We start from the raw sequence: 130,762 nt of genomic DNA, 5'->3' as shown, positions 1-130,762 counted from the left end.
TTCCTTCATTTTGCTGTTACTTGAGCTAATGTAAAGTATTAGGTCTCGTAAGGGAGAAGAGTAAGTATTTTCCCAGTGCCCTACTGTGTTCTGTATTGGTTGTTGAGAAGTAAACAGATTTCCTAAGATCTAATTGACAGTGTAGAGGAAAGTTTTATCCATTAACATTAGTTGTATAAAGTTTTATTGTCTTTCTAATCAAACATCACCCTCCTCATTGCAGGCTAGAGGATTAAGATAGCTACAGTCCTACTTCTCACTGGTACAGGTTCAAAAATATGTTAATCTGAATAGGGAAGAGGGATTTAGAAGCACTGTAAACTTTTTTGCATTTGATTATCTAACTGGTCCTAAAAGCCTGGAAACCTTTAGCCCCTAAAACAGATATACTCACTGAAAAATGCAGTATCCCTACTATTAAGTATAACAGATACGGTTTGCATGACAGTGACAATCTTAAGTATTCTGTCAGTTTTGCTTTGGAAAAGGAGCACAGGAAGCTGTAAGAAAGCTGTATCTGTGTAGACAATACCCTTCCCTGAAGGAAACCTTTTCCACTAGAATAAGTAGCAATCCTTTAAGCTCCCACTGGCAAAAGTTGTAGAGAAGGTATAGAATTAGATGTCCAGTCAGTATATTAATGTACAGAGTGTGGTTACTGTGCTGTGTAATAGTGGGCTTGAAGTGTGATGTGCTAAGGCCTGAGCAGCAGGCCTCAGCTAGAGCTGACTTACAAGATGAATCCTGGGCATTATGAGGCTAACACCATCAGTGTTGTTTAGCTAAAAACAAATTACTGAGATGCTTGTGCTAGCTGTTTTAGAACTGGCACATAACCTTGTGCAACTATCTGCAAGATATGTATCATTTTAAGGAATTTTCCCAGCTGGCGTTAATAGAGACTTATTTGTAGTGTAGTTTAGAGAAAGTCCTCCCAGCAAAGACCTGGCCTCTGGCCATGCCCTGGCCCCAACTGGGAGTGAAGTATGCCATCAGACCCAGATGCTTCTGCGCTAAAAATATAATCAAGACACTTTGACTTGCTGATTTGGGCCTATAAAAGCTGGACCCCCTTTCAGGGTGAATTTAGAGATTTCATCTACAAGTGGATGCTCTGCGTAGGATTTTCCCAATTGCTGGGAAGAGTTCTCCAGGTCCTCACTGCAAAATGGGGCTCCCTGGAAATTTCATACTCTGGATGATGGTAAAGTATTTAGGCAATTAGTGATATATCTTTCTAAATCATTATCCTTCCTCTTGTGTAGTAGTGATTAGGTGCATTACTTTGCTTATTTTTGCATGTTGCTAAAGCTGATCACATAGTAAGCTTATTGTTTTATTGAATGTATCATTTTACTTTTGTGTTGCCTTAATTGTTATAGTAAAATAAGACCATTTTTTCATTGGTGTCTTTGTCCTTTAAACTGCCCCGATCAACTGGCAAAACAAAGTGAGAGGATATTTTGTGACCAATACTATTGTTGTGTATGTATGTGTGCTACAGCAGATGCTCACAACATGCAATTTTTTATATAATACAAGTTCAGGACCTATATCCCTCCAGCTTCCCTTCCATGCAGCAATATGGGTTGTGCTGTGTATGCACAATTGATCCCTGTTCTATACCATGACTGTGTGAAGTAAATCTTGTTTTCAGTTGAGTTCAGCTGAATTGCTTCAGTTGAATGGAGCTGAGTAAAGCTACCTATGCCAGGGACTAAAATTGCCTTGCTCATAGTGGTAGTGTGCACAGATAAAATATATGTGCATCACAGAGTAAGATAAGATTATAGATCAGCACAACTTTTTTTTCTTAATCTCAGGCCTTCGAATGGTTTAATTTAACTTTCATGACAGGTCAGAACCCTGGAAGAAATATTTGGTACTTGGGGTGAATATAATATGCAATTAGTCATCTAATTTTTTAATTGTTCTATTTGTGAGCTTTATCTCATGTTAATCATGCTTTAGCATTGACAGTCTGTCTCTAATCACACCAAGTTACTGAATATGCAGCTGCTGCAATCTATTTGGTTTCTGTTCAGAACCACATCAATCAAGCACAGTTTGTCTGGAGCATGCCATATGCATGCTTGTGCAAAACTCTCAGCTTTACACCTGAACAAACAGGAATGTAATGTAAATGCCTTTTGCCTTGGCTTAAGACGTTTCTTCTGCCTTTGCGATCTTTTTATCATGGGTTACTGCTGTTTCTTCCTGAAAGGTTAATTCTCCTCTTTGCAAACATGATGGCTTTTACCTCAAGACTTGTTGGAATTTGAATGACTTCTATGCATTTTACTGGTATTGTTTGTAATTAGAACTAGAATGTTGTTTTCTTTTTCCACTTTGTTGCCACAATAAATGTAGCAAAAATCATTGTATGAGCACACCATACAGAAATGTGCTCTCTGTTTTAAACCAAACTGATTTCCTTTTCTTGTAGATGCCAGGATTACTTGTGGTGGCATGGAGAATAAGGACTGTTAGCTATCACATCCTCCCCTGTCTCCCTGGTTCTTGATTAATGCCAATGCTGATCCCATAATCCTTGTTGTTTTGGCAAAGAAGGCTCAGAGTTGAGTTGTAACATAGAGTTACTGTTTTGCATTTGTGGTATTTTTCTGTACGAGGTGTGGTCTTGATGTGCTCCAGGCAGCACTGCCAATTCTTTGTTTTTACCAGTCATTCTTGAGTTTTGTAACTGTTTTTGTTCTCTTGAATTACAGCATGTGCACTGCTCACTTAGCCATTTATTCTCGTGCACAAATGTTTATGTTCCATGTGCTCCAGTGTAATGATTCTTTTACAGAACAGTTTCACCTGTGGCCTTTTCATACTGCAAGAGAAGGAACAGGTTGTTACAAGAAAGGCTATCACTGGGTCTGTTTTTCTTTTAATCGCCCTCCTCCCTCTTGTATTTTATACTCAGGTATGTCAGCTTTGTCTCTGAGTTAAGCTGTTCTCTCCACAAGCCTGTAATAAAATTACAGGATAAACCACAGATACGTTTGCATATGGTTCATCAAGCTGAGACAGAAAAATGCCGAGAACTGAATAAGTGCTTTGAACACTTTTGGCAGGCTGTATTTTGCCATATACCTTGCTGGTATCCAGTAGCGAGTGCCTCTGCAAAAGACATGCACAGCTGCAGTCTCTCGGCTGCAAAACAGTACTGCCTAGGAAAACCTTCTGTTGATCCTAATCTTCCTGAAAACCTTCTGGGAATTACACTGACTCCTCCTGTAGCCCACCACTACCAGGAATATTCCTGAAGAAGCTCTGGTCTTGCTTGTAAGGGAACTATTTGGCCAAACTTTTTTCATCACATGATGCCAGTTTCTCATTTTCAGGTTTCCAAATTACAGTTTTGATGCTATTGAACTAGACTTGTATCAGCACTTTGTTTCATTCTGGTGTTTCCAATCTTTTTTTTCTTCTTGGCAACTTATTCAGGAATTTTCTATTTATTTCTTTTTAAAAATTCTTTCAAATAAAGTACAGGCTGGGGGGAAGGGTTCTGTCTCTTCCTTCCAAGGAATCAAATCCATGGGCTACAGGTCCTGCTCAAGGATTTTTCCAGGGTCTTTCTGTGTGGACAGTACAGAGGCTATTAGCATTGTAACCACTTTTTATTCTGCTGGCTCAAATTGTGCCCAGAAAGCTTCATAGTGATAGTATTCATTACTGTGATATAAGCAGAATGATCTGCAGAGATGGAAGAAGGAGATGAGGCGCTTTACTCTTAATTAGAATACATTACTGTTGTGTAGTTTATTGCCTACCACAGGAGATTTGTTCCTTTGGCACTGATAGTTATGCTAAGCTCATTTATACAACAGTTATATATCAAAGCTATGTGCTTTGGTTTGGGGAAATCTCCACTTTGGGCCAAACTGTAGGCAAGTACCCTCAAAGAATACTTATGCTGTCCTGCATGGACTTGTCATCTGTAAATTAATTTTTAAGGAAAACATTCACTGTCAAAATTAACAGATAATTAATAGTTATTGCAATCTGAAAGTCCTGAAGAAGTCTGCTGCTGAGTTGACAAATATAAAACTGTCCTTTTCTTGCTACTCTAAATTTACCTGTAGGTTCAGGAACTTCCTCTGGTGTTCTCACATTAGCATCCCAAAGAAGTCAACAGTCCAGAAAGTGCCACCAGGTTTTTCTTCTTTATATATGATGGTAGAAACTGATTTTAGTCTATTAGATTTAATTGCAGGAGTTCAAATTCTGATTTACAACTGTCTCAGCTTTTCCTGCTGCTAGAGGTTGTGTGTGACAGAGAAATACGGCAGATGGTCAGATACGCTAACAACTGTCTGATCTTAGCCTAGTGCTTGCTTGGCTTTCTGAGAGTCATCACTCTTCAAGCTTCAAGTTCCATTGTAAGGATGGAGAACCAGGTTGACTACCAGCCTGAGCCTATCTAACCTCATATTCTTGTAGAGCTGCTTTAATAAGAACCTTTATATTGACCTCATCCGGTAACTCGGGGATATCAGGCTTCTGTTCTTCCATCTGTCACTCATTGGGTTCAGTAAGACTCAGTTCTCCCAGTCAGCACCAAACTCCTTGCTACTGGCTTGTTACCTGTCATGTCTGAAATGTGAAACACTTGGGGGTACACTGCTGTCTCCCTTTCTCCCAGCACAGTTTCCTCAGCATCACCTAAGTTAAATGTCCATGTCACTTGTTTCTAAGGTAAAGGCATTAGTTGTGGTTAGAAATCTGAGACATCATGTAATGAAATTTCAGTAAGAAGGGAATGCTGTACTGCATCCAGTGGCAGGGAGCATAGAAAGAATAACATTTGTAACATTTGTGTAGCATTTCATGGCGTTGTGCTAAAAAGGGGCAATGAAGAGCATGCAAATGCAACACTGGGGAGTTCAGTGCAAACCTGTATAATGCCACACTTCTGTGCTTCACTTATAAAAATTACCCTCCTCAGAAAGGTGTAATTGATGCATTTCCTTAACAGACAATGCAGATCTTAATCCATTCTAAATTAACATTGGACTGGAAGAACAGCTAACAGTTTATTAAACTGTCATTCTCAAAAAACAAGGTTCTTAAAGCAATTTTGCCTGGAAATACCAGCCTTGTGGGTTTTTAAAAACTAAGTTCTTCAAATGCTATGCAATATTTACTTTCAAGTCCAGTAAGTTTCATTTGACCAGAACCTAAGCAATTTGAATACTTAAATGCATGGGTAATTTTTTAGAAATCAATAACTGCTACCAGCCAGAATTTTTTTGTGTGTGTGAATTACAGAACACTGATAAAGTTGCAGAGGAAGATACCACCATTTAGCATTATGTCCAGCCCATTGTTCTGAAAGGAGCAGTTACATTTGTGTGTCAGGCCCCACATGCATTGATAGTCTCTGTGATCACTCCCCTTATTTATAGTAAGAGGCTGCTCTTGCCTTGTGCTGGAGATTTTGGGTGTTCATGCTGCTGTTGTGGTTGCTCACTGTGCCTCCCCAACCTCCACACACAGTCATCATAAGGGTGATCATCCAGTCATAGCAGTAACAAGTACTGGGATATTCCAGCTTTCTTTCTGTCAGGCCCACAGCAAGGACGGTGCTGTTCCAGCTGTTCCTGGCATAATTCCTACATTGGCTTTTGGGAGATGACCAAAGGCCAGGGCTTCTGGAAACCCTTGGCTACCTACAAGAATGTGGAGAGATGTGGTCCATAATCCAGATGCTGGCACACATTTAGGAACAAATGGAGAAAGCCACAACTTTATTATGGTCTTTAGCCACCCAGACTGCATGATGTAAATGATCTTGCAGTGACACAAACTACAGGTGATAAGTTACTTCTGCTGTCTGATCACACCTTTGCAGAGTGATCCCCTACATTGGAATATCTTTTTCACATGAAATAACTGTAGCAAACAGTGAGGTCTTTGGCTGTGTCAGACTCCAGTTGCGAATCTAAGTCGTGGTTTCCAGAACATGTGCGTGCAATGTATAGACATTTCTCCTTCTTCCCATAACCAAGTTTTTGCCTGCTTTCTTATCTACTAGGCTCAAGCAAAATACACATTTTCTTAAAAAGCAATTTCAAGCCTTTTTTGTTTCAACAGGCATACAAATTCTGAATTTACAGAAGTGACCACCACAACATGTAACAATCTGGTTTTGTTTTCTTTCTTCTTGCATTTACATTTGGAAAAAATTTGCCATATTTAATTTCACCTGAAAAACAGCCAAGTGGTATATTTCTCCTCATTAGATGCAGATATTTTGTGCTTTTCATTTTGCCAATTGACACAAACCAAAACTGTTTAATTACTGAAAAAACTTGAAATTACATAACATTGAAAACATCATTCTGAATTGTAGCTTTATTTCAGAAGATGAGCTCTCTGTAGGAGTAGTAATGCTGCGTTCTTCTCACAGTGAAGGAGGATGGTGAGAACCTCTGCTTTTGTAACAATAATCCATGTAGAAATGAGTGGGGGAAGAGTAAAGCAGATACATGTAAAGGTGCAACACATGCAGGTGAAACTCTGGTTGGCATCTGAGGGTAATAACACCTGTCCCAGTGATCTGAGCAAAGCTGATGTGCCAGAGGTCACTAGTATGACTAAAAATGGGTTGGCTATCTTTGTGGGCTGCTTAAAGGTGCCTCAAAGTCACATGCTTCAGGTTCTACTGCTCCACTTGCACACATTCTGGTGAGAAGAATAGCTTGCTCCCAGGGCACAAGTGCCTTCTGACCAGGGTTTTCCTGGGAATTGCCCCATGGTTACAAATTCTAACCCACTGCTTTCCTTTCTTCTTTGCTCTCTGGCACCTGAATGAAGATCAGAGTTTTATGACAGTTCTTGGGTATTTCTTGGCTGTCTTTTGTCCTGTGGGGACACTCCATGCCTCCATTCTCCCTGACTTACTAGAACTCTGTTAGTCTGCGTGCATAACATTCCCTATACAAAGCAAGACCAAGGCATCTTGCCTTTCCCTAGTGATGCTGTCACTTGAAAGCCCTAAATCAGAATTAGCATCTCTTCAAAGAGGTCCCCTGCCAAAAGGGAGATTTTGAGGCAGAAATAAACTACTGGTTGAAGATTTCTGCCCAGTAAGTCAGATCAGCCTTCTTAATTTCAGAATGTGTATTTGATGGATAAACCTTATTCTAAATGTACTGATGGTTTGAGAGTGACAATTTTTTCCATGCAGTAACATCTGCACATTGCTTTGCTATTAGTCTGCATAATGTTTGCCAGCAACACAGCAGGGAAGCTCAAGCCTTTCTGGTGATGAATTTTTTACTGAAAAAGCCAAGGCACACATCCCAGAGCTCTAGGGTGCTCTAACTGATTGGAAAGCCATTATAAAGCTCTGCTGTTTTCTTCAGTGCAGAGGCTGGATTTGGTCATAATAGCACTGGCTGGCATTAACAGGCCTGCATAGAGCAGTGAATTAATGGTGCTCCCCATGCAGTGAATGCTTGTTGCTGTTGCAGCCATGCTGATCTGTGGTACAGCCCCTTTTACTCTTCCACCATGCCCATACATCACCTTCACCAGTCTCTCTTGTAAGACAGTTTTATTTTTAAATTAAACCTCAGATTCTCCTCCATGTGTTGGTTTTGCAGATGTGTAAATTAGGCAAAGCCTGAACAGACAGCTTCTTGCAATTGTATAAGCAGTCTGGAACAGAAATAGAAGGTGATTGCAGTTTTTGCTGAGTTCTCACTGTGCTGTGATCCTTGTGTTCCCATGTCTTAACCACATTCTTTGGGAAGCTGACTGTGTTTCAAAGTTAAACCCATCAGTGTCAGGCAGTCAACTGCCTGTTGGCTGGTCATGCTGCTTTCCTGATCGTTGCTCAATTCCTGAGTCTGGGGGAAAGGAGCTGTAAATCAGAGAAGGTACTGAGCTCCCAGCTCAGTCCTGGCTTCAGGAGTCTTCACCTGAGGTTAGGACCTTTGCTGCTTGTACAGAGCAAGAGCCACATCAGTACCTGAACTGTTCTGGGGTCCTGTCAGATGCCCACAAACTGGCGTCCTTTACAGTTTAATCGCCATCTGGTTACAGAATTAATCTTGTAAGAGTGGTGGATACCTCGTCTCTAGCTGATTATATGCAGCTTTTGGAACACCATTTAATTTTTATTAATTATACCACTATAGTAACTGGTTTCTTCGGTCCCTAGTATAACAGCAAATTATGTGATGCTGATTCATCATATGATCCGTGTTCTGAAGCATCAACTCCGTTTGTTTGCATATATGAGGAAAGAGGAAGGAGTTTTACATCCTGCAATCCATCCCAGTTTCCCTGGTAGGTTTTGCTACATTATCTACACCCCTATTCTATCTATCTATTATTCAGGATAATAGCTTATAGTTGCACTGAATTCCTAAAGTAAGAGCAGTTAAGACTAGAAATATAAATTAAAATGGTTATATTAAATATTACAACATGCACACACACACATGCAGAAGGACACAAAGCAGTTAAGACCAGGGAATCTTTCCACAGAGTCCTTTAATTTCCTAGAGTCCTTTAATTTCTACTTTTCATAGCTGTGCAGTAGTAATTCCTATCTGTGTGGAAAATTCATGTTGCTACAGGTTAGTGTCCACAAAGGAGACAGAGGAGTCCTGTGAAAGTAGACTTTCCCATCCATCAACAACATATCTCCCTAGTATGTAGTCCTCCTGTACAACATACATGATCGTTAAAATTAGCTTTAAATCCGCCCTGGGCAGAGAAAGTAATATTCATAACTCTGTTAAGTCTTTGTTTTTCTTTACATAGTTCAGGAGTTTAGCACGACCTTGCCTGAGAGGCAGGCTGTGTCAGTAAAGCTTTCTAAAATTAATGGGTTCTCTCGTTATTGCCTTATCTAAAAATCTCTGGCCTTATCTAAAAGCACATTCACACAATGTGTTTGTGAAGAGACATTCGTCTGATATGATGACGCCTGTCATATCTGAATCTGGCTTTGCAAGTTCCTATCGTCTCGTGGGAAACAGAAATCCTTGGCCACTGCCTAGCACTGCGCATGATTCTTAGCGACTGAGGCTGGAGAATGTATTTCGGAAACACCGAGGAGAGGTCTCAGGTCCTGATAGGAAAGCACGGCCTTACGGCTGTCTTGTTGGAACAAACACTGCATTTCCACGCAGGAACGGGCTTGTGTGCCGGCCGTCCGATGCGGCAAAGCAGTTTGCACCGCGGTTGGTGCATTATAGCATTAAACTTTAATTTGATACCCGGCCTCTTAAGATCCGCATATTTAAATGCCCTATTCACTGTATTCCAGCTACTCAAAACCAGGTGGTTTAGTGAGCATTTTGGCAGGCAAGTGACCTCAGCAGCGTCCTTGCGAGCAGGACAGCCCGCGGAGGAGGGATTCCCCGCAGCTGCCGGCGCTCCCGCTGGCTCGGAGCGAGGTTCGGAGCTCACACGCGGCTGACGACAGCGGAAGCCGGGCGGCGGGGCCGGGCCGGGCCGCAGCCGGGCAGAGGCGGTGCGGCTCCGCCCGCGGCGCCCCGCGCTGTCCTGCCCTGCCCAGGACATCCCAGCCCTGCCCATCCCGGGACATCCCTGCCCTGCATGCGGGAGCAGCGAGGGAGCCGCGCCGGCCCGCTCCGCCAGCATGTCCGCCCGCTGCTGCGCCGGCCAGGTGGGGAGGGGGCGCGGGGAGCGCGGCAGGTGCGGGCGGACCGTGCCGGGCCCGGCCGGGGCTCGGGCTGGCGGGGGGCGCGGTGCGGGGGCGGCGGCGGGCCCGGGGAGCGGCGGTCCCTGCGCTGTCCCGGGAGCGGGCCCGGGGGCAGCGGCCGGCGCTCCCTGCGCTTCCCGGGGCAGCGGCCGGCGCTCCCTGCGCTTCCCGGGGCAGCGGCCGGCGGTCCCTGCTCTTCCCGGGGCAGCGGCCGGCCGTCCCTGCTCTTCCCGGGGGCAGCGGCCGGCGGTCCCTGCTCTTCCCGGGAGCAGCGGCCGGCGGTCCCTGCTCTTCCCGGGGCAGCGGCCGGCGGTCCCTGCGCTTCCCGGGGCAGCGGCCGGCGCTCCCTGCGCTGCCCGCGGCTCGGCGGGTCCGGGCGGTCTGTGCGCCGCGCTCCCCGGGCCATCGGCGCGGTACAGGACGAGCAGCCCTCGCAGCGAGCGAGGCTGCCTGTCCAGGCTCTCCGAGTGCCCACTGTGGTGCTCCAGCTAGTTTCCCGGGTGGATTCCTGTCGCGTTTCGGGAGGGAGGCTGGAGGCGCGATGTGCCCCGAGGGCCGTGCGGACCGGCCGGCGCCCGCAGCAGGGCAGCGGCGTGAGAGGGGAGGTGCCGACATGGAGAGAGGCCTTCCCAAAGCCCTGCACGGCAAGGAGCAATTCCCAAAAGGGCAACAGATCCTTTAGAGCTGCGGGAGGCGGTTGGCTAGTAGCCACCGGCTGCAGGTGGTGGGGGGATGAGACCGCATGTATAAGAATTGGAGTGTAGTTACTAATCTCATAGCCGCTGGCTGCCTCAGACCCATTCACAATCCCCTTTAAATTCGGTGGAAATTCAGGTGCTTGCAGAGGAAGTGAGATATAAGAGCAACTGGTGATGTTGGCTAGTGCAGGACCTACACTGTTGGGTATCCTTGGGGTGGGGATTCACTACTTCTCATTTTACCATGGTGGACCTGTTTTCATATTTAAATCAATTCCTTAGATGAAGGATCATGACTGGGAGGAGATAGGCAATAGTGTTTTCCAGATCTCCTCCGTGGTTGCACTGAAGGGAAGGACTCCTATTCCTAATAGTTCTCTCTCTGGCATGATGTTAGACATCTTCTCCAGGCACTTTATTTTTGTGTTTATTTTCACAAATCTCTGTTTCTGCAATAGAAACCCTTTACTACTTCTGTCTGCAACAGACTAGCCAGTGAGCTTATTCCTGCTATTTTACATATTTAAACATGTTATGGGCCTAATTCTACTGATACTTCTTTTCCTTTGCTCACTCTGCTCACTCTTAGAATCTGATTATTTCCTTGCTCTTGTGTGATTTTTCTGGGAAAAATCTTACATCTTTCCAGTAGTTTGAAATCCTGGGCTAGATTGGGTCTTTTGTCTGTGGTTCTTTCAATCTTCAGTGGGACAGGAGGATTACTGAGGCTGCATCCACTTGCTTACCCTCTGGGAGCTGCCTTGAGCCTCTCCACACAGTCCTGTGGACCTGGGGGACAGCAGTAACTACATTTGCTATGTGCCTCACTGCTGCTTTATAAACATTTTGGCAGCATGTGAAACTAATTGTGGAGCAGCTCAACAAAGTTCAGTTAATAGGTGCTGTTGCTACAGTGGTTCATGGCTTTTTGCACTTTCATTGCACTTTTTTTTTGGTGTAGCTCCTGGAGAAGTAACTTAAATTACCAAGAGGATGAAAGTGTTGTGATGCTCAGTGGTGAATGGCACGGCTTTAGAGTGCACAACCTTTGAGAGATTCTTAAAAACTCTCCCTGCTGCATCTGGTAATCCCTGATAGTAATTTCATTTACACTGATGTGTCACTTTGGAGTCTGTAAATAAACTGAACTCCTTAGTGTTGTTGAAGATTGAGTGAAAGCCTTAAGGTGGATGTAGTTATAGTGCCAGAAATCCCTGGGGAGACTTATTCTGCTGGCTCAAGCACTACTCTTGATGTAAGACTTATCTATGCTAGATATGATGTATTGCTGGAGTTACACCAGCAAACATAGTGAGGATAACCTTTTTTTTAGGCTAAGATAATAAACAGCATAAGCCATGTTTCAATAGCATGCAATGTCACGTTTTTTAAATGAAAAATGGTCTTTGACTTTTTTACTTGATTTATTCCAACCTTGATGAGGGCATGTTTGTATAACATGATTAATGTACAAGAAAAACAAAAGGGATAGAAGTTCTTCATTCTGTCTCATCCAAACTTCCTCAGGCACTTTGTGGGTACTGTTAATCAAGCTGGAAAATCAAGAAGGAATTTGGCCTTTCCTTCAGTGTTTCCCTGAAGATTAAGTTAACCCTGTGTCTGAAGATGAAGTTAACTGTGTGTCCAGAAGAGAGATTAAGTGCTTAAGGAAAGATGAAAGTTTTATAAAAGTTATACAAAACAACTCTCATGTTAGGTCCCTGATTTTTTCTTAAAATATAGTAGTTTATTGTGCTTGATGTCCTGTAGCATGAGGATTTTTTGTGGCAAGTATTTTTGCCTTGTTTATATCTTATGCATGCCTCTCTCTGTGGGTCTGCTTTCCTAGAACTGACTGACAACTTTGGTATTGTCTTTCTGAGCTATTTAAGTGCAGTTGTTGTTTGTGTGTAATTGCTGTTTGTCTGCAGCTGATACCAAAATTTTGTTGTGAGTTAACATGGCAATTAGCTTTCAGTCCTAAAAATTTTCCTGGTGTGAAGTAGATGATGAGTGACTGGTATTCTTTTTTAGGCAAACTATGCTAAATGTCCAGTTGATGGTGGCTGTCAGAGTGAATGCATTCAGGTTTTGCAGCCCAGATTCCTGTTGTTACAGGATATAGGCAAGCTGCCAGACTTCAGTGTACTTTGGTTATGCTGATCTTGCATTTGCAAAATTATTTAAAATTATCTTAATGGACATTACTGTGTGACTTGCATCCTTGCCAAGTGGACCCTGGAAACTTTCTTTGAAGGAATTTGGCCATTTATAAACTTTAATTTCTGCATTTGTTTTTTATTGGGCAAGGTACAACCTTGCCGTGAAAACAATTGTGATATTTAGGTTTCTGAGCTTTAATAAGCTTGCTAAATGTTTCTTCTTTTGCTCCTGTCTCATTGATAGACCTATTTTGAGAATGCAGTGAGAATACAGTTTGGCTTGGGCCTCAACAATGCTTTTGATTACATAAAAACTCTGCTTAAACTGACAGGAAACAGGATTTTATATTTGGCTTTTCTTCAGTAGTGATTCTCAAGAGAATAAAGTTGAGATCATGGTTAAAGAAAGCAGCTGTTGCGGAAAATCTTTATTACAATGAATATGTTTTTTCCAGAGTTAAATAAATGTAATTTAGATCGTTAACATTCATTTTGGGTGGACGGTGTGTTGTAGCTGGGTTGTTCAAGATGATGAATTTTTCAGTTAAAGGTGGGAGCTTTTAAAGCTTATGAAGCTGTTTCTGTAGGTCTGCTAAATCTTGAGAGGTGTCCTTAATATTGTTCTGCACTTAGAAATCATATCATGTAGTAAATATAAGATGTGCCACAAGTTAGAGTATCAGCTTTTCATTTTCCACCCATTCTGATGGGGTTTTTTTAAAGAAAAAAATGGGGGTAAAACAGTGCTGCTGTAGTTTTAAGTTTTTGATCTTACGACTTCTGTGACCCACAGCTTTTGGGGGAAGGAGGGAGATCCCTGTGCACTCCGGGAATGCCTGCGTGCCTCTGGCACTGCCTGTTGGCACCTGCAGGGTGAGAAGGGGGCTTGCAGTCCCATCCCCATGGTCTCTTCTTTTAACTGCGTGGTGTAAAGGGTGGTTCTGTCACCCTCATGCAGACATGTGAACTCTGAGGTCGCAGGAGCACTGCAGGATGTGTGTGGAGTGTGATGTACCAGGGTGTTGTGGGATGGTGTCGGTGCTCCCGGCTTCACTCCACACAGTGCTCCCAAAACACCATCTCTTCTTCTGCAGATGGTCTCCCTAGGTGAGAGAGGTTTGTTTAGTGTGTTTGACCTGAACACTGTGGATATTTCCACACCTCTGCCACTGCTATGACTAATTGTGATAGGAGGTGAAACTAGCTGACTGAGGTCACATGTAAAATATTGTAGTGTACTCCAATATGTTAGGAAAAAAAGTGTGGTGAAAGACTATTTTCCCTGTTCACAGAAACATGGAGTTTCTGCCATAAATAAATGGTTTCCTGAATCATTGAATTAGCAAAGCCTGATTTCCTGCAGCTTAGTCCACTGAGGTTGCTATCTCATGCTGATTCCCTGTCTAATAAATACAAAGTCATGTTGCAATCTTTTCCTTGCTTAGGGTTGAGAGAACATTTTTTCTCCATTGAAACTTTTGCCTATTTTCAAGGAAACTTTAAAAACTTAACTTTGAGGTCCCATCTGCCTGCCATAGTGGGATACAATTTACTGCTGGATTCAAAAGTGATCAGAAAGGGAAGGAAAGGTGACCAAAAGATGGGGACATCATGTAAGTGTTGTATCATTTGACATGGCATTTCTAGGTTTGAATCCTTTTCTTGTCACTGCATGAGGAGGAAGAGACAGTCTTTCTCATTCCTGCCTGATTCCCAGTTGCTTTCTGTTTTTTCAGACTTTTTCTCTTGCATCCCATGAGTTGGTTGTATTGTAGGTTTAAAGAAACACCTTAAATACCCATATCTCTAGAGCTGTGGTGTGAATGCAGTATAAGAGCAGAGCCTTCACTTTTAAGGGCAAGGGAGTATTTTTCTGCCCAAGGATCTAAATACTACTGCTGGTTTTATTTTAGTTTTTGCAAGTGTGCTTGTTCCAGCATATATATGTCTTTTCCTATTATTGGGGCTTTCATTGCAATGAAAACACTCACAGTTGTGGGTACAAGACTTACTTAATTCAGGGATGAAAGCCTGAGCTGTGACTATGGTAGAAGATGAAGATCTTGTTGGAGCTAGTGACTGCTCTCATCCCAAACATGGTGTTTTCAAGTTATCTTTGTGAAGATGCTTAGGTTGCTTCCTGTGTCCTTCTCAAGGACCCCAGTCAATGGTGCTTCCATTTCTTTCTCAACTGTGCAGCCCTAATAGGTCTTAGCATTTTAAATGCCTGGCCTCCAAGATATTTAGGCTGCAACTGACCATTCTGTCAATGGGATTTGACCTGCTGCCTTATTCAAATCTTCCAGGAGATCAGCTTCAGCATCAGCATGCTACAGCATGAGGCAGTGAGGGACTGTAGGGTGTGCTGGTGATGGCATGTGGGGGATCTGGCTCTGTGCCCATTTTTAATGGAGACCTACACACCAGCAATCTCATCATCATTTTAATTAATCATCATTAATAGCTACGCAGGAACTAGTGTTTGCAGTTTAGTAATTGGATCTTCCATCAATTAAAGATGGTGTGTGCTCAAGTATTTAAAAATATAAATGTTAACAGTCTGAAAATGTACAATTTTGCTCTTCCTTCTGTCCAGTAGTGCTGACCCAAAATACATCAACCTGTAATCTCTGGTACTGAGTTTTAACAGGAACTGTTCTTCATGTTTTCTGAAAAGACCTGTCTCAAGGGATTTTCTCTTGGGTTATTACTGTCACTGGCAAAACAGTGGTTCAGGAATACTTTCCTGTGTCAGGAAGATATAGGCATTATGTTTAAAAATGTTCATCAAGAAGCAATGTCAGGATGTGAGCAGCCTCTGCTTTGAACCTGCCAGTCTGGAAAAGTGTGTGAGTGTTATGACATTGATGTAAACTGAATCGTCTTTAGCAATGTCTTGAACAAATAGTTTTGTTTTTTGATGTGAAGGGATGAGAAAGAGTTAAGACTTTGTACCAGTTTATTGCCTTCTGTCACTTTGTACAAAGTGTTAATATCTTTTTATTTTTTTTACTCCCCACTCTAAAGTCCTCTTGGATTTAGTGCTGAAACTATCTTTTAGAGGCACAGCATGTTTGTGGAACAGCTCAAAGCTGTCTGTTCATTCAAAAGCAGAGCAGCTGTTCCAGCTATGTGCTTTTAAGTCAATGCATATGAAAATTGCCTTTTAACTGCTTCTTCACTCCAGTGGTATATGGATTTAGGCAGTTACTGCCCTGCACTTTGTTCTCTGTACCTGGTGATATAGCATGCCATCTACCTCTGGGGTCCTGGTCTCAAACATCAGAGCTAACCTGGAGAAAATCTGCTCTCTGTATGAAGTGATGTCCTCAGTTGTGAGACTTTGCCACTGCTTATTTCTCTTTCACCTTTCAATTGCTCAGTTATTATTTCCGCTGCTGTGAAAGTTTGAGAAGTGGCTGCAGCATGAGCTTAAACTACCTGCAGGTGAGAAAACTGTGAAATATGAAATTATTGGAAAGGAGAGGTGAACCTGTCACCCAGCAGAGGTTGCTGTCAGTGAAGAATGCCAAGAATGCCAATCAACGTGAAGAAGCTTCAGGATCAGGTCTGTTTTCCTGAATGACTTGAGAGGATGTTTGAAACTGCTCCCAGAAGCACAAAGGATGAAAGGACTGGTGGAGCAGAGACTACTGTTGAACAGATGTAACCTGCACGGCATGATACCACTGCAAATAAAATACAGCTCTTTAAATAATGTAGCTGGTTGCCCACCTTGTATGTGGGGTGCTGCAGGGCTGAATCCCACCCCATTTGTGGCTGTATGCTGGAGAGAGGAGTCGGGTGACTTGCTGGACTGTCTGCTGTTGGACTACCATGATTTTGAAGGAGGGACTGGGCAAATTTGAATTTTTTTCAGGAAGAAGGACTCTGAACAATTTAGGTGCTGGAAGGAGAAGTCTTAAAGCCTTCAAATGAGACTGAGGATAAATGTTTTGGTTTCCTTATTTGATGAGCAGGGAGGAAAGACCAGGAAATTAAAAGGCTGACTAAGCTAGTGAAGAAAGCCTCACCCAGGAGCCAGTGCCTGGGGAACTGTTGCAGAAAAATTAGAAGGTATTTTTCCCCCCTCCCTCTTTTCAGTGTCAGATTTAAGTAACCACAGGGATGGACAGTCTGCCTCATACTGCTGTCAAATCCAGATGGTCTATGCTAATGGAAAATAGTTCAGTGGAGGGGATGGGTGATATGATACACTGTGAGGCTTAGGTCAGACTAAACAATTGACGTGATTTTTCCAAAACCATTGGGAGAAGAGCAGTTGAGCAGTCTTGAATTTAGACATTTTGCAGTGATGCTGTTTTATACTGCTGAGCTGAGTCATCACTTAGTAACGTTTGTGCAGAGACAGAGGGTAGTCGCCCTCAGTCCAGCCTAACTTCAGCTCTGCTCTGCTGGTGCCTGGCAGTGGCTCACCCACGGCTGAGCTCTCAGTTTAGCTTTCTTGCCTAGGTTTCGAGCTGCTTGGTGCTGTATGGCAGTTCTGCCCTGGTGGCTGAGGGCAAGAAACCCTCACCAGAACTCATGGCTCGGGCAGCGTCTGCTGGTGTGACTTTTCTCTGAAATCTGATTTAGTTTTGCACAGTTTGCAGTGTGGGATGTGCTCCTCAAAATGGGTCGTCAGTTGATTAACTGGTATGTTGGTTCACAAAGCCTCTTGGCTTAAGTCACATGGTGAGTCTGAATATTAAATAACAAGCAGTGGAAAGCCAGTTAAGTCAGACAAAGACCATTTTGGTAAGTTTAGTTACTTCAGAGGGACAAACAGCTGTGCAATCATGTGACCTGTTGAAGAAGCTCTTGGAAAATGCATATGCATAACAGCACTAAGTTCTCAATAATAGTTGAGACCAGCTGCTAACACTCAGGACACCTGGCATCAGACATCTCTTGTTTTCATGAGCCACTGCACTAATAAAATACTTGTTTCTAGGTGTTCTTTCCTGAAACCAAAAGTCCAAGCAAGGGCAGGTGTGTAGCCACTTCAGGCTCTTCTTCAGGCAAGGCTGGCTGCTTTGCCTGTCCAGCCTGCTTGGATGCTGTCTGTAGTTGTGAGAGTAGATGTTTGGATGTTTTTGATAGACACTGCTGTTAACAGCTCAGTGACTGCATTATCTGCAGATCTTATGGCCCAGATAATGCTGGTAGTCAAGTAATCAAGCAGTGCATGAAAAACTAAGCTCCTCTAGGCCCCCATGAAAAGAAGCTTTAGCAAGGCACATTCCTGTGCTCTGTGGACAGTCTGCAAGGCATGCATTCTCCCCCACTGCTCTCACCAGGCTGTGAGTTAGGAAGGAAGAAATGAAAAACTTCTAAGTCTTCATTTTGTTAAAGAATGCAGGTTTTTTTCCTCATTGTGCTCTTATCCCCTTTGAATTTTACCATTTCTGCTGAGGTATCCCAAAAGGAAATTCTTTGTTGTGATAAGCTTGTTACTTGCCCATGGTTTGTATAATTTAAAAATACCATAGGCTATTTTGGGCAGCAATCCTGAAACTCTTCACTTTAATGACTGCACAAAGTATTTTCTAAACCCTTTGAGATCTTTTTGGAAACGTATGTGGAAAATACATTCTTAAAATCTCACTGTCTCTATAAAAGCAGCAGGCAAGATAGGTTCTCTTACTTCTCAGTCTTGTATGCAAACAGTTACATGTGCTTAACATTACTCTCATACCCCATTCCACTGATTTATCAGATTGCATCACAGCTTGCAAAAATCAAGAGTTGAGTGTGTGGCAGATGTTAAGTGTGTGTTAGAGGAGTATTTATTGTAGGGAGCCGATAGTTTGTGCGCAAGTTGGTAAGCCTGCTTTTACCCTGTTGTGTTAACCTAACTCTTGTTATAACCATAGGAGCTCCCCAGGCTGTTGTAAGATGGGACTGTTCAATGTCTGGGCACGCCTGTACTTGGAAAAGTGGTTTGCATGGACTCGGGCTGTTACGTGTCTGCTTACTTCTGCTCTTTACTGGGTGAATGTCAGAATTACTGTTCCTGGCATTGGCAAGCACCTACAGCACTCAAACTGAATGAGGTGGTAGGAAAATGCCACTGGAAACATCTGTTCAGAGAAGGGAGAAGGTGTGTAGGAGAGCTGCAGAACATCCACCTCTGCTTTCCCCTCCTGCCCGTGCACCGTGTCCTCCTGAAGTGGTAGAACTGTTCCTGCTGTTGTATAACAAATCAGCAGCTGAGAAGGGTTGATGTGTAATTTTCACACCTTGCCATGAGGTTGCTTTTTTTGGTCACCCCAGCAGAAGAAAGAACTGTCGGGGTTCATGATGTGCTGTAGCAAGGTAGGAGTGAGTGAGTGGCTGGCAGAGGAGTCACAGATTGGTCTTAGATGGAAGGGACCTACAAGGACTGAGTCCAGCTCTTACATGAATGGTACACATGTGGATCTACCCACAACTCTGGTGTCATTGGGAGAAAGGCTGGGTCAAGCCCGGGGTTGTTAAGCCAGCCTGGCACCTGAAATGTCTGTGAAACTGTGCTTTGAATATATTGTAACAGAAATACTCCCCACGCAGCTTTCCACAGCTGCTATTGTGAAACCAGTCAAGTCAGCCACCATCCTGGCGGTTCAAAGCCTGGTACAGTCTGTTTTCAAGTATATTAGGCTTTCAGATTTGGGGTCTCAGGCAGGCTGGCACTGTACTCTGTGAGCTCTGACAGAGTGGCTGGTCTGCACTGCGGGGGCTCGTGTGAGGGAGCTGGCTGGTGGTGAGTGTTTGTGGAAAGCATCAGTATTTGCCCAGTGTTTGTAATTATAGTCAGACTGTGGTGTTCACCCCGGTGAGGAGATGTAAAGCTATGACAGCTGTGCTGACTAAACTTGCTGCCTGACTTTTGGGAGCCTTTGGATTGAGAAGGACTTGAAGCCAGAACCTGCTGCCGGATGACAAACTCCAGGGAGACAGCCTGGTTTGAGGTGCTGTTGTGCTGGACTCTTGGAGAAGCTGGGCTTGGTATGATCATGAGACTGGAGGATCTGTACATACAAGGTCTGCCTGCTGGCAGTGGTCACAGACCCTCATTTTTGTTTGGGCTGTCTCTGTCCTAAAAACTGCACAGCATCTTCTGCCCACACAGCCCCATGCTTTGGAGGAGCTTTTAATGATAAGCTAAATCTGTAAAAGATTTTTCACATTGCTTTCTTTTTTTTTTAGTCTCTTTTTTTCATAACATGACCAAAAATTTGCTGCTGGCTTGCAGTGGGTTTTGAGGCCCTGTGCAGACCATTGCTGCAGTCAAAAGGCAGAGGAGAAGTGAGATGGGCCAGGCCTGCAGTAAAGGATGTGGCATCAGAGCATCTCTGGAGCTTAGCTGCACATTGGCCAAAACTAAACAGAGAGCTCTCTGTATATGTGGGCTTTGAAGTCTTGTCACCCAAAGATGATATCTTTGAAACCTTTTGGGTCCGTAGGTTGTGGCTGTATCTTAGTCTTTGGGACAGAGACTGTTCTCATTTATTTTTGGATAACACCTTTTCCATTGTGGCCTACTTTGGAATGTTAGAAGTACAGTTAAAAAAAAGAAGAAAAAAAGCAAACCTCACAAAAAAACCCCCAAACCACCAAATTTGGGGCTGTGGCTGAATAGTCTAACCAGCTTTCTATGGTTTCCATGGTATTCAGAGTGCTTGAAGAGGTGCATGTGGAAAAAGATGGAAATACTGGTATTTTTCACAAATATTTCCTATTTATAGGGTACATGCTCAGTATTAGAAACTATCATTAAAGTCTAAGAAATGTGGAAAAGTACATAAATTACTACATATTCTGTTTAAGCATTTGTTGCTTTAAGTAGCAGCTCCAGGGACCCAGGAGTAGAACAGCAGACGTTGCTGGATGTAGATGAGATTTTGCTGGCAGAGCTCTCCAGCACCTGGTGTAGGAAAATGTTTTTCTCCTTACAGATGCCAAAGCTGCATACCTTTTTACTTCTATACTGGAGTTCTTAATGTTATGCTAAGGCCAATGGTTTAAGCTCGTTGTAGATACTTTGGATTGGGCTGATACCAAATCCTTTCATATTAAAAGGACCTTTAATCTTAATTTTTGTTATTATTACAATTCTGAAGTGGGTGAATGATACATTTCTGGTGTGCATTTGTTTTGAAATGTTATCCCATTTGTTTGCTGAATCAGTAACTTGCTGTAGCTTCCTTGTTTCCTGGACTTGTGTTGATGCTCTGAAAGGTAATGTAATTTTACTACCTATAAAAAATAAAATTGCCATTCAGCCACTAGAGCCTTCTATTTTGAAAGTGTACTTGCATGATGTGCTTTTGCACATAGTATTTTTAATTTCCAGCTTAGGTGCCAACGTGAGTCCATTCTGTTTATTCCCCGTACCCGGAGCTCTGTGTTTTGGGGAGGATTTCTGTTCTGCAGTAGCAGCAGTTTTAGCAGCTGCCTGCTTTGAGGCCCTGTCTCCTCTGGCATGAGATCCAGTGGTGAAGTGAGAGAAGAGCAGCGTGGGGGCTGGGTTGGACAGTCCATATTTTATGTCTTCTGCAGCTGAAGAGCTGCTGTTGAGAAAGGGAAGGGCCTGTCTGCCACCCCCCTCCTGGGCTGAAGGAACCTTGGGTGTTGCAGAGATAGTCATGGCTAGGAAGTGATAAACTGGAAGTTTTTTCAGGAGACTTCTTCAAAATTATTTGAGGTCTTTGAGCAGTTAGTCTTGTTGTGAGATTCTGTGGAGTTGGATATATGTGTCTTCAGACACAAATGAAACCCCCTCTCCTTTATCAGACAAGCCATTGATGCTGGAAGAGAAAGTGTCCTGGGAGGAAAACAGTGCATGGTGCTTGGGTGCCTGGAGACACATGCAACCAGTGACATTTTCCTGGATGACTCAGATGTGGCACCTGTGAATTTTCAATCTTATGGCAAGCATTCACCTTGTACAGCTGCTGGCTGAAAGCAGAAGGTCCTCTGAATGTTCCCGTGGCTCCTCCAGGAGCTGAGGAAACACCAGTGAGAAGCAGCCTTGGTGTGCTGGAGTGCCAGGCTCTGGCAGCACACCATACCTAGCCTCAGGGAGCCCCGGGAATGGGAGGGGAAGGGGGGTGAGGTTACTCTGGGCTGGCAGCAGTGAGACCTGGGAGGGCAGCTCCCTGCTCCTGGCTGCTTGCTGATGTCCAAAAACCCCTCCTGTGGTCATGGCTGCTGGGTTAAGCACAGACAGGAACCATATGGAGCTGCTGCCTGTTGCAAGTAAGGGCCTGTCCACAGACAGGGCTGCCTTATGTATATAAGTAAGACTTACCTTGTATTTTGTACATGACTTTTCTAAAAGTAGAAGGCAGGAAAGATGAATCCAGGTTCTCTAAAAGTCAGTGATACTGTTGACAGCAAGAAAATAATAAACCTCAATCTAGATCCCTTTCAGGATTTGTTTAGTACCTTTTTCCTTTCTGAATAAAATAAGTACATGGGTGTTGCTGTGTTTCATGGATTTTATCTTGGTGGACCCTCAGTTGTTGGTAGAAGGCTAAAATACACAGGGAAATCTGTCATCCTTAGCAAATCTGGGAAAACTAGATACTGATGCGCCTAAAACTAGAGAGTTTTGATAAACAAGACAGTCTGCTTCCACTTAAATGCTGCTCAGCTGGAGGGAGAGGACTTGGGAAATTCTGGAGTTTTGCAAGAAGTCTCCCAACTTCCCTGTCTAACTTTTGCAATAGAAACCTTAAGATGGAGGGTTCTGGTGGGTTTTTGACTTGTGTTTTTTTTGTGTTCCTTTTCAGCTGGCCTGCTGCTGTGGTACTGCTGCTTGCTCCTTGTGCTGCAAATGCTGCCCCAAGATAAAGCAGTCAACCAGCACCCGCTTCATGTACGCGCTTTACTTCATCCTGGTGACCATCATCTGCTGCGTCATGATGTCCACAACAGTAGCTAACGAAATGAAAACTCACGTAAGTAACAGGGACGTGGTCACTGCTGCCCCTGGAAGACAGTGGGGCTCCTTCCACAGCTCTTTGTTTCAGGGGTGCACCCTCAGAAGAGGTGGTCAGGTTCTTCCAGCCGTCCATAAACCCAGTTGGGATGATTTTCCAGTCCCTTGTTTTTTCCATGCTCCGCGTCTTCCTGTCACCCACTGAATATGTTTCACAGCAGGAAGAGCCCAGCATCCTTCCTCTCTGGTGCAGAAATCTGCTGCAGCGAGCCCACCCCAGGTTTGCTGTGCAGGCATTGTCACTGGAGGGAGAAGCATTAGGGAACTTGTTTTAGTGGAACAAATCAGTCCAGTCTACCCTTGATTTTGTCTCTAGCAGCTTGTTTAGCAGCAGAAGCGGCAAATTAGAAAATAACTCTTCAAGTGTTACGGTTTTAATTCTGCCTTCCTGGTGTGACAGACTGCTGCAAAGCACAATGCTGCAGAGTCTCTGCAAGGGTTTTCTTCAGTGTGGGAGTCATCGTGTTCACATGGCCTCTCACCACAGCAAATATTATTCATCTCTAATTGTCTTTTTAATTAGAGAGCTTCAAAAACATTAAAGGAGCTGTGGCTAAAGCTAGATTTTAAAACTCAAGTTTTTTTCAGAGTCTTAATATAACTTTCCTAAGTTAAATGCTCACCAGCCTGCTTGTGCTCACACACTGGTCCTGTTGTACCACATATTTGGTTTGGCTTCATGAGCCACCCAAGTAGCACAAATCCTCTCTCTCATCCACTACAAACTGCAATAATAAAACTCTGCTTTGAACTAGAGGGAACAAAGGCTGCATTGGTTAATTCTTAAAAATGAAGGTTCTGCTCCAAATGCATCCTTGGGCCTGCTTTGGGGTTGTGTGTGTGCTTGTCCTGCAGGTTCAGAAGGCTTCCATCAGTGTGACATCTTGCTGTTTAGTGCTCCTCTCCCAGGAGAGTGAGGTTGCACACTGAGGCCTCTTTCCTCATTGAACCAGTTGAACAAGCTGATGCCCTGGTTACATTTTGCACTTGACTTTTGATTGTCTCTGGAACACTTCCCTCCAGATCATCCCAGATGCAGAAGCACAGCTGAGCCAGTGGGTTTATTGCAGGCTAATTTGAGGGCATCTGTGCTCTGCTACTTATAACCTCTTTCTTCCCATTGTACCTTCTTTGTATGTTCCAACCTAACTTTCTTTCATTTAATAGCATTTTTCATGAGTTATCCTAGTGCCACATTTTTCCCCAGGCCACCAGATGCTGATGACCACCCTGTAGGAGCACCCAGTGCAGACATGATGCTTGCCTGTGAAATGTGACTTAAAAACTTCTCAACATGTGTCTGCTGAAATTGCTTGCCAGGAATTACTTTGACTTACTAGATGCTTAGCTTGGCAATAAAGTGAATAACCCGAGGAACTTAAGTGTGTGGGAGACAAATTATGTGCTCATATCCAAATTTCATAAAGTTCTTTTCCATCAGTAGTGTGGTTTTAATGCAGCTTGTATCCCTAACAAAAAATACTCTTTATCCAACAGAAAAGTGATTCAAGAAGCCTTCAACAACATGCTTTTCAGTATTGCCAAATTTCTTTTCCAGTTCATAGTCTTGAAAGCTCAGTGTGGGAAGAAATGGCACAAAGAGTAGCTGTTAGTTTGAAGTGGAAAGATAATCACTCTCTTAGTTTAGAACATTTGGGGTCTTTGAATAAGAAATGGACCATCTGACAGTAGGCTTTCTTTATCTGCTTTCTAATTTAATAGTTATGTTAAGGGTTATTAAAAGTTCAAAGACCCCTGAAGCTAATTCAGCACAGTTTTAATAGAGTGCACCTTGAAAATGCTTATTCAGACTAACCAGTCTCAGCTTCCCAATGATGAGCTGTGCTTTGAAAGTGCTGTGCACTTACTGATTCCTTTGCTTTTGTCTCAGTCATGGAACACTCCCAGCTCCTGAAGCCAGACTGTAAGCAAATACTTTGCATGATATTTTTGGGACTTCACCCTCTTTTTTTTTTTTATTTTTTAAATTTTTATTTTATTTTATTTTATATTTTTTTTTTTTTAAGAGAAGATGGATTCTGATTAATTTTAATCCGACTTAAAAAAAGACAAAAACTTTTGCATTTAGTAGTTCCTTTTAGAACTGCAATCTTGGCAAGGAGCTGTGTGTCTCCTTTACCAGTGTCAAGTTCAAATACTCATGATGATCTTACAAGGAAGGAATCTCTCTTTTGTCAGTGAGAGGTGCTTTTTTTCCTTTGGTTGTTTTCCTGTAAGTTCCCAAGTCTCTACAGTGGTAGATCTCTGAGGAAAGAAGTGAGAGGCAGTGGAGGAACAGGGAAGAAGTTGATGGTTATTTGCAGGAAAATTTTGGATAGGTGATTTTATGTGGGGTTTTTGGCCCTTGCTTTCCCACCTACACAGATTTTCATTCATGCTTCCTCTGTTTCCATAACAAAGTTTGCCTGCTGTGTTCTCCCTCCTTGGAAGAGGACATCCAGGTGGAAGCAGGGTCCTCCAGGGCTGTTTCTGCACTGCTCCCCTGGGATGCTCCTGTGCTTGCACCTTTGGCAGACCCCACCCAGCCCAGTGCTGGCTTCTTGCACCAAGGTGGTTCTGTGTGCTTGCAGCTTGCTGTGAGAGGAGAGTAAGCTCAGAGCACCCTGCTTCTGTCCATGCTGCTCAAACGCTCATCATCTCTGAGGGCTTCAGTGCATGCTGGAAAATTGCCAGCTTTGCTGTGATAACATCATTGCTTGCACAGCGGCTGAGGCGTTTGTGTTCCTGGAGCTGATACTGAGTTTCTGCAACAAGGGTGCTTTGTCCTCTACTCCAGGGCCAAAGAATTTAGCTTCTGCAGCTTTTAAAGGTACAAAATAGCTATTTTACTGTATCCTGGCAAATTACTTAACAGCTGTGACTTAACAGCTATCAAAAATATCCAGCAAATGGTTAGCATGGTAAAGCACATAGGGTGGGCAGCCTTCTCAGCAGCTGAATATGTTTCAGAGATACATTGAAAAGAAACAGTCTTTTTTGTCTGTCAGTGAAGTCACATAAGCTTTGATAATTGTTCGCAGCAGTGGACCATCCTTTCATAAAAACATGGTCTTTTTATTACACCAGTCCTATTGTCCCCAGCACTGTGCTTATGTATTTTATCTGTTAGGGTCTCCAAGAGTTTGATTTTTATTCTTGTTTTGTTCCTTTGGGACCATGGATCTCCTAAAAGAGCATTCAGTGCCACGGGGCTGTTTCTGTGGCCATCTCTTTTTGCTGCATAGTGTGGTGAATACTACATGGTGGCTAAACTCTTTGTTGCTTATGTAGGGCAAACTGAGCTATTGTTCTTGTGAATCCATCTATTTACTCTCAGACAGACCTGTAATGAAGCTAATACTTACAGGAGGAAAGAATGTGTGAGTTCAAAAATCCCATCAAAATTTCTGTAGAAACCTATGCAATTAAAGAAGGTGCCTATTTATGGTTACCCAGAGATCTGTTTCTAATTAGCTAGTCAGTTAATCAAGTTCTGTGCTATTTTTGTTTTGTTGTGTTTTGTTCTGAATGTCTTGTAAGTAAAGTGAACAGATCTTGTAGAAGTCTGTCTCCTTGGTGAGTATTATCATCTATGTCAAACAAATAAGTAATTTTCTCAATATTTTTAGTTCAGTATTATGCTGTTTTCTATCCTCTCCTGATTAATGGTTATTATAAGGAAAGAACAGAAAAGTGTTAATTGATAGCCCAGTTGCTTTCTCTGGCATTGTTGAGGCCCCTTGCCTTGCCTTGGCATCACTGTGGCATTAATAGTTCTCATAATTATTCCAGTCAATCCATTGCTCATTTTGTATGCTGGCGTGTTTGCCCAGTCTGACATTTCATTGCTTTCCAAGACGTGGGAAAAGTGTTGCTAATGCTCCAGACAATTTCTCAGGAGCTTTCCAAAAACTCTTGGATGCAATTTAGCCACAGCTACTTGTTTAATGTCCAGCTTCTTTATGCAGTGGCTACTAATCCCTGAGTTGTGGCTGAAAGAGCAGCTTGGAGTGGCCCAGCTTGAATCCATTCTCATAACACCTCACAGCTGAGACCAGTTTTCATCTCCTCAGCTGGTTCCAGCCCACTGAGGATCAGCTCCATGTTGTAGTTAGGTTTGCTATCCTTAGCTCAGTGTTGTTGTGAACTCCTCTTCTTGAGAAACTGATAAGAGGGTTGTTGATCTCCTGACTGGTTTGGATTCCTGGAACAGGGATTGAAGTTGCATACCCTGCTGAGACAGGTAGGCTTTCAGAGCCTGGTGGGTGGAAGCTGGCAGTTTACTTGTTTATCACTTGTTTCCTGCCTCTCAGGGTTTTCTACAGCTGGGAATCCTGCCTGATGGCTAGCACCTGTGCCCAGTTATTCTTTCATTGTAATGGCATTGTGTACTGACCTGGTGGCTGAATTAAGGGGTTTCCTTTGCCTTAGCTGTTGATTTGTGCATGTTGTGTCCTGCTACATGTTGGGTTTTCTGTCTTCCAGTCACCTGTACTGATAGCAGCAGTCAGCTCCAGAGGGTTTAATAATGTTGTTCAGCTGGTCTTACCAGCCTCAGCTGAAGGATGTAAGCACACAAGGGAGGCCTTTCTTCTCTTTGAAATGGACAGTGGTTTTCTAATTAAATTCCTGTGTTTCTGTGCAGTGAAATGGCTGTGAGAGGCAGATGTCTACACAGAGGTGCCTCACAGCAGTGGGTCGTGGCCACAGACCTGTTTTTTTGAGCACCCAGCATCATGTTCATGTGGTGAAACATAAGCCATAATGTGCAGCTGTTTGTTTTCCCCTTTGTGGGGAAAGGCCTCAAAGGCAAATATTTAATGAGTCAAGAGAGGCAGGAATATTCCACCTTTCTGTTAATTTAAAACAAAATCAGGTCAACTGGCACAACTCCCTTGCAGAAGCTGATGGAGAGGAGGGTGGTTGCTGCCCCTGTGACACTTGGGTGTGCTTCAGTCTGCATTTCCAGCCAGGGCAGCGCAAGCCCTTGGTATGTCTCATGTCAGCTGGAATACTGCAGCAATCAGAGTCTGGTGTACAGTGTGGGATGAAGGGAGAAGGTCCCCAGGGTGAGGGATCAGCAGCAATGGGCAGGAATGGCATGAACCAGGAGAGCTGATAGAAGGTGGACTTGCACCCCAAGGAATCTGTAAAGAGTGGAGTGAAGGCTCTGGAGCACTTCAGTCCCCAATGTTTTAGATTTTGTTATATCTCCTGAACCCTGAAATCCAGGCTGAAGAGGTGTCAAAAGTCAAAGGTATTAAATGAAGCTAGTGAAAAGTGAGTGGTGCACAGATGTGCTTGGTTGTGTGCTTCGTGTCCCTTCTAACAGCTTCTATATAATGTGTTCTGCTTTTTAGATTCCCTTCTACAAGGAGATGTGCAAGGGTATTCAGGCGGGTGAGATGTGTGAGAAGCTGGTGGGATACTCTGCAGTGTACAAAGTCTGTTTTGGAATGGCCTGTTTCTTCTTTTTGTTCTTCTTGTTCACCATCAAAATTAACAACAGCAAAAGCTGCCGAGCATATATTCATAATGGGTGAGTTCTTTGATTCCCTAATTTTCACATCTCTTTACAAGTTTATGCCACAAACTTTTCACTTGGGTGTAGTATTAGGCAGAAAAAACAAAAACCCAAACCCAAAAACCTTTACTCTGCTCTTATTGTCAGAAATAACGTGGTCAAGTGCAAACTAAGTAAAGTGGTAATCGGTCATCAAAGGATGGGGTTTTTCCTCGTTGTGCTTTAAACAGAGATTTCATGTTGTTCTAAAACTGAAAATCTCAAATTCCTATTATAACCAGATGGTTTTGGTGGTTTGTTTGTTTGTTTGTTTTGGTTTTTGTTTGTTTGTTTTTGTTTTTTTTTTTCTGTCATACAGATTCTGGCTTATTAAACTTATAGTTCTGGCGGCAATGTGCTCAGGAGCCTTCTTCATTCCTGATCAGGACACTTTCCTGAATGGTATGTCCTCTTGTTTTGTTATGCTTCTTTTGAGTGGTTAGAAATCTGAGAGGTCTGATCAACATGAATATTGCCTTCTTTCTTCAAGTAAAGCCTTTGCAGGCCAGATGCAAAACTAGTATTTGGAGCTGTTTGTGGGAACACTCTGTGTGCAAACTATGTGGTCTTCATGTGAATGTGCAGGAAAAAGAACAGAATGGTTTTTTTCTGACCAAGAGCAGGTTAAAGTGGTAGGTAACGATACCACTGCAGCAATTCTTAAAGAATTATTGCCAGTTCATTAAGAAATACAGAACTATAATGGTGCAGAAGGAATTTTTCACTCAAGAACACAGAGCTGCATATTAGTTTGGCTTGTGCAGGTAGCTCTGGCATAGTGCAGCAGTCAGGCTGCACAGTGGAGAGGTGCCAGTGCTCCAGGAGGCACAGTAACCTGCTGGGCACTGGTGTTTGCTGCCTGGAAACTTGCAGTGCCCCAAAAGAATTTGAGATGTTGATTTTCAGGTTGGGGGCTTACATCCAGTAAGGTAAAATTAGAGTTCTTGGGCCATGGTACATGTACTGTGCTGAGGATGCCATGTCAGAAGCATTTCCTGTTTAGGGAGGAATGCTGGCCACAGCACAGGCATGCTGGTACTAGCCCAGAACTGAAGTGCCAGCTAGGAGGGGAGTGTATCACAGGAGTCTTGAGGACTAGAAGCAAAATTCCTGGTGATACCAAGATGAGTTTGTTCTCTTACATTTGCAATAGCTACGTCTTACAGGTATTTGTAAGCCTTTAAGCTGTTGGGTCTGGACAGCTGAAAAGGGATGGGATCAGTAAAGCAAAGGAGCAATTGTGTATGCTGCCTGCTTCCACTAAGACTTGCTTGGTTACCTGGTTCTCAACACCCACCTGCTCTAGCCAGGGTGCTTAACAGAGAGACCATGAGTGCAGTACTCTGGGAAAGTGAAGTAAAAACCACTACAAGTAAACCACTGACAGGTGTAATTCCTCATCTTGCTCCTGCTGTCTGTTTGGTCCTGGCTCTGTTTCCATCTCCTCTGTGAAGGTGTGGGATGGCTGTATTTGTCCTTGGGAGCCATTCTGTTTGGATTAGGTGTAGCAGTACAATGCCTTGTACTGAGCAGGTGAGACTGCCTGTCATCTTTGCAAGTGACCCTTTTCATGGTGAAACCTCTTCAGGAGCTGATGTGTTTGCAGAAAAGGAGAAACAGAAATTTTTGTTCTGATTCTCAACACCTACCAGTCTAATGTAGTCTTGAGATACAGCATAACAAGCCCAAACCAGCTTGTGACTTTTCACTCCAAAGCTGTATTCTGATAACTGACCTTAGCTGTATTCTAAACTGACCTCTAGTCTGCCCCTGAAATTGAGATTACAGATGGTTTGGGTATAGTATGTTTGTGTATTTGTGGGATGGGGTTTTCTCCCCTCCTTTCATGAAACTTACACTATTATTTTGTTGGTTGGTTGGTTTTGGGTTTTTTTTAGAGAGAGGAGTCATTCTCCCAACTGCTTTTTTTTCTTTCTTTCTTGAAAAATAAAATCTCTTGCCGTATTTCCCAAGTGATTTTTTAATCATGGAGAAGGAAGACTATGTGTAAGCAGTAGGTTTCTGTGGGTTGTAGTGTTAAATACACATTGGCTATGCTGACCTTATCTGTGATTGATCCATAAATGTCCTGCACTATAATGTGGTAGAGGGGGATAATTAGAGTCTGTCTATTTGATTATTCACTCCATTGGTGGCCTGACTTTTCCTGCTGCCCTTCTCCCAAATATACATGCCACTTTGTGCCCTGCCTAATTTTTATGTACTTTCTTACAGAATAACTTAATCCCTTCTTTTTGAATGTCTGAAGATTAGAATGCTTGTCAAGTATATACATTTAGAAAACCAGAAAATTACATTTTTGCTTGCTTTTAAATAATGAGCTTATGATAGAATAAGGAAAAAAACAACCTCTACATCTGCTAATGGAAATGAGCCCTGACTGTTCTGTTCTTCCACTTAAATTACACATTTTTTTTTTCAAAAGGAAAGCACAGTGGAAGGATATGGCTGAATTTTGCTGATGCACTTCCTTGGTCTTTTCTTCACTGAAATCAGCTGCACACCTGGAGTAATTTGTAGGCTGTGTACTGCAGAGTAGCACAAGCTGTATATACAGCTAAAAATTAAAATAAGTATCTATATTTCCTCAGACACTTAGGATATTTAAGAAATTTAAGAAATCTGTTTTCCAAAACATCCAAGCAGCTACCCAAATACAGTGTATGTATGTAGGTCAACAGTTAACTACCCAAATAACCTGTCTTAAAACCAGTCAGTGAATACTCAGTGTTCCTTGGGAGTGGCTTGGAACAGTGTTTGTGAATAGATAAACCCCACCTTTGTTTTGCTGTGGTACTGGAATCTGGAGGAGAAGAAATTGCCCTTTTTAGTAATGATTGGGTTCCAGTACCTTGCAATTTCAGGGTTTAGATTCCTGTGGAATGTCTTCACACAACCTCCCTCCTGCCAGTCACAAATAAAGGTTTCAGTATTTTCTGTCTGAATATAGTAACTCCTAGTCTCCACAAAAATTTACTAGGTTAGGGACTCTCAGTAGCTGTCCAGTGAAAGTGTAGCAGGTTGCAAGCTGAATTCATCAGGGAGCTAATATTGAGTTAACTGAGCTGCCTTTCATCTGAAATCTCTCATCTCCTGCTACATTTGTGAGCTTCAGATATTCAAACCACATTACCAGCTTCACTGCATAGACAATAAATCCATTTTATCTCAAGGGAAAGGCGTTTGACCTATTTTCTGCCTCTCTGCCTTGCAGCCTGGCGCTACGTGGGAGCGACAGGAGGGTTCCTTTTCATTGCCATTCAGCTCATCCTGCTGGTTGAGTTTGCACACAAGTGGAATAAAAATTGGTATGTGTTGGGCAAGTAGTTATTTGCTTAAAATTTTGGTGGACTTCTGGCCAATACCTTTTTTGTAACAAAGAATGTAAAGTGTCTTGAATGTAATTTTTAAAAGAAGACACGTGAATGTCAGTATTCATAACTGTTCATATTTGCTTCATCTACTTTCTCCTTCCCCAAACAGAAGTGCTTCCTCATTTCTCACTACTCTGCTGATTTATTCTTAACCTGTATTGCTTGGCTTCCATTAAGTAATAGTGTCTTGGGATGCAAAAATTTCTTACTTTAAGTTATTTTATATTTCATATGAAAATACATCTTCTTAGAAGAGTAGTGCAAGAGAATAAAACTGGATTTGCAAAATATAGTAGTGGAACTGTTTGCAATGTTCTGAACTGATAAATTCTGCTTTTTCTATGTCAACTTAATACACGTCAATTGTTTTTCTTAATTTAAGGACTACTAATTTGTGTTCAGCTTCTTTCTTGCCATCTAAATATGCAAGATTCCATTATCAACCTAGATATACACTGTTTGGTCATTGACTTCATTTTTCGTTCAAGTATATTTTCAATTACTGTTCTAGCCCTTCACCTATCATCAGCTTAAAATATTTAAGTTGTCCTCCCACATATATTCTCCTACCTCCACCTACACCTTTTCTGTCTCACATTTCCTCCTCTACAAACTCTTGTAGTTCTCTCTTGTTCCAATTAAAGTACTACCTGCTAAGAAAGAGTTTTAGCAAACCTTTGGCTTTGTTAAATTCCAGTTTCAGGGAGGAAGAGATGAGAATTCCTTACACCACAGATATTTTTAGTTCTAGTTACTGTAGCTGTTTTTCTGTGGATGAAAGTCTTCCAGCACTAGCATTTAACTTCAGCTCTCTTTACGTTAGATATTCTTTTAAAATAAGTCCTGTTTCCATGGAAAAGAAAAAAAAAAAAAATAGCTGAAAAGACTTTCCATCTACAACACAGGCCCCTGTTTCAAAACACTGTTTTAGTTGCTCCTTTTAAACTCTGGTGGGCTTTGCAAGAAATGTTTGTAAGGTGAAGAAAGGAAGACAAGGTGAGCCACTCTCTTTAGCTGAGGGTGACTGGTGGTTTGACCCAAATGGAGAGGAGGCTTTTTGAGTGAAAGAGTAGTAAAACTGTCAAGGTAGTACAAGGAGTAAAAGAGAGGCCATGCCAAGCAATAAACCTCTGGTTTCATTGTGTGGAAAGCACCACCCATTAGCCCAGCCAGGGACACTTGGAGTTGCTGCTGAGGAAACCCCTGAAGTGTTGTGCTGAGATATGCTGATGGGCTGGTCCCAGGGAACTCCTGGGAATTCTAAGAGTCAGTACTGGGCTATAATTACAGAAGGAGCTGATTGTGATAGTACAGAAGATAAACACTGGTGCTAAGGAATGTTTCCCTCTGTTTCATGGGTAGGAACCTTGCAAGCGTCTGTGCTGGCATAGTGACGCACACATGCTTTGGGAAAGTAAACACTGTCTTTTGTGTGTGAGGATATGAGCTCTTCAGCTGTTATAATTTTATGTTCTGGTGAGGGAAGACAAAGATAAGATGCTTGTCTCTCTGCAGGACTGCAGGTGCAAACCACAAGCAGATGTGGAATGGTTTGCTTGCCTTGGTCACTCTCCTGCTGTACTCCATTGCCGTGGCTGCTCTGGTGCTCATGGCTCTCTTCTACACGCGCTCAGAGGGCTGCATGTACAACAAGGTGCTGATTGGAGTGAATGGTGGCCTGTGCCTCTTGGTGTCCCTGGTGGCCATATCACCCTGTGTCCAGAACCGTGAGTCCACTCGCCTTTTCTCCTCCCGGATTTTTGGTGCTGCCGCAGTTGTGTGCTGGAGGCATAAGCCATGTCTGGGCAGAAAGGCTGAAGATAGTTCTGAGTTGGTGCTGCTCTTGACTCTGTACTGCAGTGTGAAGTGCTGTTGCTCATTGTCAGCTTGGCTGCTTAAACTCCAGAGGAGTGAGACGTTCTGGGTGTGCCATCAGGCACGGGGTGTAGAGAGGGCCCACCTGCTGATGGCTCTCACTGTGTTGTGAGATTTACCTAAGTCTGACAGTGGAAGATCTCAAAGCCACTTCTCTTTTACCATTTGCTTTTGACTTCTTGGGATTTATAATTTGTAAAGTTTGGGCTTGGTAGAGTTGCTGGCAGTATTTTATACTATGTGTGCTGTTAGTATCTTGCATACATTGGGGCTGAAATAGGAGAGTGACTCCAACAGAGATTTTACAGGCAAATAAAATTATTGAGGCGGCTTGTTAATAGCTTTTGAAAAGCTGCTGTGTTTGGCAAAAGCACAGAGGTGATTCTTTACTTACAGGGGAATCTCTAATGCTTTTCTAAAACTGCCGACAGAACTAAAGGATAGACTTTTTTCTCTTTATTGGACGGTGGAACAGCTTCAAACACTTATTAACTGCCTTAAGTAAAAAATAAAAGATAATGGTATGCTGTTCTTTAAAGGATAGAATTTTCTTTTTCAGTTTGCTAAAGTGTCTACAAAAATAACTAATTTTCTTCTTTCTTGATAAGGCCAGCCCCATTCTGGCTTGCTGCAGTCAGGAGTTATCAGCTGCTATGTCATGTACCTCACTTTCTCAGCACTATCCAGCAAACCACCAGAAACTAGTAAGTTATCTAATGCTTTATGTAAATTCTTTTAAACATGCTATGTATTAAAAGCATGAATTTACCAAACCTGGGTTAACAGACTCAGGGATATAGAAGTGCTGGGTTTGGTCTTCACAGAAAAATTGCAAATGTTACAAGCAAATCTGTGCAGCCAAGAGACTCTGCAATTGGCACTCTCCAGGTGTGTTAAATGCTTTGGTCTAAGTGTGCTTAATTTACCTTGGGTGAGTTACATCTGTTGTGAGTTGCACCATTTCCTATGAACAGATTTCCCAAAGTCTAGTAGTCTGTTTGTCCTGTGACAAATACATGTTCTCATAAAATAGGATATGACAAAATACATAGTGTGTTAGGTCACCTGATAGGAAAGGATTGGAACAAATGGCTCCTGGATTCCTCTGGAAGAAGCTGGGTGATCAGCTCCATCCAAAAGTTTACAAGGTCCAAGTAGTAGGTGCTGGCCATCAAAGTGGATACTAATACGACACTTTTTTCTCCTGGAATTAGTCTGCTTGGTAGGCCTGGACTCCTAATGAGGCAAAACTTTGAGCACCACTTGTATTTTGTTTTAAGAGGAGATATTCCAAGAAAGAACTTGGAGTTATGTCTCAGAGTTATGATGCAACTGAGATGATGCTGTTCTTCAGCAGAGTTCTTTAACTCCACTTGCCTTTCAACCACCAGTATTACAATTCAGGAGTATGGAACTCACTAGAGTTTTAAGTTCTTTGCTCTACAAAACCAGAGCAGGACTTCAGAGTATAATTCAAACTTTTCTTTTACCTAAATAAATGTCATATTCCTATGTTTGCTTTAGAAACATTCTTTTCACTAGCAAAGTGAAAAGATAGTTTGAATTAGTATTAAAACACCCTTTCTTTATTATTGCCCAACTTTTAGTGTTCAACAGCTGAAACAACAATAACTAAAGGAAAATAAGTTCAATGACAGGAAGAAAAAGTTTATATGAACACCTCTCAAGAAGAAAGGGGAGACATGAGGTTTTGAAAAAGTATGTCATACTTGTGTAGGTACAGACATACACACAAGAGTTTTCTAGAGTGAGGAAGTAAACCAGACAGTATTTAGATGTAAAATTTACTTATGGAACTTTAGCAGTGTTTTGAATTAACACAGAATTTAATTTATAAGTCCCGAGTTCATCTGAGTTACTCAAAAATCTTGCCACAGTGTAAAAAGAAAAAGAAGGGGAAGAAAGTGATTAAATAATTTGTCTTATGTTGCTTCATGCTTGTCACAAAGTCTTCAGCAGTTAAGTGAATGCTCTAATTCTTCTTGTATATATTGGAAGTGTTGTTCTTGCATTTGTTAGAGTATGCATCCAGCACACTCTTAGACCTTCTTGTCTTCCCATGCCTAAGAATTTTAATGGTTGTCATCTGCTCTCAGAGATGGTCCTTCCTCACATGTCTGTCTGATAAGGACTCCACATTTGCTTGTCACCTTTCACAGTGGCATGTGCTGGGGAATGTGTGAGGTGCTGGCACTTACTATGGTGTCCCAGGCCCTGTAACTCAGGTTTGCCATGAACTTACCCAACATTGACTCATTTGTCAAGGAGGGATTTCCAAATTGCACATCTTGCATCCAAGTCCTGAAAAAAATGCAAGTTGCAGGTAACTGCAACACTGTAAAAGAGTTGCATATGTCTTTAGAAAGAATGGGCAAACAGAAAGTGATGTTCCTTATTGTGCTAATTACAGCCTGCCTTAGCTTTTTGGTGCCAGAGTTGGCTAAAACACCTCCAAACTGTGGACCTGTCTGGCTGCAGAAGTGTTGCTAATGGACACAGGTGGGGGAATCTGCACATCTCTGGCCAAGGTGTTCTGTAAAGGCTGTAAATCCTGTAAATTCTGTCATCCTTTTGTTTGCTCTCCCCTTGGTGCTCCCTGCTGTGTGCTGATAAAGCTGTTTTTGCAGGGCTCTACAAAGTCCTCTCCCCCTGGGTCAGGGTTCATGACTTTGAGTTCATTTTTAACCTGGTTGTAGTCTTTGCTGCATTTTTCCCTCTGCCCCTACAAACAGTTGTGCTGCCTTGATAGGGACACATTGTGGTTGCTGGAGGGGAAAAGGGAAGTGCCTTGAGCAGCATTGGCTCAAAAAGCTCTTGATTTGTATTAAGGTGCTGCTCTATGCCTTGCCAGGGAGATTATAAAAAACCAGATGCAACTTGGAACATCAAAGACTGAATTGGTTTCATTTCAGGGACCTGGAAGTAGGATTTGCTTACCTGCCAACTTGCCTATAACTAGTGTGTCTTTTTTTCCTTGGTCTTCTGTGAGTCAGTCTCAGAACAGGGCAACTACTGACCACTTTTTTTTTTACTGTGTGGGTTTCATAGTTGTCCTCAAGGCACCCTTGCTGTCAAAGAAATTTCTGGTCTGAGGTCTGTCCTATCTTGGTCTCACATGGTTTTGTAGCCTTGGGTGAAAGTGGCAGACTTCCAACTTCCTGTTTCTTAGTTCACAAAACAGTTTATTGGGTTTTTTCTTTGTTTATCTGTTGTGGTCAAACAGGAAATTTTAGTACCCTGCTAAGTTGCATTTTTGTTTTGTCTGAAACACAGAATCCACTAGGTCAGATTTACCCATTTTTATTCTGTGATCTTTCTAAAAGATAGAAACTACTGAAATTTACCTACCTACTGTCAGATAATAAAAAAATCAATGAAAGCCTTCAGTCTGAAGATGACTTTAAAATGCAATGAAATGAGGTCTGCAAACTGTTCTTTTTGTTTGTTCTGTTTTGTGAAGTCCTGGATGAAAACAACCGGAATATCACAATCTGTGTACCTGAATTCAGCCAAGGCCTGCACAGAGATGAAAACCTGGTTACTGGCTTGGGTACTACCATTCTGTTTGGCTGCATTTTATATTCTTGGTAAGTCTGGGAGTTTGCAGTTACCTTTCTGTAAATGCAATGTTGTGGTGCAAAGAGTGAAGGCTAATAGCCAGCCTCGTGAAAAGTCACAGAGGGATGTGGAATAAAGCTGAGCTGGAAGGTTCATATTGTCATCAGCTTCAGAATTTTAGACATTCTAGCTAAGTATACAATTTTTGAAACAAATATATCTCCTTAAAATCAAGTAGGGCAATTTAGATCTAGAGGTAGAGGGAAAAAAATTCCACCTGTCAATGATCCCAAATAATCTCAGTGTTAAACTCTGAAACTCTGTACAGTTACATTCACCTGAAAAATCTATCTGAAATGTTTGTTACCTCCTGAAAGAGGCTATGACTGTCCTTGAAGGTCCGGTTTGGGAGGGTTTAGGGCTTCCTTTGAACAAATGATGAGCACAGTATTGCCATCAGGATTTGCCACTGATCTGCTCTAAGAAAAACCCTTGCTCACCTTCCATGCTCATCTTGTGTTATTGCAGCTCACTTCAATAAATTAAGTTGTGCTCTGGGACAGGGAGTTACCAGTGATTGAAAGGTAGTGTGTCATTTATTTTGGCTTGCCAAGAAACAGCACTGCTTGTCTGCTGCAGGTTTTTGGGCAGGTTCTGCTTCTGAATCAGTCCACTTCAAAATTCACATGCAGAAATTCCTTCATATTTTTGAGAAGAGAAAACAAGAAACTTCTGTTTGTCAAATATGCATATGTGTTCAGTTTTGTTCTGATGTAAAACACAAAAATATGGATATTATGGATCTAGTTCACGTTAGAAGGGCACTTCCAGTGGCTCAGAAGGTGTTTCAGCATGCAGACAGTGTAGCCTGCCACTGAGCTGCACCATGTAGCCGAGGAGGTAAGAATACCTTCAAGGGGAGTGTTCTAAAGCATTGCTTGCCAAGGCTCAGTGTGTACACCAAGGCCTTCCTGTGGGTAATGGGAAGTTGGCATTTCCCATCTTAAAGGTCAGGACTGGGCAAGAAGTGCTTCCTATCAAAAGAAAGTAGAAAGGATTGTCCCCAAAAAAGAACAGTCATGCAAGGAAATAGTTTCTAGGAACTGGTACACTGACAACAGTTGCTGGTAAGTTACTTTTGAAAACTGACTGCTGCCAGAGACCTGTGAGTTTGCTGGCAAAGCCTTTACAGAAATGCTGAGCCAAAGTGATGGTTGTGAACTGAGTATAAAAGCACTGGTTTGTGCACAGCAGGGGAGATCTCTTCTCGTTTGCCAATTGGAGCACTTAGATTTTGCTGCTGTCAGATGGTGGTGAATTCATCACCTTTCAGGACTGACCTATTTTTAAGCTTATGATTTAGTCTGAGCTGGCCAATGGCCATCTGCCAGGCTGGTTTATACCTAGTGCAGGACAAACTTCTCATATACTTAATGTTTGGTGATAGCATCCAGGCAAATGATTAGCTGATACATTGGAGTAGACTATTTGTGTTTGAAGTTTTACCCTGTCGGAGCTGATGCCCAGGGATTTGACACTGTCTTCTTTTCCTCCTAGTTTGACCTCAACAACACGTGCAAGCTCAGAGGCACTGAGAGGAATATATGCAACAGCTGAAACCGAAGTGAGTTCTTGCCTCTTCAGACAGGATTTTTGTGCAGACTTTTTCCCATCTTTTATTGCTGTTGTTTTTGTGGCCAGTAATCTGGAAACAGAAGCTGTTCTTGGTAGCATGTGTGCTATGTGCCTCTGGGCACATCAGAACTTTTGTCAACATTGACCCTTCTGTAGGTCTTGCTGGTCCTGTGGAGATGCCTTTAAGTACTGAAGCGATTTTCTGCTCTTGAAGTTTATTCAGCATCCTGCAGACTTCCTGCAAAACTTATGTTTGACATGAGCTCATGTCCTCTCATTTAAAGGAAAAGTGTGCTGGAAAGCTTCCAGAAGAAAAAGTGGAGGCATTCTTAAACATTTTCAGTTCCTGGTTGCCTTTGTTCTCAAACAACTAAGATCTCAGGTTCTTATATCTTATTTTTGTTTCCATACATAAGTAGTTCCTTTCTTTTTGCCTGTAATTTAATCTCTGATCATATTTCTTTTCCCTGTTTCAGCTATGTTTCTTCATTCCATCTGTCTGTTTCTTTGGCTTTCTTGTCCTAGGAACACCCAGAAAGGTCTGGGAAATGAGTGGGGTTTTGCTAAGTAACAGTTTCCCCTTTTTTAGGCTTGCTAGTGATGCTCTTCAAATACATGTGAGTGTTTGGGAGATAAGTCTCCATCCCTAGCTCTCTGCACCGGTGTTACTTGCATCTGCAGTTTCAGCTTCTTTAGCCAGAGTGGGAGCTCAAAACCACAGAGGTGTCTACTGAGGCCTTTGGTGTTGGCAGTAGCTGGTGTGGGGCAGCCCTGCATGTTCCAGGGTGGGAGTGCCAGGCTCTCAGGGCGCTTCCCTGGGGCAGGATGCTGCAGCTGGATGCTGTGGCTGGACAGGGAGCACCGGGAGTGAGCATGGAGCAGGGTGATCTGGCACAGAGCACCAGGAGTGGGCATGGAGCACCAGGATGTGTCATGGAGCACTGGGCCCTGGCACGGAGCACTGGGATGTGTCATGGAGCACCAGGAGCAGGCACGGAGCACCAGGACATGGCGTGGATCAGGGTGACCTGGCATGGAGCACTGGACGTGTCATGGAGCGCTGGCACAGGGCATGGAGCACCGGGAGATGGCATGGGCTGGCTTAGGAAGGTCCTGACGTGGCTTTTCTGCCATGTGCTGAGGGACAGGACAGGGAGCACTGGAGAGGAAACAGCTGCCTTTTGTGGCTGCACCTCCTCTGCCAGCCATGCAGAGCCTGTGGAGGTCTCTGCCAGAGGTGGGGTCTGTGCCCCATGGAGGAGCAGTGGGAAGGCTGGGACCTATGGCCTGGCATGGATGTGGGATATTCCCTAACTGGGAACTTCCATCTCATCAGCCATAGTACTTGCCTACTGGATTAGTTCTGGACTGTTGGGTTTTAAAGAGCGTACAAGAGCCACTAAATGTAAAGATAAAGAAAGGACTGGTGAAAAGCAGCTAATTGCTTTCCAATTGCGGTCACTGTGGCAGAGGGCGTTTGTCTCCCAGCCCAGAGAGGGTCTGCCCGCTCTGCTGGAGACAGCTCAGTGTTAGGGGTTGGTGTGGGTGTGCCAGCTGTGCTAATTTCATCACTCTGTGTGTGCCAGTGCTTAATTACAGCTGGTTAAAATGCTGAAGGGAGCGCAGTGCTTGCTACAGAATGTAAGCGCAGCCCCAGCATAGCTGAGGACTTGAAAGAGGTAGAGAATAAGGGGTTTACTGAAAGTCTCAAACAGTCTTTTGAAAAAGAATGAGCTTTTTGGCTTTTCCTGAGTTTATGAACCCAGTGAGTGCAGGTCATCAAGGATATGCAGGGTAAACCTGCCACTTGATGTTTCTACTGGACGTTTTACTTTAAAGACCTTCTAAAGGCCACATCCCGAGGTGTTTCCTTAGACCTGAGATCACCTCTGGAGGACATGCAGGTGGTTTGGAACCCAGCTCTTTCCAATGCCCACCAATGAGAGACTGCAGGAGGCTATTCTTAGAGGTTTTCATGGTTGTTTATTCTTCCTTGTCCAGCGAACAGCAGTCTGCTCGCCAGACGTCCAGGGCAGAATCTGCCTGGTAGAGGCAGGACTTATCTTTTATAATCTAAATTACATACTAGATATTTATAATTATTTTCCAATACAATACAACTTTGTTAAACTGTCCAACTTCGTCCCCATTCAATCTAAAAGTGCCAGCGTTTCACCCATCATGGATGACATGGAGAAGAAGGAGGAAGAAGCATACCCTGCCCCAAATTCTCCATCTTGGCCACGAGCCCCTTAATATAAACATTCTAGAAACCTGTTATTCTACATTCTAACAGTCTAATTTACACTCTATTTATTTTTGCAGCTTGCATTTCTTCTCTCAATGTTGGTAAATTGTTCCAAGGAGCTAAATCCAGCCCCTGAGACACCTGGGTCTCATTCGAGGGTCTTTGGGGACCCCGCCAGGGGGGTCTTAAACCTCCCAGGGAAGCCAGAGGAATACTCTGGACTCCCACACCTTCTGTCTGGGAAAACGTCCAACCAGTCCCTGTAAGAGGGGATAAGCTAAAAAGTAAAATTTAGAAGTGCAAAGCATAAGTACTTATTCATGTATATGTGGTGTCCAAACCAAACTGGGCCACCCCAAATGTGGTTTTACACAAGAGTCTTCTACTCTTCAGGCATGCAGATGCAGCATGATTTGACTAATCACTGGCACCCACACCATCATTACTAATCATAATAAAACCTCACAAAGCAACAGTATTTCTGCAGCAGTCTTGCTTCTCGTCTGTTGATTCAGACATCCTTTAAGTCAGTCTTGAGACACCTGCTTATCTATAATGCTAGTATGGTTTCAAAAGTGTTTTAAAGGCCCCAGGATGCTGGCCATACCTTGGCTGTCCAGGGCCATGTTTTATCCTTCATGGACAGCTGTAAGTTTCCAAGATGTCCTTATTTGCAGGACTAGGCTGTCCTTTAGTTTGTTTTACTTAAGTGTGAACAATACCAAAGTCTCCAGTAAAATTCCAGTACCTTGTTATATTGTACAGTATACTGTGAACTAATACAAATAAAGAAAGTTAATAAGCTTTCATGCTATAAAGACTGATGTTATAGGGAAGCGAATTTTCCTAACAGGGTTCGTTATCTTAATCAGACCACAAGCAAAAGAAATCCCAGAGAAGGATATTACCACTAAAATAATATTTGTGATGCAGTACAGAAAGTGCTGACTTGTACTGTAGTCTGGTGCAGGAAATAGACTTTTATTTGTTTATTGGATGGTCAACATCTTTTCTCCATTTACATTACCTTTCAACACAGGAAGTGTCAATTACAGCTTTTCTTTCTCGACCAGGTTAAAAAAATTAAAATCTTCATTTAAATAAAATAGTAAAACCAGGTTTCTGTTTTTACTCATTCTTCTTGTGCTCATTCTGGCTCCATTTCAGCAACATCTTGCAAAGAGAAGTACATTTCATACTTAGCCTGATTCAGCTGTGATTTCCAACCCATGCATCAGAGCTTAAATGTTCCTTATACTTTCATCTTATTACAGGAATGCCCTAAAAAGCAATTGTATGCACATCTAAATAGATAAGTCCCCTGAATATAAGTGTGCTTTATTGTAGCTTTTCCACCGTTTTGTCATAATTATTTGCATCTGTGTTAGACTTAGAGTTATGTAAAATGGGTAATTTTTAAAGACTGGATCATTTCTTCAAATTTACTGAGCAGGTTTTTCCAAAGCTTGGAAACTGCTGTTCTAAGCTACTGAGCAAATCTTAATTTGAGTTTTGTGCCGGTTGGAAATACAAACCAGACTTTTCTAAATTAGTATCTGCAGTTTAGACATAACAGACCTTCCTTCCCCAGCTGCTATGCTTTGCAGTAGCACAGGTTCTTACCCCGTTCCTGTTTTCTGTTCCACAGGTAGCTCGTTGCTGCTTTTGCTGTGTACCTGACGGAGATGGTAATTATGTTTTCACTGCACCATTTACCTTATTTGTGGCTTTTGGGCCAAAGCTGAGAGAGTAAGGACACAGCTGTGGAGGGAGAGCTGCTCATACCCTCATTCAATTGAGTACTGAATGCAAGCTGAAGCAGATGAAGTGCTCCAAGTTAGGCTGTAGAGGGAAGCAAGAGATGTCACAACACCATTTCAAAAATACTAGGCTAGTTAATAATTCTTTAAAGTACATTTCATCCTGCAACATACAAAGAGCACTCTCTGGTTTTTGCCTGTCTGTAACTGGCTGCTGGGCTTCTGGTTCAGCAGCTCTGCAGGGACTGTGGTTCAGGAGTGAGATAAGAAAGGAGTGTCCTGTTTGCAGACTTGGTACAATCAGGGTTATCAGCTTGGACCTGCCAGAAAAGTATTTCACAGGTAGAGCAATGTAAATGCTCTCAACGCTGGAAATCTACTCAGTAAACCAGGAAACTGATACCAGGCAGGATTTCAGGTTTTGGCTCAGGGTTATGCCCTGAGGAAGAGGGAGTGTTCAAGTGTTACTCTGTTTCAGTCACGCTTTCCCAAATAACACCATAAATGTTTAGCTGTGTTCTCTGTGGAGCTGTCTTAGCTGTTCTCTGAACAGCTGCCGCTTTGAGTTCTCATTGCATTTGCAAACCTTTGTTGTTTCCTGTCTCTTACAGCTGATGCTGAGGAGCATGTTGAGAAGAGGGGAGGCCAGACTGTGGTTTATGATGAGAAGAAGGGCACAGTGTACAGTTATGCCTACTTCCACTTTGTTTTCTTCCTGGCTTCTCTCTATGTGATGATGACAGTAACCCATTGGTTCCAGTAAGTGTATTTCTGTCATGTATTTCTTTAATGCCAGGAAATTAACATCTCTCTGTGTTGAGAGAGAATGTGAACAGGAAGTTCTGCTGTTTGAGTGTTTCCTATCCTTATGGTAGAACTTTGAAGAGACATTACAAATCTTTCTTGGGCATTCTTGAGCAAGATCTTACTCTATAAAGGGCAGCTCTCCCTTGCTTCCTGTATGGGTTAACCTAGTTAAAGTCTTTTATGTAATTTCTTTTTTTCCCTTTAACAGTTATGAAAGTGCTCAGATTGAAAAATTCTTCACTGGAACCTGGTCTATCTTCTGGATTAAGATGGTCTCCTGTTGGGTTTGTGTCTGTCTATACTTATGGACTCTTGTTGCTCCGCTCTGTTGCCCAACCAGAGAGTTCTCAGTGTGAACAGTTAAAAGGTCATTTTAAGTTTTTTTTGTTTTTTTTTTTTTTTTTTTTTTTTTTTTTTTTTTTTTTTTGGTTTTTGTTTTTTTTTTTTTTTGAATGAGGAAACACCTATTACCAAGTTATCATAATGTACCAGTTATAACCTTTTTAGTCAGACAAAACAAATGATTGAAGACTTTTTTTACCGTTTTTTATTATCATGAACAAGCATTGCCTAAGGGAACAAATCTATTTCAAAACTTTACAATACTTATGTATGGTGTGTAGAAAACACAGTTGTTGCATCATGCATGAACTGGAATAAGTGAAATACTCTTCAAATAACTGACAATCCTTCTCTGGCTTCATTGACAAGAAAAAAAAACTCATGGTGCAGATGGTATCTTCTTACTTCCCATGAATGTTTGGCATCTTCCAGCAAATATGCATTCATTCCTTTTTATACTGTTTCTTTTACAGTTTGCAGTGATGATTTGGACTGCTGTTTTGTACAGCATATAATTCTTGTAAGTAGTATCCAGATAATTTTTTTCCAAAAACATATCTAAATACTTCTGTAGAAATAAGAGACTATATAAAATTTGACTGCCAAAGCATCTAGTAAAAATTATCTAAGTATTAAATATATTAAGTTATTTTATACCTAGATTGAGAAAGGATGTACCAATGATAGTATTTATTCTATTATTACTTTAAAGGCACCTGGATATTTTATGCAATTCAGATTTAGTCCAGTTAATAACTGAAGGGGAGTTCTACACACAAATTCTTAAACTGAATTTTGTCCAATTTTGCTTTGCCAGGTCACTCAAAAGTTGAGTGTACTGCATGGGGATGTAAGATAAGGTACATTCTTTATTCATATTGTTTGCTGTTAAGAAAATAATAGTTAAGGGATCACTGCCAGTTGCTGTTAAATCTAAAAGAGGGGTGCTCATTTACTTTTCTGCCCTGCTGTTTCAGCTTGTATCTAAAGGTCTCCCAGCCCTTCAGTTTCCATGACTAGCTTTATAATATTTTAGATGCATTGATGGTCAGAAAAGGACTGTAGTATATCATATGTATCCTTTTCTGCTTGTGTGTTGGTTGGAAAGTAGTTTTTCTAACTGCTATATTTTTATACTCCTCTGTTGATATTAGTTTTGCTGTTGGGATGGGATTTAGCCAACCAATATATTAATGGAGACAGAAATTCTTTTGTAGAACTCCTATTACAAGCACTGAAATAAGCAGTCAGAAAAGCAAAACCAGGAGACACAAATATAACAAGCAGCTGCCTTAGTGCAAATGACTTGATGATATTAAACACTACCTTGTCACCTTTTTTATATTGATTTAAGCAGATGATTTGGTGGTAAAACAACAGCTCAAATACCCTGAATGCTGAAAAAGGTAGAACACCCACAGTTCATATCTGCATTCTAGTGGGATGAATTTCTGACTTGAGCTAGTCCTGGTGGCTTTTGTCTTCTCTTGACATGTATGTTCTCACACATGTACAGTACAAAATATCAACCAATTTAGCAGCTCTCTTTTTTTTAAAAAAATGATTGAGCCTTAAATCTTCATCCACTGCTTTCTTGAAATCAAAGAAAAGCACAACATGGAGGCCAATGGGTTGGCCAAAAGATTTGCATGCCTTAGTTGTTCTGTTGTGATAATTAATGGCTAATGCACACTTGATGAGTAATCTTAACATATTGGATCTTGATTCTGGTCTTGTTTTCATTACTGTTTTTAGCTGCCTTGTTGTTATGGTATCCCAGGGCTTCTGTCCTGTTGGAGCTTTCTAGGGGTGTTGTCTTCCCCACCCTGTGCACTCTTACCTGAAACAAAATCTTCAGGTCTGCAGTCCTGTTTACTTATGCCACCTATCTCAGTGTCCTGAGATCTGAGGGAAGGAGGAGTCTGTCCTACAGTGACTGCCTTGGTGTTCTTGTTTGCACCAAGAGTTTAAATAGCAGTTGAAGCTGGGCTTTGGCACTGAGTTAGAAAAGCAAAAAATAGCTCTGGACAGGGAGGCAGGTTTTTCTTTTTCCCTTTGCTTCTGCTGGGAGGTTCTGATCCTGCCAAGAACTCTGCTAGTGTGGGGACCTGTCAGAACATTTCTGCCTGCATTTAGAGTCTTGCTACACAGATACTGCTGCAGCTGAAAAAGGCCTTTATTAATGCTTTTTCAATCCAGAAGCATTTATCTGTCCAATCTCTAATATAAGAGCTTGTGGGCTGTGCAGTGATGACTAACAGTTGTCCCACCTAACTCACAGCAGCAATCTGACAGACAATTTTGATCCAGTGGTTGTGTGCTGGAACTGAAATAGTCCAGGCTCCTGCCTTGCCTGATCCTAAGAGGCATGCAAGAGTTGCCTTCTAGTGCCATATGTGCTGTACTAAGAGAAACCAAGTTTATTTTGGTTTGGTTTTTTTTTTGGTTTTTTTTTTTTTTTTTTCCTAAATTAGCCATGGTTTTCTTGTAACAGAACAATTGGGGAAAGAAGCTTTATGGAGGAAGGCATGCACTATGTCAAGCACCAAGGCAGGGAAAGGTTCCTGTTGTCTGGTTCTGATAGCAGGCATGCCAGTCACAAATGTGGACGGTCTTAATATCAATCTTGGTCCTTGGATGTTCTTGTTTACAGAAACACTTACTTTATGTAGTATTTTCATCAGGGCTTTCTGCACTTCCTTGTGTTCTTTTTTTTTACAGTTTATTTTTAGGGAAATAGCTTTTGCACAGAGGAAACAAGGCTGTAAAAAGATAGTCCACAGTGAGGTATGAGTGCATCCTTCTTACCCAGCACTTGCCTCATGAGCTGCTCCTTCATCCTTCCCTACCACCAACTATTGACCTTAAGCATCTAAGTCTGTAGGTATACATAGAGTGGGAATAGGGCAGTGCCTGTTTACACAGTTTTGTCTACTTTGAGCACATGACTGGGGGAAAACCCCCCAAAATAAATAACTTTGAAGGCCTGTACGTCTCATGATGCCCCAGATCCAGCTGTGGACTTCCAGGCCCTTCTGAGGAATCAGTAACTGGTAGCACTTGGGTGTGCAAAGACTCTAGTTCCTCACCAAGACAAGGCTTCCTGCTGGCCAGGTAAACATTACAGCCTCAGTGTTTGCTGTAACACCTGTACTGTGAACTTCCATGTGCAACTACATAATAAAATCCTCGGCTCGGGTCAAGGAATCAAATTCCCAGCCCATAGATTCCAAACAGTTCATGCAAATGGGCTTTTGAAAAAAACTTTTTAAGAAGTGCCTTGATACCTACTGCTGTGATAACTATTAATTCAGGTGGCACTGTAACTGGAAAACCTGGGCTGAGCCTGTGACTGGGTGATGCTGCCTTGTACCTGACACCAGTGTGTACAAGGCACAGTCAGACCCAAGGTGCATGTGGAAGACCAAACAATCTGCTCTTGACAAACCTTTGGGGATAAGACTGCTTCAGGCATTACTGTGCAGTGGAAAATTAGGTGGGAAAACTCACAAGTAGCCTGATGCTTTTGTAAATAAATGATTATTTTACATTTAAGCTGTAAAGAGTTAACTTTCTCTCCCTGTACCTGAAAGTGCAGGTGACTGCTGAGGCAGTTCACTGCATGGTGTCTATCCTGCCTTGTACCATGATTATTCATTGAATTTGTTCCCAGATGTAAGCAGTGTGGCACTTCTGGCTCCTAGTGGTTTTGAGGAAGCTTACAAAGACAGCAAGATCAAAGAACATGTCCTGTACTAAATTTCCTCTATTTAAATTTGAATTAATGCTATCTTTAATAGACTCTTGGAGGAACAGACAGTGTTCACTGAAGTCCTGCTGGGAAGGTGAAACAATTTTATTGGCTTTTTTTTCTACTTTTTCAAATTTGCCATTGTAAAGATTATTTGGGGCTTTGCTGCTGCACTGTAATCTCAGACTGGAACAATTTTGCTTTTCCTCGTGAAGGCAACCAAGAGCCATAGTCATGACTGTTTTGTGTTTGGGATAAAGTAAGTGGGACAGACTCAGAGAGCAAGTATCTGAATCCAAGTAACTGGACTAACAAGTGAGACAATGAAACTTTACTGGGGATGTGTGGAAAGCAGATGGGTATGCTTGTTTCCCACATAGTTCTCAGTGTGCAGGCAGCCCTTGCAGCTGGATGCCAAGTAAGGGGCTCCACTGCAATCACACATTGAAGGTATTGCATGTTGGTCCTGCTCTCAGCTTTCTCCTTTGAGCATTTCCAAGAGGTTCAAACAGCTTGTACGTGCCCAGCTGATGTGGTAAATCCTGGCTGGGTTGGCCTGCCTTCCTCTGAAATGCAGAATTGTGTTGCTAATATATGCATAGTCCAGAGTGAGGGTTTCTCCCCTTGCAGAATCATAAACACTGCATGTCTATTTATTTATTTATTTTATGTTTTAGCACCTTCTTACAAGTCTTTAAGCGCTTTGAGATTATAAATCATGCATGTGTAATTGCTTTGTCAGCTACTGCTGCGGCCGTTTCTGGGCTAGAACATTGCTATTAATGAAGCAACCATTGCACTTGTGAAAAAGCTGTTTTTAACAGTTCTTTGGCTTTGAATGATGGCATCAGGAAAATTTGGGTACATAAGATAGCGCTGCTTGAACTTTGGCTAGAAGCCAACAGTATGTGGGCATCTCTGAACAAATCAGCAACAAAGTAATCCATTGACTGTTTTTAAACTGCGCTGTAAAGGTTTTATAAACTGCTAGGTTTTTCTCCTAAGCTGATGAAACAAAATACCACAAGACCGTACCTTTGTGGCTAGATGAGTTTAGATTATCCACAGCTAAAATTTTGCTCTCATTTTCCTTTTGGGCTTTAGAAGCAATGTCTTTTGCTTGGAGGCTGTATCTCCTCGTTTTATTTGCCTTTTTCTCCTTTAAAGGCATCTTCTTTAAAGGCATACTTTCTTTCTTTAAAGGCACTGTAAACCTCTTTCATCCCCAGACAACCTGCTGCCTGTCAAATGGGATGTCTTTGGTGCTAGAAACTAGCAAAGACTTCTTTGCCAAGTCTTATTATCCTTTCCTTTTCATGGCAGGACAACCTGCAGCATTTAAGCAGAGTCAAGGAACATAGTTTATTACATGGATCAGGTTTCCTCTGTGAAAGCTGCTTCTTTGTTTTCTGAAGTGGCCTACGAGTTCTTGTGGGAGGGAAACACATAATGAACACCATGGCATTTTACTTGTGTTTTCAGTTTTGTAAACAGTAGTTAGAATTCAGTGTTTCACATGACTGTACAAGTGAATGCTGGGGGTCAAGTGCTTAAAAAGCTTTAGTTTTTTTTTTTTACTCGGAACAGGATACATAGCTTGGGAACTGGTATGTCTCTGCATTTTCTACATCCTCATGGCAGGGTGCCCAAGTGCCCCAGGATGGGGATGTAGACACACTGTACAGAGTTTGAAGCAGCAGCTTTGAGAGACTGGCATAATGACTGCTCTCTAATGCCCAAGGGAATTCTGTGGGTTTCAAACAAATTTTCAACAAATCCCATTTGTTCAGGGTTTTTTATCAAACTCGGATTTGATTCTTTCCACACCTGTTCAGTAATGTTGTTTTCAAAAAATTAGAATTTATTTCGGATATGAGCCATGTTGGCTTCCCTGCTGCCTGCCAGTCTGTGATAGTTCCCAGTGCATGGTGTACAGACATTTTTGCAGACTTGTTCAGAGCCACATTCAACAGCTTTGAAACCACTCCAGCAGCCTAAAGCTTCCAGGGCTTTTGCTCACCAGAGCTGCAGGGTGCTGCACTGCAGCCATGCTTTTGCCAAAGAAGCCTCAGCGTGAAGCCAAGAGGAAAGTGTGAAGCCAAGAATTTTGGAAAACTACGGGGAAGTAATGGATCATTGGACATGCCATAGCTTTAGTTTTCCTCTTGCCAATACAAGTCCAGGTGCTTAGGTGTCCTTTGGACATCCATGCAGACTTAAAGTGCAGAGAATTAACTTCCAGATGAAATCATACTACTTGTAAATACAAGCTGAGAAAATATTTACTAGGAACATATGGGTTCAGTGTCTGCTTTTTGTTCACCACTGATGTGTGGTGTTCAGTCTCACATATGCCATGTTCATAAACTGGATGCAAAATAGTCAAAATATAAATAGATTTTCTTAATGGTGAGGGGATTTTAATTAGTCTTTTTCAAGGTTCTTAATATCTCAAGGGAACTTTTTGGTGTGTATGTGTGGTTTTATTTTATTAAGCTGTAGCCCAGTGAAGTGGAAATTTGCTAGTCTGTTTAACTTTTTTGCAAGTGTTGTGGTCTTTAGTAAATGTAACAGTTTGACTTTTAAGGTTTGGTTAAGATTCCAGAATTGTAAGATCTTACTTGTAAAATAGTCAGCAGCTTTGCCTTTTTAGCATGTTAATGGTTTTTATGGACACTTCCTTTTGTATACTGAGTGAATGTATTGTTATAGATTTAATGTTTAATGGACCAATAAAATTTTTCTTACATTTGAAACTGTTGTGATACATTAAAGTTGCAAAGTCAGTTCATTCTAGAAGAAACTTAAAAAAAATCTAAATATATGAGCTATGCAGTTACTGAGCCAGTGAAAGTAAATTGGTTGATTTTTTTTTTTTTTTTTTTTTTACTAAATTTCAATGTTTAGCAAAAAAAAAAAATGCTGCTCTGTGGAATGTTAGAGTCTTTCAATGTCCGTGTTGTTTTTGTATTTCTTTGGTGTGTGATACTGGATGATGGCAGATTGCACAGATTTGTCTGTGGCATCTGTTTTGTACATCCAGCTCCTGAGATATATAAGATATCCTGGCTGGGCAAACAAAACATCTTCAAGGCTGATGTAGCACTGAAGCCCTCTGCAGCTGTTTGAGACACAGATCTCTGATTTTTTTTTTTTTCCCTCAGTTGTCCAGATGGTGGGGTGTGCAGCTGTTCAACTGGACATGCTGAGACCCACACCAGGGAAAGTGCTTTGTCTCCACGGGTGGTGGTTCCTCCCCTCTCACTGTCCATGTCCTGTGCCAGCTGCAGGCTGCCTCCTGGTACTGGTGGCACCCGTGGTGGGGAGCTGACCAGAGCCACGCCAGGACACAGCTCCCTGTGGTTTTGAGAAACTGCTGACCAAGCTTCCAGTGGTGGCTGCTGGTCCTGCTGTGTGAGAGAGCTCTGGTGCATGGAGCTGGGAGCGTGTGTGTTTGGACCTAGGAGCAAGGCAGAGACAGGTGCCCTGGCACTGAAGCAGTGAAGTGCCTGTGCTCCACCTCCCACCAGTCTGCCCACTGCTGCATCCTGGCAGGATGTTCCCTCCTTGCGATTCCAACCGGAATTCAGGGAACAGGAGCACCTGAAGTGTGTTTGCCATGGTGTTAGCAGCACACAGGAAGGAGTTAACCTTTGTTGAGAGCACATCCTAGTGGAGAAGCTGCAGGAGTCTGAACTCCAAAGTAGTTACATCTGCTGCTCCAGCTAAGTGCAGCCCTGCTGTGCAGGCGGTGGGGTCAAGAGCAAGCTACATGTTCAGTTTTCAAAGATGTGGGATTGCAGCGTCTTCACTTGCCAGAGGCCACACATGGAGATATGTCTGAGTTGCACAATAGTCCAGAAAGGGGCTGTAGTGCTAAAGAAGCTTGTTTAAGCACTTTTGAACAGGGACTGCACAATCTTTAATGAGAATGTGAGAGGCAGAAGGTTTCCCAAGCTCAGACCGTGATTTTCTTGGGACAAATGTTTACTACAACTGGCTTCACTCTTGAGCTTAAAGGCTGCCCAGCAGTTGGTGTATCAATAGCATCCCATCATAAGGTCCCAACAGCACTTTCTGAAATGGAAATTCTGGCTGTCTGCCTTGTAACTTCCATCCATGGCTGTCAGCACTGCAAGGCGGTAGGTTTTCTGTCAGGGGCAGTTAGAGGCTCACAGCTTCACCCAGTTACCTTTGGCAACAGCATGAGAGCCAGAGCCTGTATCTCCCCTTCCAGCCTCCAGTGGCCATGGACTGGAGAAAGCCTGGAAGCAGGCAAGCTCCATGGTGGTAAGCCAGCTGATAAGGCAAAGGGCCGGGCTGCTCCCTCCCAGTGACTGTGGCAGAGGAGAGGCTGCAGACAGGGGGGCTGAGCAGAGCTTTGGAGCCTGCAGTCATGTTTTCTGATGGAGCTGGAGTGTGCTGCCCATGCTGCAGACAGGTCAGGATGGGCCAGGCCTGCTGCATCCACTGCAAGGAGACCACTTGTGCAAAATGTGAGCCCTGCATGCCCCACGTGTTCTGCAGCAGTGGTGTGGGTGAGTGTAGTGACTGCCCTCTGCCCAGGCTGTGCCCAGACCATTCAGAAAGGGTTTCTGCCTGGAGAAAGGGCTTCTTCTGGTGAAATGCAAATGTATCATGGGAAGATGTAAATTTGTTTTACAGTGTGTGTGCTCCTTCATAAATGAACAATACTGCAGTTACAGCCCATGCTCAGCTTGTAAAAGACATTTTTTGTGATCCATTAAGCATCATTTGACAATGCCCTCTGTGTTGCTCCAAAGTAAATAGCCTTTCAGTCCTCAGACGTCTGGTGAGTGGTTTGGTTTAGTGATGCCAAGGGCAAAGGAGGACTGAAACTGGAGGACCTTTCGTCATGAAGCACTGAACCAAAGGAATGCTCCTGCATCGTGCTTTTTGTAGTGAGACTCTGGGATCCTGGTGGGACAGCTCTTAGGGCCACCCTGCTTCCAGAAATTTTGGCAATGATGGAAGGACCCATGGGAAAATTCTGCCAGTAGTCAAGGCCTCTGATAGCTTGTAAGCATCTGATATATTGTAAAATATCCTTAAGGGTATTTTATTGTACTGAGAACTAGAAATTTCTTTTGTTGTTTGATGCTCTCACCTGATAATTTAACTCAGCATTCTCCCTGTATCCTTGTGCTGGGACAGAGCTAGGACTGTTCATTTTCCCAGGGTTACTTCTGAATTTAAAACTCTCACTGTACTCCCTCCCTTTGTATTTCTTCCTTCCCCCTTCCTCGAAGCTGAAGTGCCATTTCTGACTGTCCTTTTAAAAGTCATTATCTACAGTTGTTTTAAAAGTGTATAGTAATTTTTAAAGTAACTATCCTATCTATTCAGCAGTCCTTGGAGCTTGTTCTCCCTTCCTAGCTCCATTTTGAAAGAGAGTATATTAAAAATGCACACTGTGTTAACACCTTTCTGAACTTCAACTTAGATTGTGATACAGTTTCTTTTGGCTTTCTCTTTTCAGTTCTTTCCTAATGGTTACTAATGCTTAATGTAATGTTTTGGGAGTTTTAGTTTGGTGACTTCTTTGCATAATATTGCACTACCTGCCTAGAGAGCTCAGGTCTGGCAACAGGTCAAAGCCTGGCTTTGTGTATGTGAAAGTTAGGATTGTTTTATCTACATGATTCTGCATTTATTATCTCTCTAGTATTTATGTTTGTTTGTTTTACTCACATGCAAGTCATAAGATGTTGCTACAGTGCTCTCCTGTCAGCTTTTTTGCTTTTCCAGGATGTTATGTCCACAGTTTTTGGGAGTGGGAGGTCTAATATACTGCTCAAGAGAAGGTCTGCCACAGGTAACAGTCTTCAAAGGCCTTAAAGTGTCCTAAAGAAGATAAAGCCTATTCCTAGGAGGACTGGAAAGGTTTGGCTCAGCCAAACAGCTCTGAACCATTCCATTGCCGTTTGCAACCTCTTGTTTACAACACATTCAAGGTAGAGAAAATTTCATTTTTTCCCCACCCTGTTTAATTCTGAATCCAAAAAGGCAAAAGATGCAAACATTTCTTGAGAATGTTTTAAGCAACTTATCACTCCATTCACATGCTGCTCTCTAGATTTTAGGGCAAATTTGAAAAGAAGTGAGGCCCAAGTCTATTTTGTCTCCTCTTTATTTTCACTTTTATACAAAAAAAAAGTCTGACATAGTCACATCAATGAGAACAAAGCTGCAGTGTGCACTCTGACAACAAAAACATATAAGGATTTAAAATACATTGTTTTACTGTTTGCAATAGCAATGTTAGTTTGCTTTTACTTTTTAAATATCCCCAACACCAAATTGCTGCGCTTGAAACTCTTGGAAGTCCTCTGGGATGGTGTCTGAAAACAGGAAAATATGCAAAATTTCAATCTCTTCTGACAAAATTAAGGAGAACTTAAATTAGCCACTACTCTCTTTTTAGGTAACATGCTTCTCTTTTGTTTACACATTAAGAATGAACAGGGAATGTTTTCAGTTTCAGCTGTTTACCACTGAAAAACATGAAAAGGCTAACAAGGCAGTGAGTGCTACAGTGCCAGCCCACAAAGGAGTACAGTCTTCAAATCACGTATCTCTGAAAACTTTGTGACTAGCACTCTTAAATTTTTATCAATAAACACTAACCAGACAGGCAAGTGCTTGTCTTGCTCTGCTTGCCAGACACATTTGTAGCATCAGCATCTCTGTTTTTCATGTATCCTAATTCAACTTCGTGATGGTTTCCCAGGCCAGAAGAAGAGACAAAAAGCATTAACCCCAGGACCAATAGCAACTGACAAAGACTTGAGACTTGAACAAAGGAGCTGGAGATGAATCAGTGTCATAAGAGCAGCTACAGTTCTGTTTGAAGTGTTATTTACAGTCTGCCTTTGCCAGATCCCAGAACATTTTATCTGGACAGCCACAGAGCAACCACAGAGTAAAAGCTGCAGCCAACAATGGAGCCACAGCAACAAAGCTGAGCTGCATGACCTCAACTTCACTCTGATTATTTTCACCCTGATGTAGGAGAAGTAGCTCTAAACTAAAAAAAAAAAAAAGACACATGTATAAACACAGTACGTAGAAAAAGGAGTTAAGTCCTTTCCTTTTTGTTGAGCACCTTTAAAAGGCTTGAAAGGAATTTTTCCACATAATGTAGGAACTTCTCTGATAGGAAAACAGAGATACTGTGGGACTTCAGTCTTTTTGAGTGGATTTTATTGACTTCATGTAGCTCCTGCAGCAATGCTGCTTGCCTGCTCCTGCCGTGTAAGTGTGACTCAGTGGCAGCTTTGATACATGCTTTCTGGAAACCACAATACTGTGGAAAATACTTACCAAGTAATTTTTATTAGTAAGCACGACTGTCTAGAAGTTCCCTGATTAACTGTGACTCCAAGAGCCAGCCTAAGTGTACTAAGTGTCCAAGTACCAGAGTCCATCAGCATTACAGGCCACAGAGTGGCCATGTCCCCTGCAGTCCTGGACTGGGCTTCTCAGATCCACAGAAAGCCAAGATCCAGAGAAACTATTCCAACTTGGCTGGTAGATTATTTTCCAAAGGCTGAGTATCGATGCTGAGAGGAGAGGCAGTTATCTGAACTGCTGCTGGGACAGAAATACCCTGAAATGATCAGCTTCTGTGTAAGTGATGAAAGTTTTAGTTATTTTATACAGTGGATGATCAGGGCTAAGCTAAAAGGCTCCTGCCGCAAGAGAAATGAGCTAGAACACTCCCACGGAATCAGGAGCATTCCTCCATGGGAGGAAAGGCAGCTTATGATCTTGTCCCTCCACACACAGGACCAACCAGCAAGTATACAAGGGACAGTGATGCCTGATGCCTGAGCTCACTGGCTCTCCAGGTGTATTCCATCTTGTATTCAAAGCTCAAGGCATCTACATACATGATGGCATCAGTGTATTTATTGTGTGTGTACAGCTCTCACAGTCAGTTGGTTTTATATAACATTCCTGATTCTCTGATGACAGCTATTCCCCTCAGATGGCACATTCTCTGTAGCAGAGTGACTGCTCTTGGAGGAGCAGCTGTGAGGTGTTAGTTCCTGTCAGGCTGGGCTACGTGTGCTGCTGGTGTCAGGGGAGGCATTTCACAGCTGTGAATAACTTGTAAAGGAAGGGCAAAGTTAAAAACACTAAATGGCTTAATCCAACAGCCTTACTACCAGTTCTTCATTGTTACTTGCTAGTTGTTAGCTAAAATGGTGTAAGAGGAACATTACCATTGCAGCGATATTTCAGGTTGGACCAAATTATGTTTTCCTGAGAGAAGCAGAAAACTCCAAGCCGTCCGCCACGCATTGTGGTGTCTATAGTTACACCAGAGTCGGCCACTAGGTCAGAGCCTTCATAAAATCTTGCCCTTAATGAAAGCAAACAGAAGCTCTATTAGGTCTTTTCTAAGGCTGCAACATTCCTGAAAGTAATGTTGTTATCCATGGAGACTCTATGCTTGGACATGCTATCCCTCCCATCTAGCCCAGGGGAGAAAAAGCAGTTAAGGGAGCTCCTGTGTAGGCTGGGAACTGGAGCAATGTTGTATGCTGGCAAGAGCCAGACAAGGGAGGATTTTTTGAGGGGTTTCTGCATATGCTAAAAAAGCTTTGGAATTTTTTTTTTTTCCTGTAATCAGTTCAGCTGAGCGCTTTAGCTCTTGAAATTTTCCATAGCCAGTAGAGACAGGAGAACCAGACTAGATCAGTTGAAGAAGGCTAGATGGATATTGTCTTGCAGAGTTTGAAATTTGAAGATGAACTTTTTTTTTTTTTTTTGTAATAGGAAAAGTTTCAAACAAACCATTGTGATCTTAAACTTGTCTGTGAGAATTCTTTAAAAATGCCAATATGATTAACTCCAGGAACTGTTTTGCTGATCTAGCATCTTCTTGTTAGAAAACTCATCAGCAAATTCCCAAATAGCCTGGTGAAAGCTATGCCCCACCAGTTTCCCAGTGTGTGTTCTGTATTGAGGGCTTGAGCAGGACCACACTGGAGAAAGCTGAGATGTTTGTTGCAGCAATGCCCACATCAAGCCCTCAGCCTATGGGATACTGGATAAATAACCCAGAGGACAGTGAACCTGGAGGGCCTTGTTGTGGATGAGGATGCTGCTGATACATTTTTGCACCCAAGAAAAGAGCAAATGGTGAAAGGAATGGAAGTTCCTACGTATTTTCATAAAATAAGGAAAAAAACCCAAATCCTGTTATGTTTCCAGTTTTATTTACTGATTTGCTGAGGCAGTTCAGAAGTATCTGTACAATGAATAGAACTTGTTGTCTTGCAAATTTCCATGGGAGAGGCTGGCTCAAAAGACTTTTTTTCTTACGCTCCCCTGAAGCCAAGGAAAACCTTTGCTAGACACACAGTGGTCTGTGGCATCTGGCCTAAAACAGACCGCAGTGAGAGTGGACAGAGGGCTGACAGAGGCTTGGTTCAGGCCTGGCTGGCCTTAGTTTTAAAGCATTCTGTGACACAGACTGTACTACCTTCCCCAGTTACAGGGAGCATTACTTTGGCTGGTTGGAGAGACTGCAGCCATAGGAGATGTGTGGTCATGCAGCAGCTTCACTAAGTTCTTGGTCTAAATGTAAGTTGCCACCCAAGCTCTATTTACTAGGGCACAATAATTGACTGTATAAATGTTCTTAATCCATTTTTGTGTAAAAGGCAATCATGCTCACTCCAATTACCACTGAATATGATGCTCTGCACTAGAGAAGTGGAATAATTATGCCATCAAGTTACTACATCCCAACTGCAAGGTGGTAATTTTCTTGTGGAAAAGCTGACTTACTCATATTTCTGTTCTATTATAAGGTTGAAAGACCTGAGATGATCATGCCAGGGTAGTAAGTTTTTTGCATTTTAACATCAGCCTTGATCTACAAGTATAATTCCTGCTGATTTCTCTGCTGAATGTTGCAGGGTAAAATGTTTAATCCTGAATAATATTAATATTTATTAATATTAATTAATAATATTATTAACTTTTTTCCCAAAAAACTCCCCCAAAAAGAATATGTAACATGCTTTACAAATCTTTCACAAACTTTCTGACTATATGCTGAGTAATCTTGAATCTGTCACATGAGGATTATTACTTGTTAGTTAGAATCTCAACTTTTAATTGGACAACTTTGATTTTGTTATCCTAGAACACATAAATGAACTATCCCAATTCCAACAAAAATATTCTAAAATATCAAAATTAAGGAGATTTTAAATATGTTGCTTTTCATATCAGTGGCCAGTAGCTTGGGAAACAAGATTTTAAAGCCAGAAAAGAGCTCATCAGGGTAAGACACAGTTAAAAGAAACAGATGGTCCATACAATGAGGTTAAACTTGGAATTGTCTAGGAAAAGAGCTGCAGGCTGAATTCCGAAAGTCTAATTTGTTATAAGCCTTCATCAGTACAAAGCCCAGACATAACACAAATTCTCAGGTTACAATCTGAATCAGGTGTTGAGAAACTACAGTTTAAGCAGACACGTATCTGTACTCACCTTATCTATCCTTTCCTCTCTTACCTGATGTAACCGATCTGAGGTCTGTGCTGCAAGAACCAGCGATAGGAGACTTTGTCTTTCCACCCCACATTTCGGGGGTCCTTCCACAGCAGCCTGACCTGATCATTGGTGTCCCCTGTGTGCCAGAGGGAGTTGCGGAGGTGCTCGCCAGGACCTGTCTTGGATTTCACAGCCTGCAAAAATACAATTTTCCAACACTGACTACAGAGAAAAGTCACTTTTAGGAGCCATGGTTTTTTTTTTTTAGCAAGGAGCAGGTCTGCAGAAGCATCCTCTCTGCTGCTAACAGGCCCCTAACTTCTGTTCTACAGCCACAGCCACTGCCTACATGGACAAAGTGACCAGCTGGATACCTGGACAAAGGAAAAGGAGGCAATCTAACAGTCAGGGTCAGAGCACAATCACTGCAGAGGCTAAATGCTCCAGCTGATCAGAAAGGCGAGATGAAGTTCCTTAAAAAACAGTGCTATTAAAAGGGCTGTGTAGCAGCTGCCTGGCTTAACCATGGCTTACACATGGCATGATGACCTAGCCCATGGCCAGCACAGGGCAAGATGGCATAGCCAGGCTGCAGAGAGCACTGTGTCCTTAGCTAGGAGCCACCACTGGTACCTTTAGCTGAATGCCGGGCTCTGCAACAGCTCGGAAGGGAGTTGCTTGCCAGTACGTCTGTTCCGTCTGCTTCCACATTACTACATAGAAGCTAGAGCTGTCTTGATAACCAAAAATAAAGCCAGCATAGTCGTCATCTGTCACTGTGTTCACATGAAAAGTGCCCTCAAAGTCAACGCCATTAAAAGCCGTGTAACCTAGGATAGACACAAGTTAAAAACAATTCTGCAGAACACATGTTCATATTCTGTGCATTTTCTGCTGCAAAACTTGAATCTCAGAAGAGGCTACATACCAACAGCAAGGCCAGGATCACTGTTCATAGTCTGCACAATTTCCATCCCCTGTAAAAGTAAATTCAGGATGGTTAGTATGTGTGGCAAGCTGGATTGGCTAAGCCTGACAGCCTTTTCTGGTCTCCCTCTAGAATCGCCTTCATCCCTCTCTTCTCTTTGCTCACAACGTATTTGTGATGCTTGGAGCTCTGAACTAAAATCAATGGGAACTATAATCAAATATGAATGTTTCAGCTGCTTGCATAGCCTGGGTCGGGAATGATTTGTCGGTTTTCCTAGTGCAGAATTAGTCATACCAATATTTTCATACTTTCTTTCCCTACTACAATCTTCTGGAAATCTGAATTTTGCCAAAACTGGGGTGCAGGGGAAGAGGGTTGTGGGAGGAAGAGAGCTTTTCCTAGGCATAGCTCATACAGTTGGATCACAGAGTTCAGGATTCAACTGACTGCCAGGACTGGGTTAAGGAAGATGTATACATCCCAGCTGGCTTGGCAGAGACTTTTGCAATGGGAAAAAACTGCATGAGCCCTGTGACTCATAACACATTAACCTCCAGAAGGCTAGAATTTGTTAGTGTAAGTAAGTTACTGGACTTCATGTAGGAGTACTGAAGTGCTGCATCCAGCTCTGGGGTCCCAGCACAGGAAGGACATGGACCTGCTGGAGGGAGTCCAGAATTGGTCACCAAGATGATTAGAGGGATGGAGCACCTCTGCTATGAGTTGCTGAGAGAATCGGATTTTTTCAGCCTGGAAAAGAGAAGGCTTTGGGGTGACCTAATTGTGGCCTTCCAGTACTTAAAGGGAGCCTGCCAGAAGAGGGATATTTTACCAAGAGCATGCAGTTTCAGGACAAGGGGCGATGGATTCAAAGGAAGAGCAAGTAGGTTTAGATTAGGTATGAGGAAAAAAAATTTTATTGTGAGGGTTGTGAGGCACCGGAACAAGTTGCTCAGAGAAGCCCCAAACCTGGAAGTGTTCAAGACTGGAGCTCTCAGAAACCTGGTTAGTGATGCATGTCCCTGCTCATGGAAGGTTGGGGTTGGAATGAAATGAATTTTGAGGTCTCTTCCAACCCAAACCATTCTATGATTCTATGAAATGCTATGTTATTTAGCATGTCAGACTTTTAACTTACTGGAAGGATTAATGAAATTTATTTGCTACAGAAATATTTCAACAGGGTAACACGTCTGCCTTCTGGCAGCAGTGCAATCCACCCAGAATAAGTTGGCCAGCATGTAGCTGTTTTAGATTATTAGAAGCATCAATTTTGCTAGCTTGAAGGCTATCAAAATGAAAATTCCTTCATTATTTCTCCTGGAAGTAGTCTTCTAACCAACAGCTTCCACTTCTCATGTCCGCCAGAGGTCCAGCAATTATAGAGCCAATTTTATTGTGGTTTTCAAATTATCTTTTTCAGACAGGTGAGAAAGACCAACTGTATTTTTACCTGGTTCAGAACCACCCAGTTGGGATCAATCTGTGCATCCCCCTCTGGGTCCAACACCACTGTCTGATAGGCCCTGAAGTCTGTCAAGGTGATCTCTGCATTCTCAGGGCACACATCAATCCGATCAATCACTGTATCCTGGTCAAAGTCAGACTCGCAGACATCACCAACTCCATCACCTGAATGCATCAGAGAAGTGAGAGGAGATTTATGGTGCAGCAAGCAGGCCCATAGGATTAGGGTGTCCAAAAAGCAGGCAGAAGATCAGCCCTGCTGGCTGTAGTGCCTGAGAAAGTGCCTCTGTTTTGGCCAAAGGGCTCTGAGTGCTGCTGTTGCTCCTGGGATGAGTGTATGCATTGGTAATGCTGCAGCTATGTGCTGCATCCCGGTGCACATAGTCTGGAGATGAATGCAGTGCCTAAGAATCAAAATGGCTTCTGAAGGCTCATCTTACCATTTTCATCTTCCTGCCCTGGGTTGGGGACCAGCCTGCAGTTGTCAGGGCCCGGGGGCAAGAGGTCAGGAACGCCATCATTATCATCATCATCATCACATTCATCACCCAGCCCGTCCTTATCTGTGTCCAGCTGGGAGCTATTAATAACGGTAGGGCAATTGTCTGTGCTGTCCTGGTGCCCATCACCATCGCTGCAAGCACAGAAACAAAAAAGAAATGGTACGCCAGCATCAGCTCCTGCCTCTGCACAGGGAACAGCATGGACACCTGAGAGGGAAACACACCAGTGGCAGCTCTAGAGCTGGAAGCAGACCAGTGGGCAACACAACCTGGTTTTGCTCAGGTGGCTGAACTGCAAAGGAGATCAGGAACAAAGAGGCTTAGATAAGATAAGGTGTCAGGAAAGCAAAGACCAATCCAAGTACTATAAAAATACTCAGGGAAAAGAAAGATAAGCCTTATATGGTGTGGGGAACATACTGGAGCCCAAGACCCCAGTCAACGTCCACTCCTAAAGGGTATGTAAAGCACATTCAACAAGTGCAGTCACCAATCAAGAAGCACTCAGGAGACAGCAAGAGCAGGACACCTGGTGTTCCTTGTCTTATATGCATATGAGTCTTGGTGCTCATGAACATGCAGGTGTGAGTGAGAATTAAACTTTATGAGAGACTCTACATGAGCACCTGAAATCACACTTATTTAAAAACAAGCACTGTTCTCACCCTCCTGCATGGCAACTTTTTCATGGTGGGCTTGGCACTGCTACGTTAGTGCTTGGACTCAATGGTCTTGAAGGTATTTTCCAAACTGAATGATTGCTATCCTGCAGAGGGGACATGCAGCAAGAAATAGAGGAGGAAGTCTGTAGGTCCCTCTGGGCCATGGCAGCATCAGCTGGTTACAGTGAAGAGCCACCAGGCTCTTGTGTCTACAGGGACACAGACTACAGAAGAGGGTTCAAGAAGTTACGGGGTGTTCTGCATCCCAACTGTTAAGTGCAGCCCTGAAGAAAAACTCCCTGAAGTGTGGTGTGTTTTGTATGCAAAACCAAATTGCTTTCTAGCAATTTGCAGGCACATTCTCCCTCACTAGCTTCTTATCAGCACAGGTGGAGCAGAAGTGACCTGCAGCCAAATTAAGGTCATGCTAGGGCTTATAGGTAGGAATATTCCCAAATACCACTCCCTGCTTAAAAAATGTGCTTTAATTTTAGTCAATATAATGCAAATGTTAATTACTCTGAGATAAAATGCAATAAGCACCACACAGATATATCTACTGAAAGGTTAAGCATGCTTCACACAGGAAATGCTTGACACAGGAAATGCTTCACACGCATTAGTGAAGTTTATGGGGGGAAAAAGTCCTTTTTTTAAAACAGGGAAAAGAACAAAGACATATCAACTTAAGAGTAAAATGCTGATGGCCTTGGCAGCTACTAGCCTAAGAGTGGGAATGATCCCTGCAGAGACATGGAAGTGGGCTCCCTGCAGGTCCCTTTGCAGAGAGCAGCACCCACCAATGGCCCTGGGGTGAAATCCTGCAGCTGTCTGGCTGATGAAATGCTGTGACAGCAAAGGATTTATCATTTCCCTAGCCTCTTGCTAGGGTGCACATGGAAGGTGCACATAACCTTAAGATGGTCAGGCAAAAGCTGCTTCTAGACAAGTGATGACATTTGTCATGGGATGGGCTCCTGTGAAGGTCCAAGGCATATGAAAGCCATAGATGGAGGATACTTGCCAGTCTTGCTGTGCTAAAGCAAAGGGGTTGCTCTGTAAGTGTCTTACACTTGATAATAAAATTTTGATTCTGCAACTAGGTTCTTAAAAGAAAACATAGAGCCCTTAACTGTGAAGTTTCTGCTACAGAAACAGAGAAATAAAAGAGAAATGAAAAATAAAGAAAAACAGGAAAGACATTTTCTCACTAAGAAGCTCTGAGCAGTGCTCTGGGTTTTACAGCCTATAAGGGTGAAGGCTCTGTAAGTGTACTACCACAGGGAAGCAAACAAACAAGGCTAATAAACCTGAACAATGTTTTTGAAATAACATCTCGCTGGAATTAAATCCAGGCTAGCCTGAGGGATTACAGTTCTCCAGGAATCAGCAGCATGCTTCAGCTCAGGACTAGCCTCTCTCACAGCATACCTGTCCTGATTGGTATCACAGGAATCTCCAACCAGGTCATTGTCAACATCGGACTGCAAAAGGGAACAGAGAAAGTTCAAGTATCAGCTGTCAAAAGCATGTATTTAAATTGCAGGATTAAATCAAAACACAACCAAATCAAATACAACTAAAATAAGAACATGAAAAGACACTTGTTTAACAGAATATATTTTCTCTCTTGCATCATCCATCTAACCAAAAATTCAGTTTTATATTAAAAAAAAGAATGAATAAACATGGCTAAATGAAATTGAAAAGTTCAAGCAAAATAAGCATTCCTCATTTCTCACTAAGGTTTATTTCTTAAGCATCTTTAAAAATGTATTATATTTCCCTATAGTTTCCAACACTTTTCATTAGTCACAGGGGGTAAATCAGAATTCCAACATACGAAAAGTTACAATGACTTCTCTCCTAGAAACACTGAAAGTTTTGATAAATAAGGAGACCAGGATTTCGTCTTAATTAAAGAAATATCAAGTATAACTAAATCACACCCCTGTGTGGAGTCTGGCATTGAACTCTGTGGGACTAGAGCCCATTTCAGAGCATGAGAGTAGAAGACATGCTGGGCAGAGGTTCTAACAACATCCCAAACCATGAGAGTACAACTTGGCTCCCCTTTCTCACATCAGGAGAGCCAGCAGGTCTGTAAAACTCTCCTGAATACCTAGATCCATGCCATGCCATGCCATGCCATGCCATGCCATGCCGGAAATACAGTTTATTATTAAAATATAAATACTACAACTGCATGGGTTGCTTCATTCTCTTGCACACTTTTAGGCCTCAGTAGTCCCTCTCCCTAAACAAGACTAATTTTTCCTTCTGCCTGCTAACCTGGTTTGGGTTGCTGATTGTAGGGCAGCTGTCACAGGCATCACCAACACCATCATTATCTGTGTCCTCCTGGTCTTCATTAGGGATCCTCTGACAATTATCCAAAAGGTTCTTAACACCTAGAGTAAAGTGGATTGTGTGTTAAAGACAATTCCCATATTTGTCTATCCTGGACAATATAACATCAAAACAGCAAAGACACCATTCCTTTTCACCAGCTACTTAATCCTGCAATGAAATTATAAGACTGCACAGTTAATCTTTCTTATGTGTGCATCACTCATTTAATAGTAGTTAGGAACATATTGCTAAAGCACGGCTGTCCATCCCATCACACCCTTTAATTATATGCAATTTCATTCTATCCTGTTCCTGTATCACAATGTACAGGATGGAACATTTCTTTTTTTTTTTTATTACATTTGAAGGGATGTGATTTTTTCAGTTCTTTCAAGCCTACTACAGCAATGAAAATAATATATTATGTAGCCCTCGGGTTCCAGTGACCAGCCGCACCTGGATGCTCTGGAACATTTGTACCTTTAAGGAAATGCTGAATGATCAACAGCCTTAACTTCCACGTGAAGCATGGCTTGGTTGCTCTGTGACAGTGTACAGTGCTCCCAATGCAGGCTAAGATATGTATGAACTAAATTAAAATTATTAAAAACATGGGTTTAATGAAGAAAGACTATGTGTTATAGCTGGTGACATGAAGTCTTCTATCGTGCAGCACACTCTGGGCAAATTTGAATTACTTCAGAGAAGCTGACAGTGAAAAATCACCAACCATCTCCATCCATGTCATCATCACAAGCGTCCCCTTTCCCATCACCATCTGTGTCCCTCTGGTCATTATTCAGAACATTACGGCAGTTGTCACAAGCATCTCCGAAGATATCTTGGTCACTGTTTCTCTGGTTAACATTGGGAACCAAGACACAGTTATCCTGCAATAGACACAGAATCTGACATCAGCCAGGCCACAAATCTTTAATTTCTACTTAGTTGATTTATAAAAATCTTGTATTTATTTCTACTTCCAAAAAATCCCACAACAAACCAACCCAAAACAACAAAACAGTGTGAGCAGTTTTGACATTTTATGTCAATGTTAGCTCTGGATCAGATTTCACTTGCTCCCTCAAAGCTCTGCTTTGAACCACACTGTGGGAACCCTAATCACAGACACTCAATACCATAAGGCTTTACCTATAACCTTGATTTCTGATTCTCATTTTGTATGGGTGCATGGTGAGGAACCTGTTTTGGTACCCGAGCTTTCTCAAAAGCTGCAGTTCAGAGACTGACAAAGTTTGCAGATGCTCTCAGTGAAAGGCCATTACCCCCTTCTGGTAAGACTAGCTGGAAACTGGGGAAAGATCTTGATGTACAAAGGTACCAATTTTTGTTTGGTTTGGTGGATTTGTTTGTTTCAAGTCAGCTGCTTTTAGCTTTTAAAGTCCACCAGGAGGTATATGGAGAAAATTTTATTTCAAAGTGGTATAAAATTTCCTATTGCCCGTAAAGAATATGAACGGACACTAGAAACAATATAGATGTTACTTGATTATGGAGGTGCTGAACCTGCAAATAGATTTACAGTTGTAGGAGGATTTAATTTTTTTAATTTTAGAACATTAATAAAACCAGTTGATTTAAGCTAGCAGAATTTAGTGTGAAACTCAGTGGCAAAACAGCCTGAGACAGATCTTCTGTGACTGCTAGCCTGCCCTAGCTCCAGGTGGACATTTGTACTCTGGAAAACATGTTCTTGTTAGCTTGGAAGGACTCTAAGCAGTATCAGTCAATCTTAATACACAACAACTGTCGGCTTGTAAGAAGACAGGGTGAAAACAAAACAGCTTTTCCAGTCTGAAAGTATCTTCTAATATATTCTGCTGTGTGTACCCACTTGGAAACCTTTTCTGCTTTGATGATACGATCCAAAGCTTTTTCAAGTTATTGGCAAGACATACATTCATTAATGTGGGTTTTGGATCCCTGATGAAATGTGCTGTCAGGTCAACCTGCTCTTTAAATAGAAAGATGTTAATGCAAGAAATGTTCCTGAAGGTCATGTTATGGGAGGATGTGACAGAAGGACACAAGCTCTGTATACAGAAAGCTCTAGAATTAAATTATAAAAGATAGTAAGAGAGGATACACAGATGAGATTTAAGGCTGTGTGGTTTAAGTCTTTTAAGAATGAGCATTATCTAAAAGAAAAAAAAAGGATTTAAGGGGCCATTAACAGTGATGGGTATGTAACAATCTCTGGCAAACAGCAGTGAGTCAGATTTAGTCAGATTTCACAATCACTTCCCATTGCAGCAATGGGAAATCCTTCTGCTTGCACAGACCCCTGCATCGTGACCTATACACAGCACCTGCTCATTGGGAATGCCATCTCCATCTGCATCATCATCACAAGCATCTCCAATCCCGTCACCATCAGCATCTTCTTGTCCAGAGTTTGGGACAAACCTGCAGTTGTCCTACACAAAAAAGGAGACAAGTCCGGTGTTCTATAGGTAACCTGTATGCTTTCATAATTTGAATGAGTTTTTCCTTAATTAATTATTAATTAATTGGAAATTAAGAAGCAAATTAAATAGAATTTAATAACCTGAATGAAATATGAGTACATTAAGTCATGTTTCATACAGTCTTCCTCTTTACCACTTCATGCTCTGAATTTTTATGGAACTAAGAATGCATTTCTTACCTTTCTGCAGTTTTCAGCAGAGCATGAGAGTTCTTCATTAGGGTAGCCATCAATGTCAACATCTTTTCCACAAATATAACCATCACCAGCCCAGCCAATGCCACACTATCAATAAAGCATCACAGAAGTACTATTAAATGATTAATGAGTCACTGTAGAAATATTCAAGAAGGAAAACTCACACCAGTCTTGAAAACAGCAGCATATGGAAGACATGGCCACATACTGAAGGACAATGAGACACAGAGAGCTTGAAATAAAGAGATGCTTTCCATACCAAGAGATGCTGCAGTGTATCCAGACATAGCCAAAAAGAACTACAACTTGATGTTAACTGGAACGTGTGCCTGCCACACCTAGGAATTTTAGTCATAGCTATTGGAGCTATAGATTTCTTACAGACACTGGCCAGGAACTAATTTTGGCTCCTCACTGGCAGATTGAGTAAAAGAAAAGAGACCTAGGTAGAGTATGCACCTAGCATCTTGGCACGTGGTTAGATGGGATGACTGCATTTTTTTCAGTATCTGAAGAACACACTTGCAACTAGAGGAAGTTTTAAGAGAAAACTGCGTTGGCAATTATAAAGTTTGCATATGCAAAACAAATGCACCTGCACACAAGTTTCTCCTAGCCAATTGAATTACTGTTTCAAACCAACATATCATTTGTGTTGAAGACACTTGCAAAGAACTTCATGTCAAAATCTGGCCTTCCCTTAAAACCAGGACTTGCCTACTACAAGTATCTAGGCATCTTCCCATTACAGCATGGACCTAAAATATCCTAGATAATTTATCTTTGAAACAGATGTACTTAAAAATGAGACCAAAGCAAGTGCCAGCAAAAGCATGCACTGTATCCAAAATTAGAACACAGGATTAGTCTCTTGCTTTCTGTTGCATGATGGAAAAACTAAGAAATTCACTTCAGTAAACTCTTACAGTTGAAGTTCTTATGCTGCTTGTTCTCCTCTGCTCCCTTACAGCCTCCCTGTGTCTGGAATTTGTCATCTCACTTTAAAAAAAACATTGTCTCTATCAGCCAGCAAATACAGACACATTAGCTATGCAGAGAGGATCCTTACTCACAGCTATGTAGCTGAGCAACAAGGAGGAATTTGTCCTTACGATGTCTTCTGTAGAGTGACACTTGACATTCTTTTCTGAGGAGACTACAAAAAGTCTACGAAAGTGATTCCTAAAGATCGAATTACACAGACACAGTATATTTGATACATGAATATGGCTGCTTTACAGACATGTGGCAAGAACAAAACAATTGCAAGCCAACTTTCAAAGCTGGTCTTGGCCAGTGCATCTCACTTGGTAAAACATCCAACTGTATAAAATTACCACAAAGCCTTTCTCATTTCCAGCCTAAAAAAGGCTGGATCTCACTGTAAAAATGCATGAATTAATGCACTCACAATACATGTCACCTCTCCTCTCCTCTCGTCAATACAACGGGCATGAATGCTGCATGGATTGAGGGCTCGATTCCTACAGCTCCGTTCAGCCTGGCATCCCCTGGTTTGGTCTCCTGTATATCCTGGTTTGCACTGGCCACAGTGGTAAGACCCCTGTAAGAATAAAAAGTCACCAGCCAGCCTTTTAATGGTACTTTTTTCCTTTTTAAAGCAAGCACAAGAGCAAGATTCATGTCATACAGTTTATGCTGTGCAAGTGTAGTTTCTTATCCACTGAGGCCTCATGTACTGTGAACAAACTTTATTTCCTACACGTATTTGTCTCCCAGAGTGCATGCTAGAAAACATACTCAACTCTTGCTTGTTTAGACCACTGTTTTGTTATGCCAGAAAAAAGTCATGTAGCAGCAAAAGCTTCTTCATGATGCCTTGTCCTTGCCAGCATCACCCTGTGCTGCTTCGAGATGGCTGAAACTTTGTGCAAAACTCTAAGCAGCAGTTGATTAATCAGGTTGTATGATCTTATTTCACCGTAAAGCACACCTATCAGTTTATCTAAAGGTAACTGGGCACAAATTTTAACCAAAGAGAGATAAGAAAGTTCATCATATGTTTGTCCCATTTTATTTTTAAGCTAAATGTTTTTAAGTCAACTTGATCCAAATCTTCTTCAGAAAAGAAATCTATATCTGAAAACAGACATCCTCATTTACACTGCAATAAGAATATCCATGTAAGTTTTTGCTACGATTTACCATGACACATGCATATGTATTTCATATTTATTACTCTCTTATGTAAACAAATACAACAGAGCTAAGCCAAGGAATCTCATTATGTGCTGGGCCAAACACCATATGAGACAAAAAACAGATAAATGCTGATAAGATGAGGTCTCCTTTAGGCATCCAATGTGGCTTTTGTCTCTGTCTCACCTTCTTGTGGACTTGTAATTTAAGACATGAAAGTTAACTGAGAGAACCTTTTTTATCTTATGGGGAGTATTTTTTGATGTCTCAAGGGACAGAATGTCAAACATCTGCATCTAACCATTGGTGAAAGTGAGGTCCTTCATACAACTCCAATCTTCGTGTTCAAAGTCTGTTGGAAGAACTGTCAGGACTATTGTATTCCACCATCACAGAGAAATCTACTTACTGCTCAGGCGGACATTATTTTTTTCCCCTATTCCTGACTTTGTGAAAAATTTTAACTGTTCTGTCTGCATACTTTCATGATGACTGAAGAGTCAAATAATCCCTGGGCCTTGCAAATGGCATGGCTTATTTAAAACACACCAGCCTGTGCAATTTATCCTAATGGACACCAGGATAGTGTCTTCTGGAGTCTGCTGAATTTGCTCGGTATATTCTGTCCTATATCAAGCTCTGGTATGCATTAAAATAGCCTCTGCAGCAGCATTTCCAGACCAGACTGTTTCTGAAGGGATTAGAAACCCCACAGTGCTCTGTTTTGACAGATGGCAGGACACTTGGTGCCTGCCCTTTGCAGGCAGCCTGATGGCTTCCCAAAGAGGCTGCATGTCTAGTTATGCAGCAAGATACAAAATGTGACAGTAAATGTTCTAGATTAAAAAAAAAAAAAAAAAAAAAAAAGATACAAACATACTAAACAGTGAAAGCAGCCCTAAGAAAACAAGTTTATTCTCAAGGAAAGCTAATGGTAGACTCAACAATACCTTGCTGCAGAAAGGACCACCTTTACACCTGAAGGATACTTTTAACTTTTCTCCTGCTATGAAGAAAGCCAGTGGCATATATAGGACAACCAGGGGACCAGGCCCAGCCAGCATGGATATATGAAAGGCAGGTCCTGCTTTTTCTGTAATAGGGTGACCTGCTCTGTGGATGAGCCTCTGACACCATTTCCCACAGCAATCCCCTGGGGGACCTGGCAGCAGTTGGCTTGGGCAGGTGCACTGTTCATGGGGTAAAAAACTGTCTGGATGGCTGGGCCCAGGGAGTGTTGATGAGTGGAGTTACATCCAGCTGGTGGCCACAGGTGCTGTTCCCGAGGCAGCTCCACAGGCTGGGGCAGAGGCTGGAAAGGACCTGGGGGTGCTGGTGCCAGCAGCTGAACATGAGCCACCAGTGCCCAGGTGGCCAAGAAGGCCAATGGCATCCTGGCCTGGATCAGCAATGGTGTGGGCAGCAGGAGCAGGGCAGGGATTGTCCCCCTGTCCTGGGCACTGCTGAGGCCACATCTGTGTCCAACTCTGTGCTCTTCACTACAAGAAGGACATTGAGGTGCTGAATCCAGAGCAAAACTGGTAAAGGGTCTGGAGCACAAGTCCTGTGAGGAGAGCCTGAGGGAGTTGGGGGTGTTTAGTCTGGAGAAAAGGAGGCTCAGGGGGAGCCTTATCACTCTAAAAGTACCAGAGAGGATTCTGTAGGTGGGTAGTGTGCAGTTTTTTCTCCCAAGTAAGAAGTGACAGGAGAAGAAGAAATGGCTTCAGATCAACAGGCCGTCTCAGGTCAGGGGAGATGTGTTCATGACAAATCAAGTCAGCTTTTTTATCATTAGCTAGGAAAAGAGGAAAAGCTTCTTTGATTTATAGTAAGATAAAAACATTGTATTATTAATTGCTCTTTCATAGACCCATAAATCCAATCCTAGCCCCATGAAATTTTAAAACAATCAATTTTTTAAAGGCATAAATAAAAAGACGCTTACCAAAGTGTTTATGCAATGGGAATTTGGAACACAGAATCCAAGTCCTCCATTCTGACATTCATCAATATCTAAGCAGACCTAGCAATAAACCAAATCCACAAATAAAAATAATGTCAATTTATTGAGATTATTACTGAGACTAAAGACTGAAGAAACAACACCAAAGTTTAAGACTAGAAAAGTGATGTAGCCTCCCCTGAAACTTCTCTCACAATGTCACAGATATATCCATAGGCTAACTTTACAAATCCTGAAGAAACAGAAAACTTCCGCTTTAGGATGGGCTCTGGTTCACCCAGAAGAATTTACACAAAAACTGTGTTCATATTCTAGAGTGCTTACAGAAAAAATAAAAAAAAATATTACAGGCCTTTTATATATTTTTTTTCCTAGTTCAAAGCCAGTTTACAGAAATCAACAGAGCACCCTGAAGTTGACCAGAGATATTTACAAAGATAATGACATTTTTTCTTGTCTCTATGCCAGTCAAGAGTATTAGATTTTAAATACTCCCATTAAAGCTATGCAAACACAATTCAGATCTCTAGCTGAAATATTCTGAGCTCTGCCTAACAGCATAAGGCAATTATGGAACAAGTGAAACTAAATACAATTCAATACAGATGCACTGCTAATATAAAACCAGCACCTTGCCATGGAAGCTGCCACGGAGGTGCTACCACTCACCTGCTTATTGTTCTTGGCATAGCTGAGTCCTATCCCTTGCACGGTTTGTCCTGTGTATCCTGGAGGACAGGTCTCACACCGGAAACCTGGAGCAGTGTTCACACATCGCACCCCAGGGAAGCAAGGGTTGTAACGACACTGCAAAGAAAAAAACCAACCAAGCACAAGTTCGTGCATCAGTAACATCGAGACTCTGTGTGTACAGTCCTCTCACCAAAGGCAATGCTGCATGCAACACCTGTACATCCTCTGTTCAGAGAAGGCTTAGAGAGGAAACCGTTTCCGCAGGTATTTCTGACCTCAGTAAGTCTTCAGCTATCTCTGTAATTTAAATAACGTTTGCAATCTTCCATTATAGCCTGTGGGTGATGTCCTAAACTTTCATCCTGAATCCTTCCTTTAGCTGGGCAGATTCAGATCCCTTGGAGGCTGAAAGGCTCCTGGAAGGGTCCAGACCAAAATACCAGGAAAGCCACATAAATCCAAGCCTCCAAACACCCCTTCTATTTTCCTTAATTTATATTTGGACAAATCTCATAGCCAGAAGTAATCCAAACATAAGCCAGATAAGCAGGGATGTGTCAGTTTTTTTCTAGACTGGAGGCCCAGGGACAATCCTTGGAACTTCTCTCAAAATATCACATGGTCACAAAATCACTCTTGGCCTGAAGGCACCGTTCTTCACTGCCTTATGCAGTTTTACAAAACAGCTGTGACCGATTTCACCGGTCTTGTGGGTGCCAGTTTGGGAAACACATCCCCACTGCTGTCTTTTCAACATCAACACTAGCAACCAAAAACATCAACATGCCATCCTGCAGCACAGGGCTCAAAGACAACAAAAAATGAGGAACACAAGAAAGAGATACTACAGGGTTTTTAAAAAAATGCCTCTATTTCCCTTCCATCACTAAAGGAAAAGCATCTGCAAGATGGAGGGAGAACAAACCTGACAATATCTACATATAAGAGACATACAACTTGTAACCAAACACACGCACACAGAGAAGCAAGAAAAGGTATGTTTAATATCAAAGTGTGTTTGACATAAAGATTTGCTAACAGCACGTCAATCAGTAAAACAAGGAAAACGCCAGACCTAGGACAGACATTTTGTGCCTCCTTATTCTGCAGTGGATTATTCATTGTAGACAGCAGAGGGCACCCAAATCACACAGCACAGAGAGCAGAGCTGCAGCTCCCAAGATAATGGGCGCCAGCATACCAAAGTAATGTCTTCAAATTGGTAATGAATTACGGACCATACTGCAGAGATGCTAACAACCTCAAGAAAGATTATGGCAGCTCTTAGTGAGGAATCTTCCACATTTGTCTTTATCAGAATTTGTACAATAACTTATTTTAAAATGCCTATTATTAGGAAGTGCACAAACGTTTCATTCATAAAAGGCTTTAAATAAATTTTTAAAAACTAAACAAAACAAACCAACCAAGAAAAAACACTTTCCTGCATATCAGCTAACTCATGAAAACAAGTAATATGCACATCCCCTCTCATTAGACAATTCAAAATTATTGCCAATTATTGCTTTTTTATTCCTCTGTGCAAATCTACTGATTAAGTAGGTATTTGCTGGTGAACAAGACTGCTTCTGACAAGGTGCATTTTAATGGCAGTGTCCACATAAAGACTTTATAATCAGCAAGACTGTATTTCTATTAAACAATTTTGGAAAAAATTCCTTGTTGTTTCTAATGTGAAAGCAGGTCTGTCATGTTTAGTGGTGGCAAGAATACGAAGGTACATGAATCTCTAGTGATTAGAGCCTGACTGCTAACAGACAACCACTTTAATATCAAGCCATCATAAACCAGTCTCTATCTCTTTTTCCACCACTGCTGTAATGGGTAGAGTTGCTCCCATCCTGAAAAAGGCAGGGAGGAGATTATTGCCGTGCTTTGCCTCAGTCTGAAAATAGCTCAGGAGCTGAAACCCATCTGTACTGGCAGGCTCCACCTAGGCTGGCTTGAGCCTCACACCATGCCTGTCTGTACCATGAAACATGTACCACAGCTGTCTTGGATCCAACACTTGCATTCAAGTTTCAGAGCTTCACTTCCGTTTTCTGCGCCTTCTGTTTTAGCAGACACAGTTCATGCCACGTAAGGCAAAACAAGAGACATTGCCAGTGCCTCAGGGAACCGCCACACTCAACTCACTTTCTCTTCCCAGTGCTTTTTGCAGACACATCAAATCCTCTCCTGATGGTCTACAGGAGGGAGTAAATCAAAAGAGTAGTCAAAGCAGACTCCCTGTTGGCTAGGAAGGAGAAATAGAGAATGGCTTTTGCTCTTTTACATTATTAAACAAGTACACTGGTAGTACTGTGTTATATACAGGCACAGTTTATGACCTAATTCTGCTGGTTCCTTGGTCAACCACATCCAGGTACTTTTCTACAAAAAAGACTGAAGAGCAATGATAAAAATCATCCCACAGAAAAAATGCAGTGAACCTGCAAGTAGTTTTGTTATTTCTGCTCTGAGTAAGCGTCACATTCCAATTAACACAGGTTTCCTTTAATCACTTAAGATACTGTAAATTTATTAATTCAGTCCTCAATACAAGCAAGCTCTGAATTTCTGACATATAGCACAAGAAAAGAACTAGATTTAAGTCAACATTATTGGATTTCAACACAAACACAAAGAAGCAAAAGGAACAATGACAATGATTGGTTATTTTCTTTCATAGACTTCTAAGATAAGGATGCAAACATGACTCCAGTTTGGGTTGAAGTGTAGACTTTGGTCTCCAAGGCTGCTCCAGGAGCACAATGATTTAAAGAAACAAAGCCCATATTAAAAAAAGTGCTTCTGCAGCCTGTAACAGAAGCTGCAGCACCTTCTTGCAGAATAGAAATGACAATGTCAAAAGTGTGTTTTGGCTGGGTTTAGGTTCTGGGCTCTTTTTCCAAACATTAAGCTCCTTTGAGTGACTTCTCAATTCACCAGAGTATTTCAAGTTTTCACATACAACCTCGATAAAGTTGAAGAAACAGCAAAAGAGGGACATCAAATCAAATAAGAATTAATCGTTTGTGGAAGCAGTCAGTAAATGCTGAAGGCAGCAAGTATTAGCAACCCTTTGATATGTATGAAACAGTTGCTTTTTAGCTTTTTTTTTTTTAATTTGGTGAACATAACTATTTTACCTCATCAATATCTGAGCATGTAACTCCATTTCCCGTGAGTCCTTCAGGGCAGGGCCCACACTGAAATCCCTCTGCTGTCTCCAAGCACCTCACTCCCCGGAAGCAGGAATTAACTTCACATTTCGGTTTAGTGCGCCTAGGAAGCTGAGTTGGAAAACTCACAGTGCCTAAACCTTTAGTACAGAAAGAAGAACAGTTTCAGTGTTTGAATCATGGCTGTCAGCTGGCAAGCACTCTGAAGAAATTCCCAGGACACTTCATGTCCCTGCACTGTGCTGCTGCCAGCTGTGCTCCATCCTGGGAATGGCCCAGGAGTTTACTTGGTCCCCAGAAAGGGGAAATTGAGGCTGTTCTTTTAGGTCCATGCAATTTTCCTGCCTACATATGGGAGTCTTCCTCTAGGTTAGTCTTAAAACATCTGCTGCTGGCCAGGACAGGAAACTCTGAAAGCCTGTGACCTCAGACCAAGGGACTCAAGGATAAGGGTAGAAACACAGGGCATTTCTCTGGCTAAATTTGCAACAGTACCACTTCATATGAAAAACAATGTTCTGGTTTCACAACAGTATCTCTGACAGTCCAAAAATAAAGAAGGAGCAGCCCGCAAACACAGCAGGACCATGCAAGTACAGAGGCTGAGGTGCACAGAGACCAGCCAAAGACAGGCCTTTCTGAGACTCTGGCACATATAGAACCTTTTTGACTTTTCCTTTGTCCCTTACACATAAAGATTACCCTACTTAGAGCTCAATTTGAGTTTTGATGAGGCTGACAGACTGGGAGAAGAAATGAACTAAGAGGCCTGATGAGTTTAAGATCTTTCATCTCACACAGTAGGGAGTATAATATTTTTTATATTCACTTCACTTGTATATGGATTGTCAGTTGTGTGTGATGCAGGAAGGCCATGCAGTGGCATTTGTAAAGTATACATTTTTTTAATTTAGAGAAAAGATGAAGACAGACCACCTTTTGGGTCTTGCTGCTGTTAACTAGTGACTGCCTATTCAGATCAGACAAACTTTAGGTGGACTGAATAGAATCTTCCTCAGACTGATAATACCAGCCAGAGCAGAACATTATTCCTTCCGTGTCCTTCTACTAAGATTGTGTATGAGGCAGCTGGGAGACAGTGTCTCCCTCCACAGGAACATGTGGCACAGCTTTGTGGCAGTGAGAACTGACAGTACAGCCTGAGTGGTTTAGCAGCATTTTATCCTCCAATAGGTGATTGTTTTGTCTGTGGAAGCTTTTTCTCTAAGGAAAATCTATTCTGAATCTGTCCAAATATAAATGCATCTAGAACTCTGGACACAGTATTTTTACAAAAGCTTTACAAAGTATTTTTAGAAACCACATAAAGCTAACTTGATCAATACTGGTTTTAAAACAACTCTTTATCTCTTCTAGATTACCAGCAATAAAAGGAATACTCACCACATGCTTGGCATTCGGCTATGGTATTTCTCAGAAAAGTTGTTTCTTTGACCTTGAGAATATAGAAAATAAATACTACTTAGGAACAGGTAGTTCCAGTTTGCACCAGGCTGAGAGAAGAACCATTAGTCCCCAAGATGCTTCTAAAACCATGCAACACCGGTAACTGGTCTTAAATGAGATGCTCTTCATACTCCATAAATTAAGAACATGGATAATGGATGTACTTAGGTTCAGCCTTCATCAAGGACCTTTAAAGGTCCAAAGGTCCTTGTTTGACCAAAGGAGTGTGCCACCAGCAATTTCAGCTCTGACACCCACCAGTAAGTGAAACAAATGTAATTTCAGTTCCATGCAACAGACCTACAACTATCTAATAGTGGGCAAGGATGGCTATTCTTCTTCCCCACCAGACACTAAGTTTCCTAGATCTGAACAAGCAAGTCCCATACACTCCCACGTTCAATGATCCTCCCTTGCAAGCACAAGGGACCAGGACCTATATGGTAATTTCTTCTCAATTGTATCATGCCTCCAAGGCAATAACTCTATACAGGAGTTTACTGCTTACCTGAAGTCTGTGCTGACTCTATCAAAGGGGCAAAATTGGGATATTTCACACCAAAACCCTATACAGTACCTGTTGTCTAAGAAGGTCTTTCACCTCTCCCAGTATTTGGTTCATCTGCATCATTTGACCCATCAGCTGCCTATTAAAATCACCTGCAGGGAAACAGCAATAAAAAAGAACACACAACATATCTCTTGTTTATTTGTCATGGAAATTTCTGAGATATAAGATAGACACCCCGTGAAGAGCCATGGAGGGCAGACACTACTGTTATACAAGCTCTGCAGAAACCATCAGAGCAAACACAATATTCATCTCAAATTTTATAGTGTGATTTTCATGAACTCAAGGCTTTTCTGGACTGAACTCCTCATACACCACAGTAATAGGGAAAGCAGGAAGCTCTCCACAGAGAGAAAAATAATATCACAATTCTTTTACCATTACCAGCATTAAGGCTCTCCTAGGCAACCAACTCCACCAGTGCTATTGGTTCCTCCCAGGCCTGAGACCAGTAACCCTAAGTGAAACCTCAGGATTTCAGAACTGGGTATTTTTGATAACTTATTTGGGGCAGGAGGGCAAGGTGAGGCCATAAAGCATATGTGCATGCAGTGGGAAGACACCTTGTGTAAGTGCACTCCATGTCCTAGAATCAGAGTCATAGAATCATCAACGTTCAAAGAAACCTTCAAGATCATACAGTCTAACCATCCACCCAACACTACCACTGTGACCCCTAAACCACTAAACCATCACCTCAGCACCAGATTCAGATACCACCAGAACACCTCCAGGTAATTCCACCACCTCCCTGGGCAATCTATTCCAATGCCTGACCACCCTAAAAATGAAAAATATTTCTAATATCTAAGCTGAATCTCCCCTGTCTCAGGTTAAGGCCATTTCCCATTGTCTCCAATTGCAGTCATGGCAAAAGAGATTGATGCTCACCTGGCTATACCCAACTTTCATGTAGAAAACAATGAAGTTCCCCTGAGCCTCCTCTTCTCAAGACTGAACAAACCCAGCTCCCTTGGCTGTTCCTCATATGACAATTTTCTGGTCCTTTCACCAGCCTTGTTGTCCTTCACTGGACACACTCCAGCACCTCAATCTCATTTTTAAGGTGAGGGGCCCAAAACTGAACACAGGATTTGAGGTGTGGCCTTACCAATCCTAAGTACAGAGGGTTGATTACTTCCCTAGTTCTGGAGGCACAGCACAGGTGTAACCACAACTGATTCATACATATTTTTCAAAGTGAAGTTACCCAGCTTTCTGAGCAAGCTCACTGTGGAGCTCTGAGAACACATTAACAGTTCCTGCTCTGACAAAACAGTGTTTTTAGTAATTGTGACAATCACTTAGCTTTTCTTCTCAAAGGCAGCTTATCACACCGTACACAAGTTTCATGGCTGCATTTGCTTCAGACAGGTGCAGACTTTGTATGGACTCACAAACATCAACTCAACACACTAACACCAAAAGTTTCAATACAAAGTAACAAATTAAAAACAAGACCAAAAGTTACATCTGTAATGAGCAATAGGGAAGGACCAGATCAAACCCAAGATCTTCACAGGAGATGAAACAGTGACAGAGAAGAAACAGAGCATGTTTAGCACAGTAGCTTGTAGTCGCTTCTGAATTGGTACCTCTCAAGAATAAGATATCTGTTTCCTTCTCTAAGTCTGTATCTAAAAACAAACTTCACAAATATATGCTCTTTCACAATCTAGGCAGGCAGGATATTTTGATCTTATGCCTGATAGCTTCAGGGAGGCTTATTCACATGTTATTTTTGTGAGTACTGAAAGCTTATATGAAAAATGCTTCTCTTAATGGTTACCTCATTGTTTTGTACTTCAAAGCATGTCTAACTGTTTCCAAGCCTTCTAGTGGGAACTGGCCAACTTCTCACATACTAGGTTTACTTCATTTCATATTTTCTCATCAAAACACTGAACAAGTTTAAAGAGTCAGGAATCACCTGTTCCAGAGCCTGTCTCTGTTCTAGTCCTAACCATATTGTTATTTGGCTGACAACAGCAGGACATAATACCATGGATGTTTTAGAATCCCATAGTGGAACCTGGCACACAGGCTGTCAGGCCAGATGCTGGGGTCTGTTCTTGTTTTATTTCTAAAACAAAGACTCATGTAGACATTATTGATTGAAATATTCCAAAAATTCCAAATACTTCAGATGGTGTTTGTCGGCTAGCATCTAAATCAAAACCAGATCTATTCTGTAGCTAAGTTTTGCAGAATACTGAACATTAAAGTGGACTAAACAGGTTAAACTGTCATGAACTACAAGTCCTGTGTGTAAATTTTGACAGCAGAGCAGAAACCACTGAATACAGCTGGTTTTGTTTTTTTGACTCTTCCATTAAAAGGAATTCCAACAGCAGGCCCCACTTGCAGCAGAATAACCAGTGTTTAGGGATAAGTACTCAGACATGCCTTTAAGAACGCTGTCAGTTCACAATATAGTAGATCCAAGAGAAAGCAGGGAAGCAAAAGGTACCAGCCTGAGCTATACAGTTATCTGGCCCTTCCATGCAGCCTCTCTCTCTTATACCCCTAATATCTAATAACTCCAGTTCAGCTACTCCATAGCTCTTTATTCTTGAGTCATTAACAATATGCTTAACAGAATGGCTTTCACAGTAACAAATTAGTTCAGAGACTGCTCTGAAGTATTACTGACCAACAAGGAACTGAAGTCCTCATCTTTCTCTTGCCGGGACATTGCAGTATGGAATCATAGAAATTTGGATTGAAAAAACCTTGGAAGATCATCTAGTCCTACCTCCTTGCCATGGCAGGGATATGTTTTGCTAGACCAGAATGCTCAAAATTTCATCTAGCTGGCCTTCAGCATTTCCTGATAAGGCATCCATAGCTTCTCTAGGCAACCTGCCCAAATACAGGACCTTGGATTTAGAGCAGGCAACCAGTTTCATTGTACAGCCAATTGGCCCAGGCATGCACAAACACTAGCCATAGTGGAACACTTCATAGATATTGCTTCTACCTGTCTTGGAAACAACAGCTCTCTGGCTCAAGCAACACACTTGCTGCTGTCTGTCATTCAAATCCTGAATTGTCATTCAAAGAGAATGATACCCCATAGAATCACAGAATAGCCTGAGTTGGAAGGGACTCAAGGATTATCAGGTCAAATCCTGGCCCTGCATGGGAGAATCCCAAGAATCACACCATGGGGATGAGAACATTGTCCAACTTCTTGAGCTCTGGAAGATTGTGGTTTCTTGTCCAGAGAGTAAACCATGATTATAGTATAGATGATGGCTGACAAGAAAAAACATTTCTGAGCAGCCTATAATCTTTCATCAAAGAAGCTGTACATACAGGTTATATGTGGATTTAGGAAGGGGCAGGTTCCAAGTAAACATAAGGAAATATTCCTCACATACGTGATAAATTACTTGTTAGGAGACATTTTTGGCCATGTATTCAAAACTGACAGGACAGATTCACAGACAAAACATATATTGAATACAAACCACAAAGACATCACCTCTGAGTCAAGAGCTCTGAATACCATGAACTGGAGAACAGTGAAGCATTCAGAGAAAGCCACACTAAGACTCCATTTCATTATGCTCTTGCCCATGGGTCTATATTGATATACTGTCTCTAATAGCAACTTGGTTAAAACATCCTTTAGCCTGGTGCAATATAGCTAATTTTTTTCAATACTTTGTGAGGTTCAGGTACCCTCCATGAACTAGAACACCTTCAAAGATCCCTTCTGACCAGAATGATTTTGTGATGATGATCACATACAGCGTACTAATCTCATGTACCAAACCTAGTGCACCTTGCATTCTATTTTCTTACAAAACACAAAAATCCAAATATACATCTTCAGCCTATGTCTGATCAAGATAATCTCATCCCACTGCTTAGGTGCCTCAGCCTCAAAGACTGAACATGGAAGGGATGCTGCTGCCAAAGCAATGAGCAGGAAGGCACACAGTCAATTCCACATACAATTATTCAGGTCCAAAGCACTCCCAAGGATTTTCCAGTTAATATGAAAGCACACATTTTTACCAAGATAGTAGGTCTCACCCCCCTATACAGCTGAGCATTTGCATTCCAGCTTTTCCTGGCAGTAGGCAAAATTCTCATTATCTGATAAGTTAAAATTGCTGTTGGAACACCGACCTTTTCTTTTGGTGGATTTGACTATGTAGACTTAGAATGTATTTATGTGAGTAGTTTATTACTACTACTACTACTACTACTATTAATGATACTAATTCCACTTGAAAGTTAAAAGCAATTGATTTTGAGAGTCTAAGCCAGGTAGAGGCAGCCATGGAGAGACTATCTGTTTGTATATTACCATTTGCATTATTGATTAGAGAGCAAAAAGTTGCAAATGAGAAAGCTGCAAGTTTATAATTTGGAAACTCACAGAGCTGCCAGTTTTTGCAGAAGCAAACACTGAATTACCCTTCTGTTCCATGTTCAAATACCTGTTGATTTAGTGAAAAAGAGAGAGCTCTGAGGATAAAATTAATTTTTTATCTAAGTGTATTTATGTTAAGAAGCCAGGAAATAGAAGTATATGGAACTCAGGATTTACACAGCTAAAAGGTAGACTGGATTTTGTTACCACTACACACCACTGATGCCTACATTCATGTGACATACCCAGGATGCTCTTATAACAGTTCTGTATCTTGTCTCTGCTCTTATCAAAACTAGCAATGCTGCAGGGTTAGGTTTGGCAGGGGGGACAGGAAAGGGTACAAGAGAGAGAACTTATCATGGATCCTACTTCAAAACTTGTACTGAGTTTCTTTCATGTATGGTTATCATATTAACACATTACATGCACAGTGTGAACCTACTCTTCGACCTCACACCTGCAGCAGAAAGGCAGATGGACAGGCACTAGAATGACTACAGGTGGGACAGTCTAGCACAGGTTTTCTGTGTCCAGAGGCTGGGAAGCACCCTCACTTAACACAGGGGATTGCATTAAGCCCCTGAGGCCCTTCAGGGATACCAGTAGCCTTGGCTCCTTCCCTTTCTCCCTCTTTCCAGCTCAGTCTCCACAATGCTCAGCACAGGCAGAAAAGAAATTGCTTTTAAATCACCTGCCCTTCAGCAGGTGACAAAAAGTTGGCTAAACTGTGGCAGGACTAGTGGCTACTCTGTGATGGCTTTTATCAAACTGACATATGGGCTCTGTAGCCACAGCAAAAACATTTTCTTCAGTCTCCTTCGAGCTTCTTCACACTTTGCTCTTCCCCTCTGGGTGACAGTCCAGTGCTCAACAAAAGAATAAATACTGCCAGTGTGGATAAGTACATGGGTAGGTCTTGCTACTCCATTCATCTGCCTTTCATACAGCCTGTAGCAATGTACCCCATTTAGCACTACTTTCCATCTGCAATTCTTTGCAATTTGAATACTTAAAATATTTAGCTGACACAAGCAGATCATCATCACAAAAATTTGCCTTCCAAATTAGGCTAAGAAACCTCTTTGAATCGCTACAGACTTGTCTTTCACTAAAACAACAATTCATTGCTTTATCACCATTTCTCTCCACAGTTACTTCTAAAAAATTTACAGGAAATTGTCATAGATATAATTTAGTCAAATAATTGTTATTACTTGTCGATAGACTTCTTCACCTTTTCAGTGTTCATCACATTAGCTTCCTTGCTAATCATTAGGAATAATTTTAACTCCCAGTCACAGGCCTTACCAGTGTACTGAGGTACAGGCTCAATTTGTTGAAGAAAACAATCCTGCAGGTTTCCCACTTCGGCAAGGGTTCCTCCAATTACCAGCTTTAGCTCATCTAGTGTATCCTAGGCTCACAAAAAGAACAGAGCTCACAATTCTGGCACAACAATGGGAAAAAAATGAAATATCAGACAAAGTAAATTAATTATTTTAAAAGAGGGAGTACATTTCCTACGCATACAGGAGCTCTACACTATTTCCTTCAGGACCACTTGAAGTGTATAAAATCTCTAATCTTTGCCTTGCAGAGCCTTGCTGTGGTTTTATTACAAACATTTTTTTTTTACTGTTCCAAGTCATATGATCTCACATACTAGGAAGTTCACATATTTCTGTGGCATATGATTTAAGTGCATTCAAAGCCATCTTTTTTCCCTCCCCTCTCAAACAGGTACATATATACATGTCAGGAATATGGGCACCTCAGTCATTCTCCATAAAGACAGGCTCACTTTCAAGCCTGTAATGAAACAAAGGAAGTGGGCAACCTTGGGGACACAGAATGCCTTTGCACGTTCTAGTAAGTATTTATGATTAATGATGATGGAAGATGCTGTGGATGACACTGTTTATCTCAGACTGCTGATACGGAGATGACAGGAAGCTAGTTGGCAGACAGAGGAAGAAAAGCTATTGCAGTCAAACAGATGAGGGTTTCACTCTGGCATCAAAGGGAGACCCCCCCTTGCTTTTGTCTTTTTCAGTCTCTTGGCATCATGAAGAGGAAAGTCACATAGACAGACAAGCATTGCTCATACAGAACAGCTGTAAGAAGCCAGTGAAAAGCCACCCTTACTGCATTAGCTAAGTGCTTACAAAAAGTCTGCTCCCCAAAAAACCACTAGATTGAAGTGAAGATGGTAGTTTTATGGATTTTATTTAAAAAGGTAAAAATTGTGTTTAAAACAAATGGCATAATTATTACAGGGTTCATGTGGGCTAAGATTTCACCTGCACCATAGAGAGCTTCTATTTCATTTATTTCAGTATTAAGTAATACTTAATATTAAAGTATTACCGTATAGAGATTGGCTGCTGTGAGGACTGAGGTTTGAACTCAGTGACCCAGAGGATTACTGGTGATTCCTCTAAGTCCTCAGCCTGTTCCCAGTTTGCATGCTCACCTGTGGCTTCTCCTGCAGAGTGCGCAACTCAGCTGCCACCATCTTCTGAGACAGCGTTGAAAATGGTTTTGGCAAGTCCTCAATGGCACCTACTTGCAGGCAGTCCAGATACAACTCTATCGTGCTCAATCCCTGCTGCAGGCCACTCAACCACAAGATGACAGCATGGGGTTTCCCATCAGCCAGCTGGATGTTGCTAAAGATCACGGAATTCAGCCTTCCATCACTCTTCAGATAGCGCAACACCGCTAGGACAAAATACACAGAAGGACTATCAGAGGGTAGCAGATAACCCAAGGCGGATCAAGGAGCATCCTGTGGAAGTCTGCAATTGCTCTGGTATTTTTCCACATGTCCGCTTTTGTAAATGCATCCCATATGCAGACACAACGGTAATAATAAATGGGACGTTGACTCTCAAAGCAGCACTAGCAGGACGCTTGTGTGACCCTCTGTTTGTAAAGCTCTGCTGCCTGTGCTGAGTTTTCCTCTGCTTTGTCCAGGCGTCTCTGAACGGCTTGACCAAAGTCACTTTACAGGCCACAATGTGCTAAAAGGCAAGTGGTTAAGTTACAGGGTGTAGCAGGCAGCCTGCAGTCAGCACTTTGGTACACACATCTCCGATAGACCCAGAAATACTCTGTAGCAGAAGTGTACTACTAGAAAATAAATTTCAGTGATACATACCACATACAGTGGAGCCATCTAAGAGTGTATCCAAATGCACAATTAAAAACCAAAGGAAGCATGTTTCCAAACCAATAATCTGCACTTCTCTGTAACAAACACACAGTAAAATCAAAGTATAATGCAAAAAGGCATAGTCCAGTCCTAGATATGACTAAACTTTCTCTCAGCTCTTTTTAAAAGTATTAGTGACCAACCTACCTGATAAAAATTCTCATTTCATTAAGTTAAATGCACCATTAAAAAAAAAACCAAACCAAAACCAACAGCAGACAAATACTCATACAATAAATATCTTCTGAGTAACATTGAAAGAAGTATCCTTCCTAAGGAAATTGGATAAGTAAGCTAGAATCTGTGAGCCAGAGCTCTAGCTAGTTCTCTCCACAAAATCTCTCCCTGGCTGTCCAACTGCATATCTGTAGAAGCAACGAGCTGAACACATCTGTAATTATAGGAATAACTCCCTGCGATATCAGACAGACCTTGTTTCAAAGATCTCACTGACCACCAGCTGACAGTCTCTTATTTCTGGATTTTAACAGTTATGTGCATGAGGAATCAAGCACAGATACCAGGCATCTAAATATTTATGTGCCAGCTCTTGCTAAAGTCTGAAATTCACAGATGGCTGCTGCAGTTGCATCAAGAAAGAGCTCACAAATGGTCTCACACTAAGTCAACCAAAAATTGTGGATATAGTGGAGGTAAAAGCTCCTACTAGCTTTGGGTCTAATAACAGCTACGTACTGAAACCATCAACTATCTTCCCATCTTTCCACTACTAATATAATTTCTTTGATGCTGTATGTGTTTTGTTGGCGACCTCCCAACCTACAGCACACATGCTCCCTAAAATTTTTCTAATTCCTTAGTCTAATGATTAAAAAAACCCCAGATTTATAACAGCATAAATGGGGCAGGGTATGTCTCCATCTTTGAAGTCTACACTAGTGCTAGAGCCTCAGCAGCTGTGATCAATATCAGGAATGTTTTTACTACTGTCTATGTCTAAACACTGCCAGAGCTGAGATTTCCACAAGGTGCATGAGGTCACCAGTAACTCACTAAAAGGCAGCATTTCTTGGCAAACTCAAAGATACAGCAAGACAGAGTACACTGCAGGCATTTCATTTATGTGACTGTTATGCACACCTGGTCATATAAAAGTAAGATCTTCGGATCTGGGCCCTGCATTCAGAGTGACCAAAAACAACAGTGGCCTAGAGAAAGAAAGAGGAGATGGAGGCAGGGCCCAGAACAGACCCTGCCAGAATCATTCCAGGACAAGGAGCAATCAGGCTTGGAAGAAGGATCAAGTATTCTATCCTCAGGCAAAGCCAAATATTCATCTGGTAAACTAGAGTAGAAGAGAGATTTTCTTGGATCACAGCCTCCAACTCTAAGATTTAATTCATCCAAGCCCCTGCAGTACATTTGCTACTTGAATATTTTACTCATGAGAGTAAACTGCTTAAATTTTCAATTAAAACAGGAGCTGCTTCACAGAATTATTTAACTGCAACACTTCTGTGCACTAACTGCTCCATAAAGGAATAATTCAAAAAAGGGTAGGAAATCCATGTCTCATGCTGTCTCTGAAAGGCACAATTGTCTGCCATAAGTTTACCTGTCAAGTCAGTAATTCAGACCTGTGCTTTCAAAAACCTTTAGGTGTTATAAACATGTTACTATCAGTTATACCACAATAAAACCAGAATATGAGGCAACCATTGGGAACAAAACTCTTAAATGTGACATTTTAAAGTGTAACTAAGGCCTGATTTGAGCTCCTCTAGATCAGATTTGGGTGCATAACTAGAAATACCATGCAGAGAAAGTATTATTCATTCTTTCAAAATCACTGATATTAAGACCCTGCATTTTGCTAAGGTGCCAACATTGGTTCACCACTTAAGTGATGATGCTCAGTCTTGAGAGGATCATACACAACTCACACACTCCATACTTGCAGCTGACATATGAATGTCCTGGATGCAGTTTAACATACTGTATGAAGTAACCATATGGGATCCCTAACACTTCCAGAGAAATCACATGTGAAAACACTGCCTACCACTTGCTCACTGCCATATGCCTTAAACAGGATACTCTGAAGTAATAAGGAAGCAAAGAGATCCAGTGAACAGTCTTGCTGCAAAAAGCCTCCCTCTCTTTGGCCAATTCTTAACATCAACCTGACGGTCAATCTTTTCCATCAGATAGGTTACAGATGTCCCTGTCTACTCAACACTTGCTACCAATAGGACAAGTTGCTTCATGCTGCCTATACATATGCCACTATTGCTTTTGTCCTGTCACAAAGATGCTTCTCAAACACCAACCTACTAAAGACAAAACCAAAAGAAACCATGTAACATTCCACCAGAAACACTTTAACAGAATTAAGAGACTGTCAGCAGCCATCAGATATGCAGATATTCTTGAAAATCAGTTTGATATGTTCAAACTTGCAGGTATATAGACACATTTGTGCATACACATGTGCTCCTATATGTATTACAACATTTACACATAATTGTGCATGTGCGAGAGGTTGAGCGAGCATGTGTAATCTATAATTTATTTAGCAATTAAGAAATTTAGGAATCGTACGACACTTTTGATGAGGCTGTGTTAGCATGTATTACCCATTCCCAAAATACACACAGCTCTTATTCTCTTACCTCAGAAGGATTTTGGCAGACCTGATAAAACTACCAATGTTTTATCTAACTCATTCCCCAACAACAAGGCATCTTTTTCTTCTTTTGCAGCATATTGAATAATTTCCCTACATACAAATTGAAATTTCTCAGTAGAATTTCACAGTATATTCGATTCAGCTAATTACTAAGTAGCAAATTACTATAGCAGTGGTGAAGTCAATGCAGCAATAATAATATACATAAATCAACAATTTTTACCTGAACCTTAAAATTGTAGTATATCCTAGATGTGGTTTACAGATCAATGAAACACTATTTCTAAAACTGCTGCAATTCTTACTGTGACTCCTGATTAACTAATTCCAGTAAATAAAGAATAGTTTATTTCACCCAACAGATCATGTAAGTGCCGGGAACATTTGTCTTGCATAGTCACATCTAACCTCCAGGGTCAGCGGAACAAGAACCTGCCTTTCATATGCATGAGGCAGCATGTGCGTGTGTCCCTCAAATTCCTGAGTAATAAGAACCAGTGATTGTTCCTAGGGGAAAAAGGAAAAAAAAAAAAAAGACCAAATCAAATTGATTCCTTTCTCCATACTCCATGGTTTTTTCCTCCTTTCTGAAGCATTCCTCAGGATAAGCGCTGAAGCTGAGTCAAGATACCAGCTGATTGTCAGGACAGCTCCCACTGGCCAGGAGAGAGCAGCATCCAGGAGATGAAGGAAAGAGATGAAGGAGTGAGAGTGGATGTGAAAAGTGACAGCATGCAACAGGAATGACTCAAGCACAAAGGTTAATCACACAGTTGTCAACATTCATCTGTTACACACCAGTAACTATGGATCCAACACCAGTTCTACCATACACATTCCAAACTACTCACCTTTACTCATCCTTCCCATTACCGTAAATTCAAAATACTTGCTGTTGTCAGCTGATGAATATAGGCCAAAAACAGTGGCTGTGCTCTTTGGCTGTAATTTAAATGTTGAGAGCAAGTACACTTCATTCAGCAAAGGATCCCCAAATGCTTGTTGCAAGAAGTTCAGTACCACTCGCTTGTTGGAATAAGGAAGAAGATCAAAAACTGGGGGAAAAGAAAAGGCAGATTTCAACAGCAAATTAAATGCAATCATGACCAAAGAACAATGTGATTTGAAGCCACATATTGGAGACTGTACACTCTTCCTACCCAAAATTAAAAAAAAAAAAATTATCAACATGATAATGTTCACTTGTAAATATCACTTGTAAAGATCATGAAGTTCAAACCCCGGCACTGGAAGGGATATCTTAAGCAATCTGGCCTAGTGAAACATGCCCCCACAAATGCAAGGAGTTTGGACTAGATGGTGCCTGCCAGATACAGCTATTCCATTATTCTATCAAAATATCTACAATTTGTTGTAACTGATACTGTTTTAGCAACTTTTGTTTTTCAAAGGAATTATAGATAAGTTACTAACATAGAAATATCTAGTCTTCAAATTGAGGGACTCAGATATTTTTAGGTAGATCTTAAAAGTTCTTCTTTTCTGAGGATTCACCTCAACAGAAAGCTTTTTTACCTATTTCTGCTTTCATAAATTCAGATGTTTGTGTTCACATGTCAATTAGATAAGGATTCAGCATTGAAATTTTCAGACATATTTCTAGAGTGCTTATCCCTTGATAGCATTTGCGAAGCACCGATTAAAATGCCACAAAGACAGGTAAGCAATACAATATTCACAACCTTCTTCTCACTTCACTGACTTTTCGGAATATATATTATAAACTAAGACTCATCTTTCCCTTCTGGCATAGAAAACAAAGAAATACAGGCCTGACAAAAAGAAAACAGAACAAAACAAATTAAAACCCACAAACCCTGAAGGCATAGTGAAAGCTGTTTCAAATTTTTATTTTAGTTTTTCCATAATGCATCAGCAATGAGTCTATGATTTTACACATATGTATATTCCCTAGGTCCCTTATGGCACTGAAACAACAAACTGGGGTTTTCCTCAATGTTCCTAAATCCATGACATCTCCAAACTCAATAGGAGTTTCCATTAGGTTTCTTGATTGTCTCCTATTCCAACCCAGTGCAATTAAAGCAGTATATATATTATACCGTGGCAGTAAAGTCTGATAAATTTTTATGCACAAGTGTTATTTAAATATAAGAGCCATTGCATACCACTGGCACTCCAGAGTCCTACCATGGCTGGGCCATATTTTTCTCCCACACCAGAACACTACTGTAGAGCTGTCACCAGAGAAGAGCTGTAACACCAGGCAGACAGCGAAAGCAAATGACAGCACATTGTGCCTCAGCTTTATTCAAGCTGGTGGTTGTACTTTTTAGTTTAGTTTTTCAGGCAGAAAAAACACTGGTGGACCTTTGCAGATGAGCCTTGTCTACGCAGCACAACCTCAAAGCTGTTGTTGTCTATAAGGTGATGAGGTCATCCTACCATTCCAGTGTTTCCATATGCTACACACAGAAAAAGACTGAAGAACCCTCAAAGAACAACCAACATGGGCACGCAGACCTTCCCACAGATATGTGGGAAACCCTGTTCCCTTATACTAGAGTGTGGGTTTGTGATGCTCCCGTCACTAATTCTGAAGCATCCATTCATTTAGACACCAATATTACTTCCAAAAAAGAGAAAAAAAATAAGACCTTTTTTCCTTCATTTCATGAATTCATTGAAATCCTCTCTGAAGTCTAAACTTGTATGGGGTCTAAGGATCTCATGACTCTACAAAGAATTTTCAGGACACATGACAAGCCCTTGATTTGCGTGCACTAATAACACTGCTGTCAGACAACTAAGAAACATATATGTTAGGTGGACCTGGTCAAAAGACTTCTCTTTCATTTAGTTCAGATTTACAGCATCCCAGAACAACCACTGCTCCCACTGAAACCAGTGACATGGAAAGCAGAAGCGAAAGGCTAGGTACTTCATCACATTTAGTGCAGAGAGAGAAAAGCAACTGCCCATGCAAGAGATTAAAATGCAGCTCTCTACTCTCTACAACAGCATTTTACAAGGAATAGCCATTCATAAAATACAGCTGTGTTTGTCAGCTGGAGCAATGCAATACAATACCAAAGACTTTGAGAGCATGAAATACACTATACACTTTGTTCAGTTCTAAATCTATTGGCTGAATTTCTACCAATTCCTGTGATACCCATTAATCTGTGTTAGAGTCACTTAAAAGTATTACAAAAGTAAAGACTAAACACTGTGAAACATCTGTCTAACATTATAGAAAACAGTTATTGAAATATTTGTAATTTGCATATTTAAATTAATAGTCAAATTGGTTTGGCAATTGTATTCCACAAAGCACAGTGTCTCAGTCAGATCCCTCAGTGCTATGTTATCAAACTCTTTCCTGGAATATCTTCACTGACCAGCATGTGAATGCACTACATGATCAGATCCATCCTTAAGCACAACTTACACACATGCTAGCAAGTGCAGCTAGCAGAAGAATGTGGGGGTTATGAAAATCCATTTTACATCTCCAGCAGAGCTGGCAGAGAGAGACAGTTCTAGCCATTATTGAGACAATTATTTGTTTGGGAGGAACAAGGAAAAAAAGATCCACAAAGATTTCAAATTTCATTTTTTGAAGAACCTTGTGTTCCTCTCCCTGGAAAGACAGACTTGAAAGCAAATGTATAGAATAGGACTGCCAAAGCTGAAAGGCACAAGCAGCTGGTTTTAATCCATGCAATAGACTGAAAACTCCGACATGCCTTCATGCCTTCAAGCACGAGTGTGCATACCCACTGGGCTAAAGTGACCCTGCTCATGAGACAGAGCAGGAATTCTCTCCTCCACCTTCCTTCCATGGTTTTTAGAATAAAGCTATTCACCTTCCTAGACAAATGTTGAGACAGTGACAAACCACACTTTGGAAATCTGCCCAAATCAATCAAGGCTAGCTTTTCAGATGGAACTAGAAGACTGACAGAAAGTGCTAGGATGAAGAGGCATGGAAGACTGCAGAGGATGGAACTTAAAACACCCTTTCTTTCCTCTAACTCTGTTGTCGTATCACACCAGCTTTTTAAGACCTCCCAAGGCTATTATCTGGCCACACCTAATCATAACCGTAGGTATAAACATTGCTCCACTACTGTTCAGCACTTTTCAAGGTAATTATTATTGGCTTAGACATCTGGAGTGAAATCCTAACCCTTACCATAACAATTTCCCACTGATCCCCAAGAAGCTGAAAGCATCCCTCGTTGAGAGTGGAGTTTTTCATCGGCCACTGCCCCTGACAAGTTTAGAAGTCTGGCTCTTTTTTTAAATTCGGTAATACGCAACTTGTCATTACAACACTTTTCTGAAATGTTTTCACACCATAAAGGTCTTCAACAAAGGCTTTTGGAAATGCAGCTGTATTGTTGTGATTGGCTGTCTTTTAGATCTGCTTAAGTAATAACCTATTGAAGTGTTAAAAATTATTCTGTAAGGCTGTGAAGGGGGCTAAAAATTTAGCGAAAACCACAAGCTCTTGGAGTAGCACGAAGTTGCTCTTACTGCTGCAGCCGAGCTGGTTCCAGTCACAAGTTCCCACCGCAGAACGATACCACCCACTTAGCTCGAGCTCTAAAATACAGTAGCTCTTCACTTACTATGCGCAGAATACTGCCACGGCAATGCTGGGTTTAGAAGTACGAGCTTTCCTATCAACTTTACTATGTAGTAGAGCTTTCCCAAAGAGTTTTCACGGCTTAGAAATTCACTTTTCCTTTAGGAGAGCTGGCAGCCGAAAAAGTGCCATTCAGATGCTCCACGCACCTACTAGCACACCCACAAAACTTTCCGCAGGCTGCACGGGGGCGGCTGAGAGCGGCTGCCCCGACCTGCTCCGGTCCGCACCGCTAGTCCGGCGGGGCAGCGCGGCTCTGCGCCCCACGAGCAGCGCGGCTCCCGCTGCCCGCCACGGCCCCGGCTCCCCGGCACCTGCACAGCCGCTCCCTTTCGCTGCCAGCAGGGCTCCCTGCGGAGCACAGGGGACGGGACACTGCAAGCCCAGAGCCTTCCCAAGGAAGGGGGACAAGGAGAGCGCGCTCCTGGGGGCGCGGGGCCCTTACCTCGGGGAGCGGGCGCGGCGGCGCGGCCCGCGCACAGCTGCAGGGCGAGCGGCAGCAGCAGCAGCGCGGCGCCGCGCTCGCACCCCATGGCGGCGCGGGCCGGGCAGGGCGGCGAGGCACAGCCGCCGAGGCACAGCCGCCGCCGCTCGCCGGGCCCCCCGTTTAACGGGGGCGGCCCCGGGGCCGGGCACGGCCGGCGGCAGGCGGCGGGCCATTGGCCGGGGCTCCCCCCCGGGGGCGGGCGCTGGGGTGGACCAGGAGTAGCCAGCGCGCCGCCGGGACCCGATCCGGGAACTGCCACCGGTGGAGGTGGCCCGGACAGAACAGAAGATCCTGGCAACCCTTCCCAAAATCAACACCTGTGGGGACCCTGTCTGCAGTCTGCCCTCTGAGGAGCCCTGGAAATTGAAATATGTTTAATGGCTTTAAATTCATAGTATCACAGAATTGGTAAGGTAGGAAAAGACCTTTAAGTTCATGGAGTCCAGTGGTTAATAAGCTGCTATGCTTACTACCAGTCACAAGAAGATGGCCCCAAAAGTGAATTGGGTCTGCTTAAAGAGCCAAGTAAGAGTTCTGTAAGGTCAGGAAGGATAGCAAATCCAGTGCTGTTGCAAGCAGCCCTTCAGAGAACCACCAGTCTGGTGAGGGATGTAGAAGAGTGCCAGAAGTATGAAGATAACACAGTCTTGTTCACCCCGTCCTGCTGACTGCAGGATGCTTAACTTTGAGGTTGGGACAATTTTACTATAAAACCTCACTTGCCTCCCTTTCTATGCTCAGCAAACGGTGACCACACATTTCTTTGTGTCTCCTGACAATACAGCAAAGCCCTCTCAAAAGTTTCTCTGCCTGCTCTTCAGTCAGGTGTCTAGTGTCAACAGTTAAGGTTTAACACGTATTAGAACAGATTCTGTCTCATGCATGTCTGAATTAAAAACAAATGGAGGTGCTCTTATGTATAGACTTGGTCTTGGTAGGAATTTAAATACTCCGCTTTTCCTGACTGAAGAGTGTCACTAAGATAGGCCTTGCAGGTTGTGGACTAGGGCAAATTTGGTTTCTGGAAGACTGACTGGCAAACTGAGGAATGTGTAATCTTCTCCTTTGTTTCATTTAAAAAGCTCAGAAGCATTGGGAGTGCTCAAACTGACCAGATAGAGACTATGGAAAAAGGCTGTTTGTCTTAGCAATCTCCAGAACTCAACAACTTTGCCAAAGTCAATTTAAAAAAAAACTTTTTCTTTCAACGATTTTAAGCACTGTGTGTTCCCTTAGGAGATCATTATCCCATTGTTTGTCCTGTGCTTCAGAAAATTCTAGCTTCTCACTGCTGATGTTAAGAAAGTAGAGGAGAAAGGGAGCAAGTGAGAAACCCAAACACATTATGAGTTTTCCATCCTGCTGCACAGCTCTTTGTCCTGTACATCTCTGTATGTATCAGCTCTGCTGATGAACCTCTGTCACGTCAGAAATCCAAGAAGCCCTACTTGGCCGCATCACAGCTTGCAATCCACACTCAGTTGGAAAAGTTGGAGCTGTCTGCTATTATTTACATCACAAAAAGTAGGGCAACAATAGAAGGAAAATTTTATGTTAAAGTGAGCAAAGTAGTGTTGATTAATGTTCAGTCTCATCAGGCTTGGTGTATGCATCTAAGGAGCACCACAGAGAACAGCCCTTGCGGGGCTCATTGTGTGTGAGGCAAGACACAGCACGCTGCAGGGCAGGGGCTGCGAGTGCTGCAAAGGGGCTGCCCGAGCAGCTTTACACCACATGGAGCACGGCTGTGGGCAGCTCTCCAACACAGTGAGATTTGCAGATACCTTCAGCTGGCCTTAATTCACTTGTCTTCTAATTTCCCTCGCCACATGGCATATTCCCTACAACACACCCTTACTTCTTAGCTTATTCTTTTTAGCAGTGTTGACCCACTCCTTAAGTTGCCCATTTCTTCCTCTGCCCATTGTCAGGTAGAAGGATGCTCTGCCATATCCACTGTGTCACAGTATGCTGCTATTCCTCCTCCTTACCCTACTGCTCTTGTATACGTCTCCACACAAGAAGAAACACCTCAGCTTCCCTCCCACATCCTTGCCCCTGCAGTGGAAGTGACAGGATGATATGCTAGTGTCAATGGCCTGGCCAAGAGCTACACAGAGCAGTGAGAAAAACAGGTCATCAGGTGCAGAGTGCTGTGGAGCAGGGAAAAAAGGGTGGCTAAAAGGAGTAAGCAAGAGGCAAGAAGATGGAAAAAGAATAGGAAGAACCTTGAGTGTCATAAGCTCCTCAAAAAGAAGTGTTAGGTCAGAATTTGTCCCCAATCTAAAGCATGGGGAGACAGCAAAGATACTGCAAGGCTAATACATGCATCTAGGGCAGCACTGATGATGTTCAACTGCTTGTTAAGGAAAAGCCTTGACTCAACAAAGAGCATTTTTTGCAAACATATACTTAAGTGCATGACAGAAAAACACTGTGAACTTCTGCAAAATCATTACAGTTCTGGGCAAAAAAAAAAAAAAAAAAAAGAAAAAGAAAAAAAAGAGAGAAAAAAGGATAGCAAGGCTTTGCTTTCATCTAAGAGGAACATCATCAGTAATTTGCAGCCATTTATTATGTACTTTGAGTTTATTGAGTTTGAGTTTATCAAAGCATATGAAATTTTTTCTTGAACAATTTCCCTATCTGACACAAAAAATTATAAAGTAATTCTACCCTGCCATTCCTTACTTCTGACTTAAATACAGAGGAGTCTCTTACACTGGTGCTGACCAGTCCTAAAGGAGGAGGATTTTGTTTGTAGTATTATATATTCATTAGTGTTAGATTTGTGAGGTCCATATTCTTGCTCTGTATCTGCTTATTCTTTGTGCTTACTCACAAAGAATGCACATGGAAGCAATGTTTGGCAAACAGCCGATGTGGCACAACACAAGATGACAGAAGGGAACAATGTATATAAACAGAAGCTTAAGCCCATGTTTAGATGAACTTAGTACATGTAAAGATCACTGTAATTTTTCCAGTTTTCATTTATATTCTATTATTTTATGTTGGAATATGTTACATACTAAAGGGGATTTTGTGCTCAAGCACAACCTTCTTTAAGGGATTTCAAAAAGTAGAAAGTTTATCTGCTACCTGGAAGGGACTATTTGAGCTTTTAACCAACATTTTCCATGGAAACAATGGAATACTTGCAATTAATTGCCTTTTCACTCTTGTGTATTCTCTGAAGTACAAATTCCAGCTTAAATTACTGGAGGTTAAATAAGAAGCAAAAATAAAAACATTATTAATCAATTGTGTTTCCAAGAAACTTTCAACATGTCAGTAATATTTTGTAAGGAAGTCACGTGACTGTAATTTTTTATATAGAAGAAGAAAGAAAACCTCAATCACTATGATGTTTGACCTGTATATGTAATTTGATAAAGAGTTTAAGCATACAGAATACAGAGAAGCTGCAAACATTACAGATTTTGCTTTAAGATATGTCTATAACTTGTTCAAATTCCAAATAATGGGATAAGGGAAATAGAAAAGAACCCTGCTGCTTAATTCACCTTATGTGTTTTGCTCGTAATATGCACCAGGAGACTCATTGTTTTCTTGGAATTATATGCATGATTAAAAATCAGGATTCATGGCAATTAAGATATAGAAATCTTAAGGCAAGTGAAGTATCTGCTGTGAAACACATCCTTTCATATTTATGTCAACACTCCTGTTTTTGATCCTGCTTCATTTTCAGAAAAAGAATGGCTGGTTTCAAGGGTTTCAAGTTTCAAAAACAGGTTTCAAAAGAATCTTTCCTTTTCCAAAACACAAATTGAAGCTCCACTTTTTCAAGTCAAGTCATATATCCATCTTCAATGCACCTACTTAACTTTTCATTTACACTGATAGGAATTCCATGTAGGCAACCAAGAGGAAAAAGTTCCTGACATGGGGGAGGGAAGTAGAGATTGCCTCTTTTTTTATCTTTTCTCCAGACTCCACAACAACACGGAGATAAACTGGGCCTGAAGGCAATGCAAAGCTTACTACCCTGTTTATCTCCTAAGCTTTCTTGCAGCCTGTCTTAAGAAAAGCCGTATGACAGAAAAGCTCATAGAATGGTTAGGTTTTTCTTAAAATAAGGCCTCTAAGTTCGAGTCTAACCATCAACCCAGCACCACCACCATAATCACCACTAAAACGAGTCCTCAACATTTCTAGGAATGGTGACTCCAAACCACTTCCCTGGGCAGCTTGTTCCAAAGCTTGACAACCCTTTCAGTGGAGAAATTTTTCATAATGTCTAATACAAACCTTCTCTAGTGCAACTTGAGGCAATTTTCTCTTACTCTAATAATTCTTACTCAGAAGAAAAAACTGAATCCCACCCATCTATAGTGACCTTTCAGGTACTTGTAGACAGATAAGGTCCCTCCTGAGGCTCCTTTTCTCCAGGCTAAACACCCCCAGCTCCCTCAGCCACGCCTCATAGGACTTGTGCTCCAGACCCTCCACCAGCTCCTTTGCCCTTCTCTGGACTCACTTCAACACCAGAATGACCTTCCTGTAGTGAAGAACCCAAAACTGAACACAGGATTTGAGGTGTAGCCTCAGCAGTGCCCAGGACAGGGGGACAATCCCTGCCCTGCTCCTGCTGCCCACACCATTGCTGATCCAGGACAGGATGCCATTGGCCTTCTTGGCCCCCTGGGCACTGCTGGCTCATGTTCAGCTGCTGGCACCAGCACCCCCAGCTCCTTTCCAGCCACTCTGTGGAACTGCCTGGGGTTGTTGTGACCCAAGGGCAGGACCCAGCACTGGCCTTGTTGAACCTCACACCACTGGCCTCAGCCATGATCCAGCCTGTGCAGATCCCTCTGCAGAGCCTTCCTGCCCTCCAGCACATCAATAACCCACACAGCCTGGTGTCACCTGTGAACTGACTGAGGCTGCACTCAACCCCTTGTCCAGTCATCAACAAAGATACTAAACAGGGCTGATGTAAGTATTGACTCCTTTGTAAAATAGTCCTTATAGAAGTAGATTTTTGGGATCACAGCTGCTAGCATCCACAATTCCCTTTCAGAGCTTTGCATCTCAGTGCATGTCAGTTCACAGGACCAAAGCAAAATACCTGGACAGACTGAGAAGTTAGCTGGTGCCTGTAGGGAGATATAAAATATATCCTTAGAATATATATCTTAAATAAGTCTTTAGAAGGAAAAATGTAATGCAGCAATTAAAAAAATTTGCTTCTGTTACCATTGCCAGTGGTATGTTTTTCTGAGGAAAAAAGTGGGCATGTATTTCTTCTCCCACGTTCCTCACAAAATGGAGCAGAATGATCTAGTAGATCTGTGGCATAAATTTTTATCATGACACTTTCTTCCACAAATTTCATGTGAATCTAAAATTGTGGATCTGGGAAGGTGAAAGGAAAAACGAAGCTTTACCCTTACTTTCCTCTTTATGCATAGAAGACCAGAATAAGGGTGGTCAGTGGAGGTGTTTTTTTTAGTCAGTGTGTGGCATTTTTTCCTTTTGTGGGTAGGATGGAAACCTGACTTAGCATTTAGATGTGCTGTGGCACGTCTGCACAAGCTCTGGAACAAACAGTTGACAACTTGATGCCTCTAAATGTCTGCAGTTAAAATCACACTGAATGGGTTATCATTATAACCTGGTCAAAACTCACAACATATGATCAGAGCTCCTTGTTTTTAGAGCCAAATTCCTGATTATTGCTCTTCACAGTTGATTGAGACCACAATTTTTTTTTTTTTTTTTGCTCCTATGAAAAGTCACAACTCTGTACACAGTGTCAGGGCTGTGAGGGCTCAGCCAGACAGTACCAAAAGAGTTTCAAGAGGACTACAGCTGCTGGACTACAGCTTTCAAAGGACTACGGCTGCAGCATTTTGCCACAGGATCACAGGTCTCTTCCCAAGAGGTTGGCCCTCACCTGCAGACGACCTGAAAGGACCTTGTTCCCAGCTAGGGGTTGGCCTCTCCTCCCAGGCAAGTAGCGACAGGACAAGAGGAGGTAGTTTTCAGTTCAAAGACATAGAGGTGCTGCAGCAAGGCCAGAGAAGGGCACAGAACTGTGAAAGGCTCTGGAGCACAAGTCCTGTGGAGAGAGGCTGAGAGCTGACTTTGTTTAGTCTGGTGGAAAGGAGGCACCTCAGGAGAGATTCTACAGCTACCTGGAAGGAGGCTATAACCGGGCAGGGGGTTGTCCTTTTGGGAAGGGACGGGGGTAGTATGAGAACACAGTCTTAAGTTGTGCCAAGGGAGTTTTGCGCTGGACATTTAGAAGAATTTCCTCACTTAAAGCGCGATTAGACACTGGAATGGGCTGCCCAGGGGGTGGTGGAGTCACCCTCCCTAGAGCTGTTCACGGAAAACCCGATGGTGCCACGGTCTGGTTGACACGGTGTTCGACGGTGGCGATGATCTCACAGGCCTTATCCGGCCCGGTGGATTCGGTGCCTCCGTGACGCCCCGCGCGCGGGCCCCGGGAGCAGGCGGCGGTGCGGGGCCCCGGGAGCAGGCGGCGGTGCGGGCTCCGGGAGCAGGCGGCGGTGCGGGCCCCGGGAGCAGGAGGCGCTGCGGGCCCCGGGAGCAGGAGGCGCTGCGGGCCCCGGGAGCAGGCGGCGGTGCGGGCCCCGGGAGCAGGAGGCGCTGCGGGCTCCGGGAGCAGGAGGCGGTGCGGGCCCCGGGAGCAGGCGGCGGTGCGGGCCCCGGGAGCAGGAGGCGCTGCGGGCCCCGGGAGCAGGAGGCAGCGCCGCCCGCTCCCCGCCGCCCGCTCTCCGCCGGCGGAGCTCCGGGCCCTCCTCCCGCCGCGCCTCCCGCCCCGAGCCCCGCGCGCGGGCGCCGCCAGGCGGGGGAGCGGCGCCGCGCTGCCCGGCGGACAAGATGGCGGCTCCCATGGAGCTGAGCTGCTGGGGAGGAGACTGGGGGCTGCCGTCCCTGCACCCGGAGTCTCTCACCGTCATGGTAACGGGCGGCGGCCGTCGCCCGGCCCGAGAGGGAGGGAGGGAGCGGCGGCGCCCCGGGACGTGCCTGCCGCCCGCACGGGCGTCCCTGAGGCTCCTTCTTGCCTCGGGAGAGGCCGGGGGTGGGAGGCGGGGTGTTGGGCCCGGAGCGCGGGCCGGGATCGTTCCCCACGGGAGACGCTGCCGCCCTTCCCGGGGGCTCCGAGCCCTTCCTGGCGGCACTGCCGCCCTTGCCGGGGGCTGCGGTGCCTCTGCCCTGCATTCCCTGAGCCGCATTAGGGCAATGAAGCCCGGCCGCACCTGCTGGCGGATGGTCCTCAGTGCCCGAGGGTGTTTAACACAACTTCTGAAGCTCTCTTTTACGCCTTTCTTACCCATTGTGACAGGTTTTCTCCCCTGCCCTCCAATCTTTATTGCAGGCTTACGCCAAATTTTCTGGTGCTCCCCTGATAGTGAATACTATAAATAACTCCCAGAGAGCTCCAAAAGGTACCATCTTTGCAGCCTTTATTATTCTAACCACAGCCGCGTTATAAATGTAGGCTCTAGTTTCTGTGTTTGCATTGTGTTTATGTTCATGAGGGCAGTCAGCCCCAATTAAATGACAGGATCAGGGGTGATGAATTTGTGAGAATGAAGTAGTGGAAGTCATAAATAAAGTGCTCAAGAGGACAGTTTATTAAAATATGTATGGGTGAGGCAACAGACAGTTAACAAAGCAGTAATGCCAAGTTACTGTTTCATTCAGGCGGTCTGAATTGATGGTGTAGTGAAAGCAAATTTGTAATTTTTGTACTTCGCATATTTATAAAAGTAGTAGCTAGACGTGTACAGAAGAGCTCTTGCTTTACCTGTGGCTTAAAGGGTTGGTACAGCTGGAAGTGGAATGTGAGCCACAGCAAGTACAGCTTACACTAGCTGGGTTGTTTGGTATTGTGCTGAATTAAGAGGGTTTGACTGAGAAAAGGTGAAGGTAAGCTGTCAGAGAGGACTTCTTTATTTGGATGCTTCTATTGCTTATTTGTTTGCAGTTATTGTCTTGGTGTATTTAAGAGAGGTAAAATCACTGCAGGGTTAAAATCTTCTGTCATTTACGCTTAATCACATTATCAGTTCAGGCAGCGATGTATTCATGCAGAAGTTGAGCTTTTGTTTCTTGCTTTTCAGTGTCTTATTTTCTGTTAGGGGAAAATACCAAGAAGTAGCTGGGTGGACTTGCTAGAAATGTGGTGGCTATCTTCATAAGGAAAATACATAAAATCAATTAAGAAAGCAGTTTAATTATTAATTGTTGGTGATAATTGATATTTAAATATTATTTAGCACTCTCCTGCTGGGCTCATTCTGGCAGTTCTGTGAATGTGCTGTTAGGTAGCCCCTGTTACAGAGACTCTGCACTCCACAGGCTTTGATCCTGCAGTCATACGACTAAAGGCTGTCCTGTCAACTTCTGGCAGAGGGGAAGTGCTTAGCTCTCTGAGTAATTCATGGTAATGCAGTGGTAGTTTAGTCATTGCTCGCAGTAAAGTTAGAGAAAAAAGATGGTTAAATTGGATTTGGAGGTGAGGGACAGAGAAAAATTGAAGAGGGGCTCTGATGTAGATGGATTGAGAGAGCAGTTGGTCTGAGTTGGAATTTTTGTCTTAAGACGAATGTCTGAAATCCGGGCAAGAAGCCTGGTTTTTAAAGTATTGGATACCTAGCAAAAAACATTCAGTCTGATTTGACCTTGCCCTTTTTAACGTTTATTTTTAGTAAAGGCCACAATAGACTAAGAGTATTTGTAACCTCAGTGGAACTCGCCTGCTATGTAAAATTTTATGTTTATGTTTAATATATGTTTATGTTTAATTTATGTTTAAATGTTAGGAAAATCAGAGCATGCTATTGAAGAAAGGAAAAGTTCATATAGTGACTGATTACTTTGTAGTTAGAACTCATCCATGCAAATTGTTGACTGTGTTATTTCTGCCTTCCAGGAGATCTGCCAGTCCTGGTATCAGAAGACGTTGTTATTTCTCAGCCAGCAAAAATACTAAATTTCTTAAGAAGGCAGGTAGGTCTCTTTCAAAAAGGTTTGTTTTCTTTGACTTGCAGTGGCTCTTGCATGTCTGCTTTGAACACTGATACAGGCTTCCAAAAACCTGGAGTTTAGTTCAGACCTAATGCTTTTCTGTTTCTTGTACATCAATGGCAATGGCAACATGGTGGATAAGAAATTGCTCTATAAGAGTTTGATCATTAATTGTGTGAAAGATTTAAAAATAAGCATGAAAGAAATTTAATTGAAAAGGACACATACAGTCCCTAATTGCGCAGTTTTTTACTGATCTCCCTGCTTGTAATTATAACACTTTTAATGTCATCTTGACTTTGCAGACCTAGGATATCACAGTTTAGGTTAATAGTTTAAATGGGTAATTTCCCAGTGCTCTTTTTCTAAAAGATAATACATACATCATAGTTCTTAATCTCTGCAGTTTTTCTATAGCTTGTAACATGAAAATGTTGGCAGATGTTTCTTGACGCACACCAGGTCATTGCCTCTTGTTTGCCTTTTGTAGGACTCTTAATGTTTCGTACACAAAGAATAAACCTGTACAATTTCTTCTTTTCACAAAGTGTAAAGGTATCTAGTAAACCATGGCATTGTCTTTTTATTCCTAAGATGGTCCTCTAGCCCACTATTCTGCATTTACGTTGCCGAAATGCACATGCTGTCTGGTCAGATGATCTGATGAGTGCCATGTTAGTGAAACTTCAGATCTTCACAGGGAAGAAAACAGAATCTGAAAACTACATTTGGGATGAAATTTTAGACAGTTGTTCTGAAGTTTCAGGTTCATTTGGCTTGAATTTGAACTTGGTATTCATGTGAATAACAAAAGTTCCATAATGTTAGGGTTAAAAAACCTCTTTATGTTAGAGTATAACAATTGTATGCTTTATTTTCAGATGTTGAAATATCAGCCCTGGCCCTTTGTTTTATAAATTAATGAAGCAAATCTACTCACTCCCCGCACAATTTTTTCAATCCTCATAATGTAAATTAGATGAATTAAAAGTCTAGTGAGTAACTGCATTTAGTTTAGCTGTATATTTGTTCCCTTACATTGCTACCATCCAATTTCTTAGCTTCTGGAATGTTCATTAAAAGCAAAATATGGGAATGCATGTTTGTTTTTGGTTTTTTTTTAATGCTTACACCTGCTGAAGTGTCAGGTGCTTCTTGAAAAATAACAGTGGAGACTTACCAGAGGTTGCTACATCCCTGAGTATTGAAAAATTGCCTCTGTATTGCTGGACATTTGCTTGGAAACAAATAGATAGAGACAAAATAAATTTGGAAATAGGAGGGCCCAAAGCTCTAGAAATGGGAAAGTGGAAAAGTGAAATGCAGCAAGAATTGGCAGAGTTGGCCTGGAGATGCAAAATTCTAGTGAGTGCATGCTTTCTGTTCCAAAAATTGTATATATATTTACTGCCTTGATATCTATTAAGTTTGAAGCAACTTTCCATTGATAATGTTTTTTGCAAGTTCAGTGTAAGATTTTTTTTTTTTTTTTTTTTTTTTTTTTTTTTTTTTTTTTTGTAGAAATACAATGCTGATTATGATTTGTCTGCAAAACAAGGAGCTGATACACTGGCATATATTGCACTACTTGAAGAAAAACTGCTTCCTGCTCTGGTAAATATTAATAAATGCTTTGTAACGGTCAGAATACTTGAAATTGAATGCTATAAGAGATGCTCAGTATGAAAGATGTTACAGTCTCTCAGCCACAGCTCTGGCTGGATTCTAGTTGTTTTGTTAGTTTATTTTTTGGAAATAATGCCTAGCAACTTTTGTAAAGAAAATAAGTGTTTGTTTGTGGAGTATCAAAGTTATAATAATAATAGATTTATGAAAGACATTTTAAAAGGACACTTAGGGTTTTTTTTTGTTGGTCTTTGGGAAGCAGTATCCTGAAAACACCTTATTGCCATTTTTTTGTTTCATTTGATTTCCTGAAAAATATTTAAGATATGAGACACACAGCTGAAAGCCTTTTGAACTGTTGAGTTAAAACTTGTAATAAATTAAAATGCCATAACTAGCTTAATTTTTCAGTTCTAAATAAGACATGACCATTTCAGTCTTACAGTGTATTACAGTATATTACAGTATTACAGTGTAATTACTTTAGGGCTATAAGACCCACAGACACTGAATTTCTTGAATCACTTTAACTTCAGTTTGTACAGGGAAAAATACTCTGACCAGATGGTATCATGAGCTAGCCTTTTCAGCTGACCCTGGTTTCAAATTCATAATTTTGTAATATCTTGTATTTTAAGATTTATATAAAATTTCAAAACAGAATTCCATAAAGTTCAAACCTGTTGCTGTATGTCTGCAACTTTGTTTATAATATATTTTCTGTATACAGTGTGTGTGTGTATGTATCTGTATATACATAGTAAATATGTAATTTTGTGCAGATGCATATAGATCTCTGTAATATCTTTGGTGTGTTTTTCTTTATTTGGAAGGTAACTAGTGCTTTACTCATATACTCCCACGCCCAGAGATTAGTATATTCCTCTACAGAACCTGATAGCCTTAAATTACAATAATTCCTTGTTCTTCTGTTTTTCTGAGAGAAGTCTTGCATATCAAGTGTCACGAGGTGTCTACTCATGTAATTCAAATTTCACTTACATTTTTCCTCATGTTGATAATACAGTTGCACACTTTCTGGATTGAGGCTGAAAATTACTGCAGTGTGACAAAGCCATGGTTTGCCTCAAGGATTGCCTTCCCACTGAGTTTGTATCTGCCTGGAAAGATGTCCAGGGAAGCGCTGAACAGGATCATGCTGACCAAGGGAGGCCCTCCACTCTATAGTCTCACGGAAGTGGAAGCACAGGTATGTGTTGTGCAGAAGAATTAATAAGTTGGTTCTGTCAAAGACAAGAACTGATACAATCTAGCACACAGTCAAATGATGATTGGTGCTGTGCAGACCAGCCTGTCTACTCCTAGGGCTCTTAAACAGTCTTGTTATATCATCAGATATACAGGGATGCCAAGGAGTGCCTAAATCTCCTGTCGAAGAGATTGGGAACATCTCAGTTTTTCTTTGGAGATACGTGAGTGTGATTTTGTTTTTTTAAATTATTTTGGTAAATGACTGATAAAAAAGGTACCACACCACTCTGTGAACCCTTGAACCTTTTTTTTCCTCCTTTTTAACCTGTTAAAATGAACGTTAAAAGTTCTTCCCAATAGTTTTATATCTCACACTCTGTTTTTCAGATAAATCTGAATGAGCAACAGGGCACAAATGAGATTGTTAGACTGAGTCAATGTGGTGTCTGTCTTATCCTGCTTTTTTCCACACAGAGGGAAATACTTCCCACAGCTGCAAATAAAATGTGAGGTGCACTGGAAGAACACTTTTTAGCTACTGAATATCACCTCCTGGCTTTGTATGTTGAAAAAACTGCTGTAGGCTGAGGTGTTACTACTGTCCTCATGGTAGGAACACTATTCCTGTGGTATATGTGGAGATCAGGAAGCAGATAGGGCCAACAACATGGGTCCTGAAAAGGCATGATCTCTTCTTTAGCTGTAGAAGTTGGACCACTCCATGAGGGAGGATGCTGGTCCCGGGTCCCCAGCAAGACTTCTGTGGTGCCAGAAAGGTGTTTCAGAGTGTCTTGCTTCTCAGTGTGTGGGGTAGCATGACTGTGTTGTAATGCTGACATTACTGTTTCAGCTTGCCAGCATGTCTCTAGTTAAGAGGTGCTGAAAGGAGCAGATAGTTGGAACAAAGCATTTACCAGATTGATAGGCAAAGGTGGAATGACAGAAGGGTTGACTATATTTTGTCCTGAGTTGTACTTGAAATACACTGAAAACTAGGTTGTGGAAGTCTTAAAAGTTCTTATTTCAAGTCAGTTCAGTGTTTTCTTGTGTCACTCTTTTCAGGCCTACCACCTTGGATGCCTTTGTGTTTGGTTTCCTTGCACCAATTTATAAAGTGTGCTTCCCGAGGGTACAGTTGCAAGAGCATTTGAAACAGCTTCCCAATCTGTGTCGATTTTGTGATGATATTTTAACTTGCTATTTCAGGCTTACCGTCTCAGGTAAGTTGTGTTTCTTTTCTCCTTTTTGTCATCTGTATATGTGAACCAAGGAGGATTAGATTTCGTGTAGTTTATGCTAGACTTTCTGTGGGGAAGTGAAGAAACTTCTAAAGTTGGGCTGAAAGGATTCAAAATTAAAAGCTAAGTGTTAATACTCAGTTTTAGATTCTATCAAGCATTGGCAAGATCTAAGGCTCACGCTCAGTATTCCTGATTTTCTCACATGAAATGGCTTTTACACTTAAATTCTTCTTTGCGTAAAAATACTGCATGAAGTCTCTCTCCAATGTGAGTTTATTTTTTAAGAATTCAAAAGTTTCTGTAAATGCCTTTTCACTCTTTCTACCTTCACTCTCCAGGCCATTCTCCAGCTGGACAGGATACAGCAGATGCTAATCTGCAGAAACTCACACAGCTTGTAAATAAGGAATCCAACTTGATTGAAAAGGTTACTTTTGCTTCAGTATCTTTAATTTTACTGCTTTGTTGTGGTTGCTTGTTCACAGATATCCTTGCATGGCAGTTGCAGCTGTACAGTGGACTTTAATTACTTCTTTTCTAGTGATACACGTTGTGTAGAGAGGCAGGAAGAATTTTGCATCATTTGGAAGGAGAAATTAATGAAGCCTTGCACTAAAGAAGTATTTTTAATACAACCAAAAGAACATTGTCTTGCAGGTGTGCACACCAACAGAGGAGTGGTATCTTTCTGCAAGCATACATTCAGCAAAGAAGGAGGAAAATATACGGGTCAAAACTCAGAAATGGTCCTGCAAATTAAGACTGATCACCAGTTTTCCTTGGTCCCAGCTGCATGCTGTAGTAACTAACTGGCAGTCACTCTTCTCCTGCTTTTTCTACATCTGGCTGTTTTTTCTTACGTTCTTTGTTGCTAAGGCTGTCACTCAGCACCTATCAAAAGCTATACAACTTACCTGAAAAATACTTGTGAAGAATTAGCCTTTTCAAGCAGATAGAACACTCTAACTGAAAGGGTAGAAGGCATTTGTTTCTGAAAAAGATCGGTGTATGGAATAGATCATTAATTATGGTGCTTTTTCTGGCACTGAAGTGTGGCTGTGGAAGTTTTAAACAATGGGTTACATAGACATATGTCAGGCATGATTGAGGAAAATCTGATCCTGTCTTTAAGAAACGGAATAGACTACGCAGCCTCTGCAGATCTTCCCTGTGCTTGTTTTCTGTACCAACTAAACTTCTTCAGACCACATTACACACAGGGCATTAGAGTGATTTCTTATGAAAATATAAATAGTTTATATTCTGAGATGAATTTTATCCTGTCTTTAAAAAAGGTCTTATCACAAGCGCTTTATTATGTACTTTTTGCAATGTGTAACTAATACAAATTCACTCAGCATCTCCAGAACATTTCTGATTTCAAAAGATTTATTCTTGCATGGTGCTGAATATACATAAGCATCCATTGATGTTAGCAGTTTGACTCTTGATCTGCCTTCTCACAGCATTTGGTTATTGTACAATATTTGGCCTCCTAGAATTGGTGTTGCTTTTGTCAGTAATCTTGACCAAACAGCTTGAGCAGAAGTGTATCCAGATGCCCTGAATTTGATGCACCATATGTAAGGGCATGATTAGCAGCTCTAACACAATCATATATTTGAGAGTAGAAAGAAACCAAAGCACCAGTTGTTGCTGGTCCTGACAGTAAACATACACCAACCCAGTATTAATGATGGCAGCCCTGAAAAAATAAGACTAATTGTACAATCTATATTCTGCTGTTGCCAGATCCGGCTCTCATTGTTTCTCTGCAGATGGACGACAACCTTCGTAAGAGTCCTCAGCATCCCCCTCGGAAACTCACAACGCTCAAGCTTGCTGCAGGTGGAGAAGAAAGCAGTCCAATGAGTCGTTTATCACCTTGACATCTCTTGTTGCCCATACACATGTGTTTTGTAACTCCGCTGAGTGCCGCAGTAAATTTTTTTTCACATGAATGTTTTGCAAGGGAAGGATCTGCTAATGGGTACAACTAGAGAAGAAAATGAGCTTTACAATATTCTGTCTACCTGTTCTTTTAAGAAATTGCATAGATCAGTCTGGCCACACACTACGCTGAAGCTAAGCTAAGCTAAACAAGCTTATTACTGCAGATGTTAACATGATTTGTACAGCATATTTTTGCCTTTAGCCTAGCAGAAAAGTTTACCTAAAGTTAAAAATCTGCTTATGGAATGTTCACTGTTATTTTATTTTGTGGTTTTGATTTTACTGTAATCATGTTACTGTATGTGAGTGGGTAGACTCTTTGTCTGAAAAAGACAAAGTCCAGTTGCAAAGTCTGAAAAAACAGAATGTTGCCATTCACGGCAGCTGAGAAATGAAAAAAATTACAGGAACGTAAATATTTTTATTGTGCTTTAATGAACTTTGGATTTGTGTTTTATGGTTGTTTGTATCCTTGAAAATTTGTCATGTTGAACTTTGAAGGGGATTATTGAAAAGCATGTGCGCTATGGGGATTAAAATGATGCACAATGCTAACATTTCACAGTACCTCGTATTAGCCTTTTGTGAAACAGGCTTAAACTGTGCACAGAGTAATACCACATGCTGCAAAACTGTTAAGTCAAAATCACAGAAAACTTGTTGTGGATGGAGACATTTGATTAGTTGCTGTCAAGACAGGACTTGACTAGCAAACATACTGCATCTGTTAGGTTAGGGCTTTATAAGAAAGCTGGTGTAGGCTTTTAAATGTGTCACAAATGCCTCTTAATTAGTTTCATCCTATTTTTAACAAGCACTACAGTTAATTTGAAAATTAAAACTAAAAATTGTCAAAATTTTTGTTATATGATGGTCTGTGTAGTTCAGAGATCTTTTCTCTTTGCTAACTGTGGTATGTTGCAGGGCATATTTCTTCAGTTCAGTTATATTTGGTCTTTAACAGAAGCCTTGCCAGTTCTAGAGACCCAAACAATTCTGTTACAAGAGAGATTCTGTAATTTTTTACTGCCAAAGTACTGGCAGATGCTTCATGAGGAGGTGTAAAGAGAAGTAGACAAGGAGATTGGCCAAATGGCAGTGCTTGGGGTACACCATTCTGATAGCTGTATGTGTGGGATAACTGTCCTGTGGGGGGGGGGTTGTTTTTTTCCTGGCTAAATTGAAATAGTCTTTCAGCTTCTCTTTGGCTACTTGTCATGTTTGAGATACACAGATAAATTACTTCTTATTTATAAAGACAAGATGGTAGATTGTGTAAATATTCTACCTTTGGACTTGATATGTAAGGAATGTAATATCTTTAACATGTCTTAATTGAAATATTGGGTTTCTAATGAGCACTTTAAAATATTGTTTAAGCTTCATGCTCTTACTAGAGTATTTGTTGCAGAGATTTGAAATTAATTTTGCTCATATTCATGATAACTGTATAAATGGACAGTCTGTTATATGCGAAAGTAATTTAAATCTTGAAAATTTTTACTGCCTGTACCTTGACAAGATGTACGTGAGATCAAGTCACATAGCTTTCTAGAGCTTTTCTTTTACAAACACGGCTGTGGAGAATAAGCCTTAGTTTGTCGCTTTTGTGAATACATACACACAACCTAGAAAATCTCTTTGTAAAAAGGGTTGTTATTCCAAGATTAAAATTCTGGATTTTTAGTGGAATTTTGGTAGAGTTTTTTGTGGTATGTACATTGAGTTTTTTTGAGTGGCTTTATTTTTTTTTTCTTGTAGCAAAGTCCGTTAACAAAAAAAGCCCCAAAACAATTCTGACTGCTAGGACAGGAAACTGAAGCAACTTAGCATATCCATGAGATCAGATTTTAAATTTTTATCACACCTCTTCAGTACCATTCATTTCTTTCAACACAACTTCTTTTGAGAAGTGGGGAATGAGGAGGCACACATTTGCTGATCTTACTAAATGTGAGCTTTGGGCCATGTGATTGGGCTGATCTGAAATTTTGATAAACCAGTGCTCAAGGAATTTCATTCCCTTGATGGCAGAGGCCAACAGGGCTGAAGATCACAGGAAACATTGCCTGCAGTCATGCATACCATCCCAGGCAACCAGCGAGGTCATATAGCCATACACTTCCTTATTTTACTTCTAATCAAGGTGAATTCAAACCCAAACTCCTTTACGTGGGCAGTGTCATCCCTGGCCTGGTAACCCAGGCCTGCCAATTAGTTTACGGGTATATTTTTTGTGCCTGGGAGATGAATCTTTCCAAGGGTGGAGTCAATTTGAGTAACTCTCTGCATCTGAAGTAGTCAAAGCTGCTTCTCTGGCTAGGGGAGAAAGATGGGATTGAGGTGTGATTTGTCTCCTTAGAGCAGGTACCTAAGAATTGAGTCCTGGACATGTGCCGTGTCTGCTAGGTGCAAGGGGAGCCCTGGCTGCCATAACTCTACCTGTTATGGATGAAAACCTGCCATGGTGATTGGTTTTTCCTTCACTGTCTGAGCTGGTGGGTGGTCTGAAACATAAGGAGTCAGGCAGCCTTCTGCCTGGGCAGCAGTGGTGTGGCCTTGGAACCACTGTTTGCAGCCTGCTTCCTTGTGCAGAGCACTGGCTGCTGTAGCTTCTGCAGCTCTGCAATCTCTAAAATACTTAAGGTTCACATGTTCACTTCTGGTGCACATGCCTACTATGTGCAAGTGTGGGATATAGCACTGGGTTTCCAGGGCCTTGCAGCTACCATGGCAGCTGATGAGCCTCATCCTCCTTGTCCTCTCCCTGGAAAGGTGGTGGCTAGGAGTAGATACTACCTTGAAAGCAACTTATCCAGCTGCCAGTCATAAGTGGAGTGGACCATTTTGACAAATTGAATGCCCCTGCTCCCCAGCAATTTTCTGCTGAAGGCTGTAGGTAGAAATCCTTAGGGCTATTTTGTGTTTTTCTGTGTCACCTGGCTGAAGAAATATATATATTCCAGAAGAAATGAGATGAAAAACGTTACAAATTAATAGCCACAAATATGTTCTATTTAACATTTCCAATACTGCTTTAAAAATGTCTGCCTCTCCCTTCCCCCTCTCTTTCTCTCTCCCCCTTCCCTTCCCTGTTCTGAAACTACTGTTATATTAGGCTTTTATTTACACTTACACATTCATAATGTCAAATCACTTTTGCTAATGTAGCATAACACTCCATTAAGAAAAAAACACTCTATTTGATTCCTGGTGAAAATGGTTTGCAGACTCCCTCGAGCAGGTTTCTTTTGCTTGGTATGATTCTTGGCATTGCAGCAGGAACCATTCATAGTGCTTTTTTTTTCCCCATGAAAGGCAGAGCAGCTTTATATGTCAGCTTGACAAACTATACTGTAGCTCAAAAATCTGGATGGTCTGTGCGGTTGGCAACAAGCTGTCCTAAGTAGTTGATCATAGGCATGTTTCTTGGTGAGAAGCTATTCTCCATGCCCAGCCACTTGCCAGGCATATGGTATGTGGTATCTGGCCTGGAGGCCTCTCAGCAACTCTGCTGTTCTGCATCTGTGTGAGACCCAGCCATGCCAGGGTAATGGTGATGTGGGGCTTAATGCTCCTGTAGTGCCTTGTGGCCTGGTCTGGGCAGCAGGGCAGAGCCCCAGCCCCACTCCATGGTCTCCTCCTCACCCGATGGAGACCTGCCCAGCAGAGGTAAGGGCCAGGAGCAGCCTGTTCTGGAGCTGAGTTCTGTATCAGAAGTAGCTGCCAGGTAAGTTTTTTGCACCATCTCAAGGACATGTTAAAGCAAAGAAGGGAAAAACTAATTCCAGGGTTCCCTGTGCCATGCGGGTTTGCTGTTTGTGCCAGGAGCAAAGGTCCCAGGAATAGATCCCAGCTCCCTAAAGATATCAGATCAGGTTGGAATGGAAACCTAGGAAAGAGAAGGAAAGAAAAGGTGATGAAGAGAGAGGTATCAGGAGCATCTCTTTTCACCCTCAATGACTTCTTGTAAGAGCTTGATGGCTGTTGTGGTATTTGGGACTGAAAGACTGCTCCAGGAGTTAAAATATAATGCTCTTGTGGGCAAAATATGGGGGGAATACAGTGGCTTGCTGCAGGTTTGATAAAAAAGAAAAAAAAATTATTTGTAATTGCTAGGTCAGTCTGCCTCAGTGCAGGACCCAGCAAGGAAAGTTTACTGTTTCATTAAAAGTTCAGCTGAGACCAGGAATCACTGTAGTTCCAGAGCAAGTAAGATCTTGCAGTAAATCAGCCCATGGCACAAGGATGTTCCTCAGCGCTGTTCACCTCCCTTTTGTTAATTTATCTTTATATCACATGGGTTTTATTCATCATGAATGTCAATATTCCAGATTTGTATATGTTAAAGTGTTGCATGTGGGTTCTGTTGGTGATTTATCAAAATTCAGAACGTGGTCCTTCATTTAAGCCCCCAGTGCATAGAAATTACATGCCTTGAGTATTAAGCAGCTCATTAAGTATAAGTAATCCTTGTGTAAACAATCACTGCTGTGGTCAAATTTACCAAGCCATTTTGACAAGGGCAGCTAGGCAGCCTGCCAACTCAGACACCTCACCGTTTTTGTTTTCAGGAGCAGAGAGGTGAGAGAGGGAGAGCACAAACAAGAAAGTGGAAGTCTGCAAAACTCTGGCTTATGCAAACCAGCCTTTAAGTGATGGAGGTGGAGTCCCTTTTGCTTGTATTGACATTTGCTGTGGTGAAAAGAAATATACACTGATCGTATACTGGGCTCTGTATATTCAGGCCAGGTTTTCATAGTGAGTTTTGGTCTGAGTTGTGACCAGTAGTGAAAGACATAGTTGAAAATCCCTTCAGTAGTATCTTACAACTTGTGGTTTGACACTGTTTGAAACACCAGGCATCTACAAAAACTGTTCATTCATTCTCCTCTGCTATAGTTGAGCAGAGGAGGGGAAAAAACCCCAAATTACTCATGAGCTAAGGATTACGAGAAAATCTAAGGGCATAATAGGCTTATATTTAAAAGGTATAAAGAAAAAAGAGTCATTATTAACAGATTTAAAAGAGGGTAACGAGAAACTAAAATAAACTTTTAGAATACTTTTTCTTCCCAGACCCTCCGTCTTTTACACTGACAGCACAGGGCGACAAAATATGGGATTTTTTCAGTGGGTTCATCACTTCTAATTTTCTTCTGTTTGTTCAGGGCAAAAGGGAAAAAAACCCCAAAAATGTTCTGTTGTACTGTGGGGTCCCCCCATGTGAGACAGTTCTCTGTGAACTTCACCAACCTGGCTCTCTTCTGGTGAGCAGCAGCCCTGCCCAATCTGCAAATGTGAGTCCTTCTCATGGGCAAAACCAGTTTCCCAAAACTGCTGCCCGCGAGTCACTCATCGATGTGAGTGCAGGTTTTGTATAGCCCCCTTTGGCATCCACTCAGTGTCGTGCAAGTGGACCTCTGTGTATCTCTTGTAGACCCAATGAGCTGCAAGAGGACAGCTTACTTTACTACAGTCCTTTACCACAGTTTGCAGAAGAAAATTTTGGCTCTGGTCTTGGAGCACTTCCTTTTTCTTTACTGACTTCAGTGCTGCCATGTTAGTTCTCCTCACGTCTTCAACTTTTCCTATTCTCTTACTCAGGAGAAAATTGTTGTCCATAGGTACAAGTTCTATCATTTAAGAGCTCTCTTAGGGTTATGCAGCGCTGAAAGGTTGATCATGTCGGGGTCCACACTGAGGAATCGCTCACCGTGTTCCTGCCACTGCCATGTGGCCCTGCAGCCACAGCAGGCTAGCACCCATTCCACATCTCTCCCTGCAGGGCACAGAAAAGGAGAAGCTGCTCCCTTCTGCCCGCAGTGTATCTGACTAAGGCAGGCAAGGCCACATGGACGCTCGCAGTGCCAGGATGGCCCTGGCTGCAGTGCCTCCCTACCCCTCTGAAGAACCACACACTGTTTGGATTTCCTTCTAAATATGTCATCACAGAGGCGTTACAAACTTCTCTAATTGGCTTAGCAGCATGTCTGTTCTCAGAGCCAGCCAAGGATTGGCTTTGCCAGGCACAGAGGAAGCTTCTAGCAGCTGCTCACAGAAAAAATCACTTCCGTGGCTGGCTTCTTCCCACTGAAAATCAAGCCACACTAAACCAACACACAGCTGCTCAGCAGCAGCCATGATACGAGGAAGGGCTACAGCATCTCCGTGGCCAGTGAGACATGTCCTGCTGAAACTGCTGCTGGAAAAAGCTAATTTTTTACAACTACGTGTTCTACCAAGAAATGTAATGGTATGGACAGGAAGGATTGCTCATACCCAGATAGAAATTTGGAGAGGAGGGAAGGGAACTGATGGATACAGAACAGGCACAAATTCTCCTGGAATAGCTGATACTCTGTGATTACATGGGAAAGGGATTTCAGCTCTCTACTCTCAATTAAGGAAAGTGATAACTCATTTTGGCTGCTCCACAGCTCTTGGCAAGCGTCTGAGCCCGCGGATTATTTGCTTCTCTGCAGTGGGCAGAGGTACCTTATTTTTCACAAAAATCCCTGAAAGGTCCTGTTTCCTTGGTGCAGGATATGAAAAACTCAGAAATCCCCTTGGTTTCCATGGGGTAAGAAAGCAGTTTCCCATCTGTTCTATTTGTTTTCTTAGCTGCACACAAGGATTATTCTTTTTATCTGGTGTCCTTCTTTTAGCTGAGCCAGGTAGCTCTCTTCACAGAGGGAAGACAAAGTGTTGAAATGGTATTGGCAATCGGTGGCACCTAGTGCAGAGAACATAGCAACAGAGTGACATGCTCAAAATGACTGAAGGAGGCGGAATACTTATTTATTTTCTCCTGAAGGATATTTTGTGCAAGGCACCCTATCTGCTAGATACTGCCTCCAGCAATGGGCAGTCATGACAGCAATCCCCAAGGGCTCTGTGCAGCCCTGACCAGTAGATATCAAGTTCCACCAGAGACTCTGAAGAGAGCTAGGACAGCTGAAATGAGAGTCTCCCAGTGAAAGACAGTGGGCACTACCCACATTTTCATCAGATTACCAGCTCAGCTTTCTCTAGGGTCAGCCTCAGGTCACACTTAGATATGCTTATCTTAGTTTGGACTAGAAGCTTCCTGACTTACTTTGGTGCATCTTGACACTGGCACTGTGCCAATTTGCTCTTCTGCAGTCCCACCAGATGGAGGAAGACTGAACCTGAAGTTGCCAGCTGTCCATGTAGTTGCTCAGTTGTTTAGTTTGGGAAGTTCCAACACATGTTAGGATGTTACCATCCCTGTTGTTACAGCTTTTGCCCTGGGATTTAATAACCAGTCAGTACCAGCAGACAAGACAAATAAATATGGATGCTCTGTCTTGGGATATCAGAAATTCCTCCATGGCTGTGACAAGGATTGACTCTACAACAAGCCTGATGCACAGCTTAAATGAGGTAAGCTGTGATATTAATGGTAGAAGAGTGGGGGCAGATGTCTCTTTCACTAACATGTATAATTCATTAAGGAAGACAGTTGAAGAGGAGACTATGGCAATTTTAGAGCCTTTTGTTCAACGTTCAGGGTAGACTTTGTCCAGAGTGTTTGTTCACTGTGCTTTCCCTTTTATCAAGAAAATGTCAGCTCACAGTGCTTCTTTCCTGGGTTTCTGAGTGGGCCAGATTCCTGGAATGAAGCTCCTGGATGCTGTCTGACTCATCCGGTTGCAGGAGAGGTGGGTGCTCCTGAGAAGTACAAGGGGCTGGTTTCTGGAGCTGGTTCAAGTACTGGCCAAGTTTCTAAAGTGATTTGTAGTCTGGAAAATCTTTGCAGAGCATGAGGTTGCTGTTTTATCTGGCAGAGTAAAGGAAAATTTCCTTACCTCCTTCACAGTAAAGGCACGTGTTGGTAGAAAAGTCCTGCCCTCATCTGCATAACACTGCATTTTCCACTCTTGAGTTTTTAATTCACATTTCTGGTGCACAGAATTAATGTGTTCTGTTATTTTCTTGTGCCTGGAAAAGTCTGACATAAAGAAAAATCAGTTTTGAGAGGTTTTTTGTTCACCATTAAGAAAATTGTCCACTGTCATAGAGGGAATATCTTACTTCCTGAATCACAAATTGTATTCTTGGAGTAAGAGACAGTAAGTGCCGGAATGACATCTGCTCCCTGAATTGTCAGGCTATTTGAAGGGTTTTTGACAGCCTTAGAGCCTGCATTGCTTCACTGCATCTGCTGATCTGTTAGAGCTATTATTGAAATAGCATATTGCCATAAATGGGCCAGTACAGAACAAAACCAGACCACTTTTCTTCCAAAGGCCATTTGAACAAAATAAAAGAGGCTATGCTCTCAGAAATTACCACAGTATGTAAACCATCTGATTTTCATCAAGCAATTAGCTGCTAGTTCTGAATAATAATATCCTTTTCATTATTTTTCAGTCAGTTTAATGTGGCCTGAGGTTTAAATAACTCTTCTGTGTGTTTTCAGCTTTAGTAACACTTTCTTTAGTTGTAGGTTTTGCCAGATATCTTCCTGTAACTTGATTTGTGATAATCCCTACAAAAAAGTTAGGAAATTCTTTATATGAAGCTGACACACCCTGGAAAGAACTGATATACACTCATTTTAAGTTGATACTGGTGAATTTAGATTGCCTGCTTCTTCTGACTACATTTGATGGCAGATTTATTAACGTACCCCACTTTTCCCTCTCCATGCTTTTACAAAATCAGTTTATTCTGGTACATTTTTGCAGGAGCTTCCAGTGCTTTCAGAGGTCAAGCACCAACACTGAACAGAGGAGATGGCTTGACCTGACACAATGACTTGTATAGTTTGTACTCCTCTCCTCTCCATCCTTTTCCAGGACCTTCCCAATTGTTCGCTAGCTGAATTGGTAACTTCAGGTACATCCACAGTGCCTGGTGTGGATGTTGGGAGAATGTTGCCTTTTGGAAGGAAAACAGGATATGGTTCCTAGGACCTCCTGTGCTATATGAATGAGGATATAGTGAATTAAGTATTTTGTGCAAAGACATGTATGCATTTCTCTTGTTTAAGTCACAAAACACAATTCGGGGCAAACCTTTAGGAAAGCTTTTTTAAAAGGACAATATTATTTTTGGGCGCCTGAAGCTTAAAATACTGTTCTTAAAAATCAGTATGCATTTAGGACACACCTAAATAGTTTCTTATTGTGTTTTAGTATCTCCTCACTCATGCACTTGTACCCTGAAGCAAGACAGAGAGTCTTTAGAGCTCCAGTATATCCCAGACTGATGTGCAGCTGCATTGTGTCTTGAGACTCACCCCCAAGGCGCCCTTGGAGACCACAGCTGCTGATGGGATCACTTTATCCATCTATCAAAAGTGAAAGTAAAGAAGTTTTTACAACTCAGAGTATTACTCCTCAGAAGTCACAAGACAAGAGCTGAAGAGGGGTACCGTACTGAGAGCTGGGAGCCAAAGAAAGACTTGGAGCAGCAAGCAACATGTCCAGAAATATAAAGAAATGATCCTGCATGGGAACCTGTTAGTGTGTTCATCACTTAGAGCAGTCTGCAGTCCCACAGCCTCATTTTGCCAAGGTGTTCTATAACACCTTGTGCTAACAATGCATTATTTTACAAGTGCGTTGGTACAAGACAAAGGTACTCACAGTACCAGAAAGGAGAGTGAAATTTTCGTTGATTCCTCAAAAGAGCAAGCAGGTTGATATTCTAAATAATGTTCTCTTTTTGTTGAGAACCAGTAATTTTTCACCCCAGAACATTTAAGAATGAAAATTTCCTGGGGCTTTTGACAAAATGATACAGTAAAAAAAAATAAAAAGACAAACATTATTTCTTGATAGAAACTTCATATCTTGTTCCTTACTAATGATTTAATACTCACGCTGTGAATTTCTTTGAACAACATTGGCCGTGTTAAGGCATGAATGAATTTTACTTTCCTTCCTTTCCAAACTTCTTTCTTCACTGAAAACTATCTTCCTGAGGAATCAAACATATGAGGCAGACCTGTGGATTTTTCCAAAAGGTATTTTAAAGTCTTTAGGTCTCTAGAAAGAAGAGCAGAACTTTAGTTGCCGTGGAAGTGCCAAACTAGATGATGCCTTGTCACCACAATTAGTCTCAATTCTCAGCAGACCTTGAGTGATTGCAGATTTTTCCAGGAAGTGAAATGCTGGCTGTCATAGTACAAGCAGCAAATGCACTTCAATTCTCTTCAGATTCCAGATGTCAAGTTCTCTGTCATATTAAAATTCAATACATATTAAACTAAGATGTATTACATGTAAATGAAGTCAGCTGATCAAGTCCTGGGCTTAGTGTCCTAAAAGTAAAACAGTGCCACTGTTTCAATTCTGACTCTGAACAAAGGCTTTTACTCTTGAATCATTAACCCTCCAGAGGACATTTTATAGCTACTAACACCTGTGACTTAGTTTAAAAATGCAGTGTAAATGTTGTGTAACAAATCCTGTTTGCAACCTAGAGCACATTACATTATTTGTCTCCAAATTCCAAATTTAAACTTCATTATCCAGCTGTATAAGCTTCAGATATCATGGATACTCTTAGCTAATAGCATTTATTTGACATGAAATCTTTTCCTCCAAGCCACTATTCCTACAGACTAATGGAACAGAATCTATTCCTTATATTTCATGAGTTGTAGTGATTTCTGAGCAGATCTGTTTGAGCTATTAAATGAGTCATTATGCGGATTGTAACAGCTTTTCATATTTCTAGATATCAAGAGGAAGCTATGGAAATATTTCACCTGAAAGAAACAGTTTGCTGTACTCATTAGACTTTTCACTTTAGATAAGCAAGAAAGAAAACTATTCAACTGCATCTTCTTTTGATTATTGGTGTCTGCTGAAGTACAGCTCTTGATGAACTTAAAAAATACAGCTAGAAATCAAACATACATAGAAATCATAAAACAAAAACAGGCCTTCTTGTTGATTTGCACTTCAGATGTAATTATAGAAGATGGGGGTCTTAATTTTCTGTATCAATTTGAGCTTTCTGAATCTTGACTAGAATCTCTCTCATACTGTCTGGCTCGAAAGAAGGAGCAGATATATAATATTTAACTCTCATTGGACAAAAGCAAGGCGTCCAAAGGTACCTTTTTAGTTGCCCAAAGACCATTAAGCAAGTAAAACCTTCCCATTACTTTTGCCTCTGTTTTAAAGGATCAGCATCAACAAAAAAATGCACTCCAGATAGAGTACTCCTCACCAAAAACTGCTGTAAGAGCCTTTCACACCTGCAAGGTAAAATGACACTAGAGATTTATTTTGCTAGCGAGTGGTACTGATGAATAACCCAGCATGAATGTTAAAGTCTCTTCTCTAGACATGGAAGTCTCATCTGTGTCAGCTCTCTAGCTGTAATCTTAAATGCTGTGCAAGACAATGTTGCACAGTATGTTCACAAAACTGTACTGCCTTAGGCTTTTCTCCCCATACTTACTGCTAACCTAATTGACACAGTTGGCTGTGGCTAGTGGGAGATGATCATGTTTGCAGCATACAGGGGTGCCTAGTCCTCTATGAACCACTTATAAAATTTGGATAGTAAACCATCTGTTCCTGGTGTTTTCACAGGGTGCGAATGGGATCCAGGAAAAACAGAATGTATTGCTGTGAATCAGATATTACAATAGTGGTCGGACTCCAGTTCCCTATAATAGCTTAAAAGTCTTTAAGTTTGAATCACTTAAAAACGTGATGCCAGTAACAGGCATGCAGAACGTAATAGAGCTGAAAAAATAACGTGGTTCATTAGAGCTGGTGCTTCTGTTCGTGGGCACCAGTTGGACAGTTCTGCTTTATGTGGACTAATTACTGTGTTCCTCCAAGAAAGGACATTATGGAAGTTTCTCAGAAAATGGAATATTTTTGAGACTGCATCAGTTAAAATGAAAGGCTCCATCTGAGCAGGAACTTGGTGTGTTGTGGCACCACTTGCACCCCTTGCCTGCAGAAGCATCCTGGGTCTGCCTGTTGTACAGCTCTTTCAGAAGGCAGAAAAGAAGTCCAGTGTTCCAGTGCACGTCTGGCTTGGCACGAGCAGTGCCATGACTTCTCCCTCATTGCCTGTGTGTGCCCACGTCTGCTGGGGATTTTTAAATTAAATTAGGGTGGTGGTAATGGGAGCAGGCTGTGACAAGGGCAAGGAAGTCATGCTCAGGGCTTGCTGAGGGGAGGCTCTGTAACAGGATGCCCAGGTTCTGGAAAAAAGGAGGAAGGGGCCCTTTGGTGGAGTGTCTGCCTGCTGTGTTGTATCCAGGTGGGGACCATTCCCTGCTGGGTCTTAGCAAAGACCTGGGCATGGCCTGCAGCTAGAGCAATAACAGTGTGGTACCACTCTGCCTGGTCTGGACATTCTGCATCACTGCCTTTCTCCCAGGCTTGAGGTCATGGTCTGCAGAATCTCAGTCTCTGGCACACAGCATCCCCACAGTGTTCCCCATAGTACCTTCAAAAGATCAGGTCTTCAAAAGAGTAGTCTTTTCCCAGACCTTTTTTGGGGTTTGATATGCAGAGCAGAGAAGAGAGGGTGAGATGAGGATTTTATTTCCATTGGTAACACCAGACTGGGAAGCTCTACGTAACAAAATCCTGGTTTAAGTGGTACACAATTCAAGCACTGATAAGTCTTCACAATGCTGGGAGAATCTGGGAGGTATACATATGGTACATCATTCACCACAACAGCTTATTTGAGTGTGTAACATATGCCAAGCAAAATGACATCAGATCTCAGGAATCTACATTGCACACTGCTGAGCTGATAATCCCGGCAGTTGTGAAAAGTGGGAGGAAAAGGATAAATGCAGCTTTGAGCAGAGGGTGACAAAATAATTTCAGCTACTGGAATATAAGAGAATAAAAAGTTTACTTGGGAAGTGAGGGAACTTGAGTAGCCAAGGAGTCTGTTTTCTTGGGGTGTCAGTAAAACTGGAGGCATCTAGGATGGAGCTTGGCCACTCTTGCAGAGACTGAGCTTGTTTTCAGTGAAGAGAGATATAATTTCCTAGGGTTAGCATAAGCACAAATTACCTTTTCAAGAACTGAACACTTAGTAAAGTGTTGGAGTTACTATAGATTTCTTTCATGAGCTGTTGGTATATTGAGTAGGGTAGTCTAAGACCCACAGTAGGTTTTGCAATGAAATATTCTTCAGTTTTACTGATTTGCTCCCTTTGACATGAATTTTTTCATCATTGCAACCCTAGTAGTGATGGTAATAGCTTCCACTGAAGTGGATCCAAGTGTATGCTACTTAACATCCTTCCACCCACCACTGAGTATGAAATAAAGGAATTGTTCAAGTGTATGAAGTAACTATTAAAGTCAGATTTGAACATGAAATGAAAAATCATTCTGTAGCCAACTGAAACCGCATGGAAAATTTGCAGAGATAGATGGTAACTGCCTGAATTGGAATACATCCAGCAAATCCAAGCTAGCATCCTGATGCAAAAGCCTTACTAGACACTCACTCCTACACAAAGGCACTCCTGAAATGGGAATAGCAGTAAGCAGTGAGGACTTCTCTTTAATGCCTCATGTCAAAAACAGCACTGTTTGCAGCACACTCCAGCCTTGTTCTTTTAAAGCTGACTTTGCTTAGTCAGCCAGCACTATCACAGGTGGCAGCATGGACGTCACGCTTGGAGGACTGTCATCTAAATACTGTCCTGCTTCGTTTGCAAGACATGACAAGTGATGGGGTGTTTGCCACTGACATTAAGTTTTGCTACCTTGCATAGATAGAGCCCAGCTGCAGCAGTTTGGAGCTCCAGCAGCTCCTGGTCTGGAGAGAGGCTAGGTGTAGGCACTGCCTTGGGGCAGGACTGCTGGTGGTGTCTGTGTGGCAGCCACGGCTGGACACACATGTAACATGATGTCCAGAAGGTAGCACAGAGCTCCTTAGGCAGCTGTGCTCTGACACTTAGTAAACACTGAACTTTTCCTTCTCCTGGAGCAATCCTGGCAGGTGGGAGTGAACCCATCACAGAACCATTTCAAAGTGTAGCTCTCATCCAAATGCTCATCATATTGGGCATCCTATGGCATAACACACATCACATTACTCCCTGTGGACCACAAAGACCAAGATGGACCTAGGCTTTCCTCACACTGAAATGCTGAACACAGACTTAGATACGGTCTTCATGACAGCAGTGGAACACCCCCATGGTGAAACTTCTGGGTCAGCATGTCCATGTCCAGCCTGCTGACCTCTGAGATGGGGCTGAATATACAGATCCTTCCTGATGCAGGGATTTTTTGAGGTACTATCTCAGCTTCATCTCACCTCTGTTCTAATTTTCATCTGCAATTGACGGTGGAGACATCTAGATAACACCCATAGTGGCTTGCACAGCCAGTGTTCACAGCCCTGGAAGCCCCATCCCAACCTCTCAGTGGGGCTGAAAGCCACAAGATGCACGCACGTAGAGTGGGAATCTGAGGTATGGTTAAGTGGCTGGCAGGCAGAGGATAACCAAGACTCACTGTTTGATCACAGAAAGGGGCTGTGCACAGAGCTGCATCCCAGGCTGTGACACTGCAGTTCCTCCTGCAGTTCCAGGCTACCCAGCCAATGCACACCAGTGCTCCCCTGTCAGACCGAGCCTCTTGTTTGCACAGCTGCTCCTCCAGAGATGTGACCAGCCCTCCCTGACTCTCAGCATTTCAAAAACAGTATGACAAGCTCTGTCATTCTGTTTTTTTCTCTTTGAAACTGCTGGCTAAAATTCACTAGTTTCACACTCTTTTGCACAGTAGAATTCCTCCTGAGAGATTAAAATTTTCTGTAACCCCTGTCTCTTTTGTGTTCCATTGTCTTCCCAGTTTCCTCCCTGTAATGTTCAACCTAGGCAAATGGAAAAGACAAACCAGCTCCTAGATAGCACAGGGATAAAAAACAAACCAAGGCAAGTTTCATATTACATTTGAGAACACAGTCTTCCCTGTGGCTGCTGGTGAGGCTCCCGGGGCCTCTGAGGGGGCAGAGAAAGCGCTGCAGCATGTGACATCTTCTCCTTAGGGACAGCATGTCTTCCTGACTTCCTGAGAATCAAATTAATCTTTTTCTGAGCTGTTTCCATAAAAACTCCAGTTCAGGCAAGTACTGATCTAACTCTCTTCCGAATTTACTGGCTGTTTCCATAATGTTCATGTCTCGTAGCAGGGCTCTGCCACACCATCTGGACTGCCCAGTGGTATCAGAGAGGCTTGGGTCACACTTTGAGTTGTAGGAGGATGTATTTCATAGTTGTCAGGTTGGAAGTTTTGGCACATTTTATTTCACCTGATTCTCTCCAGCAACTGCTGTTCTGACTGACTGAGAAGGGATCTCCCTCTGCCCATATTGGACCTCTTCTGAGAGATCCAACAGAACCCCAGCCACCCTCTTCCACACAGAGAAACATGACCTGGTGCCAAATAAGCATTTAGCATTAATCTGTGAGCTTAGTGATGCTTTTCTTTGGTGGGGACTTCTGGTCCACAGCATCAGTAAGCAGTAACTTGGCACATGCTCCTGGCACCTCAGGCTGAAACTCACTTCAGGCTAGCTGTGCCCTGATATGAAGTGATAAATATCTCTTGCATGATCCTGTGGACTAAAAAAAAAAAAACCAAAAAAAAGTGTTAAGGAAAGAAATAGAGGAAGATTTTATCATCAACAAGGAAACAGCTTCTTGGGGAATATAGATACCATATTCCTATTACAGTCTTTGGAAATCAGAGATACTTCAGAGCAATTAGAAATTAACCCTTGCTATTTAAATATCAGTAGTGCTTTTCTTACATTCATGCTTCAGAAAAAATAAGCCCTGAGACTACACCTGAAACTGACATATTTAGCTTTTCAGGGGCTTTTGGCAAATATTTTGAATTCCCTGTTGACTACATGGTCTGTTCCTCATGGGATGAACTGGTTATTTCAGACAGCCTTTTGCCTCCAGGTGGAGACAGTGACTAGCTTAGTTGGGTTTTTTATTTGATTTTTTTTCTTTTCATTTTCTAGTGATTCTAATATTGCTGTTATGATGGCATTTCTGCCAGTGTCTGAAAAAACAGATGTGTCATCTGAACAGGCCGGATTGTTGTATAAGCATGCAGTATATTCTGACAAACTTTGCTTCTTTCTGAATAAAAGCATTCAGCTGTGTCCCTGCCACAAAAAACACCAAACCTCTCAAACATCAGCAGTTTTTAAAATTTTTGAACCTTAACACTAGCTGAAAATGCAAATCTAAGTGGTTTTATTAGTTGACCTTAAGTATATGCCTTTGCATATACTTATCATTTCTCTGAGGGAACTATAGGCCAGCATTCATTAGGATAAACCTGTCTTTCTAGTCTAATTAATTTAATGGGACGTTCAGCTAAGGAAAGAAAAATATTCTTCTCTTCCAGGTCAGGATTGCTTTGGGTACAACTGCAGAGAATTTATAAATGGTGATGACAGTGAGTTCTTCAGCAACAAAGAAAGATGGAGTGGCAGATGTCCTGCTGGCGTCCTGCCCTGCCTGGCTAGGATTGCTGTACCCCACAGCATCCCTTTCCCTGCACATCTTCCCCACCCAGACCTTCCCACCTGTTCCTACAGCAGAGGTGCTCTGTATTCATTGCCAGAAAACACCCTGGAAGCTTTGGGTTTGTCCTGCTGTTAGTGCCCTGCAGGGGCTGAGTGGGATCTGGGGATCAGTGCTATGGCAATTTCACTGCCTCCACCTGTAAACCTCCCAAGGGGCCCAAATGTCTTGTACTGTACATAGCAGAGAGTAAAACCTATTGCAAATTCACTGTGCTGGGCTTGACCAACTGTGGATTTCAAATATAAGCAGATGTAGAAAACCTCCTATTTACGTCTAATTACTTCTCACATTGTTAAAACCCTCAATTGAAAGATAAATTAGAAGAGATGGTGACAAACATGAGATTTTAGTTTAGAGCCTCCCCAGTCACCATGGCTGTATGACAAGCTTTCCTATCTACCTCAGCATTTAAGCATTATCACCTCCTGAGGTAGCTGGCTGCTCCATGACCCCATGGTTAAGAAGTTGCAATGGTAAGAAGACACACACGTGTAAAATGGTGCCTGTACTGGGCAGTGTGCTACCCTGTTGTTCTAGGATTTCTCACAGGAGCCGTATGCTCTACTTCAATTGATAACACTGTGTCTTCAGAGTTTTCTCAGAATTCAACACGCCAAAAAATAATGTGAGGGAGTTGTTGCATAGTCAAGATGCCTCAAAAAATAAAGTACATGCCCTTTTTTTTCTGGAATTTCCACTTGGCATTGCTTCTTGACTAGATGAAGCTCCAATTATGCCACTTGAACAAAGTCAACAGCAGTTCAACAGTTTCTCCCATCTTGTCAAAATACCTTTCTATTTTGTCTGCTGTCAGGTGCAGAGTTCACATAACCTGTAGTAGCCCTGAACTTCTTCTTGGAGGTGATACAAAGGCTAAGCCTGATATCATAAACTAAGTGAAGCTTTATAAGGGCCTCCCAATGTCAGTTCTGCCCTGGTAGAATGAAACCAGGTCTGAGCAGCCTGGTAGGATCCCAGCATTTCACAAAGCATGAGAATCTGGTGATGAGCCTCTGCTATAGCACTATCAATCTACCATTTAAGTAGCAGTTAACATTGAGAATGGCTGAATGTGGAGATCCCAGCCTCTCCCAACCCAAACACCTCCAAGCTGTGTAATGCAGAGGAGTCTCAAACCTGTCAGCTGTTGATAGTTAGTGCTTATAGCTTGGTCTTAATATTCATCCACTCCAGGCTTGGCTATTTGAAACAGTCTGGCCTTAGTGATTCACTTCTTCTCTGTGATAGTTTTACATAGGGTGAGCTGATCTGCCTTTTGCTTTTTCAGATCCAGACCTATTTCCTATCTCTGCATAAGGATGGATATATCAAGACTACACTGATGCTACAATACATGGCAGGACAGATTTCCAGACCACTTAAGACTTAAACCCAGACCAAGAAACTTTCTGCCCCATCACTCTGCCAGAACTGGGGACTCAGGACACATGTCTTTTAGTGGAAGGCACAGCCAGATGATAATACAGGAGGCAATTTAATTATAATATTCCCCACTTCTATCCATCTCCTCAGGGGTTCAACAAAAGTTATGGAAGATATTAATTTTTCTTAGAATTAATCCAGCTGTGAAATGGGTTAACTGACACAGAAGCTTCCTATCACCACCAGGTGTTTTCAAAGTACCTAAATAGCAGTGTGCCTCTGTTTTTTTAAATCTGATTTGCATTCACGAGGAACAGGAAAAGAGGAAGTCATTTGACCAGCATTGGATTTCTGTGATAAAAATTATTGATAACAAATTTTGTTTGTACATCCTCCTATCCAGAAAACTGGTCCTTAAGACTCATGTCTCCTCAGTAATTTGGAGTTTGTTTTGTTTTGTTTTGATTTGTTTGTTTGCCTGTCTGTCTGTTTTAACCCTAGAAAAATATGATATGCAAAGTTTGAATCTTTGCTAATGGAACACCTCCTCACAGGCTTATGGTCAATGCAGAAGTACTGGTAGTGGGTTAAACTCATATTCAGACACCTACTGTTCTTCTCCTGCCCTTTAGCTGGTTGTTTTATCGTAGCATGACCACTGATCCCTTTATTTCTCATGGCAGGTTTGGCCTATCTTACTGAGATCACATTTCAGACAATACTTTCCTACCTGAGTTTTGTACTACAGAGGACATGCAAGGGCTGGCATGGGAAGATATGCTGAAGCTCCTACTGACACAAAAAAATAAAGTTCCCTTTCTGTGCAAGGAGAGAACCATCAGTCCTGGAGATTAGAATTTGCTACAGCTTTTTGTAATATTGTGAAAGGACCCCAGCCTTGCATTACTCATAGTAATACTCAAGGCACTAATGCAACAAATAACATTGCAGTAGGGGAATTAGTTTCTGATTAATTGACACACAGCCCAAAAATCTATGAGAGCTGGTAGTAGTATCAGAGTCTTTCCATGACAAAGAGTGCCCCTCCAACAGCTAGTGCTAAGCAACTCTGTCTCAGGATGCATCCTTCAACACTCCCCTCCCTTGCCTTCCAGCCAGGGGTTGGGGAAGGCCTGTCCTAATTACAGGAGTTCCTCTTAGCATGAGGAGAAATGGAATTTTCTTTGCATTAGGTTCCCCTTCCAGTACTTAGAACATCCTCACTGTGGATATTACAAGATAACCTCAAACCTGCACCAGTACTACATATTCTTAAATAGCAAATATTGTCCATGGGGAGATAGCAATGCCCTTGGCTTACTGAGATAATAAATGAAAAAGCTGTCCCATTATCTTGGTTTGGAAGAAGCTTGCTCTTGTTCTCCACTCATTAACTGCTGTCAGCATACCCAATGTAAAAGCCTTGTGGTTTAACACAGCTATTTTAATATTGATTCAACAAATGTCAGCTGGGACTGGATCTCTATGTAATTCATCGATTTGCCTGTCTTATCCATCTGTCTATAAATCTAGTTTGCCACACAGACATTTCATTCCAACAGGGTCTTAATGCATGCTATGGGAACAGCCTTTGCTGATTCAAGCAGAGAATAGCACTTATGATTTCAAAAGGGATTGGAGCTAAAAGGGAAAATTGTTGACAACAATAAAAGATCACAGATGAACTAATATAAAAAATTCCTAACCATCATTCATCAAATATTATAATAAAAGATTTTAATTTGAAAACTTTATCAGGAGCTGACCAAAAAATACTTGAGAGAGTTAAAAAACAAAATTATAACATTAACCTATTTAATATTAAATTTCGTATAAGAGTGAAACTATTCTAAAAGATAAGACTGTTATATATTCTTCCTTCCTGGGATTAAAATTATTAGGTTGTTATTGAAACATCAAAATAAAAAAGAACACTTAAAATCCATCCTGCAGTAAACAGTATTGGCTCAGATACACCCCTTTTATTGCACATTAAGCTGTCATAGTTTAACCCCAACATATACCATTCATCTTTGCACATACAGCATCTCCAGCATCTGTAGATAGAAAAAGGAGCAAAACGTGCCTGTTAGTTTGATCAGGCTTTAATTAGCTCAGATGAACAGTACTTCCACAGGATCATTTTAAACACACAGGAGCAGTCGGTTTCTGAAAGAAGCAAACCAAGGATGACATTTGGATGAAGTCTGATGAGAGCTCTCTGGGAGCTGAATAGACTCAAGAAAGTTCATACAGCTTGTTCTGCTTCCTGCAGAACTTACACTCATGCTGATACTAATTAATTCCCTTTGGTAGTCAAAAGGCAAATGAGAAAAGACACTGAGGTGTACTTTGCAAACTCTAATTCTGGAAGGTGTTCTTAAAAAGTACCTCAAAAAGAGAAGCATTGCTGACTCCAGAGCGGCCTTTGGGCGCAGAGGCCGTGCTGGTGCAGAGGTGGGTTTGGGTGCCACTAGCCCAGCAGCCATGGCCATTGGACAAGCCTCATGGAAGAGGCTGGGTCAGCTGGCTGTGGTAAGCCCCCATGGCTGGCTGCTGGAATCACTGGGTAGCCAGCTTGGATCTTGTTCCTGTGCCTGCCAGGAAGCTCGAACGCACCAGCTGTGTAAGATGATCATCTCTGTGTCCATGCCCTGCCTCCCTTGGACTGCGTGGGGGTGAGCACTGAGGAGAGGCTCTCCAGCAGATTCCACATTGGCTGTAACACAAGCAACCCCTCTCCATCTGCGTTACTATGCACTGTCCTCTTTTGTAACAGTCCTTATGCTCAGCCAAAATGGCAGCAGCCACCAGAGAGAGAGAAGGAAAGGAGGCTGCTGAGGAGTAGTCACCCTCCCTGCTGTTCCTGGACTGAATAACTAATATTCTTTTTATTTTCTATCACACTGCCTGTTAGCAGCACAGATGGTAAAAAATACCCCTGGATGCGAAGGAGTGCAAAATGAAGATATAACCATGTGGAACCTAGACAGGCTGACTGTGTGGGGTAAGCAGAGTGCATTTGAATACAGCTAAATGGCAAATCATCCATTGAAGACGACAAGCATCGTGAGTGTTTGCAGAATAAGGGAACTCGTCCCAGCAGTTGAAGGAGGACAGGGGCTCACAGCAGATAGTTAGCAAATTGTAAGCCCTCCATGGGACATGGAGGCCAAAACAGCCAAAAAATGTCATGAAAATGGGCCTGCATCCAGTTTCAAAGAAGTTGCCATATCTGTCTCTGACATCAGAGCAAATTCCAAAGTGTTCAGACGGTTTCTGATGCCCACAGTTCAAAAAGGGTGCTTGTGAATTAGAGGCAGAGCAGAAATAAAAATGATTAACAGATCAGAAAATGCATTTTAGTAAAGAGCTGCAGGAATTCCACCTCCATGGAGACGTTAAAATGGAGAGGGCTACTTTTCTAACTGCTCCAACATAAGCTGAAAAGAATTCAGGATGCATTTCTGGCCTAAGTTTTAGAAAAGCTTGGGCTGGATGGCCACATCGTCTCTTCTGGGTTTTAGCCCTGAGACCCTTGCTGCCTGCCTGGCCCGTTGGTATGGCACTGCTCTTCATCTGCATGCACCAGGCCTATGTTTCAGCTATACAATTGGGGCTTGGCCCTGGAAGTAGATAGCTCAAGGGATCTGGACTGCAAATATGGGAATAATCAAAAGGTTTTAGTGCCAGGAATCAGATATGGCTATTATCTGTAGAAACATGGAACTTGTTTGCTAATAAGCTCATTAATCCATAGCTCTCTGAAGATCCTGCCTTTGAAGTTAGATAAAAGCTTTTCTTTGAGGAGCCTTTCTCTTCCTTTACTTGGCTGCTTTTCTTCCCAGGAGCAGAGAAGCAGCCTGTGCAGGAGTTTGGCATTTGTTGAATAGGGCGGCCAGGGCATTCCCTTGACATCCAGTAGTGGTAATAAGTGATAATTTCAGAATTTAGCCTCTGAGAAATTTTGCTTAGAGGTGTTGGCTGCTGAACTTGTTCTGTGTCTGGAGGGAAGCTTGAATTGCCTCTATAAAATGGCACTCATGCCCTTGATCCTAACCCAGGCACTTGGGAGGTCACAGGGTGGTGTCATGAGGCCCTGGGAGCAGGTGGCATGAGAATAAAGGCACATACATTATGGAAACTACTGCTCATCTCCTCTGCATCTAGTCTTTGGGCAGAATCCATACTAATGTTTCCACATCTTTCATCAGGATGCATTTTTTCGTGCCACTGGTTCATGCTGTTGCCTTTTCATTGTGTGATTCTTGAGGGTCTCTGGAGGCCAGGGTAAGGGATTTTAACTGGGGCTCACAGATGGGAGTGACTGTACACAGTCTGTACAGGGATCCCACAGGGACAGGACAGAGCTGCCAAAATCCGTATACTTAGGGACAGAGCCCTAACCTGTGGCTCTTTGGGCAGACCTGGAATGATGGCTTCACTACTCCCCAACAACAAACTCAGGTTTCCCTGAAAGGGAGGTTTCTGGATTGGGACTTGAGATCTGGGAAGGAAAACATTTTGTGGTACTTTGATGGGGAAGAGATTATCTTTACATTGGGCTAGAGGTGGGACTGGGAGGCAGTGAGAGGAGAAAATAAATTATTTTTATGCATTAGAGGTAGCATGTACATATTCCCTGTCACTGTTACACAACCATATTACATATACCTTTTTTTCCAGGTCCTAGACATATGGGAAAAACATTATTTCTCATTTTTTAAAAAACAGATGAAAGCTGCTGGTCACCACACCTCAGCTGAGAGTCAATTCACTATTTGGAATATGCATGAACTTGGTAAAATATATTCCTCTTATGAACTGGCTAATCTTTTGAAACTTAAGTTTCCTGAGTTTCCTGTGTCATCTTCAAAGAAAAGCAGTTGATGCTTTCAGCTTCTGTCTTAACAATCATGCTCTAGAAGTCAAATAACTCAGAAAACAGGAAATTAAATGAATTGCTAAAAAATCCTACAGATGATTCCAATTTTTCTTTTACAGCTAATAAGATATGTTTTTTATACAAAACTACAGAATAACTACACTGCTAGAAATTTTTTGCATGTAATTTATTTGTGTTAGAGCCATTTTCTGTAACCTTTATTCATAATAAAAGAAAATGGATATCTTTCATGTAAGATCTTTGGAATGCAGATCTCACAAGGACTTCATCTGACACTTTTTGGAAGCTCAGCAGCTTATCAATGAGATTCTTTGAGCCCAGCATTTAAGAAATATGCTTCTTCAGCAGAAACAGGAGTTTTTAAATAAAGACAGGCCCAGTTATGATTCCCAAAAGATTAAGGCAAGAAACCAAAAGGATGGATTTTCTTAAAGGATGAAGAAAGCTCTGCTAACAGACTGAAAGTATTACCACTCCCTGTTCCATGCCAACATTTCTGCTTGCTGAAAATGATCGGCATGCCTCTGCTGTGCTGGAGACAGCAGATGGCACAGTGTGCCTTCCCTCAAGGAACTGCTGGCCATGTATGTGGAATGTGTTTTGATGCTCTCATCCCAGGCAGGTCTCACTTCAAAGACAGTCAGGGGCTTCATGCTCTGGCTGAAGCTGCAGCAGAGAAGCCAGTTTTGTGTGTACACAGCAAATGAATCGACCTGAAGTGCGGCTTCTTACTAGTACACCCCTCCAAATTAATTTTAGGTTGTTTG

General features: G+C 42.1%; 3 protein-coding genes across 8 annotated transcripts; 2 read left to right on the top strand and 1 right to left on the bottom strand.

Annotated features, from left to right (window-relative positions):
- The first annotated feature begins 9,478 nt into the window (after positions 1-9,478).
- On the top strand, positions 9,479-83,628 carry SERINC5 (serine incorporator 5). 3 transcript variants are annotated; one of them, XM_056513170.1, is made up of 13 exons: positions 9,499-9,661; positions 22,337-22,504; positions 27,906-28,084; positions 28,428-28,510; positions 31,344-31,437; positions 33,019-33,230; positions 33,987-34,082; positions 36,860-36,986; positions 38,515-38,581; positions 42,489-42,528; positions 43,212-43,359; positions 43,616-43,774; positions 83,558-83,628. In XM_056513170.1, the coding sequence occupies exons 1-12, from the start codon at positions 9,635-9,637 to the stop codon at positions 43,761-43,763; spliced, it is 1,389 nt and encodes a 462-aa protein (XP_056369145.1). In that variant the 5' UTR covers positions 9,499-9,634; the 3' UTR covers positions 43,764-43,774; positions 83,558-83,628. The 3 variants fall into 3 exon arrangements, with proteins under 3 accessions (XP_056369143.1, XP_056369145.1, XP_056369146.1); XM_056513171.1 differs by lacking the exon at positions 83,558-83,628 and adding an exon at positions 44,223-50,256; XM_056513168.1 differs by lacking the exon at positions 83,558-83,628 and having other exon boundaries at positions 9,479-9,661; positions 43,616-50,256.
- THBS4 (thrombospondin 4) lies at positions 53,612-92,139 on the bottom strand. Its single transcript, XM_056513167.1, has 22 exons — positions 92,012-92,139; positions 87,782-87,985; positions 83,540-83,787; positions 82,375-82,480; positions 76,683-76,765; positions 76,043-76,094; positions 74,606-74,778; positions 71,430-71,567; positions 70,743-70,820; positions 68,049-68,201; positions 66,620-66,724; positions 66,282-66,389; positions 64,682-64,841; positions 63,892-64,010; positions 63,031-63,083; positions 60,875-61,068; positions 60,421-60,599; positions 58,965-59,013; positions 58,670-58,866; positions 58,058-58,230; positions 55,750-55,889; positions 53,612-53,862 (listed from the first exon to the last, which is right to left on the bottom strand). Exons 1-22 carry the CDS (start codon positions 92,097-92,099, stop codon positions 53,801-53,803), a joined length of 2,862 nt encoding a protein of 953 aa, XP_056369142.1. The 5' UTR covers positions 92,100-92,139; the 3' UTR covers positions 53,612-53,800.
- A 6,738-nt stretch (positions 92,140-98,877) lies between these two features.
- On the top strand, positions 98,878-108,807 carry MTX3 (metaxin 3). 4 transcript variants are annotated; one of them, XM_056514080.1, is made up of 9 exons: positions 98,878-99,010; positions 99,429-99,498; positions 100,989-101,065; positions 102,605-102,697; positions 103,737-103,919; positions 104,066-104,142; positions 104,984-105,141; positions 105,501-105,589; positions 106,941-108,807. In XM_056514080.1, the coding sequence occupies exons 1-9, from the start codon at positions 98,930-98,932 to the stop codon at positions 107,049-107,051; spliced, it is 939 nt and encodes a 312-aa protein (XP_056370055.1). In that variant the 5' UTR covers positions 98,878-98,929; the 3' UTR covers positions 107,052-108,807. The 4 variants fall into 4 exon arrangements, with proteins under 4 accessions (XP_056370055.1, XP_056370054.1, XP_056370057.1 ...); XM_056514079.1 differs by having other exon boundaries at positions 98,883-99,010; positions 106,915-108,807; XM_056514082.1 differs by lacking the exon at positions 105,501-105,589 and having other exon boundaries at positions 98,893-99,010.
- The last annotated feature ends 21,955 nt before the right edge of the window (positions 108,808-130,762 follow it).

The sequence above is a fragment of the Oenanthe melanoleuca genome, chromosome Z (genome assembly GCF_029582105.1).
Source record: "Oenanthe melanoleuca isolate GR-GAL-2019-014 chromosome Z, OMel1.0, whole genome shotgun sequence".
Lineage (NCBI taxonomy): Eukaryota > Metazoa > Chordata > Aves > Passeriformes > Muscicapidae > Oenanthe > Oenanthe melanoleuca.
Note: the sequence above shows the minus strand (reverse complement) of the source record. Positions and strands in the feature narration are given on the sequence as shown.

Excerpts from the sequence above, each read along its gene's own strand:
- SERINC5 (XM_056513170.1), top strand. The coding sequence starts at position 9,635 with ATGTCCGCCCGCTGCTGCGCCGGCCAG. Across the intron at positions 9,662-22,336 it reads CCCGCTGCTGCGCCGGCCAG|CTGGCCTGCTGCTGTGGTAC; the intron begins GTGGGGAGGGGG and ends GTTCCTTTTCAG. Across the intron at positions 31,438-33,018 it reads CACAAGTGGAATAAAAATTG|GACTGCAGGTGCAAACCACA; the intron begins GTATGTGTTGGG and ends GTCTCTCTGCAG.
- MTX3 (XM_056514079.1), top strand. The coding sequence starts at position 98,930 with ATGGCGGCTCCCATGGAGCTGAGCTGCTGGGGAGGAGACTGGGGGCTG. Across the intron at positions 102,698-103,736 it reads AAAAACTGCTTCCTGCTCTG|TTGCACACTTTCTGGATTGA; the intron begins GTAAATATTAAT and ends TTGATAATACAG. Across the intron at positions 104,143-104,983 it reads CAGTTTTTCTTTGGAGATAC|GCCTACCACCTTGGATGCCT; the intron begins GTGAGTGTGATT and ends CACTCTTTTCAG.
- THBS4 (XM_056513167.1), bottom strand. The coding sequence starts at position 92,099 with ATGGGGTGCGAGCGCGGCGCCGCGCTGCTGCTGCTGCCGCTCGCCCTG. Across the intron at positions 87,986-92,011 it reads CGCCGCGCCCGCTCCCCGAG|TTTTTGATCTTCTTCCTTAT; the intron begins GTAAGGGCCCCG and ends CTTTTCCCCCAG. Across the intron at positions 76,095-76,682 it reads AAGACCTTCTTAGACAACAG|GTCAAAGAAACAACTTTTCT; the intron begins GTACTGTATAGG and ends TATATTCTCAAG.